The sequence below is a fragment of the Nothobranchius furzeri genome, chromosome 5 (genome assembly GCF_043380555.1).
Source record: "Nothobranchius furzeri strain GRZ-AD chromosome 5, NfurGRZ-RIMD1, whole genome shotgun sequence".
Classification (NCBI taxonomy): Eukaryota; Metazoa; Chordata; class Actinopteri; order Cyprinodontiformes; family Nothobranchiidae; genus Nothobranchius; species Nothobranchius furzeri.
Window position 1 is genome coordinate 66,549,924 of NC_091745.1, and position 144,179 is coordinate 66,694,102.

General features: G+C 40.7%; 3 protein-coding genes and 1 long non-coding RNA gene across 4 annotated transcripts in view; 3 read left to right on the forward strand and 1 right to left on the reverse strand.

Annotated features, from left to right (window-relative positions):
• The window catches only part of prdm1a (PR domain containing 1a, with ZNF domain), a 13,531-nt gene extending 4,714 nt beyond the window's left edge, over nucleotides 1-8,817 (forward strand). The window contains exons 3-7 of the mRNA XM_070551028.1: nucleotides 86-202; nucleotides 1,377-1,629; nucleotides 5,008-6,098; nucleotides 6,322-6,450; nucleotides 6,554-8,817. Of these exons, the coding sequence (XP_070407129.1) occupies nucleotides 86-202; nucleotides 1,377-1,629; nucleotides 5,008-6,098; nucleotides 6,322-6,450; nucleotides 6,554-7,159 (2,196 nt within the window). The 3' untranslated portion in view covers nucleotides 7,160-8,817. The remainder of the gene's footprint in view (nucleotides 1-85; nucleotides 203-1,376; nucleotides 1,630-5,007; nucleotides 6,099-6,321; nucleotides 6,451-6,553) is intronic.
• A 20,831-nt stretch (nucleotides 8,818-29,648) lies between these two features.
• Nucleotides 29,649-32,894, forward strand: LOC139070143 (uncharacterized). Its single transcript, XR_011520782.1, has 3 exons — nucleotides 29,649-31,832; nucleotides 31,949-32,025; nucleotides 32,111-32,894. It is a non-coding gene; the product is annotated as an uncharacterized lncRNA (long non-coding RNA).
• A 12,138-nt stretch (nucleotides 32,895-45,032) lies between these two features.
• On the reverse strand, nucleotides 45,033-95,722 carry atg5 (ATG5 autophagy related 5 homolog (S. cerevisiae)). Its single transcript, XM_015949917.3, has 8 exons — nucleotides 95,522-95,722; nucleotides 95,191-95,378; nucleotides 94,856-94,980; nucleotides 91,014-91,092; nucleotides 89,860-90,022; nucleotides 86,424-86,518; nucleotides 69,724-69,841; nucleotides 45,033-46,001 (listed from the first exon to the last, which is right to left on the reverse strand). Exons 2-8 carry the CDS (start codon nucleotides 95,296-95,298, stop codon nucleotides 45,865-45,867), a joined length of 825 nt encoding a protein of 274 aa, XP_015805403.1. The 5' UTR covers nucleotides 95,299-95,378; nucleotides 95,522-95,722; the 3' UTR covers nucleotides 45,033-45,864.
• Nucleotides 95,723-95,852: 130 nt separating this feature from the next.
• Nucleotides 95,853-98,563, forward strand: dctn3 (dynactin 3 (p22)). The gene is made up of 7 exons (XM_015949918.3): nucleotides 95,853-96,161; nucleotides 96,889-96,973; nucleotides 97,216-97,302; nucleotides 97,428-97,511; nucleotides 97,679-97,737; nucleotides 97,820-97,879; nucleotides 97,994-98,563. The coding sequence occupies exons 1-7, from the start codon at nucleotides 96,057-96,059 to the stop codon at nucleotides 98,078-98,080; spliced, it is 567 nt and encodes a 188-aa protein (XP_015805404.1). The 5' UTR covers nucleotides 95,853-96,056; the 3' UTR covers nucleotides 98,081-98,563.
• Nucleotides 98,564-144,179: the final 45,616 nt, after the last annotated feature.

A 144,179-nucleotide genomic window follows, 5' to 3' on the forward strand; every position in this document is an offset into this window, starting at 1 on the left:
AATTCTGGGCCACGCAATTTACAATTCTACTTTAGGTTGCTGAATTTCTTACACCGTGTGTGTGTGTGTGCGTGACTTCTTGCAGGCCGGCGTGTGCAGCAGGGAGTACATCCCCAAAGGAACTCGCTTTGGTCCCCTGGTGGGCGAGATCTATACAGCTGACAGCGTCCCCAAAGACGCAAACCGCAAGTACTTCTGGAGGGTGAGTAAACACTTTCAACACACACTCGCGACATTTCCTCAGAAGCCGGAGGGACCCTTTCCTGTGACGTCACACGCGTCTAAAATCAGTCAGTTGAGCAGGAAACTGGGCTTGCTGGTTTTGTTCTATGCTTGTGCGTGCGTGCGTGCGTGTGTGTGTGTGTGTGTGTGTGTGTGCGTGTGTGCGTGTGTGTGTGTGTGTGTGTGTGTGTGTGTGTGTGTGTGTGTGTGTGTGTGTGTGTGTGTGTGTGTGTGTGTGTGTGTGTGTGTGTGTGTACGAGAAAAAGAACCAGGGATGTGATGTCACCTTCACACAAATAACATGTCACACATGTTCCTGTAAGTCAGCACGCACTTACACTGGGTTTAAACACACTTCGTCACTACCGGTAACTGAGACAGCACACGTCTGTGTGTGTGTGTGTGTGTGTGTGTGTGTGTGTGTGTGTGTGTGTGTGTGTTGTAGGTTTGACTTGTACTAAAAGAAGTAACCACAGGCAGAAACTAAGTCATTAGTGTTCCATTCATGCTCATACCTGACTTTCTCACACATGAAGAGAAACGAGAGACGAACATAGAGGAAGAGTAAAAAAGACGCACACGGGAGGGTAGAAAACAAGTTGAACCTTCCTTTCCATTTTCAATATAAAAGAGGATGTCCTCTCATCTCTGTGAGACTGTGACTTCTGTGACTTGCTGAAGATGACGAGGACAAAGACAGGGATGTGGTAAGACACAGAAAAGATGAAGTGAGGCAAAATCAGATTAAAAAAACATCATATTGATGTTTATTATCTTTATTTTGATTTTGTTTTAATATTTATCACAGTGAATCAGTCAGAATTATTTATAGGAACTTTTAATCAAATAAATGTATTTTATTTTTAATTAGGATGTGTTTCATTTTAGGTAACTTTTAAAATTCTAATTTAATTTAATTTTATTTTTTTGACGAATCAACTTCAAAACTACATTTTTAAAACACTTGAAAACACTTTTCCGATCACCTGGTTAGTTGCATTGGTTCCTGATCCAATCCAATTTGTGTAATTTCAAGTTCTAATTTCCCTCACATTTATAAGAAACACTGCAAAAATGGTGTTTTCTTTCTTTTGAACGCACTAAGAGGTCAAATCTGTCATTCAGTCGTAACAAATCTCATCCTTTCATTCCAGATCTACGTGGACGGCGAGTTTCACCACTTTGTGGACGGTCTGGATGAGACCCGCTCTAACTGGATGCGGTACGTGAACCCGGCTCACTCCGCAGCAGAGCAGAACCTGGCGGCGTGTCAGAACGGCATGGAGATTTACTTCTACACTGTGAAGCCCGTCCCTGCTGGTGCCGAGCTGCTCGTCTGGTACTGCCACGACTTCGCCCGACGCCTGAGATACCCGCCGTCTGGGGAGCTGATGATGCAGAAACTAAGTGAGTTGATGAAGTTGTTATTCACTCGTTCACAACCAGTGAGGCTGAGGGGGTCATTGGAAGGTGTGGAACATGTCATTGTAGTGGAGAAAGAAGAAAAATGACAAACTTTCATGAACAGCAAACTCATCAATAGGCTGTTTGCATGCATGCATGCGTGCGTGCGTGCGTGTGTGTGTGTGTGTGTGTGTGTGTGTGTGTGTGTGTCTGTGTGTGCGTGCGTGCGTGCGTGCGTGTGTGTGTGTGTGTGTGTGTGTGTGTGTGTGTGTGTGCGCGCGTGTCCTGTCACCGCTCTTAAAGCCTAACAGTGTTTTTTAGTGTAGCTATGTCTCCTTCCGCTCAGTGTTACCCTATCATTATCTCTCTCTCTCTCTCTCTCTCTCTCTCTTACACACACAAGCACACACACACACACACACACACGCTCACAGTACACGACCAACGACCTTTCATCTCTGTCAGTGCCATCGTTGTATGTGTGTGTGTGTGTGTGTGTGTGTGTGTGTGTGTGTGTGTGTGTGTGTGTGTGTGTGTGTGTGTGTGTGTGTGTGTGTGTGTGTGTGCGTGCCAGTGACAGTGTAATTACACACAGAGGTATATGGCCCCTAATGCCACAGTCTTACATACTTAAAGACCCGCTTTTAACATAAAAGCTCACACACAACCTTACTCAACCTCAACAAAAGCAGCAGAGACGGAGTGTGTTTGCTCCACTTCGTGTCTTCATTAAGCTTTTTTTATGGGGACGACGTCTTTTCTAGATTCACTAAGAAATCTACAGTCCCCCCACCCAACTCCACACACCGGCTCACTCATGACACGGCACTTATCCACTCTGGTCGAGCAGATCAAAGAGAGAGAGAGGGAAACAAAAGGAGAACAGAGGGAGCTGAGAGCTTTCCAGGTGTGACTGCAGGCTAATAGCAGTTTTAAGGTGGCAGAGGAACTGCTACACCCAGCCAGAGTGGCTCCACTGCCCAGGGAAAAATGCGCATGACCTGGGGGAGAAAGGCACACGGGGTCCCCACCCCCGTAGCTCCCCATCTCAGCACATTGTGTACAATCTATACGAGTTGTCTTTAATTAGCCTCATCTGTCATTTGAGCCCCGCAGGCTTCTGCCGACCCGCCACGGAGTTTAAAATGGATTTGTACCTGGATTTGAGCTGCACTTTTGTCTTCAGGGCCAAGAGAGCTTTGAGTCTCGAGACCTTTTTCTTTCTCGGCTTTATGTATTCATTTTCCCTGAATGACTGTGACGACTGACTGTTGGGCTGGATCGCAGGTTAGCCCTTTTAGCAGAGTCAGAAACAATGTCATTAGCTGAGTAAAACCAAGAAAACCACAATCTTTCTAACTAAGGAACGTTAAACTGAAGCTCTGTTAAAGGGCAAAAGGTAAAAAGACCAGAAGGTTTAAACGTTTAACCATCATTTATGTTAAATGTTTCACATTCAGATTTTGGATTTTTCCTGATTAAGAACAAACACAATCCACGAATGTCACCAAAAACCAATGTTAAACAGATAAAAACACAAATATAAAAATGTGACCCGAGTCCTAAAGGGGGTGTCTGGACCAGCTGACTTCCTGTGTGGTTCCAGAGAAGGTGGGACAACAACTGTTGCCTGTGTTTGTCTTTATTCTAGAGCTCTTTCCAGTGCACTCATTGCAAAACCAGACTTGTGCGCCAACGAGCACGATGACTGAGCGTGCACCTCCCTCACTTTCTCCTCTCTCCTCCTATCTTGATCTTTTAGTTTTGGTCATTGTGCAATTTCTGTTTCAACTTTTAGCACTCGAGAGCACCTGTCATCCATCTGAGCGTTCAAAGATCCTCGGGGCGTACCGACGTAAAAAACACTCTCTAGGACCGAAAGTAGAGCAGCATACCGATGCATTAACGCCCTCCTTTTGGTCTCTAACACAAGCGCAGCGCTTGTGTGTCTTTGTGTGTCAGCGTTGGGCAATAACCCTGATGTATTTGCCACTTAAAGGAGACCAGAAAGGAGGTGCAGGGGGGCAGGCAGAGCTGCACCTCCTACCCACTACATTGACTACTTGAACTTCCTGGCAGAAGGGCCGTGTTGACAGATTGATATCTCCAAGATGTCGGTCATGTTTGTTTTCTGGAGAAGGGATGGAGGGAGGAGGAAGAAGAGGAGGAGGAAGGCTAACTGATAACCTTAGTGTTTACACACCGCCGTTATAGTACTGACGAAAGGGTCACTGGCTGTGTGTGTGTGTGTGTGTGTGTGTGTGTGTGTGTGTGTGTGTGTGTGTGAGTGAGTGAGTGAGTGAGTGAGTGTGAATGAGTGAGTGAGGGTGAAATGGAAGGGAGAGAAGCAAACATGGTGAATTCAGGATTCTCTCTCTCTCTCTCTCTCTCTCTCTCTCTCTCTCTCTCTCTCTCTCTCTCTCTCTCTCTCTCTCTCTCTCTCTCTCTCTCTCTCTCTCTCTCTCTCTCTCTCTCTCTCTCTCTCTCTCTCTCTCTCTCTCTCTCTCTCTCTCTCTCTCTCTCTCTCTCTCTCTCTCTCTCTCTCTCTCTCTCACATACACACGCACACTCCCCTCTAGGCGACCTCGTGGTAGAGTTGACTGGGCAGTAAAGGAGCTTATAGATAATAGACGGCTGCATTTTAAGGCTCGTCTGCGGCAATTAACCAGCCGAGATGTGCAGCCGACTGACATCCTGGGGCTTTAAGAATGTGTGTGAGCTCTCGCCCTAATCCACTCTTTCATCATGGAGGGAAGACAGTAGGTGTGAGTGACTAGGGAGGGAAGCTCTCTAATTTCCCCTTTGACCTGGAAACAATAGCAAAAAAAACGGCCGAGTACAAGCTTGATCAGAAGTGTGTTCGAGTTGTCCGAAAGAGGAAGAGTCAACAAATCAGACTGAAGCCTTTGTCTCCAGGCGCCTCCGTGTGTGTACCTTGTCACATGGTGTGGGTGTGTTTGTGTGTGTTTGGGGAGGGCAGGTGGAGGCCAAGCTTTTTTTTTTTTATTTTTCTCCTGAAGATATCTTCAGCAGGAAACCCTCCATCAGCCCTGTCTGTCTGCCTGCCACCATTCTGATTTTATCTGGATTTTATAGGCATCACAAGCACCACACACACAACGCCTAGAGGCAGATGTCACGCCTCACTTCCTGTCTTGTGCTTCTTTCCTTGCCCTTCACCCTCATTCATCAATGGTGTCAAACTAATTAGCCCTCTGAGTTACTTATGGTGTTCCCTAACACTGAGCCAGTCTAACTTAAACCAGAGTACCGTCGCTTTCTCTAAAGACTTCTGTGGTCAAACCTTGTATACCGTGTAGGCTTTCCCCCCTCGTATTATGAAAAGATGCTGATTTTGTATTTTTCTTGGTGTCTTTCCAGAGCAGTCCCTTTTGGAGGTTAAGCAGCAACAGGTGGACCGAGTGGACAGCTTGGTCGAAGCCTCCAGCCCGTCTCCTGTCGCAGCAACCCTCAGCCCACCCAAGAGGGAACACAGTGTCCTTTCCATCTTGCGCGGTACCAACTGCACATCGTCCACTTTGCCTAACAAAAGGGAGCCCAGCCGCCCATTTCCCACCCGGCCACGCTGTGCCGACAGCCCAGAGCGCCCCCTGTACCCCCGCGCCATCTACCCGACCATGACACCCCATATTCACTTGCCAGAAAACCTCCTCAGCCACAAACCCAGTCAGCTTGTTTACCCCATAACTCATTCCCCTTGCAAACCATCTTCAGCCACACCTAGTCCGTCTGTCAGAAGCAGTCCAGACAGCAGTCCTCACCGTAGCCCTTCTGGTCCGGCACCACCAGCTTCTTTCTACCCCACTGGGCTAGGTTCTTACCCCAGTTATTCCCCACCGTCTGCCCCGCTGTCCTCACCATTCTACGCTCCAGGGACCCCTTACTCACGTTACATCCTACCACATCCCTACCCTCTACCAGGTGGAAACGTCCCTGCTGGTGGAGGAATATTTCCTCGAATCTACCCCCTTTACAGCAGTCTCTTATCCTCGCATGTGCCCCTCCTGCCCTCTGACCCAGCAGCTAGGCGCTTCCTTGTGCCTGAACCGGTGCACCCCACTTCTATCTCTGCCCACAGAGACTTTCTCCTTCCGGGGCCCACCAGTGCCTTCTCAGCCGCCACCACTCTGAAAGACAAAGCGGGACCTCACCACCCTTATCCTGGGCACCTCCACCCACACGGACCAGCCCACGCTCCCTCCAGTGGCTCGCCAACTGCTGGCACAGCACCTCCCAGCGAACAGGTGCCAACTAAGCCTACCTCAGCCCTGCTGGGCAACTCTAATGAACATCACTCTGATGAAGAGGCTGTTAACCTGACCAAAGTAAAACGTGGAGCGGGGTCAGCGGGCTACAAGGCACTGCCGTACCCACTGAAGAAGCAGAATGGCAAAATCAAGTATGAGTGCAACGTGTGCAGCAAGACCTTTGGGCAGCTGTCAAACCTGAAGGTGAGACTTGGAAGGTGTTCCAGCATAATGTCTGCTTGTGTAATTGATGTCTTTATTGTCATCCTTGTGCTCTGTGAGGACTGCAGCGTAATCAGTAGGCAGCAGGGCGGGTCTGTGGTACCCGGAGGGGCAAGAAGTGCCTCCAGATGTTTCTACATTAAACATGAATCAAGATTATTATCTGAAAAGGATTAAAATGTTGTTTTTACTCCTTGTCATGCAGGTTCACCTTCGAGTGCATAGCGGAGAGAGGCCGTTCAAATGCCAGACCTGCAGCAAAGGTTTCACTCAGCTCGCTCATCTGCAAAAACACTACCTGGTCCACACCGGGGAGAAGCCACACGAGTGTCAGGTAGGAAATATCCATGCAGATCAGCTGATTCATTATGGGATGAGGTTTTTAGCTCACATGTCTACAAGCCGCTGATACCATTTCATTTCATCTCCTCTTCCAGGTGTGTCACAAACGCTTCAGCAGCACCAGCAACCTGAAAACCCACCTGCGCCTCCACTCAGGGGAGAAGCCTTATCACTGCAAACTCTGCCCAGCTAAGTTCACGCAGTTCGTCCACCTCAAGCTGCACAAGCGCCTCCACTCCCGTGAGCGCCCACACAAGTGTCCCCACTGCCACCATCACTACATCCACCTGTGCAGCCTCCGGCTCCACGTGAAGGGTTACTGCCTGGCGGCGAACTCTGGCTCAGGCAGCCCAAATGTTTCCAGCCAGGCTTCTTTGGAGGAGATCCACCGCGCCAACGAGGAGATTGAGCGCTTTGACATCAGCGAGCACGCCGAGCGACTGGAGCAGCTGCAGGGAGGGGTGGAGATGGACTCCATGTTGGAGAAGCAGGTGTTGGGGATGCTGTGGCAGGAAACCGACCTTAAGTCTCCCCAGTTCCATGCGTACCACAACAGCAGTGCCACAGAGCTCCTGTCGGCAGGTTTTGGCGCGTACGACTCTCCCAATGAGACATCGGTCATCAAGATGCGACACAGCAGCCCCATTCCACCACTTCCTCCCAAGATTACCGTCAAGCTGGAGTCGGAGGATCATGCCTAAACGACCTTTCATGTACCAGAGACAGATTTGAGACTGCATGGTGGACTTGTTGCCAGGAGCAACAGCTGTACATGAATAATTACTAGGTTGTCATAGTGACATCACTATGTTTTCAACCTATCAGGAACTCGCATACTCAGGGCTGCAAGAGACACTGTCCCATGACTACTCAGTGATTCTTATACTTAGACAATCACCTAACGAGGTTTTACCTGTAATTAATATAATTCTGTCGTCTTTAATATTCTTGTCTGATGTTGAAAAGTTTTAGTTTTTGATAAATTAGCAGTTTGTATAATCTAATTTATTCTACTTTCTATTTTGTGGTTTGAAAAGCAATAAGTGGAGTGGATGTATGTTGGATGGGGTGAAGACGTGAGAAAATATTCTGTTGATGTGCTTTTTTTGTTGTTGTTGACTCTGTAAATAATTCCCTTTGCCCATATTTATCTTGGCACCTCTGTTTGGTAGAAGTGGGGGTGTCCATTCATCAGGGTTTTGCCTTTTTCAACATTTTGAAAAAAATTAACAAAGTCGCAGGTTGAAATACTAGAAAAATTTCCAGATACGGCACATAAATTTGCTTCAACCTTCCTTGTTAGCTTTCCTGAAGTTTCGTGTTTTTCTGATGCTCTTTTTCTATTTAAATGAAACAAAGAGGACATTCTCTTTTTGTAGATTTTTCACAACAGTTACCTCAGTGTGTATGTGATGATGATGATGATGTGTGTGTTTAAATGAATAGCTGAAGGTGGGATTTTTCTATTTATTTTTTTCTACTTGAAGAAAAAACCAAACTGAACTGGAACGCAGCTCTTCACGTGGTCCACAGGAGCAGCGCGGCGCGGCCCGCTCCACATGTAGCACATAACGGACCCAGGAAGCTGGTTAGCCTGGTTTGTCCTCTCTTCTTCCTCCTTTTATGTTTATTTCTCTCTCTGTGTGTGTGTGTGTGTGTGTGTGTGTGTGTGTGTGTGTGTGTGTGTGTGTGTGTGTGTGTGTGTGTGTGTGTGTGTGAGTGAACTAATTTGGAGATTTACGCTAGAGGCTAGAAACCAAAGTTCACTTGGCTATAATTTTAAATCCACACAAAGACAAAACAAAACATTCAAAAGGGAAAACTTTGAAAAAGGGAATGAGAAGTAAAAGGGATTAAATGCAGAAGAAAGGAAGATTAACTTTCTGGATGTGATGAAGTGTTTGCTCTTTAGCTCTGGGATCCAGTTTTGTATATATATTTTATTTTGTCGTTGCTATTTGTAACAGCCCCATTCATCCGCTGCCTTGTTAAGAACACCTAAGCACCTCGGCCCTCTCTTATGCACTGCCTCCCACCTCTATCTTTATGTCTTTAGGGCCGAAGCTGGTATCATTTACACTGTGTCCAATATCTCTGAAACTGGTCAAAACTGCATTAAGACAACTGTGATTTTCTGTAGCAGTTGTACATCAACAACTCAGAAGTTTTCTTTCTTTTCTCTGTTTTATTATTTGTTTTAGTGTTTGACCAAAGCATCTTTTTCTCTCCCTCTGGTCGGAGCTGTTACCTCCAGAGGAGAATCCTTAGTAAAACTCTTTGTTTACATTCTGGTTTACAAAATTATTTATGTGCAACAATGTCAAAGTGTAAATTATGATATAAATGTTCACTGCTCTGATCTAAGCCCCTGTGTGCTTTTTTGTTTGACTCTTTTGAATTAGTGTTTAAAATCAGTTTGTGGAAATAGGTAGAATTTAAATGAAAATAAATAGAAGGACTGCATGGTGGTGCAGTTGTTAGCACTGTTGCCTCGCAGCACGATGGTTGCACGTTCGAAACTCGGCTACAGCCTTTCTGCGTGGAGTTGCGTGTTCTCCCCATGCATGCGTGGGTTTCCTCCAGGTACTCCGGTTTCCCCCACAGATCACAACATGCCCTGTAGGTTATAAATTGTAAGTCGCTTTGGATAAAAGCGCCTGTCAAATAAATAAACATAAACATAATAAACATAAGGGATGTCCAATATTATCGGTCTTGCGATATTGGTCGATATTGGCATAAAAATGTAATATCGGGAAATATCGGTACCCATCCAGCTTTTAGATACCATCTTTTCTCTCTCAAAATTTCTAAATATTACAGATCTGAGGTTTATTTTTTGAGTTATTTTAGTTTTATTTGGCACAACTTGTGAATAATTATGAATTATCTCTGTGTAGAGAGGATCTGCTGTCCTTAACATGTAGCGTTGGGTTGCTAGCAAACTACTAAAACTACTATACAAGAATCTTTCCCCAAAGCTTTCTTTTTATAACTGAAGATCTTTATAAATGTTTTATCTGCATAATCAGCGTAACTACAATAAACAGAAACTAATAAAATCATTACTTACTATTACACACATCTTAACGTCACACTTAGCAATTAGCTTCACCTAGCCTGTGTATGCTGCTTACATTCTATCAACTAAGTAACGTTAACACAAGCCCAAACATTCCCTATAACCCAATGATAGTTACAAAGTCAAAATTTCTCCAAGGCACAAAAGTAAAAAGCAAAATTACTGTGTTCGTGAGTTGTAAACTCCAGTAACGCAGGAAAGGGAAACTACGTATGAGAGGACTGCGTTGAGAGCGCTCACTCTGTTTTGCACAATATAACAAAGATAGTTTGTAAAAGCAATGTCTCACTTTGATCAATTTTCAAAACCTGAAACATGTTTTTAAACATGACTTTACTTGTACTATTTATTAACTTTTTTTCTATCATGAACTCAATAATGATCTTTGGCCTAAAAGCGTCACAGACCATTAGTCAGTGTTATCTCTGGGAGAATTTCATTCAGCTGCTGTTGGAGACAAATTAAACATGATGCTTTTTCATATTACTAACTTACATTGAAGTAGTTGCAATTTTGCTCAGATAATGTTTAAAGCTTACGCATGCATGATAGGGGATTTGTGATGTTGACATCCTAAATGATGTCTTTATTTATTTATTTATTCGTTAGAGGGGACCCCATATATGTCGGTATTGGTTTATACTGGTATCGGAAATTACGAGTTAGACAATATCGGATGTCAATAAAAAAGCCAATATTGAGCATCCCTAATAACAGTTTTGTTGGATTTTGTTGGTGTATCATCTACATGTTTGGAGGCACTCACTGAATTGTTGTGTAACATTTTAAAGAGGAAGTTCACTGGGAAACTTTTTTTTTTATGATTGGCCACTCCAAGTTTCACATGCAGGTTAAATTTAAAACTAGTCTTCTAGCCTGATTTCTTGCATTAGCCATTGCTGAAAACAGACAGGGAAACACTTGTATTAGAAACATCAGTCAGATCTGCATCGCACTGTAGTTTAATATTCATGGACTCACCCATCTTGACTCGCGAAAGGGAATACTGTTGTTGGTTTAGCCTCCAGGAGAGAGCAGAGCACGTCTCGAGTAGTAGAAGCTAACCGTTAGCATTAGTAACTCAACCACATGGTAGAACTCCATCAAGGTTGTGTTATTTGTGGAGCTAAAACATCAACGTTGCAGAGCAAATGGGATCAGTGGTAGTGTTGTGTTGCTGTTATCCAATCAGAGGAGATATGTCTGAATATTAAGAAGAATAAATAATACAACTTTAAATCCTGGCCCCTACTCGTCTGACTTTGACTTCCTGAAAACAGGAGCAGTAGAGCTCCCCCCCCCCCCCCCCCTTAAAATTTGTAAAATGACTCAAAGATGGTTTTCCCAATTCAATTCTAATTATTTTAGTTCCCTTAGATTCATTTATATTCAAAAATATTTCTAAAGTCGTAAAAGTGAAAAGTTCTGAGGAATCTGGCGTACCTATTTTTTTTAGATCTGATCAGGTACTCACTTTAACTACTTAAACCTCACATATCTCATTCTCAGCTCTTGGTATAGAGAAACAAGTATAAAAGCTCCCAGAGAGGACAAGAAATTTGCCCTAACCTCAACCTGACAAGCCAATTGCTTCCTAATATTAACAAAAAACACCTGTTTGGAGCTCTTCTAAAGGATTATAAAGTAATAGATTAAATTCCTCAGAAATAAGCAGAATAATAAAAAAAATAGGAGAATACAAATCTAAAACCAAAAATGTAAGAGTTTTTCAAATCATTATTTTAAGTGCATCAGCTCAGCCATTTGAATTTTTATCACTGAGTCTGCAGTAAAAGAGTCTCTTTGGTGAAAAGTCGTGAATCTTTATGTTTATTTCCTTGTAATTCCAGTCTTTAAGACTTTAACAGGAAATGGGAACACAGCTCCTGCTGCACTATATGTGCTGCAGTAACTGTCATCTGTCTTTTATTCTGCTAAACACGAGGCAGACAGGAAACACGGCTGACTGCAGTGCTCCAACTCTTGGAAAACGTAGACATTTATATATTGCAACAATCACACACTTCAAATTATCAATTGATAATAGCAAAAATAATATCAGAAATTCTAGCGTATGGGGTCTGAGGCGAATTTAAAGCTTCTATGACAAATCTGCAACAAGCTGAGTTTTTAACGCAAACAAGGAACACTCACCACTCCTCTCGGGGATCTTTCCCGGATCCACGTCCACCAGAATTGAAAACGAGAGAGCGCTAAATGTAAAATTGTCTCTTGTTGTCCGTCGCTTCAAATGATTTTGGGTTTGTTTATGTTTTTGGGTCTCTGGTAGTTTTTCCTAAAGTCGAAGTGGTAGCAACTGTGTTTCTACTTCTCTGATATTATTAAGTGGAGAACCTCTCACGCCAGTAGTGTTCTGTTGCTAAATACGAGCGTGCATAATGAATTGAAGACCTAGGAAAGTGCGGCAGTCCAGGCGAGACCGACAACCGGATGGTCCAATAGGTACTTTCATTTTTACACAAATGCAAAAGAAAAACTTTATTCATTTTTTAAATCTCCACAATAGCTATACTATGTTAGAACATTGTTAAGAGGCAAGAAAAATTTGCTATTGCAGCTAAGTCTTCTAACTATTTCCTGTATTTGTTGCCCTTAGAATATAGAGACGCCACACAGATCTTCGTCACACTGAACATTAGCATTCACGGAGTCACCCATCTTGGTTCACGACACGTAAGGCTGATGTTGGTTTAGCATCCAGAAAACAGCAGAGAACTTGGTTGGTAGAAGCTAAGTGTTAGCATTAGCGACTCCAGAACATGGCAGAACTCCTTCAGGCTTGTGGTATTTCTAGAGATTAAACATCAAAGTTGCAAAGTTAATGGAGTAAGTGATAGAGTTGCATAAAATAGCCAAACAGAGGTGAGATGTCCAAATATCAGGAAATAAGACTCTAAGGCCCTGTCCACACTTAGCCGGGGATCTGCCAAAACGTAGATATTTTTCTACGTTTTGGCCTGTCATCCACACGAAAACGGAGTTTTTTCACATGAAAACGGATCTTTTTAAAAACTCCGGCCAAAGTGAAGATCTGCGTTTTCTCCGTTTTGGGTGTCTGCGTGTGGACGGACAAAACCGGAGTTTTAAGGTCCGCAACGTCACTTTCCGCGACAAAAAAATGCTGACATCACGTGTGCGACCTGTGTTTACACTAGCCGGCATCATGGAAGCCCACAGAGCTGCGCTCTGTCACTACCCGATCCATCAATTGTCCAAGCGCTTTCTGCTTGTTTGTTTTTGCAAGCGGAATTACTGCTCCTTGCGGAAGACCACAGACGAAGGACGAGGTTAAGAACGGGGGAAGTACTGCCACCTACAGGTCTGGCATGTCCTTAACAACGTATTTATCCGGGTACGTGTGGACAGAGTTTTTTTTTAAAACGCGGTGGTGTGGATGCAAGTTTTTGGAGGGGCGGATATTCGTTTTTAAAAAACCCCGGCTACGTGTGGACTAGGCCTAAATCAGAGCTACTCTATTCTGGTATCCAGCACGATTTTAGTTTGAACCCTAATTCAGCACACCTGAGTTTAATCAGCAGGTGATTAACAGGGTTTTGCAGAGCCTGATGAGCTGCTGCACAGGTGACTCAACCATCTAGTGTGCTGGACCAGAGAAACCACCAAAACGTGCTGGATACCAGCCCTTAACTTGAATAGCCCTGGTCTAAATCCTGTCGAGTTCAGCTCAACTGAATCTGGTAATCTGGCTCACTTGTAGTTCCTGAAACAGGCACACCCCTGGAGCTTTTTTTTTCCTCAAAGTATGACTCAAAAGGCATTCATTCCTACAAGAGACCACAGCAAATGTATAGAAAAAAATGAGTGAACTTTAAAGGAGACCAGTTTTCTGAAACACCTCTGATCCAATAATTATTTTAACTTTCTAAAATACCTTCAGCTTCCATGAAAGTTTGCTGCGAGTCTTTGTGCCACACTTACTTTAGCAGAAAATGGATAAATTATGACTTATAGGTAAATCAAACTTAAAACTTGCTTCTGTTTAATGATAAGAGACAATTTACCAAATATACAAAGTACTATTTATGGTTTGTTAGCAGTTTGTGGATCCAAAACATCACCTGGAATAAAATTTAGCTTGGAAACATTAATTGTCAAAACAGGTTGCCCTACAGACACCATTTAAAAAATGAAGTTCTTTGCAGTATGTTGACACAACACTGGCTTGTCCCCCAGGTTTAGGTGCCTTTATCGTGTCTGAATGATTCATAGGTCAGTCTACGGTGACTTGGCCAAAAAAAAAAAAACTGGAATAAAGTCAGAAACTGGATGGAAAATGGAAAAAAGAAACACATTCTTGGCAAATTTCTAAATGTTTTAAAAAGTATTCTGCAAAACTTTGCTTTTTAAAAATAGCGGTTGACTTCTGGTCAGTTGCACATAACTATCACAAAATGTAAAACAGAGTGAAAAAATTATTTAATATTGAATAATGATTTTAATAAGCAAGACTTGTTTTGATCCTTCAGGTTGAATTTCCAAGCAGAACACTTAAAGACCAAGTATACTCATTTCTGTAAGACATGTGCTGTGGTCTCTAGGAGGAATGAATGCCTTGTTAATTGTGGGGAAGCTCAGACATTCTTGTTTAAGGGCATAGAAGTCAGCCAGAGGAGATTTGGAGTCTTATTTCCTGATGTTTGGACCTCTGGTGAGGACAGCAATAGCGCAGGAGGTAGAGTTTGTCCAGTAATCGGAAGGTTGCAGGTTCAATCTCGGCTCCAGTCAGAGAAATACTGCTGTTGAGTCCTTGGGAAAGATACTTAACCTGCCTTGCATGCTGGTGGTGGCCGGAGGGATCGGTGGCGCCAGTGCTTGGCAGGCCTTGCCTCTGTCAGAGCGCCCCAGGACAACTGTGGCTACAATGTAGCTCATCCCCACCAGCATATGAATGGGTTAATGACTGATTGTGTTGTGAAGCGCCTTGGGGGGGGTTGTAAGAAGGCACTATACAAATACAGGCCATTTACCATCTTCCTTCTGATTAGCTAACATTAATGCAACACTACCACTGACTACGCAAATAACACAAACCTGAAGACGTTCTGCCATGTTTTAAAGTTACTAATGCTAACGGTTAGCTTCCTTTAGTTGAGCTGTGCTCTGCTCTCTCCTAGACGCTAAACCAACAACAGTCTTCCTCATCGCAAGTCAAGCTCAAGTTGGGTGATTCCATGAATGTTAAGTGCCAGATCCGTCGTAGAGTAGTTAGGCTTTTCTGAATAGAGCGTTTTTCTGTCTATTTTGTATCTGAAGCTAATGCAGGAAATAGGGGTAGAAAACAAATTTCACGTTCAGGCTGCGAGTTAAACTCAGAGTGACTGATCTCTTTCAAAAATACAAGTAAAAAATGGTTTATCAGAGAAATTGCTCTTTGTACACACATTGGAGGCAAATCAAATTTTCCTCTTCCATGTCAGAGCAGCATAACGATGTTTTTGAAAGTCTAACTGATTTCCTCTCCTCTGAACTGCTGACAGCTGTTTCTCAGATCAGAGGTGATAAAACAAATTCCACCTTCATATTGTTAAGGAGAGTGAAACAGGAGTCCCTGTATGACAAAGCAGTTTCAATCCATTACCTCATCACCCAACTAAAAACACCCAGCGCGCCCCCACCCTTTGACTAAGCATCTTTCACTTTTGCACACTGCGCTGCTCTTTCCAGTTTGTTCAATCTTATTATTACTATCAGGGAAACTTCTGTAGTCACTGGTCGACAGAGCCGGTTCCACTACCTCATCAACACAATGGCGCCAAGGTTTCACAACACTTTTCTGATCGGGGGAGGACATGGCCCACCCACCAGCCCTGGAGGGGGAGGGGGGGGGGGGGGGGGTATCCCATGGATGGAGATGCTTGTACCGAAACGACAGGGCTGCTTTCCACTGGGCTTTACGCTGTCCCCCACCTTTCACACAAACACGCCTCACTCCTGAGTAAGAAGAAATGGAGAAAAAAAAATGCCCACGGTTTAAAGTTAAAGACCATTTAGGCCGCAAGAGTAGAAAACTGGTGACTTTTGGGCCTGATGTCCTTGCTGGGGGTTTCAAATGGTAATTTGAATTCAATTATTAGTGAGACGCTGACCAATACGAAAATATTACACTGGGGTTGTTGCTCAACATGAAGAACGATTATACAGTAGATGTTTGAAGTGTTCATCCAGCATGAGAAAACTTTGGTTCTTATCCTTTTGGGGAGCTGCAGGAAACAGATGGATTTCCAACCATTTTGTTTCCCTGAAGCTAAAACCTCCCTTCACCAAACGGTGTGGTTATTTCTTAGCCAGCGCCTGCAGAGTACAGGTGGGAGGAGAGGTGTAAATGAGTGGGAGGTTCACTGAAATGAAACAGCGCAAAGATAGCTATTGGTATTTGTTGGAAAATGGATGGTATTTCTTGAAGTAGACATGAAAAAAAGATGTTCTGGGTGCAAAGTTCCTAAGAACATGGTTTTGTCAATAAGTGAAAAATCATTGTGTTCTGAAATTAGTTTATAAAATCACTTTAAAGGAGTCATGCTGGCATTTCCAGAACTAAATTAATTTTTATATGATTTATTTAAACTGGTGATTGCTTCAGCTTTATCTTGGAGTGTTGGAGCAGAGAAACAACAAAAACATGATGCATAATGGCCCTTCGGAACCAGGGTTGGGCACCTCTGCTCTAAATGGTCTATCGATGTGGGTCGACAGATTACAAAATCCTGGAGAAGGCGGCACCCCTGACTTGACAGTTGTCCAGAAGGCAGTTCATAGAAAAATTAGTAAGGGCAATAATTTTGTACGAAAGGATGCACCAGCAAATGGAAGTACCGCAGCCTTTAGAGGATTGTCAAGATAGCATTTTAAGGAGCTTCTCCAGGAATATCAAGAGCACTACACACTAGGGCCCGACCAATATATCGACCGGCCGATATTATCGGCCGATATTGGGGTCATTAACAGTATCGGCTATCGGCCGATATGTTCGATATCGCGCTACCTATCCAGCAGATGGTGCCAGCTTTATGAACTCATGTTGTGTGGCTCCACTCCTTTGAACTTTGAACACAAATTATTGTTTTGTAACTTTTTTTATTTATTTATTCTTATTTATGTTTCTTATGTGCAAGTATTTCCTGTCCAGGGTGAATAAGTTCACCAAGATAACTTCCACGGAGTGTTACTTTGTTACAAAGCACAAGTATTACGTTTTATTTATTGCTGCATTCTTATTATTTTACTATCCTTATAGGGATCTTCTGTCCCTAAACTTGTGTGTGTTGTTAGATTCCCCAGAGTTAGCTAAGTCAGAAAAAACATTTTGTAACCAGTTGTTTTAGCATAAAGCAATGGAAGGGAAGGCTTGCATTCACCTACATAAAAAAACACTGTATGTGAATTCACTTACATTGTTTTATGCTAAACTTAGGCCCTGTCCACACGTAGCCGGGGATCTGCCAAAACCTATATATTTTTCTACGTTTTGGCCTGTCATCCACACGAAAACTGAGTTTTTTCACATGAAAACAGATCTTTTTAAAAACTCCGGCCAAAGTGAAGATCTGCGTTTTCTCCGTTTTGGGTGTCTGCGTGTGGACAGACAAAACCGGAGTTTTAAGGTCCACAACGTCACTTTCCGCGACAAAAAAATGCTGACATCACGTGTGCGACCTGTGTTTACACTAGCCGACAGCATGGATGCCCTCAGAGCTGCGCTCGCTTTATCAATTGTCCAAGCGCTTTTTGCTTGTTTGTTTTTGCAAGTGGAATTACTGCTCCTTGCGGAAGACCACAGACGAAGGACGAGGTTAAGAACGGGGGAACTACTGCCGCCTACAGGTCTGGCATGTCCTTAACAACGTATTTATCCGGGTACGTGCGGACAGAGTTTTTTTTTAAACGAGGTGGTGTGGATGCAAGTTTTTGGAGGGGCGGATATTCGTTTAAAAAAAACGGCTACGTGTGGACTAGGCCTAAGAAAACCAACTGCTGCCAGATCATATTGGGCTGGTTATAAAATGCTTTTTCTGACTTGTCTAACTCTGGGGAATCTTAACAAGACACAATTTTACTGAGCGGAGGAATATTCCTTTAAGTTAAAATGTATTTGTGGAAACCACAGTTTACAAGAAAAAACTTGAACGTTAGATTTATGCTGTGACTGAGTTTGTGTGTTCTGTTGTTTGAGATCTGCTAAATAAATCTTACTTGCATTACTTGGAAACCCCAGTGAGTTATTGAGACAGTTCTTTGGTGTGTAATAGATAAATAAGTTTGCATCAAAAAGGCAGAGAATGAAGGGTTTAAGCTTAAGAAAATTTTTATTTCTTTTTTATGTGAGGGAGATTTATTGGCCATTATATCGGCTATCGGCCTTTGTTAAAAGTTTTATATCGGTATCGGTCCCAAAAAAAGCATATCGGTCGGGCCCTGTTACACAATTACCAATCCAACACGTGGGCTACAAATGCCACAATCCTCATGTCAAGGTAGTCCAGAAACGTCTGAAGCATCTTGGGCTAAGGAGAAAAAGAACAGTTCTGTTGCTAAGTGTTCCAAAATCCTCTTTTCAGATGAAAGTAAAGTACGTAGGTCCTCTGGAATCTAAGGTCCGAGAGTCTGGAGGAAGAGCAGAGAGGATCTGAACCCACACTGCTTGAAGTCCAGAGAGAAGTTTCCACAGTCAGTGAAGGTTTGGGTCCGTGTCACCTGCTGGTGATTTTCCCCTAGGTTTTCTACCAGGACGTCTAATGGGGCTTACACATTAGCGTCGGCACGGTCTGGGTTTGGTCGGGCTGGATGGCGTGAGTTCGGTCTCGAACGGGAGGTGTAGTGTAAATCCGAGGGTCTTCTCAGGAATGCGAAAATCCCCGAGCCTGTGGGTGACGTCCGTGTGGGAAAGTCTGCAGTGTCCACCATTATAAGGTAAACAAAGGCGGGCATGAGCTGTGTTGCTTTTGAAGACTCTGAACCACATAATTTTATTAATTTGCTGTGTGTGTCCTCATAATATTGTGCCACACACACACACTGATTTCTCCCCTGAGCAACTGTCTGCTCGCCAGGACAAGAGCTCCGATGCGGAGAACAGGCGCATGCACACACACACACACACGCACACGCGCACGCGCACGCACACGCACACGCGCACACACACACACACACACACACACACACACACACACACACACACACACAGCTCTTCTCACGTTCCCATCAGCAGCTCCGACACGGCAGCTCCGTGCTACAGACAGAAGTTTACTCAACAGCATCCAGCATGAAAATGAATCGCACATGCGGGAAACCCCCCTGCTGGCTCATTCTTCAGATCGGAGGTGGTAGGCATCAGGGACGGCGTTAGGGCCGGCTACTTGGGCTCAAGCCCCGAATCTTTAATGAAAAGCCCCGGATCTCAAACGTGAAAGTAACATGCAGTACCAAAGTCCAACAGAGAGGGAGCAGCTAGCAGTAGTTTGTATACAGCCTGCCTGAGCCTCCACCACTGAAGAAGAAGCCCTTCAGCAGCCGGCTTCTTCTGCAGCCTCTGCCTGAAACGCATGAGTGAAGGTGGACATAAGGACGTTTTTTAGACAAAAAGCACAACGACAGATCCCCAGCTTTGATGAGACTGGTGCTGACTCAGGTTTGTGAGTCTTATTTGAAAATATTTGTTGTGCTGCTGGTTTGCCTAAAGTTAGCTTACTATCAGGTAAAGTGGTTGGAGAAAGAAAGGGAATATTTACTATCATCTCACACTAAACACTAACAGGAACAATACTCTGCCCAAAATATGCTTAATATGTAGCTTCAGATTAAAAATTATGTGGTACAAGACAAATATATATGATGTTGACTAGTGCGTGTCACGTGTGTGTGTGTGTGCTCGCATGCGCGTGTGTGTGTTAAGCCCCGGATCTACTTCAGTCCTTAATCCGCCCCTGGTAGGCGTAATTTCAGCCATCCAATCAGTCCATAGTGTCGCCTCAGCCCCAGTCTGACCGCTGAGGAGGAGGTCTGAGAAAAAGAGTCGCCTCAGCACCGAAAACGCAAATCTGACCGGTGTGTGAAACTAAATTTGGTAACTTTTGGGGTTGTGACCACGCTAATGTGTAAGCACCTTTTGAGACCTTCCTGGTTCCAGTTACTGTCAAACTTTACAACATGGCACCTGCCCACAACGGTACCAAAAGCATGTTCAATGATCCTGGTGTTACTGGGCTCTATTGGCCAGCAAACTGGTCTGACCTGAGTTCCCTCATAGAGAATCTGTGGAGTATAATCAAGAAGGAAGATGAGAAACACCAGACCCAACAATGCAGATGACCTAAAGGCTGCCATTAAAAAACCTGGGCTTCCATTACTCTTCAGCAGTACCACAGGCTGATGGCTCCATGCCACACCACGTCTATTTAAAATATCAATTTTTTAATAAGTAATGGTGGCCCATACTGCTTCGTGAAATAGAAAAGCCACATCACAACAACTTTACTTAAAACATAAATCCAGAGAAAACTGAAGCTGTGCTCGACAGTCATGCCAAGATAGGTTTCCCTCCGTGACAGAATTTATTTCTGTGAGCTTTTCACTGCAAATCTGCATTTTTACCGAAGCACAAAGTCTGACCTACCAATGTGGCTCATTGAGCACAAGGTAATAAGGATGGGCGTCTTGTGATCTTTTGACGTTTTTGTTCTGGTGGTGGGACTACCGCCAATGTAATGTGTTTTGTGTTGGATCAGTGCATATTGTGTGCCACTAAATGAACTCTTACGCTCCAAACATCCTATAAAGATATTTACTCTGATTGATGCACATTACCAAAAGTTATGACAACTCCAAAAATATACTTCTCCTGACATAATAAAACATTATAACTATTTAACTACATTAACAGGACATCCGTCAGGTAAAACATAAATTTTCTTGGTATTTCCATAAAGTTATTACTTACGTTGTAGATTAAGTTGTTTTGTGGCTCTTGTTTTTGCGGAGATAACAAATAAATATTGCTGTCATGTTGCGGGTGGAGTGGAGATGATGGACCATGTGTGGTGGAGAGTTCAGGAGGCAGGAGAGCAGGCACGGATGAAAATTAAAAATGGTTTTAATGGTGGAATGGGAACGACAGGAACAAAACAACGATGACTAACAACAACAATGATCTGACAAAGACTGGCACAAGGAGGGAGGTATAAATCAGGAACACATGGGCAGGTTAACGAGGGGCAGATGAGAACAATAAGGGCTAATCAGGGCAGGAGAGAGACACAGTCAGGAAGGCAGTGGCAGAACGTGACAATTGCATTTTTCACTCAAGAAAGAAGATTGAACAATGGCAGCGGAAGAGTCGTGTTGCTGTCATCCAATCAGAGGTGAGCTGTTTGCATATCATGAATACTAATGAGTAATGAGTGTATGCCCTTTAAACCATAATGGTCACTTGATTTTTGCCATTTTAATGTTTTATTTCATTTTTGTTGTTGAGTAGGGTTAGGGTTTTAGATCAGGCATCATGTTTTACCAAAACATCTATAGTGAGTCATTCTCCTTCTTGTATTTTGAGCTTCTTCGAGACTATCCAAAGATATTTGTTGTCAGATTCTAGCTGGAGCTAATAAGGATAAGTGGGTTATTTAACATTTTCGTTTGCACTAGTAGAACAGGACTCCACTGAAGATTCTGTGTTTACTGAAAATCTGATCATTCTGCTGAATTTTCCAAACCCTTTGGTACCCAGATCTCCATTTGAGGCTGCAGCAGAAGCTAAAGAAAAGCAAGTAACTGCTCCGATGGCCCTGTTCCAGAGAAAATAATCATGATTTAGTCACACATTTATGTACAGAATCTCACTCTTGCAGACAAACACCCATACATTTACAAAAAGCACGCATACTGAAACTTGGAAAAACACTAGAACATGTTTGTGGAAACAGAAACACCAGAACCTTTACACACACACACACACACACACACACACACACACACACACACACACACACACACACACACACACACACACACACACATTTTAACAGCATTTTTCTTCTTTCGTATCTTTGTTTACTGATTAATCATTTGTCTCTCGGGAGATCTGTCAGTTTCCTCTGACGTATTGTGATAAGTTTCTATCATAACTAAACCACAAACCAAACAAACTCTGCAACACACAAACACACACACACTTCGTCTCCCCCAAAGTACGTTCCTGGGTGACGCCACTGAAGACGTTTTAGGAAACTGAGCAGCATCCCCAGCGGCTGTTTTCTGGTAAATGTTCAGCAGGATCATGTGATCATGTCTCCGAGATGCACCAGTGGAGGGCCTCTGGTCAGAATGGGGTACTGAGACCAGTCACCTCCACATGTCTCAATCTGACTTCCCAGAATTCTACTTTTATGTTCTAAAATGTTCTGACAGGAAGTCAAACCCTTACATTGTTGGTGAGAGAGATCACCCAGAAAGAGTCAATGAAAATCCTCAGCAGCAGTTCATGTTAAGTCTGTAAGGAGGTGTTTTTCGTTCAAACATCAAAACCGTCTGTACTTCATTTTGTGAGCCGAATGACTCAAACCATATTTTCTATAAATCCTGTTGCTGTTTGTCACTTCTTCAACATTTTTTTTCTTTTATCTTTATATAAAACAAAAAAAATCTTGAACAAGACATGACACGATTGATTGTTTCATCACATTAGTGGTTTCAGGTAAAACATGTCACCTATATCTTCTCATCATTTTAGGGTTGGATGACATTTTTCTCCTATCCTGAATTTGAGATTGAACTTTGACCCCCTGTTGAGCCCACTGTGACCATGGTGTTTTGGTTCTCATTCAGTTTTATCTTTAATTTTTACCAATGAAGTATGAAAATGTATTTATTGCAAGCAGAGACAAGGGCATCACTAATTACTGTTGGGTTTATAATGTTAATAATAATAATTATTATTATTGAGTTGACTGTTCAAAGCGCTATACAAGGTTGTGTCCTTGGGCAAGGCACTTCACCCTCCTTGCCTGGTGGTGATCGGAGGGACCGGTAGCGTCTGTGTACGGCTGCCTTGCCTCTACCAGTGTTCCCGGGACAGCTGTGGCTACCCTGAGAGTCTGCTGGTCTAGAAGCCGATTCTTGCACATCCTTTATTCTTTATTTCTGTGAACTTTTTTTTCCTCCCACCCCTTGCTTTCCTCGCCCCCCTTTCTCTCTCTTTCCTGTCTCCGTGTCCGTTGGGACATAAAACAAAACTGAAAGCATTTCTAATTAAGTGTTGATATCAGGTGGGGCATTACAGCCGAATCTATGCTGCTCCATGTGAGAGTTAAACTTTAAGGCTTGTCTTTGGCACTCAGACATCAATTCTGACAGGGGAAAAATAAATAAATAAATAAATAAATAAATAAAAACTTGTTTATTTGACTAAATCTGTCAAAATGACTGAAGATCACACACTGACAGCTGACTTTAGCAACAATGAGATGATGTCATTTTCTTCTATTTTCCTACTGTAGTTAAAACCTTGTGGTCAATGCAGTCATTTCTTAATCTGAAAGCAAAACACAGCAGAAACGTGACTTCTGTTTTGGATTACCAGCAGCACAGTTTCTTCGGTCAGTGTGGTTTCATAACAGCGTCCAGGCCTTCGTCGTTTTGCATTTTGTGGTGCTTTTGGTCATTGAGGATATTATTTAATTAAATCTTGAGGCTTTTTGAAGGTTTTGACGTGGGCTAATTACATCCCGTGACTAACGCTTAGCTCCCATTAGCTCACTAGCTCTATGGCTGCTGCAGCCTCTGCTCAAAAAAACGTTTTGACTTTCTCCAGACACAAGTGGTTAAAAAGTGTCACGTGTAAGATACTCTCACGATGGCGTAATGCAGGACTTTGGTGGGTTCCGTTTTACTGCTGTGTTGTTGCTGCAACAAAGCATAAACCAAGCTTTAGGCCAGGGGTGTCAAACTCAAACTCACACAGGGCCAAAATGAAACTCTGGGACGGAGTCGAGGGCCAAACTTAATATTGTTTGAAAAAGTGACGGCAAATTTGCACATTTTCTTTATCAACATATATGCAATTTAGAACCTTTTAATTTGGAAACAAACATATTTCTGCATTAACACTGAATGTGGAATAACCAAATTACACACGAGCAATAATATTTTAAATAAAACGCATCAGTGGTATTCATTACTTGTGGTATAATCAGCATTTTTTAAATCTATTCAGGATTTATGTTTTCTTGTTGTTTATTCGTTTTCTTATTTTTGATTCTCCTTTTTTTTCTCCTGTAATAAGTGTCATCGCTGCTGTGATGTCTAGCTTTCCCCACTGAGGAACAATAAAGGGATTTTCTATTCTATTCATCTATCTGCAGCCTTTCCACTTCCTGTTTACTGTGGGTTAAATCTTTTCTCACGGGCCAACAACAAAATAAAAATATAATTTTATCTTAAATGAAAATGCAACATCTCACCTGTTAACTTTCATGTTTTGGAGCAGAAAAAGAGCATAAAACCAAAATGTTTAAAGCTCAGTTTGCTCCACTGATTTACCGTGATGCTCACCTGTTCCAGCCAGATACCTGCATCATGGGGTTGAGCTCTGAGCTGAGGAGGAGACTCTTGTTGTTTTGTTCATCTTCATCATAATAATAATGACAACATTAGATGACAACAGGTGCTCCCATAGGTTTGTGCTGCTGAACATATATGAGCAGCTTGACCACGTTGTTGTGTGTCGGGGAGGAAAAATAAAAACTACAGCAGCCACAGAGTCATGCTGATTCGAGCGTGTTGCTGTCCGCTGGAGTTATATCAGCTCTGTCTGGAAGTTAGTTGGGAAACTTTCTCTTTCAGTCGTGAACACATTGCTGAGCGGTGAAAATCAGCGTTTCTGGGCTTCAAAGTTGGAAAATAGCTGAGTGAACTCGTCACTGAGTGAGAGGAGTGTTTAGTTTGTCCGAGACAGCGGAGCTGCAGACACCGGCAGCAGATGCTGGAAAAAACACAAAGGAGGGGGTGCTTCGGCTCCGTGCTAATGCTTCAAAGCATCATGGGAGTTGTAGTCTTCGCGGTAAAATCGGCTAGCGGGTCAGTTTTAATATATTTTTGATATTTATCTCGCGGGCCACGTAAAAATGGCCTCGTGTCTGACACATGTGCTTTAGGCTACTGCCCCCGCAACTAATAAGGGGCCAAAAATGGATAGATGAATATATTTGCATAAATGTCACTTTATGTGCTTTAGATGAGCTTGTTTTACTTTAGTCCAGTCCAAGCAGGAGACTGTTGTGATCAGATAAGTCTCCAGGATCTTTTTGCTCTCAGACATTCATTTAATCACTTCCTTCCTTCTCCTAAATGCACTATGAAAAAACTGTTGTTTGGTGTAATTGTAAAAAATTTAGATGTCTGAGTAATAACAATAAAATAAAACATAGAGTTTTGCAGCTTGACTCTGCGTTTCTTCAGTCATGTCTGTACCCTAAACACCACCAGACCTCGTATTAACGACCAGGTTGTATCAGTCACAGACAGTTGAACATGTGTGGAGGACGACGGGGTGACTCAGCAGAAAGACGCCGGCCGACTCTTCCTGGATCCCACACATGTGGAGCCTCAGTCATCTTTTTTTCTCTTTTTGAAACCACAACAGCCAGAATCTCTTCCTGCAGACAGTTTACATCTACAATGGTTGTGTCACACGTTTGACGGTCCCCAATGTGTTTTATACTGTTACAGGAACACGGAGGGAAAGATGTGTGTTAGATGCGTTTCAGGATGATCATTTTACTGCAAATCCTGCCCAATTTGATGAAAACTGTTTGTCTCTGGAGTCTGACCATCATCGCTCAGTGTCACCACCAGAGATGAAACGTCCAGGTGTCTACAGCAGAAATAAGGGTTTGACTTCAGACAGGTGAGCGGGGTGGAGTCAGATCGTCATGGAGATTAAACTCACCTGATCGGAAACCAGTTATTTACCCCATCATAAAACTGTCGCTTAAAATATTGTTTTACGACATCAAATCCTGGTAGCAGTAGCTCAGGAGATAGCGTGGGTAGTCCAGTAATCGGAAGGTTGCAGGTTCGATTCCAGCTCCAACCAGAGATTGCTGTTGTCTTTGGGGAAAACACTTAACCTGTCTTGCCTGCTGGTGGTGGTCAGAAGGACTGGTGGAGCCAGAGTTCAGCAGGCCTCGCCTCTGTCAGTGCACCCCGGGGCAGCTGTGGCCACATTTTAGCTCACGCCAACCACTGTGTGAATGTGTGTGTAAATGACTGATTGTGTTGTGAAGTGCCTTGGGGGGTTGTAGAACACTATACAAATACAGGCCATTTACCCATAATGCTTGCCTTTTAGGTCAGAATATGATGTGAAAATTAAAGGTGCAATATCACTTCAACTAAAAGTAAATTTGGATTTTTTTTAAAGTGCAAATAGACAGGAAAAGGTTGAAATTTTTATTACTGAAATAAGAAAATATTTATCGTCCAGGACCAGTTTACTTACTGAAAATGCAACAAACATCAATTATAATCCCAAAAATCATCACAAAATTATTGATATGTTTCATTATCATAAAAGTTTTAACTGTACAGAACATTTTCCATGTAGATAACAACAAAATTCATAAAAGTCCTAAATTAAGTTAACGTGTCTTGAATTCATCAAAATCAATTGTATTTTTAAAATTTGTCATTCAAATGAAGGTTTTTTTAAAATCTGAAGAAAAAATTTCAGGTTCATAATTTGAGTCTTTTTTTTATCACTGTCAACGTGTCTTTTACAGGTGTAAAGAGAAACATTTGGGAAATGATTAGAAAAATTTAATAAATGGACTTGAAAGTGTGTGAAGAATACTAAAAACATTGTTTTTAGCACAAAACTTAGTTTTGGAATATTTGGTCTTCGTGTATAAAACACATCAGATTTGTGTTTATGGTCATGAACCATCAGTTATAAATCAGATACAACAGCATCTGAAAACACAAGTTCATTACTTGCATTTTCTTATTTACCTTTTGTATTCTCTTAGTAAACCAACTGTAGTTATTTTTACACGAATGACTTCATCTTTGTACATCTAACGCAACTGGAAAAAGAAAACTGGTTCCAATGTCAGTTTTACTCGTCCAGTTTGTTACAAACAATACCAGACAGACAGGAGCCACACACACACACACACACACACACACACACACACACACACACACAGGTAAAAAACTTGATGTCCTGACCCCAAGGCTATGAGCGGAAAGCAACACACTGCTTATTAATGGTGTGTGTGTGTGCGTGTGTGTGTGTGTGTGTGTGTGTGTGTGTGTGTGTGTGTGTGTGTGTGTGTGTGTGTGTTGGAGAGGCAGAGATCAAAGTGTAAAAGCTCTCCTGCCCCCATCAGCCACCTCCTCCCGTCGCACTCTCTGCTTCTCCGTCCGTCTCGGTCTCTTCACCACCTGCCTATTAGAGGGTGGCAGGGTTAATAACAGGTTCATGTGTGTGTGCGTGCATGTGTGTGTGTGTTTGTGTGTGTGTGTAAACAGATGATAGCATTTCCAGGGAAAAGTGTGTCTTTTGTTTTCTCAGACCGCTCTGACCCGACACCCTTATATGAGTGTGTGTTTTGTCTTTTTAGATTTCTATGAACATGCTTTGCAATCATTCACATTTGAACGGCTGCATGTCAGTTTCCAGCCTTTGGATACCCTCATATCCTTTATTTAGTGTCCTTTTGGTGTGTGGCTGCTGTTTAGTCTGGCACCACATGACAAAGATGTAAATATTAGAAAAAACCTTTTAAGAGTTCATCCTAACGGTGAACCAAAGGTGCACACCAAAGGAACTGAGCTAAGTGATTGGTTCTTTTACAAGGAGATGTTCGGTAAAAGTCACAACATGCTGGGAAAACAGCTGTAACTGACCGGTGAAGCCAGGTGGAAGCAAACAAAGAAGAGGACACGAATTCTGAGTCCTTTGGAAGTTTTATTTATGAAAATGTCCTAAATATTTGGATGAAAAATCCAACAATATTCATCACATTGGAATTATATTCTAACTCGAAACACTTGCAGAACGTGTTCATGTTAATTATCATTAAAGGTGTTGAACACTCATTCAGTGAATACATTTGCAGTGGTCTCTAGTAGAAATGAATGCCTTGTAAGTCGTACTCTGGGGGAGAAAGCCCAGAAGCACTCGTTTCAGCCTTTCAGCATGGAGAATTCAGCTGGAGGAGAAAGTAGCTTCAGATGACAGGATTTGCAGTCTTCTTTCCTGATATTTTGACATCTGTCCTCTGATTGGCTAACAGCAACATGATACAACACTGGCGTTCTTTGCTATGCAACATTGGTGTTTTATCTCCACAAATAACTCAAGTCTGAAGAAGTTCTGCAATGTGGTGGAGCTGCTAATGCTAATGGTTAGCTTCTACTAGCCGAGATGTTCTCTGCCGTTTCCTGGACTCTAAAACCAACAGCAGCCTTCCCTTGAATGCCAAGTGACAGTGTGACGTAGATCTGTCGGGATTTTCTAAGTGACCGATATGTGTAGGACACTTTTTTCATGTTCAGCCTGCATGAAAAACACAGAGTGATCAATTATAATGAGAAAAAATATTTAAAAATGGGTTTTCAGTGTTTTACATCTTTATTTTAAACAAGGACAGAAAGGGAAACATCCCGTGAAATAATCAGATGAGGAGGATGAAGTGAAAATGATAGTGGGAGACGTTTCATCTGTTTTTATGCCCGGATGTTGCAACAGACCTGAAGATAAAAGGGCATCACAATAGACAGCAGACTTTCAGTCTGCCATTCGAGTGAGTGTGTGTGTGTGTGTGTGTGTGTGTGTGTGGGGGGGGGGGGGGGGGGGGGGGGGGGGCTGTGTCCTTTGAATCATTACAAACTTCAAAGGCTATTGCTCTCATTAAAAAGAAAAAAATGGACATGCAGCCCTCCAACTTCTGAAACACAAGTGACAGAGGGAACCGCAGAGAGAGAGAGAGAGAGAGAGAGAGAGAGTGAGAGAGAGTGTGTGTGTGTGTGTGTGTGTGTGTGTGTGTGTGTGTGTGTCACACTGCCAGGAAAAGAGAAACATGGAGGAACTCGTGTGGTTCATGGGATGTTCATTGGGTAAATCCAAGGAAACTTGACTCTTTTCTCATAGAACCGTCGTTGATCAGCTGTTACAGGGTCTTCTTAAAATACCTTCTCAGCAAAAGTTTTATTTTTATCTGTTAAAAAATTCACCTGAGCAGTGAAAGTGGATTTTTTTTATTCAAAGCCAAAGAATATTTATTAGAAATACATTTTATTAAAGCTAAAAAATGCAAATTCTTTTGTCGTCTGAAGGTCCCATAAAAGGGTTTTTCAACAGCCATCAAAAAAAAGGTCAACCAACGTTTTCTAGTTTCCTAGAACAAGATCTGGGTCTCCTGTCATTTTTGCTGGAGAAAGTTTTATTACTTTACTACGTACATAATCATAAAACATGTCTTTTTTAACGGTGTTCACATATCTGCTTTTTAGCTACATTTAGTGGAGGCTTGTGTTGGATTTGGGGGCAAATTTAACATTTGACTCGATACGGTACAAATTGCCAGTACCTTGATACTGGTATTTAACTGTACCATTTTTGATACTTTTGAGTGTTTAAAGATTAACTAAATTTCTTTTTTAATTAATATTTTTTCTCAATTTACAACCAAATTTGATAAATATAACAAAAAATAGCATACAACTGTTTGTATTTTATCATCACAGTGTTACAAAACTCTTCAATATAAAAACCTTTAACCACAACGGTTTCTAAATGATGCAAAAACAAACCCAGCTCCATGTACTCCTATTCCTCTTCTACGCCCTCTGAAATAACAATGAGAAGACCATGTGTTATAAACTACAAATGAGGCTTAAATAAACTTTGATACCATACAACTGTTTGTATTTTAATATTATGGAGTTTCAAACTAAACCCAGGTCCATATACTCCTATTCCTCTCCTCCCCCCTGTGGACAAACTGTGTGATGAGTGAGTCCTTGTATTATTATGAACTGTAAATTAAATGGAAGCAAACATTTTTGCTGTGAACTACATTTTCTGTGTGTCTTCATTTCTTTTGCTGCTTTTTTCAAGCAGTTGATTTTTCCTATTCAGAAGTCGGAATTTCCAACTTCTGAGGAGAAAGCAAACGTACCGTTAGTTAATGTTAATGGAAGCAAAAATATCGAGCTAACGTTATTTACCAGCTGGAGCAGATTAAGACGATGATGGCTCACTTAGATCGTTGTTGATGTTGTCATCATCCAGGAACCAATGGCGTTTAGGGAAGTGGACCCAAACTCTAAAGGCTTACGCTCTACCATGCAGCTTGCTTGTTTACAAGCAGCGACTGACAACATTGCGCTCTTGCACATGCGCTGCTGTCTATTTTGGAAAATCGCTGTTTCGCAAATTCTCGCTAATGTAGGACAAGTACCGAAACAAGCCATTGTTATATGTCATGTTAATTGGTAGATACCACAGAATTTGGTCGGTGCCTTAAGTACAGAATTCGGTACCCATCCCTAGCGACAATGGAAAAGAAGTTAAGTGCCCTGTCAGGGACTTGCACAAACCAGCCAGAGAAGCACTGCTCATGAGGCTCAAAACTCCATTTTAGTTTGGAGCTGCTTCAAAGTTGAAGGAACTTTAACCTAATCACAGCACAAGACACTCTATCCAGAAAAACAAAAGATATTTCAGACACACCAGGTTCAACTTAAATAGTGGCTGATCAGACCACTCCACATACAAGAGGGGAACAATTAACATGCAATCAACACACACATCCTCACACACACACTAACCACTCTAATCAATTCAGGTAACTCAAATAACTAAATCATAATTACAAACTTTCTATCCATAACAGAAAACATCTACATTAAATTAAACACAAGCATAAACACAAATCTCCCCTCCCTTGGGAGTTGGTAGATCCCAGGAGTGCCGATTAGGCTTCCTGAGGAGATGAGCTGCAGGTGTGAGACTCCATGGGAAACTCCAAGTCACTGGTAACTCAAATAGAAGTACAAAATTAACACATGCATTCATAAACAGAAGACTGATTGTGTGCACATCACCCAGTCATCCTGGACAGAACACAGAAAACACTACCAGCAGACCATGTCCATGAGGTGACAGACACTGCTGTCACATGCCCGCTGGCAACCTCCCCTCTGTCAGTGCACCGCCAGGCTGCTGTGGCAACAATGTCGCTCACTACCGCCAGCGTGTAAATGTTGCTGCTGTTTTGAAAAGCATCTTGGGGGTTCTAAGACTCTAGAAGATGCTGAAGAAATACAGACCATTTACCAGGAAATCTAATTAAAGGCAACAACAAAATCAATAAAGACAAATAAGTTGATGAAATGTCATCATTTTTTTTGCTTTGTGAAGCGTTAGCTAACCGCTTCGTACCAAATAAGCCAACGATGATATTTTATGTTGCCTGTTTTGGCTAGATAACCTTTAATGAGCTAATTGTGTGCAGCTTGTTGATTGTGAGCAGGAGGGTTTAGACAAGCTTGACGAGCTGTAGACGGGTTTATTTCAGTTTGTTTGATTCTACGTTTTAAAAATATCCCCCACAGTTTGAAATAGGTTATAAACTTTTTACATTATTAGTTTTATTTGGGATTTTTTTTGTACAATACGTTGCTGGTTGCTGTATCAACATGAACATGCATCAGAAATGGAAGCACACATGGAGAGACCAATAATAAAGAAAATGTGATTTTGAAGACAAGTAATTATTTAATATTTTTCAGTTAATAACGCTGACTGCAACAAACTGCTGAAGCATGAGACAAACAGGATTACGAACGTAAGAAGATATGTTGTTCTATTTTGTGGACTCAAGTAATAAGAATATAATTAATATATTTCAAGAACAGTAGTCGAACACAATAACTTTTAAAAATTAGATGTTTTCCATAAAACTGCTCATTTCCACTTGCTTTATAATATTAGCATTTGCAATTTTGTTATTAAGTAAGGAATGACAAGAAATAAGAATTAACAATAACATAACTATCAATAAATAAATGACAAAGAGTAACTAAAACAAAAATCTTATGTAACCATTAAAGGTTAAACTGTGTTGTGTGTCCATCTTCATGTTTTCATAGTGGCTGAGCTGAGAGCTGACCAGGAACAACGGTGGTGGCAAAACCCAGTTGGGTCTGTGATGGAGTGATGCACGCCTGGAGTGATTGCCATCTCATCCACAGTAAGCACACACTCTCTTTCCATCTCTGTCAGATTTTTAACCTTCAAACTGAGCATGTCAGAAACCTCTCCTAACACACCTGGTTCCAGCTTAATGGGCTGCATTTGTCTGTGCAGGGTTCTAACATCAGGCAGAGGGATACTCGTGTCCTGAAGAAACCTGCAGCCTGTTGAACCCACTGAAAAACAGAGCTGTACGGCCATTTTGATTGTCTGTTTACTCCATTTAATGCCTCTTGTGTTTTTCATGCCTTTTTGACTTTCTGTTTCCTCCCTTAGGTTTTCCAGCTGGGTTCCCTGGTTGCATAGCCTGTTCCTTTCTCCTCCTGGCCCTGACGCTGGCTCCTCATGGCTTCCTGGGATGTCCCTCTCTCCTGATACCATCTCATGTCCCCTCTCACTTTCCCTCTTCTCATTTGCCTCACTGCTGCTGCTGCTTTCCTCATTCTCTGAAATTATAATGGCACTCTTAGAATAAAGAATCATTTTTAAATGAAATACATGCAAATGTCTAATATTTCTAAAGATTCATACCACAGTTTACTCGAGTACAATATATGTGGTCACTGGCCAGTAGATCAACATGCAGTGGTGCTGCTGTACTTCTCACTGTGGGATCCTTCCTCCTCCTTGGTTCAGGGGGATGAACAAACTGGGTTGGAACAGCATCACCTTGCTTAGTCTTAGTAAACTGTCCCTCCTCAAAATGTGCCTGTAGAGTGGTGTATTAGTTTATTTCCTGCCACATTTAACAGTTTAATTGCAGCCTTGTGCAGTTGAGAGCAGAACATGTAGAGCCTTGATAGAAAACGTTTGAGAGTGCACATTAAACTCACTGCACACAACTTTTTGTTATTGTGATCTCTGGTCATGGTGAGGTTGCTCCTGCGCCAACCATTTTCTTCTCTCTGCATCTTTGGGGAAGCCATAATTCTGATTCCTCTCTCAGACCGATTGCTGCATCCATATGCAGCGCAGCCAACCATGGTAAGATGATCAACCTAAAAATGTATTATTAAAATACTATTTTGTACATATAGAAATATTGAACTAAACCAAAAATATAGAGATGTATAATTACATTTTAAATTTTTATCCAACCCTAAAATTTGCCATTGCAAATTTTAACCCACTGACAAATTTGATTTTAATAATAATCAAAATAAAGTTATTCAAAAGAGTTTCATTAGGTCTTGAGTACATTGCCCATAATTAATGATTCAGCTTATTTACACATATGTAATGACTAAACATAATGTTGGTAAAAATTTGATATTCATTTTTTCACAATTAGCACACTTTTTTATCCACTGTGTTTGACCATACAGTTTTATTGAATTTTCTTTTTAATTAGTTGCTATTAGTCAGGCTATAGCAGCCAGATAAACTGGGTTATAGATTCATGCACTGTCTTCACATAAAAATATAAAATACTGATTTTAAAATGTATTCTACTGAACATAATAGATCATCATTCAAAGCATAAACAGCTACATATTTTCTTCAAGCTAAGCTGGAGCAGAATTCTAGCTTTCAATAAACCACTTTAAAATGGATTTTACAACTCCAGTTTCGGGCTTCTTGTAGGACTTACAGTTACTAAATATACTGATAATAGAGCAGTGTGTTGCATTACTACATCAAATTTATTTCTATAATATATTATAGTAATGTATGTGGTCTAAATGTAACAGTTACTGGTGTGTGTCTTCCTACAAATTCTCGGAAATACATACGGTAAATAGGCTACTTTGGGAAGGAATTAGGACATAATTTAGAATATAATATATAATATTATTCAATAATTACCAAAAATCGCCAGGGGAAATGTGACAATATTCAATTTTTGTGATTTGTCCCACCTACGCCGTTCAAACTCACTTACAGCACTGGGATGTTAGGAACTATTGAGAACTCCATGAACCACGTGGCCGTGAGTCTGCAAGTTCAAAGCGTGTCGCAACTCTCTCTTTCTATTGCTCTGGCGCTAGCGGGCAGTACATACATACACTTCACTGTAGTTTCACACCATGTCGCCATGACTGTCGCTAGTTTAAAAAAATAAAACATTACGGTAAATGTTACCTGTGGAGCTAAAAGTATGCAACCTCGGTGTGACTCTTCAGGCTTTGAAGAAGAAGAAGAAGAAGAAGAAGAAGAAGAAGAAAATATCATTTCTATGGCGCCTCTCAAGATAAAAATCATGAGGTGCTTCACAAAACCAAAAAATATAAAAAATAATAAAGGTGGAATAGGTGGGGAGAGCAGAATAAAGAGAAAGCGGTGAAGAAGGTCATACAAAAGCCACTTTGAACAAGTGAGTTTTCAGCTGCTTTTTAAAGGAGACCACTGAGTCCACTGATCTCAGACTCAGGGGGAGAGAGTTCCAGAGTCTGGGGGCCACAGCAGCAAATGATCTGTCACCTTTGGTCTTTAGCCTGGTGCGCTGCACAACCAGTAGGCTTTGATCATTGGACCTCAGGGACCTGCTGGGGGTGCAGGGACTAAGAAGATCACCAATGTAAGATGGTGCTTGTCCATGTAAGGCCCTATAGACCAGAACCAGGATCTTGAAATGAACCCTGAAGTTGACTGGCAGCCAATGAAGCTGGAGGAGAAGCGGGGTGATGTGGATGTGTTTGGAGGACTTGGTCAGAAGCTGAGCACAGGCATTCTGAACCACCTGTAGACGGTTCAGGGAGGTTCTGCTCAGACACGTGAAAAGAGAGTTGCAGCAGTCTAAGCGTGAGGAGATGAAGGTGTGGAGAACAGTCTCGAGTTCAGAGCGGGACAGAACGGGGCTCAGCTTTGCAATGTTCCTGAGATGGAAGAAGGAAGAGCGGACAAGAGAACTGACATGAGAATCCAGGGTGAGAGCTGGGTCAAAGGTCACACCAAGATTCCTGGAAAGTTCTCACAGTCTACGAAAACCTGATTGGAAGCTATCATAGATGTTATGTTCATCAAGAGCAGCTGTAAGCTGTTTCGCCACAACCTTTTTCAAGATCTTGGAGATGAACGGAAGTTTAGAGATGGGTCTGAAGCTGCTATGGAGAGCGGCGTCGAGACTCGGTTTTTTAAGAAGCAGGTGGATTACAGCGTTCTTAAAGTAAGCAGGAGCCTGACCAGAGACCAGAGAAGCATTAATTATAGAGAGCACACTGGGACAGATGGACTGAAAAGCACTTTTAAACAAAGATGAGGGTAAGATGTCGAGGGGGCATGCAGAGGTCTTCATAGAGTTACCGTAATTTCCGGACTATAGAGCGCACCTCATTATAAGCCACAACAACAACAACAAAAAAAAGGTTTTCTACACACACACGCCGCAGTCAAATACAAGCCGCGGCACAGCAGCCACATGCAGGTCTCCAGCGCACAGCGCATGTATGGCCATAACATAACATAATTAGGCAGAAAGACGCTACACGGACGTTTTTCTTTGTTGTTTTAATTCAACAAAACGAATTTTAAACACGGGTGAACGTGCCTGCATGTTTAGAAAAGAAAACAGCACTGATAGCATTCATATTTCTGGATAGTTATAAAATAAAAACAGGACTGACACATTATTACCGGTAATTTGCGTGCATGTTTAGAAGAAAAGAACAGCGCTGACACAGCATTAATAAGCCCCGGATGATTAGAAAATGAAAACTGCACACAAAACATGCCTGGTTAGTAAATAAAACACACTTACCAGCCTACCAGAAAAAAGTAATTCGCTCTCATCTTCCTCTAGCGCACTAAAGCAATTAAAGTCCTCTTCTTCAGTGTCAGAGTCGAACAGCCTCAGAAGAGCTTCGTCACATACCTTTTCTGTGGCGATGTCAGTGTCACTGTCTGTGTTGCTGTCATCATACCGGGTGAAGCTGGCTTGAATGAGTTCTTCCTGCTGCCGTCTCCAGCGCCGAACCATGGATTCATTCATGCCAAGCTTACGTGCGGCAGCACTGTTTCCCTCCTTTACTGCCAGATCGATGGCCTTCAACTTAAATGTGGCAACATATGAACTCATGCATGTAGTTACCATAATGAGAGGGTATGGATTTGAAACAAAGTCTTCGTCGTGCCGGCTGCTTGCATGTGCTAAATTAAAATGAGCACTTTCTTCGATTTCCACTTTTGACTTCCACCTGTTTCACTTTCTGCTAAAGCGCCCCCTGGCAGTTGAAGGAAAATCTTCAGTAAAGCCACACCTCATTATAAGCCACATGGTTCAAAGCATGGGGAAAAAAGTAGCAGCTTATAGTCCAGAAAATACGGTAACTAGTTTGGTTAACTCAGGCAAAGAAACAGGAGCAAAGCAATCCAGGATGACGGGCCTGGTTGGAGTCGAGAGAGGCAGCGATAAGGCTGAAGGAGAGATGCTAGATCTAACCTTATTGACTTTGTCCACAAAGAAAGACAGAAAGTTCTCACAGTCTGCAACAGAGTGGATGGAGGCTGTAGGAGAGGCAGGAGAGACGATGTCCCTGATGGTGTTAAACGGCACCTTGGGGTTCCCTTTGCTCTGGGACACCAGGTTGGAAAAATAGGCACCCCTATCGTCTGACTGCAGAGTTAAAGGATGTCAGAAGATCCTTTAGGTGCAGCAGATGGACGTGGAGATGGGTTTTCTTCCACAAGCGCTCAATTTTTCTGCATTGGCGCTTTAGGCTGCGAAGGCTGTCATTAAACCAGGGAGTAGGGTTCACTGCAGGAACTGATCTGGTTCTGACAGGACAGATGTTGTCCTGAATGGAGAGGCAGTGCTCATTAAACTGAGAAGTTAAGGAATCTGGGTCGTTATCAGAAGAACAGGGTGGATCAAAAGCAGCAGAAAAACTGCTATCTGTGCTCTCATTAAGAAAACGAGAACTAACCATACGGCGACCAGGAGGTGGGGACGCAGAAACTGGCAAGTTAAAGAAAATGCAATGGTGATCAGAAATATAAACATCCTCAGGACAAACACTGTCAGCATTTAGACTCAGGATAAAAACAAGGTCCAGAGTGTGCCCCCTGGTGTGTGTGTGGGGCCAGAAACATGCTGGGTAACGCTGAAGGAGTCCATAAGGCTGGAGAAATTCATGGCAAAGTGATCAGAGGGATCATCAACGTGGATGTTAAAGTCACCAACAATCACCAGTCTGGACAGCTTCACAGTGGAGGATAGAAAGTCACTAAACTCCTGAAGGAAAGAACTGTTTGGACCAGGTGGACGATAAACCACAGCACAGTAGAACGGGTCCTTACGCCCGACTTTAATCAGCTGCAGTTCAAAGGAAGCAAAGTGACCAGAGGTTGTAGAGCTACATGGAAGATGGTCTCTGAAAACAACAGCTAAGCCTCCCCCACGACCAGAACCCCGGGGCTGGCTAAGAAAAGAATAACCACTCAGACAGAGTTCAGTCAGACCAGAATAATCAGATGTTTGCTGCCAAACTTCAGTCAGAAACAGAAAATCCAGGTTTTTAGAGAGAGTTAGATTGTGAAGCAGGAAGGTCTTATTGTTAACAGAGCGGGTGTTTAATAGAGCCATGCTGAGTGAGGTGGAGGAATCAGAAACTACAGAAACAGCTGGAGTTAGTGGATGTAAATTAGCAGGGTTAGATCCACGGTGTTTATAAAAACCACTTATGGAGGGAACAGGAGGAGAAGCCACTGAAGAATGAGGATAAACCCACCTTAAAAAACTTGGACGGAGAAACCGCGCTGCAACGCGGCCTGGCGGGAATGCGGAACTGGCACTCAAGTCGCCAAACAAAGGACAAGAAGCTAGAAGATCATGCCGATGTTTACCAGATAAACCACGCTTTAAGAAAAGTCTTATTCTCACCTGGATTCCTGCTCGTTTACCTCTTTTCCTCCAACGTTTTCCTGGGACCGGATAAACATCACTGGAGGCGTCTTGGTAGGAATCATTTGGCTCCGGGCCAGCACGCCACTCGGGTAAACAAACGAGGAGGTACGTCCTCAGTGCATCTTGGGCGATTGTGAATGAATGAAACGATAAAAGAGTCTGGCGATCATAGGAGATGGTAGCAGGGGCACTACTGAGGAGGATCGCAAACAGGAGCAAGGTGGAAACGAGGAGGTTAGTGGAGAAAAGTTTGAAAAAGTGGCCGGTGACCGCGGCTAAGCCAAGCACAGGCGCCATCTTGCTACCGACAGGTCTGTCACACCTGCTTTGATGGTCCTTCAGTTAATTCCATTGAGAGAATGCAATGCTGATTGTAGTTTTCTGGCGCTGTAGTTTCTGGATCTGCTCGGGGTCCTGCGCCTTTCCATGACATAACACTACGGCAACACCACTTGGACAAAATACATTGTGTCTCTTTTTTGACTCTGTTCTTAGTGTTTCTTACTGCTTAAATGCTTTTAAAAGTGGCTACCTGATCTCCGTAAGTTGTACAATCAGCCAATCACCTAGTGTGACGTCATCGACAGGCACAGGACCGTGAGCCGGCCAGAAGGAAATATATGGAACTAGGATTGGGAAAATATTACATGTAACTTTTACCAAGTTTTGTAACTTGTAACATGTTTTATAACACAACTTTTATTTTGTAACATGAAACATGAAAAGCCAATCATGAGTCTTGAACTTTTGTCAAATCATGGCAAGAGGGCAGAGGTCTGCTTTACTGTTCGCAACCAAATGTGCTAACATTCTCACTCTTTATCAGAAGGTGGCAGTAATTTTTAGAAAATATAAACTGATATAAATAAAGAACTTACATTTGGATTTTGAGCAGGATTTCAAATCTGTGACACATGATTGGCTGATGAGACAAAGCCTGTCATTGGTTCTTTGGGAAGAAAGCTAGAATTGGGACAAAATGTTTTGTGCACGTAGATTCAAGTTTTGTAACAGTAGACTGAGATGTGTGTTTTGAGAGTTGGGATTTGAAACCTTTACATGGATTTTTTTCTGTAAGTTACAAAATTAAAGTTTGATGTTTCGTACTGAAAGTTACATGTTACAAAATGAAAGATACAGTTACAAAACTTGGTACAAGTTACATGTAACATTGTCCCAATCCTAGCTCCATAGAAACGTGTCATCCAATTTGGTGTCCCCCAAAGATGCTAGACCTGCTTCCTTTGTACTTTAGACCTGATTTTTATGGTTAGTTGGTACAAAGCTGCCAATATTTTTATCGACTGGACATAATTCATTTTCAACATTTTAATAGATAATTCCAGAGATTACGGGTAAATATACACTCTCTTTAAAAACATCACATTAATGACAATCTTGAAATAAAAAAAGGGTGTCTCTGTATCACCAGCCTCGAGTGGAGGGACACAATTCTTTCCAATAATGAATGGTTCACGGCCCACAGTTTGGGCACCAATGGGCTAAAGAATTTTTGTCCTGACATAAAAAGAGAGAAGTCCAAATTGACACCATTAGTTGAGGAATTTTAAAAAGCCACAAACCCAATTTGTCTAGAAGTTATCCTGTTGGTCATTTAACTGAACATTTCTCTGACTATCACCACCCCACAGTGTGTTCGATCATTACTTCTGAGTGCGTCGGGACAATTTTCTGTCACGTCCCAGTCTGTGCTGTAATGTGTTTCTGTGGTTCAAGATGACAGAAACAGTCATGACTTCCTCTTCATCACTAATTGCTCTCATCTGTTGATCTTCTTGATCTTCTGCATGACTGTCTCATATATAGCAGACCTCGGCAGCCCCCTGGGATGCTTACAATGCACAACTGGGCGTGCATGTGTGTTTGTTTGAGCCTGTTTGTAAAGGCCTGATATTTTTGGGGGGGTGGAGGGGTACTTAGTGGTTTTAGTTTGTTAGGTTCTAGAAAAACAACTTTTCTCTGTGACATTCTGTGGAGTACAGGAGCTGATAAGACTTCTAAATAACTTTCATTGTTTAGGACACCAGTGGACTTGGAGGGCGTTGTTTGCAGTCTGAGCTGATGGTAAAACTGTATGAGTGAGTAAGAGACAAGCTGGTTCCAGGGAATATGGTGGAAATCAGATCAGTCATCTGTTTAAGTCATTTCAGATTTTACTGGAAATTTATGGGAAGTAACAGGGAAAAATCTGTGATAGCAGCTACATTTGAACTGGACATCTGCATTGAGCATGATTACACCACACATATTTTGTGCACAAGTGTTGTCTGATGAAACAAACAAGATTTAGCTGATTTCCAGGCAGCCCTACCTCCATGTTCACACCAGGGGGAAGGCTGGTCCTAATTCGTTTGCGTATGATGAAGGCAAAGTGGAGCCAACGAAACGAGTCAGGTGAAAAAAGTGTTAAAAGCACCAGCAACACGAGTCATTTAGTGAGTTTTATGGATAACTGCAACTGCACAGTTGTTATTAGCAGCTTTACAAGATTATAAGGAGAATTTCATGCAAAATAAACATTTTTATTGTTTAAAATTTCACCGTCACAAGATCGGGCGGGTTTCACGGACGAACAACTGAGCCTGGATCAGAAGAAAAAAAGGGAATGTCTGAAAAAAACTCAATCACATGCCACAAACTAGGACTGCTATTAATCACAATGATTAAAATCTGCTTTTTGATCAAACAATTTCCTTATGAAAAAAACTTTAAAAAATTATTTCATTAGTCAAATATGTGATTATTTACCACAAAGCAGAATCTTGCATTTTGACGTATACGTCAGCAACAGCATCACAAAAATGTAATAGACTTTTTAATGTATTTTAAAAAATTAAATACATATTCTGCATGCATATCATGTTTATCATGTTCAGGCTTTTTGTCAGATATTCCAATTCCAATTCCAATTTTATTTATAAAGGGCATTCAACAAGGCATTACAACCAAACAAGGCGCTGTATACTAAAATGTTAGTTAATTAAACCGGCGTTATACAGTCATGTAGAACAGAGATAAAAGATAAAAAGGAAAAACAGCAAAAGTCCTAAAACTAACAGTTAAAAATCAATAAAACACAGGGTGAATAGAAAAACATTTTAAAAAGAACCTGAATAATACGGAAGTTGATATTGTGAGTTCCATTTTTAAACAATGTAGTTGTAAGTGAGGTTCATATTTATGTGGTATACGCTAGGTTGAAGTAGTGAGTTTTCATGCGTGATTTAAAAATGCTAGCTGTTGGTGCTTGCCTCACTAGTAGTGGTAATGTGTTCCACAGCTTGGGTGCACAGACAGAGAAAGCCCTTTCTCCACGGCTTTTTAAACGTGCATTCGGAACAGCTAGGAGGAGCTTATCTTCAGACCTGAGAGCACGCGGCGGGTTGTAGTAATGGACAAGATATGAGACTGAACTAGAACTACTGTTAACAAGTGTCATTTTAGACACGAATGTTTTACACATATGTCTGATTTAAATGCTTTTAATTCAACTTTTGATATTATCAGCTTAAATAAATGTGCTTAAACAGGAAATAGAATCAGTTTGGTATAAAGTCTGTACAATAACACACAGGCCTGGTGTTAATCGCACGTAGACCCAGACTCATTTCTAAAAGTTTCCAAAAACATTAAAAGCATAAAAAGTAGCAAACAGACAAGCTGTCTGACATCGCTCAGCTGATTTAGCAGCTTGTGTTTCTCCTCCTCAGATACTCACTGAGTCGGTGCTGCTGTGGTAAACCAAAGAAACCCTGCAGAGCGAAAAACTAACCACCCTTTTTTACTCTTCGCCAGCTTGAGCTTCTCTCATACTTTGGACTATTTTAATCGTTAAAAACTTTAATAAAATGGTCTATTTGAGACTGAATGACACAAAGACTTAATTTATCCACAGACATCAGATACATAGATGCCCCGAGGATTGGTGATGCCTATGGGAGCTGCTGTAGTAGCCAGCCGCCATCTTGGATGAGTCTCCATTCACCCCCAGTGCATTTATTTCTACTGAGGAAGATGTTTACCCAACAAAAAATACATTTTATTATGCTCTTTCACAAAATCAGAGTGAGGAACCCATCCAACCTGGCGACGACGCTATTACGCTCTCCAGCGCCCAGTGGGATGTCTACATATTTACTTTTATCCAACGTGATCAACTCAAATCAGTAACTCTACAAACATATGCAATGCATAGCAGGGTGGAGGAGAATAGCTGTTATTTTAGTTAAATAACGACATGTGATGTCATCATGGATGGCTTTCCTACATTTCTGCTAAAGGAAGTAAGTCTTTAGACATCAGAGACCTCAGTGGGCGATGATGGGGAGATGCTGGTTTGTCGTATTTGAGAAACCAAAACTGAACGGATCAAATGAAGACAACTCAACCAAAACATGAGCCTTAGTTAAGGCTTTCAGGTGCGCAGCGGCTCTTAGACACCTGAAACTCCCCCATGGGGGATCCTACCCAGGTGTTGATTTACATGGACTCTGAAATTGTGTGTTTTGACTATTTGAAACTTTTGATTGCTCGACTCTTTTTTTTTTTGTAGGCGTTATCTTGGACAAACCGAACCTGAAAAAATTAAGCCTAACATGAATGTCGTTAATTCTGATCCAAGATGAAACATCCCAAACTACAGAAATGGATCCCTGCTAACAACTTAACTCATTCCATTCCCAAACCTCACCAAGAGCTTTAAATCAGCCTCGCCTCAGTGTGTCGTACAGTTTAGGGGGTGGATGACGGCTCAGGAAATCCCATAAAAGTGTGTGTCAGACTCTTCATCACTGTGTCTCGAGCAGCAGATCCTATGGTATACACATTTCCATACACACAAATGAACACATCCACCCCACGCTGTGTGGCAGCTCTTACTCAACTCCATAAATCCGCCGTCCATTCATTCTTGGCGGCAGAAGCAGCATTGAGGAAGCCTGATGTGATGACATGATGTGTGACATCACACACACAACATACACTTTAAATTAGTAGTCTGGCAATGTGACAACCGACCAGGGTCTGTGTGGGCGTGAAAGCATATGGATGTCTACACACCTGCAGGGGGTTATAAATGATGTCTGTAATTAAGTACACACACATTCACACACTCTCGCGCTGTACGGTTTAACTCCCTGACAACAAGGTGAGCGTACGTGGGCACACAGTGACAGAGCAGCCCGAGGCCTGTCTGGACAGCTTAGCGGTCTCATTAGCAGCGAGTGAATGCCAACAGATAATTAACCAGGAGAGATGAAGAGTGAGAGGGAGGGTGAGTGTCAGCCATAAAACACAGGAGAAAGAGAGAGAGAGAGAGAGAGAGAGAGAGAGAGAGAGAGAGAGAGAGAGAGAGAGAGAGAGAGAGAGAGAGAGAGAGAGAAAGAGAAAAGGGTACGCTTCTTGTAAAAGGAATAAGAAGTGACTCATTCTGGTTCTAAAATATGGCGACTATTAAAATATGATGTATTTTAACAAGTTAAATAATATAAATAAATGAGGCACCAAACGGTTTCAAAACATCTCTAAGTGGTTTGGTTATAACCTTTGAAGAAATATTACAATGTTTTCCTATATATTATAAAACTAAGAGTCCTTTGAATTGAGGTAATGAAAATTCTAAATGTTTAGTTATATTTTCTAATAGACTAATTGAAAATGTTGAGGATTAGGTGGCAGCACACTGGAAAGTTAGAATGTTCTAACCCTAACCCAACCCTCACCTATGGTCACAAGCTTTGGGTAGTCATTAAAAGAATGAGATCCAGATACAAGCAGCCAAAATGTTTTCTCTGCAGGGTTTCTGGGCTCAGCCTTAGAGAAAGGGTGAGAAGCTTAATCATCCGGGAGGAACTCAGAGTAGACCCGCTGCTCCTCCACATCAAGAGGATCCAGTTGAGGTGGTTATCCTGTTAGACTAACCTGGATACCTTCCTGGTGAGGTTTTCCAGGCACATCCAGTTAGGAGGAGACCTAAAGGAAGACCCATGACACGCTGGAGGACTTATGTCTCTTGGCTGGCCAGGGCCTTCCCCCAGAAGACCTGGCCCAAGTAGCTGGGGAGAGGGAAGTCTGGGTCTCCTGCTTAGGCTACTGTCCCAGCGACTCGACCCCGGATAAGTGGCCAAAAATGGATGGATGGACGATTTGATTGGAAATGATGAATATTTTCAAATGTTTCTTTCGCTGAAAAATAAAAACCTTTTTTGCAGCAATTTCAGTTTGGCATGTTTTTAGTGATTCTAGATGTGAATTTTCTAATATACGGTAAGATAATATGATGGAGAATCTCCAACATTATGAATTGGCTCCTGTCTCTCTGAACCAGGAAGTACGAGAGACCGCATCAGCCGGGCCGTTACAGTCAGGATTATGTCTGACAACTTATTCTATTCTAAATGACTCTGACACAGGTAGGAGGTGTTCCACAGGGTTCAGCATGGCATTGTAAACTCTTTAAGTTCCTTCCCCTCTGTCCCAACCCCAAATCCCTCTGAGCTTCATGCTGTGTGACACGATTGTGAAAGATTATCCCAGTAATGATTTAGCCTTAAAACATGATCAATGTGAACAAGCAGCCAAACCAGGAGATCGATGCAGATGTCTAACAGCTGCATCATCTTTCTTTTAATTGTTTGTGAAATGGTGAAAACTGTTTGTCTGATTTCATTTGGGAAACAAATAGATTTACAGGTGTTTGCAAACCTCTGAACAGGTGTCTGATGAGCTCCACGACACCGTGGATCAACGCTGTACAAAGTGATCATAGGACATGAGGCTTCTTTATGATAAACAGTCTTTGTTGTATGATTTGTCATTTTATTTCAGTGTAAAAAGATGTTAATAAAAAAGAAAAGCTGCAAATAGGAGACATTTAACATGCCAAGAATGATTCTAGGTAAAAGCTTGCTAATCCAATAACGTACTCCCTTAACTCCTCCTTTGATGCTGTCAGATAGCTTGTCTGCTAAAGCCAGTTTCAGTGATCGTGTCATGTGAAGCCTATGCAAAGAATGGCCCAGAAAGCCTTATAACTAATAGTCTCATCATCCAGGCTCGGCTCTTTAGGAAAACAAAACCAGATGCACATTTAAGTTTTGGCAGTGAACAAAGACTTTTGAGCCAAATTTCACAAAACAGACAGTAAAACCACCTAAAGTGTATTGATGCAGAGAAATCAACACCTGCTATTTAAGAAGTGTTTTTTTTTTTGTTTTTACCTCCCCTGACTCAGTCAAATTATGCTTTAGCCACATAAACGGTTAAAGACTATCAGATGATGGCCTGTGAACGTTCTAGATCTATGTAGAAAACGTAAAAACAAAGAAAAACAATCTCCCTTTTAGCTGATTTTTCAGATTATCCGTTTGGGTTTGATCATCACAAATAACCTCTGAGGAGCATTTAAGATGTAATCCCAGAGAATAAACAAAAATAAAAATACAGAGTTTATATGTAAAATAACAATAACCCTACTGAAATACTCCGTTTTCATTAGACAGATTTTACGTTAACTAAATATGAGATTCTAAACTCAACAGTAATGACAAACATCTGTATACAACAAATAGGAACTAGATCTGCTTATATTTGCTACTGGGGTGATATCTCATTGGTGGGACAGTTTATAGACGTGTATAATCCATATTAGGATGCCAACTCCGACATCACAGAAGCATGACTAGTAACCAAGGCAACTTCAGTAGAAAGTGACACACCACTTCCAAAGATAAGCATGTCTTCGTGTCTCCAGGTCAGTCTGATTACACGAGGAGGAGAACGCAGAAAGGCCAGATGGAAAAACATAAAATCATTCACATCCTTTGCTCCATTGGTGATGTCTGGTTATTCAGGAGTAGAGCAGGCAACAGAGATGATGTGAACATGAGATGACTCTTCATCTCTTACTTGTCAAAGAAAGAAAGTTCTTCTCATCCTTGAATCTTTAGACGTTCCAGAGGAGAAAAGCAGAGTAGCAGTGGTGTGAAAAAAGAAGACGAACAAAACAAATAAAAGGTAAAAGGTGTGTTTGAGACCTCCGTGATAATCTTTGTTCACCTCATTTAAGCTTCTTCCTCCCGTTAGTCTGTTAATTCAAAACCTCTATCACGATGCACCCTAACGTCCACAAAATGTTGTCATGGTGATGGCGAGGTGAGAGGGCGTGGTTTCAATCCGTGGGTGCAGGAACGACACAGATGTGCAGGAAGTTGTCGGGATGGCTGAGGTGCTCGCTGAGCCACTGCAGGGGAGTCTCCAGCAGAGGTTCAATACCGTGGATCAACACCTGGTAACGCTTTTTCTCACCTGTACAGAGACATGAGAGCGGATCAAAGCCCTGGAGAGTAACTCCAGATTCTTATAATATCGACTTATTTTAAAACAAGACACGACCCAGTTACGTCAACCAATACAGTCGATACAGAAATACAACCAGTGAATTTCCAGAGTTAGCAGGTTTTGCTCTCGTATTCTTAGGAATCCAATCGATTAGGAAAGTTGACTCATAAATAACTCTGGTATATAAACCAACCCAAACATTTGCATTTAGTTTTGTGGGTTTTAATGTTGGTGTTTTAGCGAGCCTTTTTACCATGACTGACGGGTTTGGTAATATTGTGACTGATGTGGATTGGACCACCCCTAGATGGTATACAAATTATTTTACATAGATCATACATTTATTATAAATAATGGTGTCCGTGTGACATTTGAGACATGAAGCTTTGAGTCTTTACTGGCCTCCCTGCACTGGCTTCCGGTCTGTTATCGTTCTCACTTAAAACTCCTGGTTTTTGTTTCAATCTCTTCCAAGGGTGGTGAAATGCTTTGATTGATTGATTGATTGATTGATTGATTGATTGATTGATTGATTGGAGGAAGAAATATATTGAGATATGTATCAAATATCGAAAATTGGCTAAAAATAACGAAATACAAGTTTTGGTCAATATCGCCCTAGTTGGTTACAACATCTTAGAGGGGAACTACAGTAATCCCTCGTTTATCGCGGTAGATGCGTTCCAGACCTGGCCGCGATAGGTGAAAATCCACGAAGTAGGGACTCCCAGCATGCCCCTCGCGGGGATTCCCTCCACGTCGCACCTACGTCACAAACCGCGGCTATAAACCGAAGTCGCCTTTCCAGCTCACCACTCAGTCATCGTTTCTTCAGATTCATGATCAGAGTTTCCAACCTACCTATCCATCCAACGAACTATCAGCTCATAGTAAGTTATCTTACTTACTTCTGGAAAGCCCGGCATTTCCGTGTCACTTCGTTGACGCTCGAACGCTCGGGGGTTTCCTAGATCAGCCGGCGTTTCACCGACGCTCTCACTTCCGCGTCTGTGAAACCAAGCTCCCTATTGAATTATCGTATGATCACATTCTCTTTTTGTGGGTAAAACTCAAGAAAAATTTTTTTTTTACTTGTTTTTTTTTTTAGTTTTATTACAAAAAGTGCATTTTATGATGAAATTGATGAAAAAAACAAGAATTTCTTGATATTTCGCATAGAAAAATACTGCGAATCAGTGAAAAATACCGCAAATCTGCGAATTCCCCCTGAAAAATGCTCCAAAGAAAAAATCCGCGAAGCAGCGAATCCGCGATGAACGAACCGCGAAGTAGCGAGGGATTACTGTAGGCAGTTTTGGCTCGCTTTTAGCACCCTTTGGTGTCTGCAGAACCAAAACATATCTCCTTGCTGTGCGTTCGTCTTTTTAACACCTTAATCAAACAGCTGAAATGTCTCCACAGCCTTCCTTAGTGTCAACAGGAGCGATTCATCACTGAATTAAAAAAATCAGCTGTGTTCATGATCTAAAACATTTAGGGAACGTGCCGGAACCAGACCGCAGCTCCAGGTATGTCAGCTCAATTATTCCAAGTGCCAACAGAGCAGCCCATCAGTGTGAAGTTGCAACTGTAATATTCTGGCCACAGGGGGCAATAGGGGCTGGGAGGCCTTACTTAATTTTAGCACATACTGGCTCAAGAAAACAATTTTATGGAAAAAGTTGCAAAGTATTCCTTTAAGATTCATACTCAAGCTCATCTACGCTGAAAAGTCTGATCTTGTCCTTTCATGTTTTAAACGTCTTCATATTATATATTAGTTGTATTGTATATATTAGTCATTGTACATACAGTATATTCATTGTATACAATAGAGGTTTTTCTAATTATTGCTCCTCTATATTATTTTATATGCACCAAGTACCACAGCAATAAACCCTTTTGATTATGATATCTGATTTTTTTGTCTTGTTTGAGGGGGTAGAGAGGGTAGAGAAAAAAAGAAAGTAGAGAAAGTGAACTTAAGTTTTTAAAAAAGTGGGGTTGAGAGTTATTAGAGCTGATAAATGAAAGTAGGTCTAAGAATGAATGTTCAGGAGGAGATACGAGAAGTTCAAAAGCAGAAGAGTTAATGAATAAAAGAGAGCAGGTGAAGACAAAATATAAAAAGACTAAGGAAAAGATACAAAGACAAAGTGTGAGAGAACAACGATGGAGGAAACAAAAAAAGTTAATGTTTAAGTTTATGTATTTAGCAGACACTTTTGTCCAAAGCGTCTTACAAGTTATAATCGGCATGTTGCCCTTGAGGCTAACAACAACAACAACAAACAATTTCCAGTCAGTCGTAGGTGGCAGTGAGGCAGCATGATGAATCATGGAGAGGAGGGCACAAGGAGTGGACAGTAGAGAGGGGGGACGGGTGCAGGGAGAGTGCTAGTTTAGAAGATGCTCTGAAGAGCAGGGTCTTCAGGAGCTTCTTGAAAGTCGAAAAGGAAGCCCCTGTTCTGGTAGTGCTTGGTAGGTCATTCCACATTTGTGGAACGATGCATGAGAAGAGTCTGGATTGTCCTGAGCATGGTGTAGGCACTGCTAGCCAACAATCCTGTGATGGCCAGAGCAGCCGGGCCGAGATGTAAGCCTTTGCAAGAGGATTCAGGTAGATGGGAGCCGTACCATCTCGGACTTTGTATGCTAGTGTTAGCAATTTGAATTTGATGTGTGCAGCTAGCAGTAACCAGTGGAGCTCAATGAACAGAGGGGTGACGTGTGCTCATTTTGGCTGATTGAAGACCAGACGCGCCGCTGCGTTCTGGACCATTTGAAGAGGTCTCACAGTACAGGCTGGAAGACCAGTTAGAAGGGCATTGCAGTAATCGAGGCGGGAGATGACAGTAGAGTGCACCAGGAGCCGGGAGGCATGTTGTGTTAGGTATGGTCTGATCTTTCATATGTTATACAGCGTAAAGCGGCATGAACAAGCAACAGAGGCAACATGATCTTTAAAGGTCAGGTGCTCATCAATCACAACACCCAGATTTCAAGCTGTCTTTGAAGGAGCCAGAGATAGGAAGTCATTTTGGATTGAGATATTGTGCTGTATGGATGGTTTTGCTGGGATGACAAGTAGTTCAGTTTTAGAGAGGTTGAGTTGGAGATGGTGGGATTTCATCCATTTTGATATGTCAGAGAGACAGTTTGATATTTGTGCAGAGACAGTGTGGTCGTCCGGTGGAAATGACAGATAGAGCTGGGTGTCGTCTGCATAGCAGTGGTAGGAGAAGCCATGTGATCAAATGATCTCACCCAGTGAGGTGGTGTATATGGCAAAGAGAAGAGGTCCTAGTACAGAGCCCTGGGGGACTCCTGTGGCAAGATGGTGCACGGCAGAGGATTGTCCAAGCCAAGATACACTGAATGATCGTCCTGTGAGGTACAATTCAAACCAGGCGTGTGCTTTCTCTGTGATGCCCATGCTAGAGAGTGTGGACAAAAGGAAGCCATGGTTGACGGTGTCAACTGCAGCCGATAAGTCGAGCAGGATAAGCACTGAGGATTTGGCAGTCGCTCTAGCTTCTTTTAAGGATTCCATCACTGTTAACAGAGCAGTTTCAGTGGAGTGGTCCTTTTTGAACCCAGATTGGTAAGGGTCAAGCAGACAGTTTTGTGAGAGGTATTCTGTGATCTGCTTGAAAGCCACCCTTTCAATTATTTTGGACAGAAAAGGGAGGAGAGAGACAGGTCAGTAGTTCTCCACATGATTTGGAGGAAGAGATTGGTTTTTTAGCAGCGGTTTAACCTGAGCGTGCTTGAGAGAGGTGGGAAATGTACCGGATGTCAGTGAAGCGTTGATCATGTGTGACTGCTGCGGCTACCGTAGGAGCAATAGCTTGGAGCAGCTTAGTCGGAATGGGGTCGAGTGGGCATGTAGTAGGGCGGCTGCACGTGAGAAGTTTGGACACACAGTTCTCAGTGAGAGGGGAAAAAGAGGAAAATGAAGCAGTAGGGCTTGAGATGGTTGGGCTAGAAGGAGTTTGTGGTAGCAAATGTTCAGGAGTGGCCAGTTGAGTAAACTGTTTGCTTATAGCTGCCACTTTGTCAGTGAAGAATGAGGCAAAGGTGTCAGCTGATAGATTGTTGGTAGGAGGTGGAGACGGAGGGTTGAGCAGAGTTTTGAATGTCGAAAATAGTTTCTGAGAGTCAGTAGAGCTGAGAATTTTGTCAGCGTAGAAAGCTTTCTAGATCAGGTGAGACACACCACATCAGACACAAAGGTAACATCACTGCTGTGGTGGATGAGAGAGAGGAGAGAAAGTGTGAATATGAGTGTGTGCTTTCAGTTATGAATGACAGTTGATTGTGTTTGAATGTTCTGGTGGCTGGATTAGAATTTTTACCTTTCATTCTGACTGTATGTGTGTGTGTGTGTGTGTGTGTGTGTGTGTGTGTGTGTGTGTGTGTGTGTGTGTGTGTGTGTCCGGATGTACTGGCTGTGGCTGATGCCGCCCATTGCTGAAAAGCCATGCCAAGAAGAAAAAATAAGCGCTGGTTAAGAGAAAAGGTTTTGTTAAAACCTCTGAAGATGTGCAATTTCCAGAAAAGATGTTTGACCATTCAGTGATATTGTTATAGTTTACAACTTTTCTTTTTGTCAAATTCTCTTCAGCAGTTTTAGCTGAGATTTCATTTAGAGAAAATGATTCTAATGTTGAACATTTACATGTTTTACACTTTGCTTTTGGTGTCAGAAACTTTCACATTTTCAGCAAGGGAGAGAAAATATAGACTTGTGAGAAACGTAGAAGGCATGAAGTTACACTCATTCAGCCCAATGCTTTTTCTCACAATTAGAATGAATTTAATTGATAAAATAATAAATGAAAACTACACTGATTTGGCATTAGAATTCATTTTAAAATAATTAGCAGGAAAACCTAATTAGTGCCATAATTAAAAAAGAAAATAATACCAATTTCAATTATTTAAATCTACTTCCAGATACTAAGCACCTTAGTGGGACACCAATTCTAAAACAAAATTTAAAAGCACCTTTCAAAAAGCTGAGAAATTAAATGAATGGAAGTCCATGGAGGGTCCTCACTATGATAGAAAGACAGACGTGTGTGTGTGTGTGTGTGTGTGTGTGTGTGTGTGTGTGTGTGTGTGTGTGTGTGTGTGTGTGTGTGTGTGTGTGTGTGTGTGTGTGTGTGTGTGTGTGCACACACACATACATACACAGGCACACATTTAAAGTGATCATCTTTTTTTATTTTAGAGTAATGATTTAATTTCTATATTTTATGAAAATGAGCACAAATTACGGTTGTTTGTTAATTGCAAGTGGCTCACTTAAAATCTTCATTGGTTTTAACAGAAATTCTAAATGTTTTACTGGTAAATACAATTTTTGTTCCAGTTAATCTCAGTTTAGGTGTCAGTTCTTTTGGATTTGCAGCAAATTCTCTAACAAAAACACATTTTCTTGATTATGTTAAAGCTTGAAATAAAATTTTTAATTTTAAATGACTGTGTACTCGTCTCTGCGTGAGAAGGGCACGCAGAACAATTAGAATTATGTTTACTGATAAAATGATAAATGAAAACATTGAATTGGCATTAGAACTTATTTAAAAATAATTAGAAGGAAAAACTAATTTGTGCCATAATTGAAAAAAAGAAAAGAAAATAATGCCAATTTTAATTCTTTAAATCTACTTCCAGACAGACACCTTAGTGAGACACCAATTCTAAAAAAAATTTAAAAGCACCTTTCAAAAATGAGAAATCAAATATTCATATGGAGAAAATGTAAAGATAAATATATATATATATATATATATATATATATATATATATACACACACACACACACACACACATTTAAAGTGATTGTCTTAAATTAGGTTGTTTTTGTTTTAGAGTAATTATTTTATTTCTATATTTTATGAAAATGAGCACAAATTACGGTTGTTTGTTAATTGCAAGTGGCTCACTTAAAATCTTCATTGGTTTTAACAGAAAGTCTAAATGTTTTACTGGTGAATACAATGTTTTTGTTCCAGTTAATCTCAGTTTATGTTTCAGTTCCTTTAGATTTGCAGAAAATTCTCAAACAAAAACACATTTTCTTGATTATGTTAAAGCTTGAAATAAAATGTTTTTATCTTAAATGATTGTAAGCTTGTCTTTGCGTGAGAAGGGCAAACCTGATTAAGCCTTCTGTCACTACCGAACTCAGACATAGACATTCACACACTCACACACACACACACGCACGCACGCACGCACGCACGCACACACACACACACAGCCACTGGGTCGATGACATTTTAGCTCCACGTAATATCAGGAGAGCAGTTGAGGGAGAGCGTTAACTGACGGTCTGAGAAGCTACTCCACCCTACACCTGCTAGCAGGCAGGCAGGCGTGCAGCAATTTACGTCAAACCATCACTACACATTTTCAGCACAAGTTTCAATCTAAAACTTACATTTTCCCATGTTTTAAAACAGTGGCAAATAAATTCAGTTTCCTGTAGTTAACTTACCACATAAAATTGTAGTTTATACAACAAAAATGGTTTTCTTTCAACAAGTATGTTAGATTTCTGCAGAAGACCTGGTGAATGCATGAGGCTGAGATTGAAACAAAGAGCTAATAGACATGTTTACTTGATTTGAAGATTAGCTTTAACTGAATGCTCATAGCAGTTCTGCAGGAGGAAACAATTACCTACTTAGAAAAAAATAAATAAATAAAAACGAAGTTTACTGCACAGCAAAAAGGTTATTGCAAACACGTAATGCAAAGTTATGCTTGAAAGTAAAACCACTTGTTAAAAGAGCCAGGAGAATCACACTGAAAAGTATTTGTATTTGTCCAAATATTGAAATTGAAGAATTAATGAGTTGTGCACATCCTATTGACACATAGACAGGGAGCTGAAGGAAAAATAACAGATTATTAAACATCAGTTTTCACAATTAATTCCGTCCTTTTGAATGTACATTACACACAACAATATAAGTTTGCTCGTATCTAATAAACATTTATTGTTAAGGATAAACAAAATTTTATTTTAAATATTCTAATGAAAATATTTTCTGAACAATATAATATTGTTATGTTTATGTTAAGAAACACAGCAAAATAATATGTTGTGAATATTAGTCAACGAATAATTTGTAAGCTTTTACTTACTTTTTGGATTCGTCAATAAAATTCGTAAATATGGAAATATTTACCGATTTTATTACGTAATTAGGATATCCGGAGATACCCTCGGGGCACCACCCCTTTAACAGGGGAACGATGAATCCACACCTCTTATCAATCCTGTCTAAACGTTCCGTGAATCTTTAACGAGCTGCAGTTAATTTATATCAACACAAACAAATCACCTGAGACAAAATATTAATTGGCAATGACCTTTATTAACTAATATATTCACTTCAGCTCCTTCTAAAGTGTTTAGCCAATCAACATCAACCAACTTATTTTATCAAACAAATAACAAGTAATTATGAAATAATAATGATAATGTGAAATAATGATCTGATAGGTGTTCATTTCAAGATCCTGGTTCTGGTCTATAGGGCCTTACATGGACAAGCACCATCTTACATTGGTGATCTTCTTAGTCCCTACACCCCCAGCAGGTCCCTGAGGTCCAGTGATCAAAGCCTACTGGTTGTGCAGCGCACCAGGCTTAAGACCAAAGGTGACAGATCATTTGCTGCTGTAGCCCCCAGACTCTGGAACTCTCTCCCCCTGAGCCTGAGATCAGTGGACTCCTTTAAAAAGCAGCTGAAGACTCACCTGTTCAAGCTGGCTTTTGTGTGACCTTCATCACCCTGTACTTGTTCTGCTCTCCCTACCTATTCTACCTTCCTCAGGATCCACTGATTTCCCTATTTCCTGTTCACTCTCTCTCTTTCTTTACATTTTTAATCACAAATGTCTGTTTTTTGCTCATTTTAAATATATTTTTAAACATTTTCTAAATTCTTTTTTAGATTTTTTACATTTTTTGTCCTCGTGATTTTTATCTTGAGAGGCACTATAGAAAAGATCTTTTCTTCTTCTTCTTTTACATACTACATACTGAGGACCATTTTGACCATTTTCCCAACAATGTGAGGACATTTTTCAAAGTGAGGACATTTTTTTTGGTCCTCACTTTTTTTAGAAGGTTACCAGAAGCTTACTATACCAGTTAGAGGTATAGTGTGAATTAAGTTTTAGTTAAGGTTAGGGTTAAGAATAGATCTGCATTGGTTATGATAAGGGTTAGGCATAGTGGAATCACAAAAATGAATGGAAGTCCATGGAGGGTCCTCACCATGATAGAAAGACAGATGTGTGTGTGTGTGTGTGTGTGTGTGTGTGTGTGTGTGCGCGTGCGTGCGTGCGTGCGTGCATGCGAGCATGTGTGTGTGTGTTTTTACACAGACATTAGGAAGCCTATGTCACACCCGTCTACTGCTGGACCACGGGTCTCTGGAAGAACGAATAAATGAATGCAAGTCAATGGAGCCAAAAACGCTAATTTCTAATTCCGTTGTTATGTATCATGGATTTCACATATGATGTATGTGAATTTTAAAGATGCATTTTGATGCCAAGAAGGCACTTATTTTCGAACGGGGGAAAACGCTATTTAGTGTGAAAATAAGTCCAGGACTGCAAATGCGCTTCACCACAGTGAACCACAGTGAACCACACACAGAGAAAAACAAAGGGAAGATGGCTGTAAGTTCAGCAAACTTCAAAGCCTTCCTTCAGAAGGAAAGAGTCACCATATATCTGGCCATGTGGTAAGTAGCAGCTATGCTAGAGAAAAGGAGTTTATGTGGTGACGTCATATATGCAGCGTACCAACATCTGATTTGTAGTCATGCTAATTACGAACTTTTACAAGCCGATAAATCTCAAAGTACTTGACTGACGTGGTTGAAACACACATCATTACTTCTCATTTAAATTAAAGTACAGTATATTTGCGATCCAGGGCGAGAGGCAAAGCGGATTATAAAATAGCTCTTTTAGCCCTGTTGACTTGCATCCTTTTCTTTTGTTCTGTCGGGGACCCATGAGCCGACCGTAAAGGGAGGAGACTTGGCTCCCTGTCGCTTCATAATATTAGAATAAAGGTACTTTTTTTAAATTAAATTTTATTGTAATTTATGCATGTTTTTGGTCTGTGGGAGTAAACTGGAGTATCTGGACAAAAAAAGACACATACACGCAGAGAACATGCTGACTTTTTACAGAAAGGCCATGCAGGTGAGATTCAATCCGACAACTTACTCACTGTGGCCTGAAATTATTAATATCCAAATACTAATATACATTAAAACCAACTTTCCTGACCTCACAATTACCATTTACATGTATTGGCATTTTATTTTTTAACCAATATCTGATATGCCCAAATATCTGACTCTTCATTTCCAATACAGTTAAATGCCGTGTGCCCCTCTCATAAAAAGAAAAACTAAAACATTTTAGGTTACTAAGATCACATTTTCTTTGCAAAATGACAAGTACTTTAATTTAAAGGCCCCGTGTGTGAAATTCACAGAAATCATAGTAAAAAGATCCGACTCTTTAGCACCACGCAGTTTAGAGTCGGTATTGCAGCTATTGGAGCCCCCGAGGATCAAAAAGGTTTTTTTTATCATTATTTAAAACTTTATTAACAAATATAACAAATACAATACAAAATCGTGTTGCTGTAAACGGCAGCATGTCATCATCTAATTCCAGCTTTCAAGTCAGCGAACAGGTTAGTTGTTTTCATCTAACTTATTTTATTAATTTAATCTAAATAGGTTTTGAATAAGAAAAACTTTTTTATGTCAGTTATGTTTGCTAATAGCAAACGGCAGCTAGTTAGTGATGACTTCTGACTACAAAAAATGACAATATTTTGTTCATTTTATTTGAGAAATGTTATATTTCTATTTGCCATTTTGGAAATATACAAGGTAGTGTAGTCTGTAATTGTTTTCTCTCCGTAAACAGAGTCAGATATCATCCGATGGTTCATCAGTGGAGACAGACAGAGGACGAGGGAGAGGAAGAGGGAGAGGAAGAGGGAGAGGACAGACGTGTGCCAGCGCACAGAGAGGCAGAGGTGTTAGACATGCGACAGAAGCAGGGCAAGCATCCCAAGATGAAGGAGCCGAATTTGCTCAAACCAGCCGCAACGTAAAATATGTGTGATCCTCCATCGCTAGAAGTACGGTGTGGCTAGTTTCTTCTTCTTCTTAGTTAAGCCGGGCGTACACTGTGCGACTTTTTCACTTTTTTGAGCCGATTTTCCAGTCGTGCGAGAAGCCACGACATCGGGGCGAGTTTTGCGCCGAGCGGTCGTGTAGTGTACAGGGGGTTACGAGAGGCGATTAACACCACGTGACCAGCCGCCGATCAGCAGTCGTGAGGTCGCAGGGACTTCTGGTGTGTTTAATATTTCGCTCGTCCCTCGTGAGGGTATCGCACTGTTGAAGCGGCGCTGCGAGCAGCTACGATCCAAAAAGTATCAGAACCGCTCACGGCGCATGCGCGCGCAATCCTGCATCAACGCCGGCCGGTCGCTCGCTATTTCCCTAATAACACACGCTGTTCGTTTTTGTTTCTACACGTTTTTTTTTTTACTCACAAAGATTGTCAAGAAAGCGTGTTTGTCGTGTTTGTCGTGTTCGTGTCAAATTAAACCGATCACAAAACACAGATTTACTTTATTTCGTTTTCCTCATCCAACCCCCATAAATCCCCGTGTGTCCTCCTGCAGCACTCCCGAAGGACAACAGGCAAGACAAAAAAAGTCTGACGTGTTGAGTAAAAACTGCTATTTTTAGCACATTTATAGGGCCGACGTGTTGCTACCAGACGTACAGTGTGAGCAGTCAGGTCGCATGCGAGAAATGGGTCGTGCAGTGTGAGCACACGACTCGTAAGATCTGCTCTGCGAGGAAGTCGTACAGTTTGAGCTGAAGCTGAACGCTGCGAGTGAAAAAGTCGCACAGTGTACGCCCGGCTTTACTTTGTCAGACTGCATGCTTACAAGGCGCACTTCTGCCCCCTGCTGATTCTTTGAGGTTACATCATTTAAAAACGCAAACATCAAATGCAAAGCTTAATATGTTGTATGTCCCTAAAAGGTCACTGTATTTTAAGATGGCGCATGCCATATGGAGCACCGGTCTGCTTCTTTTGTCTAAAATATTAAAATATAAAGCTAATAATAATGCTTAGAATAAATGCTTGTTTGAATTATCATTAAAAAAAAACAAATTTGAGAATGTGATACAAGAAATTTGATAACTTATAAGATGAAATATCACACATTGGGCCTTTAAGTCAGTACTAGGAAATGTGCCATTTATATTTTGTCTCCAACAGTAGCTGAAGAGTTTGATGTATAATATGTGTATGGTAAGTACAATTTAAAAGATTGAAAAACGGACACAGACATTTTCCGTAATGAAAGTATAATGTCAATATTGAGTGCCAATAAGTGTGCTGTACTATTTACCTTTGGAGTGTTTTATTTATATATTAGAAATAATTAATTGGCTTAAAATACAATGATTAAATAAAACTAGGGACATTTACCAAGATGAGGAAAGTCCTGACACTTTTGGAAGTTATGCTCAAAAGCACTGAAAGTAAAAGGTGTGATTTTGCTTCTAAGTACTGAGAACACACTTTCCCTGACACACACGCACACACACACACACACACACACACACACACACACACACACACACACACACACACACACACACACACACACACACACACACACACACACACACACACACACACACACACACACACACACACACACACACACACACCATTTCTCGTTGGTGTTCCTTGACTGGCAATAGGTAGGCAGGTGTGGGTGGAATAGGTGTATTACCGTCTCTATGAGAATTAGGGGAAATTCACAATAAGCCACGCCCCCTCAACACTCACATAAACCGCTTACAGAAATAATTGTTAGGGTTGGTCATGATATTACCCCCCTGCACATAAATCACTCAGACATGCTTACAGTAATAAACCGCACAAGTTCATACGGTAACCAGATGCATGAGAGAAATTCTCAATAATGAAAAAACCTGATTGATAGGATTACTCGTACACAACTGGCACTATTTTAATGATTGCAACATCCGAGCAGCTGAGACTTGCTAACATATTTCATATTCCAGACAAATTCCAGACTTTCTTGCCTCCTAAAAACAACAATCCAGTTTGAAATGTCCTCTCCTCATTTCCACAAATGCTGAAGACTGAACTATTGAACCTTACAGTCTTTTTCATTTTAGGTTCCATTGAAAAATTCTGATCCAGTGGTATCTGCTCAATTCCTGTACTTCTGGTAGGAATTGGGAGCCAAGAAAGGCATAAGAGGACTGTCATGAGACTAGTAACCAAGAACGTTTTCAATAAATAACTCAAGATGTACCAAGTGTTTACAGCCTGGTTCAAAAAACATTTGAGGTTTAATAGATATAGTTTACAGTCATGACAACTCTGAGGAGAGTGAGTTTTTTCTATAATTTTTCCATTTAGGTGTAATTAAATGCTTGAAATTATGAATAATTAGATTTGATTGACAGGTAGCATGAGCTGTCAGAGCTAGCGCTAGCGGCTAGCTCTGGTGGAAGGCCTCAGCCTCACGTTAATAGCTGTTCGGCGCTTTTGACTCTGAACTTTAGGTGTGTCCAGATCTTAATCACAGAATTACTTGGACAAAGATGGCAAGATCTGGTATTGATTGCACCAAAAGACCATCCAAGAAGTCTCAGCTTCATGTTATTGGTAAGTAAAATTATATTTCTGTACTTTATTTCATTGGTTGAATGGCATAAAATGTTGTGTATTTAACACAACACTAATTGGTCAAAATGGGGTGAAATCTAAAGTGTTGGTAGTGCTGGAAGACTGGTGGCCACAGCGATGGCAGCCATGCTGATCTCTGAATGCTGGGGAGGAGAGAAGCCCAGATGGCTGGCTCTGCACAGTCAAAGCCAGAGCCCCACTGATTTCTGACCCCAGCAGAGGAGTGGAGCGTGGGCTCCTGCAGCCCAGATCTGATTGCTGCAGTCTGAGGCTGTGGAGTTCTCTGAGGGAGACCATAGAAACTCTGCAACTCAGTGGGTTGATGGGTGCTTCAAGTGATGTCGCTCAACAGCGTTTTTCCACAAACCTTTGTTAGCTTCAGTTAGCTTGTAGCTGGGAACAATGGTGGAGTCAGAACCTCATAGTTCTGCTCTCTGCTCCACCTCTTGTCCCATTTTTGGATTGCCTGGGTGTGATGAGAAGTGTAACACAGCCAAGATGGCAGGGATTGAAATCGCCCATTTGGCCATTTAAGCCCATTGTCATTGAGAAGAACATATGTTAAAAAAAGAACTTCAAAGTATCCAAAATAATAATTAATTAATTCAAAACACCCTCATTAGTCAACAAGTCTGAGTAAAACCATTGGTTAACATGTTTGAGCCATGAAGCATTGACATATTTCAGCCACTATATGAAATTAGTATTTTACACTCTCAGTACACCTATTGTGTTTTGATTGTCCTGAGAAGTGCAACTAAAATATTAGCCTGACTAAATATATCTTTAAATAAAATGAATTGTCCTTTTATGAAGTGTCCCATATAAAGAGAGTCTGCATATCAAGCTTATTTAGTTGTTTTCATTTGCTTTCCATTTAGATTTGTTCGTTTTGTTTCATTTTATGTTTGAGAGTTAAGTAAAAATATGTTTGTCGTGTTCTGAATGCTTACAATGTCCAAGTGTCAAACGTTTTAATGGAAATGTCAACATATTAATTATTTGAGAAATCCTGGTAGGTTCAAATGAAAACAACTAAACAAAAAACAAACAAAAAAACTAACAGGAAAACAAATCTTGCTCTTTGTTACCTAAATGGGGTAGAAAAAATAAACTATGATTACAGTAAACATTGGAGCTTTCATTCCCCTGTAAAGGTACGGCGCTCAGAGGATCCACTCTGTGAGAAGAGACGATACGAGGAATGTCATAAATGAGGTGTTTTCCCAGTTTGATCAACATCACGTTCTGTTTCTATGAAGTGACCGTTAGCAGAAAGAAAAGAAAAATCCAAGATGAACCCAGCAAACACGCATTTACACGCAGCACATCGAGGCTAAAAGGATCAAATAACTTCTTTATGCCAAATCCATTGTTTGAAGCCATAAGTCGTCTGATCTTTGCTCTAATCCAGATCAGCCTCAAAATACAGCTCGTTATTAAATTATCTTTTATCACAATCCAAAATTTAATACACTCCTCAGTAGAGTTAGTGCCTGCTTTTCCTACATTTTATCTTTATTCCTACATTTTATCTTTAACAGAACAGGAATTTATTTTAAAGAGCCTTTGGAAAATAACAGTATACCAGTGTTATATCCATGCAACTGAAAGAGGAACCAACGATACCCCGGGTATTTTTTTAATAAGTTGTAGCAAACACTTTCTTTTTTTTTTTTTATTATTATATGATGCAACCTGCCAGAAAAGAAAAAAAATCCAACCAAACACATACGCTCACATTTAAAATCTTAAAAAAGAAAATGTCATTTAGAACTTTTAAAATTTTGTACGTGAAAGTTACTTTCTGGAACAGAAACAAAAATCTAAAACCATGAAGCGCAGATTAAGCTAAATAGTTAGGCAGATGTTAACAAAAATGACATGATTTAATGAACTTCCTCCAAACCACAATTAAATGAATAATTTTTGTTCCAATGGAAATTGCTACTGCATAAAAACGACACCGTTTACTGACACGTACACACACAGATTGACTGACTCTACTGCAGGCCAACATGACATGTTTTTTTCTTTTAGTGGTGTGCCGCCAAAAGTATTAAGAAAGACCGCAAGTATTCACATACAGAGAGCCAAACGGTTTCTAATGACATACGTGGAATTTAATCAGACCGGCTGATAGAATTACCTAATGAAAAACTGTAAATAAAAACAAACAACGAAAAATAAAAATAAAAGTATCTTACCCAAACAACTATCAAAAAATGTCTATGTACATCGCATTTTTGAACAAATGGGAGAATGAATGACCAAATCTACACACATTTATTACCAATCATCTTAGAAATAAACGTATCATAATGGGATTTGGTTCTTTGGCAGTGATGGTCATGAAACATTTTCACACTTTGCTGACACATTTGGAGTTCGGAGTTCGCTATGCACTCTGTGGGGTGATGGTTCAAACCAAGGGGGGAACTCTGTCCGCCAAAAGTGAAGCGATGCAGGAGTGACACAAATTGCAGTTCCCTTCTCATCCACTTGGGGCAGACTCCCATGTTAAAACATTATATGTTTAATATGGCAAGATCTGGGGAGGGGCTTTTTTTTGTAACTCATCCGTTTAGATCAATGGTAAAAGCTTGGAATTATGATTTAATAGGGGGTGTGTCATTTGAGTAACAGGTGATAGTGAGCCTCCCAGAGCAGCTTTGGCAGTGTCCAATTCTTACCCGAAACTAGCCCAACTTACGGCTGGCAATGCAGACCAAACTCTGGCATCAGTCACACAGGGACAATCCTATCAGAGGGCCACATTGCTTTTCCTGAATCTGAGGTCTGACAATCCGCCAGACCCTCCTCTCCAGAACACCTGAAGTCTTTATTAGGGAGGCTCAGGAGGAGTGTGATCCCCCTGTAGCTGGAACACACCCTGTGGTCCCCCAATTTAGACCAGCTCTTTATTATAATGAAATATAGTAACTATTAGTGATGTAAGAAAATATTGATGACAATATATGGTGATTTTTTTCCTGCGATATTATATTGGTTTTCAAAAGCCGTGTATCAATTTTTTGGGAAGAATTTACATGCAAACATTTATGTATTTTCTTGTCTTTTAGTGCAATTCAAATGCTGACCGCTAGTTGGCAGCAGAGTACAATGGGTTTTGTTTCCACCATTTAAATGTAAACCCATCTATTATGGTTCAGATACCTCATGTTAAACATGTTACGTATCACTTTGGACTGTTTATTGAATTTTCCTACAGTAAATTCAGTCTAAAAAAATTGCTAATATCATCTAACTGAATGTATCACAATATATCGTGATGTATCGTATCGTCTCCCCTGTATCGTGATACATATCACATCGCCAGAATTTCAGAAATACACTCACTATATTCAACCATAACCATTTAAATCAAACTATTTATTATGAAAAGAGAGTGAAAGTATTGAACACATTAACGTCTAGCTAAATTTATTAAAACTTATGAAATATGTCTGAGCAGGTCTGTTCCTATTCTGCGACTTTTTCCGCTTGGCTCCGAGTCCTGTTTTACAGTTTTGTGGGTAAAATTAGAAAGCAGATTTGAGCTGAGCACATGTCAGTCAACAATAGGCTGTTATCAGAGGCTTTCCAGCTATTCTGAATTCCCCTGTCTGGTGCACATCTCACACGCCTCCACACGAGCCATAACCCACTGTCTTCTGTATCAAAACAGCCACTGAAACCTGCCCTTCCCCCTCCTGCCTCTGAAGTCAGCCATACTGCTTGATAAGCACAAGGCTCCTGAAGCAGCCTATGTGGAAGCATGCAAACTGTGAGTGGCGAGTGGGCTGTTTCACAGATGGGGCTGAGAGTAAGAAACGTGGGAGGAAAACTGTGGATTTGTCACTCAGCTGGGAAGGAGGCGTTAGGGTGGGGTTGTGTGTGTGTGTGTGTGTGTGTGGGGGGGGGGGGGGGGGGATTACAGTGATGTAGGGGGTTTCCTCTGACTGTTCAGTTATCGATATGGCTCTTTTTCTTCTTAAACACGACTGGGCTCACCTCCATGATAAAAGAAAAGCACCGTGACAAGATTGCAAAGAAAACACTTTGCTTACGAGAACTATCCGTCAATAGGCCTGTGACGCGTGGGTGTGTGTGGGCAGCGCCGCACGTTTGGTTTAGATTTACTGAAGGAAAAAAAATCACAACCTAAAATTTGCCGATTCTTGTTGAATAAACACACCTGGTTGAAAAAGCAAAACACATGAGACAGCTAGAACACACGTCAGTGCTGACCGCTGCTTACAGGAACACAATGTTTTGGGTTTGTTTCACACAGCGTGGGGCAGCCTCGAAGCAATGCAGACTTTCGTCCATCGCTTTCAAAGCCATTCGGGATTCCCCATGGCTTTTTTTGCCCTTAATGGAAGCCAACCCCATTTGTTTGCTGTAACTGGTCTCTAGATCCCAGAGGGGTCAACAAAAATCCTCTCTCAGACATAACACAGAGGAAGTTCGTTTGAAAAAAATACATTTGTTATTTGATGTCTGAAAGATCACAGAGAAGTAGAGCACCCCAGATTTTCTTTTTGTTATATGCTAGGGTCCTAAGAAAGAAAAAAAAATTCTCTGAACTTATGAACAATGAGATACCACCACCCTACACAGCCCCTGAACACACTTCCTGGGCTCTCTAATCCAAACACGCCACCATAATCCATGGTTATCAGCCAACTCATCTAGGAGCCGAGGAAGAAGTGGAAACTAAACAAACGACCGGAGACAAAAGGGCCACTTTCACCTTGATCAACCAGGCAGGCTGGCAGACTCGTCTGGGGGAGGGAGGAGAGAAAAGAAAAGCCGAGATTTAACGTCAAAGACATAAAAGACATCCACAGCAGACAGAAGATGTTGGAGACTACACCTGAGACAGAGATATAGGATCAAAGAGGGAAAACGAGTCTCAGATCAGGGAAACTACAGAGAAAAAGGAAACAAGAAAAGAGGAAAGGGGAGTAAGAGGATAGTACTCCTGCTAAATAGTCACACAAGCATTAAGAAAATATATACGGGAAATTCAGTGATGGTTAATTAAATTTATGGCAAGAGGACTGAAAATGGTTTACAGACTGTAAAAGCCATTTATTGTAAACAAGTCGTCAATAAGATCTGAGTGTTTAGCAGCTGTGATTGTTTAGAATTGAGTGTTGGATGAATTTCACACTGCCTGCAGCTTGAATCAAACCACTTACTAAAGACCCAGAGAAAAAAGAACATTCCTTTGTAAGAAGACTGATCACTGTTAATTTACATGGAAAAGGAATTTCTGATTTAGCAGCATTATTTTTACATGCAAAGACAGTAACTCTAGCTTTAATAATCAGATTCCACAAATGACAGGCATATTACATTTCAAAGCAACACATTTTTCATCACAGACCTATGATGCAGTTTCACTGGAACCAGCTGTTTTAGCATATCGGTTGTCTGTCACTTGGACTTGCGTCTAGTGCTTTTGAAGAGCACATTAAAGAAACGGTGTTTGTCCAACTTTCCCTGCAGCTCAGTGTTTGATATCAGCAGTTAGAGTTTATACAGAGTTCACACACAGTTGCAGGCAGCAGTAAATGCTCTGAGGAGTGAAGTCTAGGCTTATAAATGCTACCCTACATTTATAAAAATCAGTCCATGCAGGGTTTAAAATTAGGATATTGAGTAGTTTCTACGAGTCAGCTGGTTACATTAAAGGCTTAACCATGGTGCTGCAGAACTACTACTTTGACTATAGAAACCAGAATCTGAAGGGTTTTATTGCATGTGCGAGAAAACACAACATTAGGAAATTGCTGCAGTACAAACCAGAGTTGAGCGATAGAACAATGGTAATACATATTTCAAAACTACTTTTCCTCAGTAGACATGTGAGAGCAGGTTGATGTAAACCTTTGATTTACAGAACAGGGCTCTCATTTACGTATGGAAGTGAAAGTGTGCCACATAATCATAAAAAAAGTAAAATATAAAATTTTAAAAGAGATTTATATATTTATATATAAATAAAAACTTTCCAAATATAATGAAAATTTCTAAATAACGTAAACATACGAAGGAACATCTGTTGGTCAGGCTGAAAAGTTTGGGAACCACTGCTCTAAGTGATAAGTGAATGTTGTTTTTTAAATATATTTTAAGAGCTGTTTTTTAGGGCTTTTATGTTTTCTGTAAAGATCGGTATGCTGAAAATCATTTAATGGTTTGCATAAAGCATGAGGCTTTGGTTAGTAATTGATTGGGAGAATAACAAATGACTGAATTAAATAGTGGGGTGCGTCTGTCAGTGCGCCCCAGGGCAGCTGTGGCTACATCGTAGCTCATCACCATCAGTGTGTGAATGTGTGTGTGAATGGATGAATGATACACTGTAGTGTAAAGCACTTTGGAGTCCTTACTCTGAGAGGTGCTATACAAGTGCAGATCATTTATCAATTATAGTGTTGATCAGGCAGAGCTTTGTTGCCAGCGTTCCACTGCATAATGGCTTCAAACACGTATATAAAAGTGTTTGTTTTTACGTAAACCGTTGGATGAAATTATACAAACTGAATGAGCTCTAGTTAAGGCGCTTGCAATAGTTTGTGTATGTGTATGTGTACGTGGGTGCGTGTGCGCGCGTGTGTGTGTGTGTGTGTGTGTGTGTGTGTGTGTGTGTGTACATTGGAACTTAGTCCCCCCAGTTTGAAAATCCTATCTGCGCCCCTGCGTGAACAGACAGGAGCACCTGGATACGCAGAGATTGGATTTATTATCAGGCGATTGCGGGGAAACATGCGTACGAGAGGAATATAGGACAGTTTCTACAAACATTTAATAAATGAGGGCCCAGGTGAACAGCCAATCTTGTTAAGTGTTTGTCCACGCTGGACCAACCATGTGACCGGAACAGAGTCATGCTAATGGCACAGCAGCAGCCGGATGTGCTAACAGCTAAAGCCGTGTCCACACTGGGGACAGCGGAAGGTCACTGCTTCAAACAGAATCCATTGTACTATATGGGTTGATTCAAACTGGCCGCAGCACAGAACATTTCAAGTGCGCCCCAGAAGCAGCTTGCCGCACCGCTAAAGAAAGGATTGGGTTCTATACCTGGTAATTTTTAGGAAGCGGGAGCACATCACTTCAGTTTTAGAATCACTGCACTGGCTCCCCGTACATTACAGGATCGATTTTAAGGTTCTCTTAATGGTTTTTAAGTGTCTTAATTGTCTTGGGTCTTTTTATCTTTCTGAATTGCTTTTATCAAACGAACCCTCACGGTATCTGCGCTCCTCCGGCAGCCATCTTCTCGTGATTCTAAAAGTCAGGACACATACACTTTTCACTATCATGGCCCTCGCCTATGGAACGGGCTGCCGGAGGACCTCACGGCCGTAAAGAATGTTCACGTTTTTAAGAACAGGCTCAAGACCCACCTTTTTAGTTTAGCTTTTAACTGATCACTATTTATTTAGTCTGTTTGACTGCATAGCTTGTTTTTATTTATTAGATTATTTTTTACAATTTAGTTTTATTACACATTTCTATTTGATTGTTTTATTATCTCCATAATCAACTTTTATGAGTTATTTTACTATCCATATTAGCTCTTGTTATTTTACATTTTACTTATTTTATTTGTTCCAGTGTTTCTTCTGTGCAGCCCTCTGCCTCGGGGCCGGTGGTGGGCGGCGGCTGCCTGGGCGCTCCTCGCGAGTGCTTGAGGATGGTGGGGGTTTCTGCCCTCCATCCCTGGGCGCCTGGGATCAGTGCTTCGGCTACTGCCATGGAACTGCTGCTGTAGAGGCAGACGGCTCCCCTGATGGGGTGTCGTTCATTACCTGATCCATCTGAACTCGGCCAAGTGTTTACGCTTGTCGATCTATATGCTATGCATACGAGTGTGTGTGTGTCTGTGTGTGTGTGTGTATGCATGTGTGTGTGTGTACCTAGGAAATGGGCGGCTTTTTTAATCGCTATGGAATATAGGTTTTATGGAGTCATTTTTATCTTAAAGCACTTTGAGTTGCTTCATTTGTTTGAAAAGTGCTATATAAAAAATGTTTTCATTGTTTGTCTTATTTATTTTGATATTTTTGGTGCAAGCTGCTTCTAGGACAGATCATTTTTTATACTTAACATATGGCTAAACAGGAAATCAGTTTCAGTGTAAAACACCTGGTAATTTAAATAAAAAAAATAAAAACTGGTGCAGAGGTACATTTTTTATCTGTGCAGATTATGTTAAAGCATGTGACCATGTGGTTAATTTATTCCCATCACCTTTTGAATGTACACCGGTGTGTTTTTCATGTCATTAATCCTGGCAGTGCAGAAGCACAACATTATATATGACATCAAACAGTGATATCAAACATGATCACCTTCTTCTTTTTGGTTTAAAAGCGGATGGCATAAGCAAACCCTTGAAGTCTTGAGGGATTTTGTGGTTTCACGAGTTCAGTGAGATGGAGGGTAGATATGCTGCTCTGTGGTGGAGACTCCACTCACTGTGGGTTGAAGCACTGAACCATGCAAGTAAACCGTCCCGCTGAATGTGCCATTGGTGCCCCCAGTGAGGACCCATCACAATGTTTGTGTAGCTGCAACCTCTTACTTTGTTGGATAAAATAGAGAAAATGAGCGCCCCGAAAAAGATGGAGAACACAGCGAATGACATCTTTGACAAAAAGAGGCCGAACAGTTCAGTTGTGTGGACGTATTTGAGCAAAAAACAAAGTAGCTGCTCCACAAATGATTACGAGTGCAGGTTCTGACCATAGACTGTATGGACAAACCATCCGTTGGTTTCTGAAGAGCTAAATTTATGCCCGATTCCCACCACAACCATCTTGACTTTTTCACTCTAAGAAAAAAAAATGGAGCTGAGAGCGGGGGCTGTGATGGTGGGGGCAGACGATTGACACCCATCAAACTGAGCAGATGTGGCCACAAGCTACCAACGAAGGTTGGTTGGTGCCTTTAGCCGGAAAACATGACTTTCCTCTGCCTTCAAGGCCGTAACACTTTTAACACTAGGTCAAGGCTGAAGCCTTCTCTGGAACAAGCAGGAGTGCAAGCTGCTAGCACTGATGGGTCATCTGCTACCTGTTACCCCTCCACAGCAATTATTTTTCACTTTGGTTAGATTCACTTTTGGTAGGCGGAGTTTCCCCCTTAGTTCTGACAAAGTTGGGGAAAACCATCCATCTGCTTTACCTCATGAACCAGTTCCACTCACTGGGGCAGCAGGATGTAAAGCTTTAAAATCCCAGACAAGAGTGAGAGCTGAGTGACCCCCTCAGGGAGATTAAACGCTGGCTTTGTAAATGTTTTTAAGAAAAAATGTCCTTATATTTTTGTTTATTAGACAAGTCACTATAGTCTCAAACTGTGCCTCAAAGAAAAACAAGAAAAGACTCTAAATGCACGTTAAGTGGTTTACAAGGACACACTGGTTCTAAACCAACGCTTTAACCACCTCGCTTATAAATGACAAAGAAAATCTCAAAAACGTGCGAGTGTCTGACTTCTTCGTCTGTCTTGGATAACATTTGAAATAAAATCTGAATTTTTGCTTTTCCAAAACAAATGCTCTGACAGTGGAAGTAACGCATCACCACTGGTACAAAAATACACATTAACTAAATATAAATCAGCTATTTTTATGCAGAGCATTGGGAAAGTGTTTGATTCTTTAAATGAAAGTGAATCTGATAAAGAAGTTTGAGGATGGATGCAGGCCCAAATAGGCAGACAGAGAAGCGTGGTGTTAATGGCTGTTGCATCTGCGCAGGTGAGACTCCTGCGGGTCTGCTGTCCCAAACACACTGTTGTCTCTTTATCTACTTCCTCTCTTCTCCTTTGCAGACACTGTCTGTTTAGGCTTCTGCTTGCCCTCCCCTCTCATCTCTTCTTTCACAATCAGCCCCCTTCACCACAGCTGCAACTGGATTTAAGGCCTTACTTTTAGTAAGTGAGTGACTTTTAGGAGGTGAACAGTCGGCTTTTTGCATTGGGGGCAGGCAGAGCTGCAAATCAACCTGTTAGTAATCTTAAAAAGGAACATAGTTCTGCAGAACTACAGCTTATGTCTAGATGCAAAGTGTGATTTTATTTTAAGGATTTACAAATGAAAACAGTCATAAATCAGTCAGTTAAATATTTTTTGGTACTGATGTTGAAGAAAAAAAAATAGCTTCTACAAAATTATGAGTTCAATTTAATTTTTTAACGAATTAGTGTTTCTTTGTTTTAGCATTTTTAGTGAGCAGTTCACTCTTCCTGTTGAGGAGCTACGACGTCAATAGATGCAAAATAATAATAATAATAATGCATTGAACTTATATAGCGCTTTTCTAGACACCCAAAGACGCTTTCACACACTCTCACATTCACACACTGCTAGTGATGGTAAGCTACTTGTAGCCACAGCCGCCCTGGGGAGGTCTGACAGAGGCGAGGCTGCCATTTGGCGCCGTCGGCCCCTCTGACCACCACCAACACAGGCAAGTTGGGTGAAGTGTCTTGCCCAAGGACACAACAGCAGGATACCCCTGGCGGGAGCTGGAATCAAACCCATGACCCTCCGATCATGAGGCAACCCGCTCTACCATCTGAGCTACTGCTGCCCCTGCATAATCAAACGGATTGATTCTCAGAAACGCCACAAATGAGGAAATGAAGTTTCTTTGACATTTATTTTCAGATGACAATATATTTAATTTGATAAGTAATTATTTCATGCAGCTATTTAGCTCTAAGCTGATTGTAAACAATATTTCCTGGAATGACTGATCAGAGAAGACCAAATACTGAAGAATCTTATTTAATTATCATAAAAACACAAATATTTTACCCACTTTGTGGCCTGTTAGCTTACCATCTCTTGTTAGAGCATCAGGGTACATCTCATTCAGCAGATCGCCCAGCGTGTGTGCGCTGCCTTCAGGTGAAACGGGGCGAAACAGTTTCTGGATGAACGGCCTGTCACTCGATGTCTACAAATGGAGCACAGCAAATGAATAAGAAATGTAGAACAAATATGTGACAAAACGAATGCTTACAGGTGCAGAAAGTTTCTTCTGAACACAATTATTGACTCTTTAGACACTTTTCTACAGAAATAAATCCTCTTCTAAATAAACAGCGATGGGCTATCTCATCAGGAGATTTATGGCTACGATGACCCTTTTTATCGTTGAGTTACAAAATTAAGCAATAAAAATCATTCATGCGAAGGGATTTATTTGGTCTGGCCAACATGTGAAAGAAATTCAAGGAACTGTGATGACAAAAACAACTTCAATTCAGTGAAACAGCTGTTTTACTGTAAAAACGATGGGAAATTTTGATTCTGAGGAATAGAACAAATCCATTAACAGAATGCACGCAAATCTGGTGAATGAGGAACTGGTAATGTGGTTTGATGAGCCCGACTGCTAAGAATGTGATATTTAACAATCTGCAACAATTCGGCACATGTTACGAACACAGCAGGCATGTTTTACCGTTCAGATCCAGTCTGGAACTCATTAATCGATGCTTTAGTTTGGACTTGGATGCAAAAGCAGCTTCTAGGTTAAAAGCTCATCTGGGACTCCTTAAGACTCAGAGTGAAATATTAGGTTTTGAATAGAACGTTCTCGTCCAGTAAATGGACAAATCTTTGATGTTTTACAGAAAGGTTGGATGCAAAGGAAATGGTAAATCTCTAACCAGGATTAGTTCTAATCTGCTGTATTATTTATACTGCTCTTAACTGGATGAAACATGTTTTAAAGTTTTTTTTCTACCAATAAAGAGTTTGCTGATGTGTTAAAAGTTTCTGGGAAACTAAATACTTGATCATATGCAATCTTTCCATTTCCCACATTGCGCGATTGCATGTTTGATTTCATTATCACAGGCATACTTTCACTATGACGTGGTTTGGAAATATGACCTGCTCCATCAAAGGAGATATCTAGAATTTGAGGCTGACTACAATGCAAAACTCTCTGGGAAGGACCAACCACCACATGGAAACAAAGTCAGTAAATCAAGATAAAGCAGTCTAGCTAAAATATCGTAAGCACCAAATATCTTTAGGAAAAACGTAATTCACTGGCTTCCAATCTACTATAAGATTAGTTTGATCTACAGCTTGCTTGTAAGGTCTTGAACAACATGACTCTCATATACTGGAAGGAGACGCAAAGTTAAATACGTTCACTTGGGTCAGCTGACCAAGATCTATTAATTGTCCCTTTTGGTTAAACTGACAACTCGAAGACTTCGAGCGCTTTCTGTAATTACTTGAATGTTTTGGAAATTTTATTTATTTATTCTTTATTTAAACAGGAAGGTCACACTTGAGAATACAATTCACAATGATGGGTCAGTGGTCTACAGTTAGTAATAAACCTCAGCGAGGCACGATAAACGACATCAATCTTACCAAGGCACTGTGCTGAGGCATTCATATACAAAAGGTCTCCATAATCCAGAATAGACAGAAATGTTGCAGTAAGGAGTTGTTTTTTTCCTCAAAAAATAAAAAAAATAAAAATAAAACATGGTTTATTTCGAAAAAAGAAACCCAGTTTGAGTTTCTACCATCCACAGGAGGCTTGAAGGAGAGGGAGTCAACGAGCCAGACACCAAGGTATTTGTATGTGTGGACCACTTCTATGATATTTCCCTCAAGAGTGGTCACTAAGAGCACACTTAAAAGGTCTTTTAGTAAAATTTTGAAAACAACATTTGTTTAGTCTTGCCAGCATTGAGGACCAAATTTAATTAAACGCTTTCTGTAAGAATTCAACAGCTTTAGTGGGGGATGCTCCAAAACAGTAAATGATTGTCATCAGCTTAAAAGTGATTATAAGCATCCGAGACATTTTGTCCTATGTCATCAATATACATAAACAAGTGGGGTCCCAAAACTGTGGTACTCCCTTGTCGACAGTTAAAACTTTAGAGGACAACCCATCACATTTAACGCATCGATTTCTGTCCTTCAAGCAGTCTGTGAACCATGAGATCACATGTTCAGACAATCTCAAACAAAGAAGCTTATGTTTTAAAAAAGCATGGTCTACAGTGTCAAAGGCTTTTGGCAGATCAATAAAACGTGAAGCACAGTGCTGCTGAAATACGTTGCCTTTGAGCATTAGACAGGAGCCTTAGTCAACATTTAAAACCTTATTATTATTCTTTAGCTTTTGAAGCAGACATGATCTAAACATACCATCTTTTATTGTACTACATTTTCACTGTTTTTAGTATTACTGTCTCTTGTGTTGATTTAACTATGGCTTGTGTTTCCAGCACTTTGGTCTCCCATTCGGGCGTAGGAAAGTGCTTCATAAATAATATTAAATTCATTTTTCTTCATTTACAATCTGCAAACGTGTCTCCAAAGCTAAAACATGTAATGACACAGATATAGAACACACCTACAGGGATAAAGTCATTATTCTCAAGATCAAATAAAACTTAAACAAAATAAATGTTTCTTCAATCAATCAATCAATCAATCAATCAATCAATCAATCAGATTAGATTTATAAAGCGCTTTCCAAACAAAGTGCTACTCAAAGTGCTTTACAAAATGACCCCAAATTCCCATAACAGTTTAAAAACATTAACAGGCATATGCAAACACACACACACACACACACACACACACACACACACATCAGTAAAAATGTATATTCTCTAGAAGCCTTGTTGTTGAGTCTAATTCTGGGATGTCAGGGTGATGCGCTTTGTAAATGTCAGTCTCACCGTCACTTCAGGGTCAAGTTAAAAATTTAATGGTTGTCACCAAGTGACCCGTGTCCCCGTGACATCAAAAGAGCTCTGGGAACTGGACACGATCCAATAGTCACCAACAGGTGGTAACGGCAAGTATAACATTTGGTTTATAAACTTTTCAACCTGCTAATTTAACAAATGAGCAGCATGTTTTAAATTAAAATGTCCACGTTTTTAAATAAAACAACAGCACCAGAATTAAGTCAATTTAATTGAATCAGAATTAGGAGAGTACCACAATATTGCAATATCAGATCATTCAAAAGCCGAGAACTAAACAAATGTAATGTTTTAAGTAGGACAAACATTTATAGAGATAGATGTTGAGTACTTTGATTCCTAATTCTTTTAAGTCTTCTTAATTGTATTTTATTTAAAAGAATTAATGCTCCAAAATCAGTACAGAAAATATTAAAATGATGAGTTTACAAATGTATTTATTAGCATAACAAATACAAATTAGCTATAAATGGGTGAATATTAATATTATTTGTATTTCTACGAGTATCTGCTGCTTAACCTTTACAGTGCGTGAGCACATGGAAAATATCTGAGGGTTTTAACCCTTACCCAACGTTTAAATTTTCTAACGTTAATGTCATTAGAGCACAAAAAAATGCACTTAGAAAGCTTCCTTTAGAAATATTATATAATATTTCATAAGTCCCAATTTTTTTACATGAATTTCATCCTTGGCTTCAGCCCTAACAAAATATAATAAAATATGTGTGTGTTTCTCAGATTTAACCCCTTTATTGCCAGGTTTATTAGCAAAACCTGAAGTTTGAAAACTGTACAAAAAATGAAAAAATCAAATCATTTTTTGTGTGTTATGTCCAGATGACCTTTTTTGTGGGTAAGTTGTCACAGCCTTGGAGTGTCACAAATAGGCATAAAAATATTTTTTGCTCACTTTGTAGTTTTTGTGTAATGTCATATTTTCTAAAATACTCACATTAAAGTCATTAGAGCACAAAAAAATGCACTTAGAAAGCTTCCTTTAGAAATATTATATAATATTTCATAAGTCCCAATTTTTTTACATGAATTTCATCCTTGGCTTCAGCCCTAACAAAATATAATAAAATATGTGTGTGTTTCTCAGATTTAACCCCTTTATTGCCAGGTTTATTAGCAAAACCTGAAGTTTGAAAACTGTACAAAAAATGAAAAAATCAAATCATTTTTTGTGTGTTATGTCCAGATGACCTTTTTTGTGGGTAAGTTGTCACAGCCTTGGAGTGTCACAAATAGGCATAAAAATATTTTTTGCTCACTTTGTAGTTTTTGTGTAATGTCATATTTTCTAAAATACTCACGTTAAAGTCATTCGAGCACAAAAAAATGCACTTACAAAGATAACCAGTTGAACACTTTATTAAAGCACACGAACAAAGAAAAAGTGTGTGTGTGTGTGTGTGTGTGTGTGTGTGTGTGTGTGTGTGTGTGTGTGTGTGTGTGTGTGAGAGAGAGAGAGAGAGAGAGAGAGAGAGAGAGAGAGAGAGAGAGAGAGAGAGAAAGAGAGAGAAACACAGAGGGGAGTGAGCTAACAGCCTGTCCACATGCTTGGCAAAAGCGTGCATGCACGCTCCTCTTCCCTCTGCAAAGGTGGCATTTTTCTTTGTCTGCTCCTGGGCTGGTGCTGCACCTGCAACAAAGCTGCAGCGCTGCTGAACCGCGGCAAGCGAGTGCATCTCGCCTGGGCTGGTCTCACCATGGAGCTCCAGATGCTCCTCTTCTGCTGGTTCCAGGCCAGTTCCAGACAGCCACAGGACCAGGGCATTGTAGGCGCTCACATCTAACATGTTGCAGAAGAGCGACATGGTCCAACGTCTGGTCTTGCGGCGGCAGCTGAGCTGGAATAAAAATAAATGAATAAATAAACTACATATGCAATTAGGTTGGTGAATTATAATAAAACAAAATAAAATAAATAGATTACCTTGTCCAAGTTGTCAACTGCCCCTTTGCAGCGGTTGTAATCAATGATTACGGTCGGCTTCTGCTGCGGTCCCTCCTGGATCTGAACCTGATGGTGTTTGGTGCCGAGGAGCAGAACGTTCCGCCGGCGCTTTGGAGTAGCTCACCGCGGTGGCGGTGGAGGTGAAGCCGAACAGGGAGGACAGACCCGCTCTGCTTTTCATCTGGAGCAGCTGTGGGGGCAACTCTGGCTTGTTGCGCCTAACTGTTCCCACAAGACAGATTTTTTTTTAGCAGCTCCTCTCCAAGAACCAGCGAGGTGAAAAAATTGTCCGTGGTGACAGTGCGGCCGCTCAGACCCTCCGTGAGTTCCAGCACCACCCGCTTCCCTTGCCCCCTTTCTGCCGGGGCGTCTCGAGTCGTCTTGCCCAGATAGGGAATAATCCCCCAGGCATAAGAAGTGGCCACATCGCACACCACCCACAGCTTGATGCCATATTTTGCCGGTTTTGAGGGCATGTACTGCTTGAAGTTGCAGCGACCTCTGAATCCGACGAGCTGTTCATCAACGCAGACATCTTCACCGGGGTTGTAGGCGAGAGGGAGCCGGGCCGCCCAGAGGTCCCACACTTCCCGCAGGGGAGCGAGCTTGTCCTGCTGCACCAACCGGCGCGCTGCCCTGGTCAAGCGGTCATCAGAGGCTGGCAGATGATTCCCCACGGGAACGGTGCACACCAGCGAGGATGAGCAACCCAAACAATGCCCGGAGTTCCACGCGGTGTCCAATCGTCATATTTTCTTCTTCCCTCTATATTGGTGTATTTTATTATTATATCTAGGATTGTTGTAGTTAAAAAAAATCGAAGCTGTCCTCAATAGTTTGGATGTAGCTGACAGCGAGGCGGGTGATCCCACAATGGCGGACGTCTGGAGCCCGAAAGGGGATCCTGGTGTCGGGTGTCGGGGACCAGGCGATCCCGCTCTTTGATTGCCACAAAGGATGGTCCCATCTCTCCTCTGCGGCAACCACCTCCTCATCTGAACCTTCTTCCATTTCTTCCCCTGAATCAGGCCCTGGGGTAAAGGCCTGATCTTCAGCCTCTTCATCCGAAGAACAGCTGTCATCCGTGGATGAGGATGAGGCTGACTCTCCCTCTTCCTCAAGCTGCTGAAACACCTCCAGGGCTTCATTCACGTTGAATCTTCTTCTCATGGTTGCGGTTCAAAGAAATGAATCCTGATCTGAGTCTCATATATGTACTTTTGATCAATTGGTGCACCTGTGTAAGCTGCCCCTACTGAATGTAAACAAAATTCGATTCTGCAGGAATTTGTTTTGAAAAACAAATGTATGCCTTTGAAGTTTTTCAGCCTTCATCTTAGCTTTCATCCATGCAAATGCTTTGTACTTATTGAAATAACATTTTGCAAAAGTAAAATTGTGAATGAGTATCTGAAATTTAGCAGAAAATCCTTTGATTTTTGATATATAGCATGCCTTTGATGAATATTCATGAAGTCAACAGAGTGTGAGAACCTGTGCCCCCCCCCTACACTCCCATTACCCACACCTGCTCAACCACTCCAGATAATGATCACAGATCTGTCTTTTGAAGATCTGTAAAGTGCTTTGATACCTACATACACGCATGCCTGCACAATCACACACAAAGGAACACATGTCAAAATGCTATTTTGCAGAATAAGCTAATTTTGTACATTCAGTCAGGCTTATTTTTTGAAAGAACACTGAAAAAGCACAATTACCAAAAATTCAGAACACACACATTCAAACTATTGTATGGCATCTCTAAATAACACACAAACCATTTTTTTGCAAAATATGTAATATAATGGGCAGTCAGAGGTAAAGAAATACAGCTAAATCATTCAGTTTAAATGCTGGGTCAGCCATTGCCCTGCTATATATGGAGAAAGTATGCCATGTAGTGAAAAACGGTAAAAACTGCTTCTTACATTTGTGATGAGACTGTAAACACGGGCACAATCATAATTTTTTAAAATTATGCCAATATTTATGCTAATTCAAAATATATGATTTACATGAAAGTCAATGGCACAAAAAAATGCTTCAATGTGCTTAACTGTACAAAATGATTTCCACGTTTTAATAAAGTAGGTTGAATATTTTTTCAAACTTTTTTTTGTAATTCCTTCCAAAATACACATCCTCCATAAAAATTAGATAAATTGCATTAACACAGCCAAAGTTATTCACAAAAATACACGTGTCAGCACAAAAAAATGCTCTAATGTGAGGTAAGGGTTAAACTTTGACTTCACTCTTATCTCCAGAAAATCAATGGACAATAAAAGAATGGCTTTCTCAGAAACAGAGGCACTGAAGCCCAATATCCAACCTGAGGTGTCAAACAGAGAGTTTGACACACTATAGGGTCTAATCATGGAGCTGTGAAAAGGAAACCGGCAATGACCAGGGTCAGATGACCGAGTGGTAACAACACACCACACGGTCAGGCGCAAACCAGCAAGAGGAAGGTGGAAAAGGAGGCGCGAAGTCTTTGCTTAGGTTACACAGAAAGATTGAGTCACTGACAGGAAGCATGGCCCTTCGTGCCGGATCATCACTGAGAGCCAGAGCAGGGAGAGTGTGCTAAGTGACAGCTACTTCATTACATTTTTAAAGAGGTGATCTTAAATTATTGAGCCAGTCAGCATACAAAGAAGAAGCCATTGATCCCTAAGGAGAGAAGCATGATACTGTTTGGATGAAGACACTTTCTTTTCAGGTGGTGTGACACCTTAGCTGGCACTGCAGCACATGGCAACACAAAGAGAGTGAGGTGTCATTAGGATTCAGGTGAAAAGATACGGCCTGCTCTCGCTGATGGAAAAGCTCAGCGGAACTCAAGATGGCCCCTAATTGATGGACGGGAATCAATCCACCTAATTGAAGATTTAAAAAAATGGTCAAAGATAAAGCACTGTCCTCCCATATGCCTTTCCAGAAACTGAGAGGGGTTGGAGAAAGCCCTTCCACTGAACTTGGAGACCATCCATTGATAAATTAAAATTCTGACCCTGTTTGAGCAAAATGTTTTGGAAAACATCCGAGTGAGAAAAAGACAAACATCTGGGGCCATGTGAAAAGGAAACAGGAATATCATGCATCTTGGCACTAAAGTCCAAAGAAGCCCAAACAAATTACAACTTTGTTTACATTTGTTAGTAAGCCAATTAATGACAACCGGGAAACTTCAAGTATAAGTCAAGAAAAATAATCTGAAACATTCTTTTTCTTTAAAATGCCTTTTCCACTTTCATGATTGGATAGACAATAAATGCACATCCATGCATACATATGCATGTATACCTGCATCTAAACATAAATGATTATGTAGCCATACATACAAGCATATATATGTGTAGATACAAATATACATACATATATTTATACATAAGCATATATACACTAACACACATATCTATCTAAATGTGTGCTTAAAGGTTTAGTGCTGTTTGGAAGCAGAAACATATTACAACAATCATGTTTAAGCTAAATCCATCACAGTTAACAACAACAAGGCACTTTTCCCTGACACATCAATTAAATCACCTGTTGCCTCGGGCAAAAAATGACTTACAACTGTTTCCAGCATTCCCATATTTTGTAATGGTCTATCTAGTCACTGAATCCCCCTCATTTCGTTAGTCATTACAAGATATCTCAGAGGTAATAAACATGCGTGGTTTGAGGTAGACACCTTCCAAAGCACCACAAACGCTGGAGGAGGAATGCCAGCTCTCGCATTAGCCGGTTTGTGAGTAAGAGTTGAGTCACAGAGCGGGAACAGAGAGGAGTACCTGTACAGAAACAATGCAAGCAGACTTCGAGAGAAGGATGGTAATTTTCACTTTCCGTGCAGCAAGACAGTTGGCCCTTCTAGCTCTTTAAATCACAGTTTGACATCACAAATGGAATGAGGAAAACACTGGAATACACACAAGTAAGTGCATGCACACATATGCACAAGCACATACACACACACACACACACACACACACACGCACATACACACACACGCACATACAAATGCTCAAGTAAAAACAAGTTAATTGATGACTAAGGAATAAATGGAAATGGGAACAAAAACACGACCTGCAGTGTGTGTGTGTGTGTGTGTGTGTGTGTGTGTGTGTGTGTGTGTGTGCGCGCGCGCGCCCCAAATAAAAGCTTAATGACCAGGAAACCCAAATGTAACTTTTCAAATGTCTACAAAAAAAAAAGAAAATACAAAAAAAAAAGACATTTTCTTTTAAAGTTATTTAAAGTGACGATGTGTATTTTTCCTTGTGATAGGAGGCAATACATACCTAAATCATTGCAAGCAAGTGTTATTTTTGTGTTTGAGTAAGACCTTACCAACGGATGGCCATTAGGGTCAAAAATCCCTGGGAGCCCAATTTTAAAATGCACCCAAACCTTACACCCGGGCTACATGTACTTCATCAGATCGTTCAACCTCCAGCAAAACGGCAAACACATCAGAATCCTTTCATCACTGGCAACGAGCAACAAAGTAAAACAACAATTTTAAAGAATGTCGAATGCTTTGTAACCGCTTGTTAGAAATCGATAAATGCATTTTGTCCTCAGACTCACGCGGAAGGAAACACTGCGTCTAAAATGGCGTCAGCCAGAGAATTAGACCTACTTCCATGTATTTGATCCAGACTTTAATATTCATATGTCTCAATCCACCAATATTTTTCAACAACTGGGAATCATTTAATTCATTTTCAACAACATTTTGAAAGGTATTTCCAGAGACTAACAGTACAAACTACACATTGTCACTTTAAGACACTATTGGTAATAATACATATTTATGATGAAATAAATAACATCAAAGAGCGATATCAAATGTGATTTCTATCTTTTTAGTTTAATGGCAGATTGCACAAACAACCCGTGAAGTCTCGAGGGATCGTGTGATCTCGTGAGTCCAGCGAAGAGCACAGCGAGGACGCCGTGCTGCTGCCAAGACTCTCCCGTTGTGAAAAGGACCGCTTTGAAGTTTGCACGTAAACCGTCCCGCTGCCGTTTTGCGCTGCTGATGCCTCCAGTGTGAAGCCGACGTTAAGACTATGCATCCCAGAATGTTTCATTTTATATTTTTCACACTGATCTATGAGTCATTTTATAAGGTCGTTACAAAAGTTTTTGAACTGACTGCAACAGAAGGAAATGACATATGTTTGCACGTTTTGTTCGTGCCTTGTAAGGTCTGACCGTAGAGGGGGGTGCAGACGGAAATGAGCCCTCTGTTATTTGGGCCGAATGTTCTAGTTAACAGTGTCTGCATCAAATACATCATGTTATTTACACTAAATACCACAGTTGGTCTTTAAAGGACTCAGGACGTGTTTGTGTCTGTGTTTTGGAAGGAGGCGGGGGGGGGGGGGGGGGGGGGTTATCCTTCTTTAATGGCAGGCACCCTGCTAATAAGTCAGACTTGTTTTGTTTCAACTCATTATGATCTGTGTGTAAAATCAGAAAGATGCAACTGTTATTAATAAAAACAACAGTGTGAAGATATTTGAACAATTGTAATAACATTTCCTCCATCCCGTTTCCCTTACCGCTGCAGCCACAGACGCAGAACTGTTTAATCAGAGAAAAACATATTTATGATATTTGATGTTTAAAGCCCAAGGAAAGAACATGGTGTCACCCATCCACACCGTGTTTAAAGGAAGAATGTGTTCTTTTTTTCCAGCCAGGTGTATAAAACAAGTCATTATGGGATTCCAAGCATAGTGGAAATTCCTGGAAAAAAGCAGATATCAAAACATTGATCTGAAATGCCCAAAAGTTTTATTCTGGTTTTTGTTTGAAACAGCAGTGTTGTACATTTTTGGCCCAGAGGAAGTGCTAAATTGCCAGTCTTGCTTTGCAACGTTGACCAGAAGCGCAGCAGAGTCGTCCCAATTTTACAACATTCCACATCAATGCCGTTTTCACATAATGGCTAAAGCTAAATTAGCAGAAGTCAACTACAAACAACTGAAGTCAACACCATTCCTTTTTGCTTGTTCATTCAGACTAAACAGAGGAAGATCAGCCTCAGTGTGAGCTTTCAAATTACAATAATCTGGGACTGATGAATCATCTGAGACAACAGCGCTGTAGGAATAAATAACAGGCTTGTCCCTGTTTGACATAATCACTACCTTCGTAAACGACTCAGACACAGGTGGACGATTGGTCAACTTTATTTCATTTCAGAAACTGAAAACTCAACCCGAGTGAGAAGGAGGTCTAAAAGAGAGGAATGTGCTCCATCAGACATGCCAACACATTTTAGACTGGGATGATTTTATACCAAAAACGTTATCATAACAATAAGAAAGACTTCTTAAATTATCATTTCTATGTTTAAAGGACAAATGTACTTCTTTCTGTCTGTTTAGCCTACTTCACCTCTCTGGTTTGAACTTAAAGAAATAATATCAAATGATTTCTAGCAACAACATTAATTCTGGTGTTCAAACTAGGGCTGGGTGATATGGTATGAAATCAACACTGTGATACATCAGCAGTTCACTTTGATAATAAGAGGATATTCATTACCCATACGACAGTGGTGCTGGTGTCAGATTTGGTCGAGGAAAATCCTGTTCCTACAAAAATCCTCCAACAACCGTTTGGTAACATTTTGGATTTGGTCGCTGTCCCTGTCTTCCACGAGCCGCTGCCCGCTGCACCCACTGCTTCAACATTTGAATCTTTCCGTTTCCTCACCGCCTTTCTCCTCTTGTTACAGAACACATCCAGTTTACAGCACAGCATCTTAAATACCAAGTGCACTTGTTGTGTCAACACAATTGCTGTGGTCTCTACCGTAAATGAATGCCTCGTGAGTCGATCTCTGTGGGAAAAAAAAGCTCTGGCACTACTGTTTAAGAAGTTGCTAATGCTAACAGTTAGCTTCTCCTAGCCGAGACGGGCTCTGCTTTTCCTGGCTGCTAAATCAACAACAACCTTCCACGTCGTGAGCCAAAATGGGTCAGTCTATGAATGCAAACTTGACACTACGATGTGCTTTTCTAATCCGAACGTTTCCCCGTTTATTTTCTATCAGAAGCTAATGCAGGAACTAGAGGTAGGGAGATTATTTTCATGTTTAGCCTGCATGTGAAGCTCAGAGTTAACAATCAAATTACAAAAAATGTAAAAAGCGGTTTCTCAGTGGACTTGGCCTTTAAAGGAACGTTAACATCGGCACCCTACACTTACAAAAACAAAATACTGAATATGTCAACATGGGCAAAATGACATAGGACAGAAATGTTGGTATTGATGATTTTTTTGGTATCCCACCCACCTTTAATTCCAATAATACATTATTTTTATAAATACTTACAATTTTTATGTTTTCATAAATTTTCCTTATAAATTTCCTTAATAAGACGTTTTATTTCAATTCTTAACCTCACCTAAGGTCACAAGCTTTGGGTAGTGACTGAAAGGATGAGATTGCGGATACAAATGGCCAAAACGAGTTTTCTCTGCAGGGTGTCTAGGCTCTCCCTTAGAGATAGGGTGAGAAGCTCGGTCATCCAGGAGGGGCTCAGAGTAGATGAGCTGCTCCTCAACATCGAGAGGAGCCAGTTGAGGTAGCTTGGGCATCTAGTTAGGATGCCTCCTTGACTCCTCCCTGGTGAGGTTTTCCAGTCACGCTGGAGGGACTTTCTCTCTTTGTTGGCCAGGGAACATCTTATGATTCCCTCGGAAGTGCTGGCCTAGCGGCTGAGGAGGGAAGTCTGGGCCTCTCTGCTTAAGCAGCTGCCTCTGCGACCCGATGAAAAAGGATGGATGGAAGTTCAATTTCCAAAATGTGCAAACTTCCATTCGTCATAGTCAATATATTTCATATTAGCTACGCTAAATTGAGATTGACAGTAAACAATCGGATTTAAAAACACAAATGTTTAGACTATTTGACTGGTGATAAACAGAACCTCAAATTAGCTGTACCAAAGTCATTCTGAACGGTAAATATTTCCATCATCAGGATGGTTGTGGACATGTTTGTGTAGGGTTTTCTGGCCATGAAGGGAATAACTTCAACTTTTGTGCTCATATCCACAAAAACAAAATACAACACTCAAATTCACATCACAATGAAGTTCAAAATATAAACTAATATTGCATCAAGCTTGTGCAAATCCTACAACTCTGCAGAGGTAAATACTCTAATCAGTATTTGCTAAAGACCGAAGTCTAATCTAGTCTAGGTTTACACTCCAGACTTTTAGGGCCTTTTGAAGTTGCAAATATTTAGCAGTTTGTCAGATTAAACCACAGCAATCCATACTTTTTCACTTTCTTCAGTCTGTTTGGAACTAACACAGTTGGGCTACAACAAGCTTTGATGGTGCAATTGTCATGAAACCAACATGGCCCATAAATGACCACAGAAACTTCAATTAAGCCACGAATGCTGCCTAAAACTGGAAAGGCCTCCGATTTTTTCTGCTCGCTGGCAGGGGGCTTCACAGCTACAACAAGTGCATGCCTGGGAGGGCGGGTTGTCTTGGTCTGACTGCGGGTTGTCAGCCACTTAAGAGTTCAGCTTTATAACTAAAAACAAGAATTATTTTGCCAAAGTGTAAAATGGTTTATGTGTGTGTGCCAAAGATCTGAAACTACAAAAAAAAAATAATAATTACAAGCAGATCAAGTTTTTCTGCTAAAAAAGTGAGTGTTGACAATGACAGATAGTCGTTCATCCTCCTTTTGTTGAGAAGAGTCTAAATGCAGCCATATGTGGAGCTCAGAAGGGCTTATTAAAACTTAAAGATTTTAAATCATCACTCTGGGAAATTACCAGCAGTCAAAGCACATAGAGCGATGGAAAAACACAGGAAAGTTAGCTCTAGCATCTTCTTGCAAAGAAATACAGTTGTTTAGGCTAGATTTAGGCTACATCTGTCATCTGATTGGTTTATTTTTCTATTTTACTATTTAATTTATCATGTCTTCACAAGGCACATCCTTTGTAACTCCCTTCTCTGAGTCATTGGCAGTGATTTATTTTTCTGTTTGCTCTGTGTCTATGTGCTCAAGTACACATAGCCAGGTTTTTGTAAAGCCATATATCCTCCCCTGCCCATCTAGGGAAAAAACGTGGGTCCATGCTACCTTGTTTTTAGCAAAAATAATACTAATGATTCCATTATGAAGCATATTGATAGGCATGCCAAGCCTATAGGTGGCAGCAGTTCCCCAAATTGTTGGCATCTTTACCAAAAACCATTTCTTGGATGTGGAATAACTCAGTGGCGGGATATGATCGTCCTAAACTTTGAGTGAGCGTAAACGCAGGTCACACATGTGAAATCAAAGCATTTTTGTCACAGGCAGTGACGTCGTGAAACCTGACCCCTTCTTTCCACTGGATGCGAAAGAGGTGTGGGATGACAAAGCTCTGTTTCATCCGCAAGCTCCCTTCCAACTGGGAGCGACTCTGACGCAAAACGGGAGCGAAAGCTTTCCAAGCTGCTGGTACCGCAAAGTCACAAAATCATGGGAGAATTGCCACAACATGTGTGATTTCAGAAGTCTTCACAATAATAAGCAAGAAGAAAGATGGCTTCATATATCCAAAAAGGTCTGTGATGTATTTTCTGTTCTGTTTACATCGGCTATTAAGGTTTCACAGGAAATGACGTACATTTATCTGCACGTGACTTTTATTTTGAAAGTTTAGGGATGTTTTATACTGCTTTCGTGTTTGACTTCCTGTCTGGCCAAATTTAAAATGTGGAGTTTGACGTGTCTTGGAAGCGTGGCGCATAAGAAACTGACTTGAAACGTAATGATTGTGCCCCTTTGCTTCTGGGACGTGTCAAAAATGTTACACTTTGCTGCCGGTGGAATGGACCCTTCCAATATAAAGGTGGCTAATTGCCGGACAGTACGTTTCATGTCCGTTTCATGTCCGGTGGAAAGGAGGGGTAAAACCCTGGTTAGTTACGTCCATAAGCTAACATTAACAATGGAGATTTCTAAAATCACCACTTTGGTCGGAGTTTTAGAAGAATTGTTTTTTATCTTGATTTCTGTGAGAATGACAGGCCAAACCGTGGGAAATCTATTTATTTTGTGGAATACTGGAGTATGTGTGAGCAGGATCTTCCATTAAGTAATGGATCAAAATGGAGTTTGTAGATAGGAAACTATGGATGGACAATATATTGGCATCAATATCGGTATCGGCCGATGTTAGTCATCTTTTAACATATCGGTATGATAAACTAAACCAGGCCAATATTAACAACCAATATTTTTTCTATCTCGTCCCCATTTGTTTGCCTGTTGCAGAGGGTGAGCGTGGTGATGTGAAATTGTTTAGTCATGCAAACAGTGAACAAAATCATCTCAGAGCCGTAAATGTGTGTGTTGTGTGTACATAATAATGTAAATTCAGCTTGAATAGTTTGCATTCTATCCAAAATCTGCTGATTTTGGAAGCATTAATGTCAGTATATCGGTATCGGCAAATATCGGTTATCGGCCATAACAGTGAGATTAATATCGGATATTGGTTTCGGCTCAAAAATTTCATATCGGTGCATCACTATAGGAAACCAAAAATCTATATTCTTTTAGACATTTGTTTCTTCCAGTGGACTGCAGTTTTCTGTAATTTCGATCATTAAAAAAAAAGAAGTCTAAATGAGCTTCAGCACATATTAAAATAATTCCTTCACAAAACAGTTTAGAAATAGTTACATGAAATGTTAGATGCCTCTAAGATGTCAGGGTTTTTTTTCCACGCTTTCCAAGCCATTCCTGATTGGCTCAAGGGTTGACTCAAGGAGCCTGTCCTGCCGTCTGGCTTGTGGCAGGCTAATGTTTTCCATCCAAGAATCAGACTCTTATTCATCCCACCGTCTTTATTTTCTTCCAAGGGAACTTTTTACCTGAGTCAGGATAAATCTACAGGGGCTTGATGGAAACACCCGGCCTTTAGCTGCCCGTCTGCCTGCGCCTCCTTATCCTCGACTCAACCCTGAGGCTTGCCCACTGGTTCAAACAGGAGAGATGGATTTGCACACCACCGTGGCTGTCGTAGGTATCGAATGAACACGAACAAACGCATTCCTTCCCAAAACACCCAGGGAAACGGGAATCCCACGCCAACGTGACGAGAGAAGATTTAGGTATTTCAATAGTGATTAAATATCAAAGGTCACAAGGACAAGTGAGTGCATGTTAAAGCACAATAAAAGTGGTTATTAAGCTAGAATGGTAAATGTCATCCCAAGCATGAAAAAAACTATGAATAGCCATGAATGACGGGAAAGAAAACACCTACATACACTCAGGAGTTGTTTACTCATGTAGTTTAAAAGACGGTAAGATGACGCCTTAAAACACTGCAGGTTGTTTTTTTGGGAGAATAGAACGAAGACAGAACAGGACTGTACTTGTCTACTAGACGGATTTGTGGAGCGAAGGTAGAAGTTCCTTAAGTAGACGGAGTAAATGCTGATGCAGCGTGGGGCATAAAAGAAGCCAAATACATTCTAAAGCATCTTAAAATATAAATAACTGTTTATTTTTTGTTTTTCTTAATAAACAGATTAGAAATAGGTTGTATTTTACTTATCAAATTCATCTCTTGTGCTAAAACAGCTGTTATGTCACAAAATGTTTGAACTTTGTGATGAAAAACAGTCAGTGAAAGGTTGGAGGTGTTTCCTTGGAGAGGTTAAAGAGTCTTTTACAGCGTTTTGACTCCATCTACAGGTGGGAGTTTAGTTAAGTTGAGTTTCTGTGGACGGTGTCAACAGCTCTGCTTGTGTCACCTGGTATATCCTGAAGGGGATGTATCTGAAGCCTCCCTCCTCTGTGGAATATTCCATCAGCTTCCTGTTCATCGCCCAGAACTGGTCAAACTTATCTAGGAAAGCACAAACACACAGATCAGCAACTAAAACTACCCCGATGACGAAACATGTATAAGTTTCAGAATCATGTTCCAGGACACTCAGGAAAACCTTTGTGATTCTGAGACAATAATCTGTCTTCTGCTGGATTTGAATTAGCCTCGCTCTAAATCGAGGAAGGTTAAAGCAATAAAGGCTCATTTATTCTTCCGCGTAACCATCATCATCCTTTTATTTTCACTTCAAAATCACAAAAATCATCACGATGTTTATTGTGTGAATATAAACTAAAACATTTTTAAATGTTATAACAATTTTCATTTTATTTGCTTAGTTTTTAATCCCAACCTGAAACTAAAAGGCATGTCTGCTTAATGGTTAGGCAGTTAATACTTTATTTAATAGTTTATTAATGCTTAATAATGCACTAAGTAACATTATTAAAGGGACCCTACTTGTAAAATGTTACCCTTATTTAATTTGAGAAACACATCATTTTTATTCTTGTCTATCAATTTTAGTAAATTTTAATCATATTATTTTAGTTGTTTATTTTTAATTTTGTATCTATTTTACTGTCTTAACATATGAATCACTTTTGGCAGCATTTTCTGTTGTAAATGTTTTTAGAAATAAATTTGATCTTGACCTTTTAACATTGAACTGCTAAATATTCGAAGTCAATGTTTGTTCCTTTACTTCCATACCTCCTACAAATACAAGAAAACTAGGGAAAATAAAAGAACTATACCCCTAATAATAATAATAACAATAATAATAATAATAATAACAATAACAATAATAATAATAAGCAATGAAATAGGTAGATTGATTAATTAGTTAATTAGTCAACCAATGGTTTGATGAATTATTTACTTAGTTATTTAATAAATAAATACAATTTTGGTTTCTGGGGGATATATAATAAATGGTAAATGGCCTGTATTTGTATAGCACCTTTCTAGGGTTCTTCACCCATTCACACACTGGTGGGGATGTGCTACGATGTACAGTAGCCACAGCCCTGGGGCGCACAGACAGAGGCAAGGCCTCTAAACACTAGCATCCCTCCGACCACCACCAGCAGGCAAATAGGACAAAGGCAAAGAGGACACAACAGCATTCTCTGGTCAGAGACGGCATTGAACCTGCAACCTTCCGATTCCTGGACAACCTCCTGAGCTACTGCTGTCCCAGTACAATACAGTAATACAGGTCCGGTCATCCTGCTAGGTGTTGGTAGTGAGGTGAATAATCCAGCAGTGTAATGTTTCATGAATAATCGTGGCAGAGAACACAAAAGTGGAGTAAATAGTCTCGTAAAATTTTAGAAATTTTGGATTTAGATCAATCTGAGAAAGGAAAGTGAATCCAAATATTTAATGATAAAAATGGAGGAGTTGCAGGATTTTAAACCGTTAAATAAAAAAACCTGCTGGTTTCAGACCATCCACATAAAACTTCTCTCTTCTAGATGATGAAAGTTAAACCTTTTCTGTTTCTATTCTCTTTTGGAAATGAAAGTTTGAGCAAAGGTAAAGTTTCATCTCTCACTTTCATGTGCGACTCTTCCTTTAGGGATTTTTTTCTTCACTTTTTATCACTTTTCTAATAAGTTTAGCAACAGAACTGTAAATAAGACACCTTCAACTTTTCAAAGCAATAAAGAAAACTAGATTCATTATTCCTTTCCTTTGTGTTTGATCTTTTAGTAACGAGATGTGTCCGATGATCTCTTTACCACTTTTATTTTCAGGGGGGAAATGAAAGAGATGAAGTTCTACCAGTGAGAGGGCCTTCGGGTTTTTAAACTGGCTCATCTGAAACGTTCTCACCCTCACACATGAAGCAGCTTTCAGTTAAGCACCAGGAACGTTAATCATTTCTGCTACTTAATTACATAACAAGTTACACCAGTTTATAGGTAAATCTGACTTCAATGAAGTTTGTTGAGGAATAGATTAAGAACAGGGGCAGCTCTACAAAGAGACAAATGGGGGCAACCCCACCCCAACCTTGAATATGGAATCCTTTAATAAAAAGCTATAATAAAAAAAGAATACCTCTACATGGAATAATGAATTGGGACAACGCACGAATCATAAATAAAGAACAACAAAAATACAGAAGACGGATTAAGGAAGAGATGGAGATAAGGAGACGCAGACACAACACCATGAACAGAGACAACAGTGTTTACACGTTGGATCACATGGGACTGCGTCATCAGCGTGAAGGATGCGGGCAGCAGAGGGCGACATCGTACTTTGCTGCCCGCACGTAAACGGAAGTGACGTCATGAACAGCTGGTGGCTCTGATGAAGGCGGAAGTTGGACCCAAATAACCTGACATCCCGACGGCTGGAAACATTGGTCTATAGTTGCAGCTACAACCTCCACACACTAGATGTCACTTTGGTGCTCTGTGTTCCATATTCCACCTTTAAAAGCCTAAGAAATAAAATTGGTCTTCAAAGAGATTTAAAAACAAAGAGGGTGGAGGCCTGTTTGATCTGAAGGGGCAATGCATGCTAAAGTCTGTCTCCTGCCACTTTACAAGCTCTCCCTCTCCTGGATTTGCAGCGCAATATTGGTACCTCCAGCAACGTCTGACCAGCTGACCTAAGTGAATGGGACTGTATGTAGGGTTTTAAGAGGTCTGATAGATTAGGAGTTGCAGAGCCAATGAGCGATTTTAAACCATTAAGAAAAATTTAAAATGAAACATAAAATGCAAGTAGTGGAGGGGCGCCGAGATTGATGCGATGTGCTCAGACCTCCCCATCAGAAACTACGCAGCAGCGTTCTGCACCAGCTAGAGGCAACAAACCGTGGCCCGGACGACCCCAAACATTAAGCCATTACGTATGAAAGGGCTCAAGGGCAAATCGCTCTTGGATATCTCATCAGGAACATAACACCTAAACAACATCTTATCACCAATAACCCCTAGGAAACTGAGCACCATCCAGCTCCTACATGCATGTAGTGAACTATCCGACTACCCCCACCATCAACCACACATACACCACAGTTAACATCCGATTAGAAACTGACCTGTCAGCACAGATGTGGTGGAAGGTGTGGGAGATGAGGACTGATCGATGTTTTCTTAAAGGATGCCAAACAGGTTTGAACGTATGCATGTCTGAACATAATTAAATGATTGTTTGTAAAAACGCCACACAAGACAAAAAAAGTGTTCCAGGAGCTAAATCTGCACAATACACGTATGTGTAGGTGGATGAGTCGCTGGAATACAGCACATGTGGATGTTTGTGTTAATCTGTGGGTGTGTAACAGCTGTCTGTGGTCTGTTTTCATTAAAATGTGAGTGTCTGCACGTGCATCTCACCGTTCTGCAGGCCCATCCACAGCTGTTTGTGGTCTTTCTTCTGCATGTCGTTAATGACTTGGCTCTTGTGCTTCAGGGCGTCGGCCTCCTTGATGCTGGACATGAAGTGAGCTTCTACTACGGAGTTCGACGGACAGTGAAGGAGGTCCTGGTCTGGAAAACTCTGCCACATAGATGACAAAGCTACTATTGGAAGTGTTGGAATTCTAGATGGTCAGAATGTTATAAGCCATATAAACTGCGAGGGGATCTGGTGGGGTTCTGGAAGTTTTCACCTGTTGTTTATGGGCTTTTTCCAGATTGTCAATGGAACTGAGCTGATAGGATTTAGAAGTTGAGAATAAACAAAAAAGCTAAAAACTGCCTTGTTTTTCACCATGAAAACACCACGCTACATTAGCTAGTCTAGCATGCTAAAGTTTTACGGTTACGTCGGTGCGTTAGGTTAAGAACTATGGCACAAATTAAGTGCCAACAACAGGTCCAGAAGGTAAAATGAAACCCTGGGGAACAAGAGATGGGCGTTCCTGTACTCTGGAGAAAGGGAGTTGGACCTTTGAAGTGAGCATTTTCAACAAGTAATGGTGCGTTCGATTTATCCTTGGAACTCGGGAATCCTGACTTTCGAGTAGGAAAAATTTAACAAAACGCCACAAAAAGTCAGACCTAGTCGGAAACTCGGAAGAATTTCAGAACTCCGACCTTGACATCCAAAATGGCAGCTCTCGGTATCAACAACAGTAACTTTTGGGTGAAACATGTTTATTTTACTAAACAAACTTATAAGTGTGTTTAAAACCAATGTTGCATGTAGTGCAACTGTAAGTTGAACGTACTAAAAGTTTTATGTGCATGTTGAACATACAGCTTAAAACTATGTTATTAAGAGCAATCAACAAACAATGGCTACTTGGGGAGTGGGCGTCGCCATATTGGAATCCTGACTTCCCCGACTACTGAAACCAGAACTCAGGTAACTTGGGTGTGACACGATTCCCAGTTCCAAGTTCCAACATCCAAGGTAAATCGAACATACCATAACTTGCTTTAATGGCAAGAAAACCATCTCCTACTACATCTTTAACAAAGCATTTTCCTCCACTCATGGGCTTAATGACTTAATAATTTGTGAACAGATTCTGATTGGTTCTCACCTTAAAGTGCACAGTGATGCTCCAGGGTAAAACAGTGTTGGAGGCATGGAGATCAAACAGGACTCCAACTGGATAATGCCTTAAAGAAAAAAAAAGAATAAGAAAAAAGAAATTAAAAATTTAAGGAAGACATTTTTTTTTACTCTTGATCAGTTTTTGCGTGACCTTCATCATCGCCCTCTCCTTATTCAGGTCTTTCTCCAAATTCAGCCTTTCCTGGGATCCACTGATTACCTCTTTCTTATTCATTTTCTCTTTGCTGTTCCTTAAATTTTTTATCACAATTTTTTACTTTTCTCATTTTTATGATGTTTTAAATCATTTTTATTTGTTATTTATTTTTGCATTTTTGTTCTTGTGAAGGGCCTTGTGGTTTTAATCTTGTATTATAGAAGATTGTTTCTTCTTCTTCTTAGTCTGAGAAAATAATTACAAGAGTTCATCATATTGCTTGTTTTATCATTATCAAGAAGATAAACAAAAAGCACATTTAAAAAGGACATGGCAGCCGACTGAAGTGCTGTACAGATAAAAAGTAAAACACAACATAAAAACAAAAACACAATAATAAAAGTACACCACAAAACAGTAAAATCACAGTCAATAAAAGAATACAATTAATAAAAGTCAAGAGTTTAAAAATGCCTGGTCATAAAAGTGGTCCTTAATTATTATTATTAATAATAATAATGCAGAGTGGTGGGCTGCGCAGTGGTGCAGTGGTTAGAGCTGTTGCATTGCAGCGAGAAGGTTCTGGGTTCGCTTCCCGGCCTGGGATCTGTCTACATGGAGTTTGCATGTTCTCCCTGTGCATGCATGGGTTCTCTCCAGGTACTCCGGCTTCCTCCCACAGTCCAAAAACATGACTGTGAGGTTAATTGGTCTGTCTAAATTGTGCTTAGGTGTGAGTGTGTGTGTGTATGATTGTTTGTCCTGTGTGTCTCTGTGTTGCCCTGCGATGGGCTAGCTCTCTGTCCAGGGTGTACCCCGCCTGATTGCCCATTGACCGCTGGAGATAGGCACCAGTCCCCCCGCGACCCTACATGGATAAGCGGATTCAGACGATGGATGGATGGATGGATGGATGGATGGATGGATGGATGGATAATGTAGAGTGGTAAAAGTTGTTCTTTTAAGCTTAATATATTACCTTTACTTACGACCAATAAGCTGTGATACTCTATATAAATATAGAATATCAACCTGCTTGGTCTTTGGATGTTTAATCAGAAGATTCTAAGACTCTTTGCTTTTTCAGGGATCAACACACACTTTGTCTCAATTCAGAGTCAGGTTTATAAAAGATAAGAAATTTATTTTCTAAACAAATTAAAAACAAGACAAGTTAACCAAGGCTACTGTGATGGATGAATTTAAGAGGCTGGGATGTGATGTATGGTGACTATGTGTGAATGTGAGGTTATCAGAACCTTGTATCTAGAAGAACTGAGTTCTGGGTGTAAAGAATTTGGTTTGCATTAAACTATGAAGTTGGTTCTTATCAAAACGGCATCAGACGCAATCTGGCTGTGTTCTACGTACCCCTGAGGAGACACCCTTTCGGATCCGAGATGTCGGGGGTGTCGGGTGACCCCAAGGTACCGAAGTTGTAGAAAAGACCGCAGTACGACCAGTTCGGTCCACAGTCATCTCCCGGATCACAACAGATAGATGACATCGTTTGTGTCTAGAACCGCTGTTTCTGAATGGCTGAAGGAACCGTTTTGCCGTGTCAGCTGTAGGCAGCTTTTAGCTTGTCGAAAGCTTTGGGTTAAAGAGGGTTCGCTACGGATGGCCTGTCCGTAGCTTTCTCTAGAACTGACTCACCGTCTAGTGAGCTCTGTTTTAACATTCTCATATTATGAATTCTTGGCCAACTGTGACGTGCCATGTTAAGGGGTGTTCACAAGCGAACCTCAGAACGTCACGCCTCTTTCAGATACAGGATGTTCTGATTTGTGGCTAAGAACATATCTATGTGTCAGGATATTAGCTTAACCTTGTCATCGTCACGTGTCTGAGTGTGTGAGCTGTCAGAAAATAGTGATTCACTAGTTAAACCAACATTACTGATCATAATATCAAAATGTTTTATTTCAAACTTCAGTAGTTCAAGCACAGATTAATCAACCCTATTAATTTAAGCACAGATTAATCAAAACATTATTGATCATTTCATAAAACATTTGTTCATTCCATTTCACGATTGATTAACTCATGTGAGCTGAAAATAGTAACTTTATTCAGAGGCATGAGGAATCCTGCGGTGTTATCAGAAGAAGGCTTTGTTTGGGAACACAGGCTGACATCGTGTCCCTCCTGAAATGTCGACAAGGTTTGCAGAACCTTCACTACGTTTACATGCAGCCAATATCCGGGTTATGATCGGGTTAAGGTCGGTATTCGGGTTTCTGAGTTGATCAGAATAACCCGTTTACAAGCATAAATAGAAAGAGTTACCCCTAACTTGCATAACCCAATTTAAATGCGGACGTTGGGGTAGCGTCAGGACGTATGGACTACGTCCAGATGCAATATGCATCATTTCCGGTTCTACTTGTTCCGGTATCCGTGAAAACAACAACATGTTTCCCAGTTCGGAAGAGATAGTGACCGCGTTTGTTTGCGCTTTAGTTTCCTCGTCACTCCAAAAGTGTGGTGCTGTGCCGCGACTCGCCATGTTGCTCCCAACTTGTTGTTTACTTCCGGTGTTCTGGCGCATACAAGACGTCTCGCTACTCAAAAGACCAAGATTCCTTGCGAACAGAGCACGCGCAGAACACACGCTTTGATGGGGATATCCCGATATGCGTTTACACGACCAACCATTCGGGTTAGAAAAGGGTTACCCCAAGTGTAGTAACCGGGTTTTTAAAACCCCGGTTATGAGCATATCCGGGTTTTTGGCGGTGTTTACATGGACCTGCGGAACCGGGTTATTGTGAATCTGGGTTTTAAAAGGGTTACTGGCTGCATGTAAACGCACTGCTTGTTGGAATGTAGAATGTGAAATCCACCTTAAGAGAATGGAATTCATGTCTTCCGGTGACCGGTGGCATGTAGGTCAGTTTTTAGGTGAAAACTGACCATTGCTGGACGTTACAATAATAATAATAATAATGTTATTATTATTAATAATAATAGATTATAAAAATTGAAAGTCAAACTTGGAAAGTTAAAAAAAATTTGTACTTTCTAACATTACAAAAATTACTCCGTTAAAGAGCTACAGATTTTCTCAATTACTTTTAAAACAATTGATTTTTATTAAATTAATGCATCAAATGTTTTACAACAGAGACACCTTGTGGCTGAAATGTGTGTCTGCATCTCATCTAAACAAGCAAAGCTGCATTAACAGATGATAGCAGAACAGATAAGAAGCAAAGACAAAAGGTGAACACAGCTCAGACATATCTGGTATGTGCGAAGGTACGAGGCTTAAAGGGGTGACTGTGGATGTTTCTAACTAGTTCTGGAGAACATGACTCAGCAAAGCTAGTGTGAATCTGTTTTCTGCCATTACTCTGATTATTAGGCACCTTGTCGTTTAGGAGGGCTAGGCGTTTATTCTAATGCTGACACTGATGCGGTGATTTGGTTGTAAGCATGTGATGTGTGTAGTAGTATCTGTAGTCTTTTAACAACAATAAACTAATTATCTGAATATAGGTAAGAATTTTATGAGAAAGACTGGCAGGGTTGTAAAATTATTTTAGTAAAGAAACTTAATGTTTTAGCAAATGGAAATGAGAATGAATGATCACATACATAAACAAAATACATTTATAATACAAGAAGCTTCACTGTTGTTGCAGATTAGATGACTGAAGGTTTCTTACCATTTGAGTGGTGTTCCTTCGTACTCGAACCACATCTCCACGTCCTCGGCCTTCATCACTTTGAGGAAGTGTTTTTTCACCTTGTCTGTGACCAGAGGCAGGTAGCTCACCCTGGGGAGCAGCAGCTGCAAAAGTAAACCGGTTATAGAAAGAAACACTCCCAGCTCAACACACAGGCACATACAGCTTGAGTCTGCATATTTGCTGGTGGCTATTTCATGAAACCAGAAAATCTGTTGAATCATTTATTTTATAATAGATGACAATACTGATGTTTTAGCTTTGCTTTAGTTCGTTGGTCTGTTTCTCCACCAGAGAGCAGCTGATCCACTTACATAGTAAGGTTCTGCCTCTCTCTCAGTAGCCTCATCCGGGTTCAGGGTGAAGCAAGTGGGTATCCGACCAAACCAAACGTCTCTCAGTACATCCTTGTCATCTGCCATGCTGCAGCTGCTGTTTCCAATGGGACATAAAGAAGAAAATCTCCAAACGCCGAAGCCTGACTCCCACAGCAAGTTACTTCCTGCTCAAAAACAGAGCAGACAAAAGTAATAAAACGTTTAGTAGCATATGTGAGAGTTGCTACAAAAGTATCCCCACCCCGAGTTACCAGATAATACATAACTTTAGTACAGTTATTATCAAGTAATATAGGCAACAACTTACCTGCTGGGCTTCCAAACTAGCTCCACGCTACACAATCGTCACCCAAGATTGACGTTAGCTTGAGAGCTAGCTGGGCTAACTTAGCAACTGGAGGTTTAAGGAAGACCGGGTAGGATGAACCGATGCGTGCTTGTTTCCTATATATTGCTTCATATGAGTGGATATTTTTTGAGAAAGACAGACTTTACTGTCAAGTAGGTTATCTCACTTTTTTAAATGTTTTCTAGCCAGCCTGAATAGCTGTAGGGCCACATTTGCTGGTGTGTTGTGAAGATGTCTCAGCTGTCACCGGAAAACGGCTACAATTACCCGCAAAACAGCGACCCCTGCTGACAACTTACTTTACACCAAGTATAGCAAAAAACTCTCTTTATCTTTAATATACATATCACAGGAAGTTGGCAATTACGGTGGAAAAATAATTTAAAACATCAAAATTGATCGTTACTTGTAAAATGGGAAGAAAAATTTGGAATAAGCAGTGATGCGTCATCATTTTGCGACGGGACGTGTAAGCTGCTAGGTAGCTACAGAAATGATGGACCAAAAATTGAACATGGAGGGCCTTGAAATGCGTCTTCAGGCACTGGAGAACCGAATGTACGGCGACAGGAAAAATAAAAGCGGAAAACCTATCAAGGTCTGTCATTAATACTCATTTCCTAACATAAAAGGAATATTTAAATGGAAAAGTTAGCTAGGTGTTATCTTAGCATAACAAACGTCGGTTGTTACCAGCTGCTAGTGAACGCCCTTTCTGTTTAATTGAATTTTGTGTGACTTTTATGAAACATTAGGAAGTAACTAGTTTTCTAATGTGTAAAGGAATAAATTAATTATGTCTCTGTAGTAAACATAATATGGCGACATAATTTTTGCCAGAAGGGTGTCACGTTAGAGCATCATATGATGTCTAACAAATACACCTTTTTTATTATTATACATTCAGGCCAAAATAAAAGCCACAAAATCCCAATCTCTGTGTTTTGTAATGATTAGATTTACTGATAGGTGTGGTGCTAAATTAGGAAAAATTTTCATGCAGCTATGAGATTTTCCCATGACAGCTATGGCTGCAATCTAGTTTAATACAGCTGGTATTTAAGTCTAATCCATGATTAATCCATAACTCAATACTCGCTGACATGTTATGTATTTAAACCTAATCTCATTATTAGATTTTACAAGGACAATCAAGAATCTATCTATCAATGTAACGTGTCATTCCACAGTAGATGAATTTAAGTGTTTTCATCCGTTGTTAAGTCAGTAAACTGGACACAGCACAATAAGGCTTCACATGCTAAAACACTCATATTTAATTTGTCTGTTTTAATCTAAGCTAATCGATATGTTTTGCCTTCTAGTGTGCAGAATCTTTGGCTAGGATTCAAGCAGGTCTGACCAACACAGCCAACAAGCGAGAACGAGTCAAGATCCTGCACAAGAAAAGTGAGGCACACTTTATTACCCATCTCTAGTGTGAATCAGGCTTATTGACGCTTACTATACTGTTCAGGCTACTTCTCAATTACAATATTACTCATTTATCTCAGTGTTGATTGCCTTTAGTCGTTCAATTTTATCTTTAAAGTAATAAGCTATTACTTACTATAAAACAACACTAATTCATGGATAAGGAGCAAGTGGTGACAAGATACCAGTGCTTACAGAAATTTTACTGATGTGCTCAGTTGAGGACCTGATGAAGTATCTGGACCCGCAGTTTACCGACCACATGACTTTACCTGATGCCATGAAGCTGGAGTTCATTCTTGCTGGTATGAACCAGAGGGAAAGCCTTGTTTTTATGTAAAACCACTTGTGCAGCAGTATTATATTTGCCATAAATAATTTCTGCTATATATTCTGTAAAGTTTATGGTGTTAATTCTGTGTGATTGCAGAGGAAGAGTTCTTGCTTTCTCAAGCTGCTCTGTTGGAGCAGGTCAACACGCTGCAGCCACTGTTGGACAGCACCTATATCAGAGGTTTGATACTTCTTTTAAATTAGATACAGCTTTTACCTGACCTGTTTGAAAATCTGTATTTTATCGGGATTAATTCTATTAACCTAAATCTGTTGTCTTAAACCGGTAATGAAATGTTCTTAGCTGCTGTATTATTTCTTTCATTTGTCCGTTTTTAATGTGCACAGATGTACCTGAACATGCAACAAAGCTGCAGCGACTGTCTCAGATTCACGTAAAACAACAGGTAGCCGTTTTTCTTCATCTGCTTTTCTTCTGCACCAAATCTTTCTGTTGTTATTGGTTTTATTCGTGAGATTGTCTTGCAGGACCAAACTGAGACTCAGTCGCTGGAGGTGAAGAAGCTGTTTGAGGAGTACAACAAAACGGTACCGTGTACAAGATTAATTTTTTACATTTTAGTAAAATACAGCAGGCATTATTAGCTTTGTGTAAATCATACGGGGATGAAAACACACTGATTTGTGGCGTCTGATTGGCAGATGTTCCTGCTGTCCAAGCAGTTCACCCAGTGGGATGAGACCTTGAGGAAAATGGAGGAGGCCAAGGGAATCCGACCTGTGGAGTAGTTCCTCAGAACTGTCACTTACAGTCGGGGTGATGATAAAGAAACCTGCACTATGATGGAAGCCCTTGATCCCACGTGTTACATTATGTAGCTTATTTTACCACAGTAAGTCAGAAAAAAGACATAAAGCATCAACTGCATTTGAAATATTCAATTTTTGAATTATTTTGTAAAAGTTTAAATAGATAAAAAGTTGCATTTTCCCGTTTACTAAGAATTATAACAGATGAACATAAAAATCAACTTTCTTCTGTTGTTGTTAAATATTTATGGCTGTGGTGTTGCCCTATCATTAACTCCTGTGAACCTTGTATTGCAGAAGTTTTTGAAAAAATACAATAACTTAGAATAAATGAATCCTTGTTAATTGTTTTTTTTCTCCATATGATTTGCCTCTTAATTTTGAGAAACTGTTCGTAACTATTGCCAGGCAATGAAGTATTTTAAGCCTCTGTATCAACATTAAATGTAATTGTAAATCGGAGAGCTTTTGTCTCCTTTTATTGTCCATGGATGGGACAGGTATTTAATGCTCTGTATTTTCCTTGAGGTGTCTCCTGACATGCTAGAGCTCAAAACGTTTATTTAACCAGGCAAGTCGATTGAGAAGCAGCAGCAAGAGCAGAAAATGTAAAAACAAACTTGTCACAACAGGATAAAAACATTCAAAAACAAAACATGCATTATAAAGCATTTAGTGTTCATAATTCGGTATACAGCATGAAAGCAGTTAATAAAACAGCTTAAATGTTTACATATATATAAAATGTTCACAAACTGCCTGCTGAACCAGGACTATGTTCTTCAGTGCAGATTGTTTCCAGGTGGTTCCTCCACAGGTGTGAATTCTCCATGTAAAACACCTGATGTTCCTTCAGCAGGATGTGATCAGAAATATGCTTAGTCCCTGTGATGGTGAGGATGGTGGCATTTTTATTTGTTCCTCTGGTGTTCCAGTTAATGCTTTTTGTCTATTTTATCATTTCCAAATATGAGATCCTCACCAGTCAGGTTGAGCTGTAAACAAATCAAGGGGATTAACTGTACAAAATCTAGTTAGTTGGAAGTTGGGGCAGCAGTAGCTCAGGAGGTATAGCGAGTTGTCCAGTAGTCGAAAGGTTGCAGGCTTGGTCCCGGCAGAGAATTCTGCTGTTGTGTCCTTGGGCAAGACACTTTACCTGCCTTGCCTGCTGGTGGTGGTCTGAGGGACCAGTGGCCTCGTCTCCATCAGTGCGACCCAGGGCAGCTGTGGCTAATGTAGCTCGTCCCCATCAGAGTGTGAATATGTGCGAATGGATGAATAGTGTAATGCGCTTTGGAGTCCTCTGACTCTGAAAGGTGCTATACAAGTTCGTGTCATTTCTCATTAATGTGAGACCGAGGCTGACGCCTTCCCTTGAGCAAGCAGAGCACTGGCAGCTCATCTGCTACCTGTCAATCACAGGGACACGCCCCAGATTATTCATCAATTTAAACTTTAAATGTTTCTGATTATAACCATGTCACCCTGAGTTTTTCATGCAGGCTGACCATGAAACTAGTCTGCTGTACCTATCTCCTGAATCAGCTTCTGATAGAAACTCTAAAATTTGAAAATCCTCACAGATCTACTGTCACGATCTGCTCCTACCTCCCTCTGACTCCTACTCTCTCCTGCCCCTGATTAGTTATTGGTCTCACCTGCCCCTTGTTAATCTGCCCATGTGTTCCTGATTGTTCCCCATGTATTTATACCTCCCGTCTTTATGTGTCCCTCGTCGGATCATTGTTGTGTCTTGTTGTTTCCTTCTGTATCATCTGCCATTAAATCCATTTTTGCGTTATCTGAGCCTGCATTTCTGCCTCCTGGTCCGCCGCCACCCACACCTCAATGTGACATCTACATCCTACTGAATTAGCATTTATGCACTGCCGATCTTGACGATCTTGACTCATGACTGAGAAGGATGTCGTCGTTTTAACGTTCGAGAATCAGCAGAGGACGTCTCTGCTAGTTTAAGCTAACCGCTAGCATTAGCAACTCCACCACACAACAGAACACCTCCAGGCTTGTGTTCATTGTGGAGATAAAATATCCACGTTGCAAGTCAATGGTAATCACATTGCTGTTATCCAATAAGGGGCAAAATGTTTAGATATTAGGAAATAAGATGCGAAAGCCTGTCGTCTAAAGCTCTGTTGTGATGGGGACAAATTTTTGGTCAGAGGAATGGTGCACCGATATATTTTTCACCCCTGGGAAGGATTGAAACAAGTGATCTACTCCTTTAATTACATCTAAATGGATGAGTTAGACAAATTACACCTCCTTCAGAGTTGCCATGATGGTAACTTTAGCATATTAAACTAAAATGTTTTTTTGAACCAGGCTGCACACATGTTTATTTCTGCTGTGAAGTTGGCATTTTAAACATAGGAGTCAATGGTAACTTGCTCCTTTCTGGAGCCAGCCCCATGTGGGCTGCAATTTTCGTCACTTCCTCGTTGGTTTCACTTTTGGCAGATGGAGTTTGCCCCTTGGGTTAAACGCATGGACAGTATTCAGCAAAGTCCAGGTTTAAGGTTGCAGAAATATGTCAGTGTTAAAGAACAAAATGAAAAAAAAAATTTAAATGGCAAATGTTGACTTAAAGCACATGAGTAGGCCACATGCCTGCAGTGCTACCCTTACGCCGTAGCGCACAAAGGTAGCCAAGTGTTCACAGTTGTTGTGAAGAATTCCATAGACCCTGCAGTTCTGATATGTGTCCATAATGTGGTTTATTATATCATTGTCTTTTCCCTTACAGTAAGTTTCTCCTGTTAAAGGATTCGTATAGTCATCAAGGTAGTTGTTCACCTCGGGCTCTTCATTCAGCACCAGTTTAGAAAACTTACAGCCAAAATAATTCTCTGTCATAACGAATGAAAAGAAAAAATAATGTTTCTTTCAGCAAGTTGTCAAATTTTCATTGATTATTATTTCTTAAGGTGTAAATTCACTCGCTTGATAGTTCATAAATGTTCTCTACCTTTTTGTCACAAATCTCTGCTTCTCCCACAGACTGCAGTGTTTGAAGCAGTGGCGGCTCCTGAGAAAAATCTCGGAGGGGGTGATACATGACCACAAAGTCTACCTTTTATTGCCCCAAAATCTACCTGTTTAACAAAATTTTAATTTCCTCATATGGCTCTACAACCCTATTATCTAAGTCAGCCTATAGTTTTCTAAGCAATGTGATTATTTAGGCCCTTCAGCAAGTGAATACCGTAATTTCCAGACTATAGAGCGCACCTCAATATAAGCCGCACTGGGCTAAAAGCCGCAGATATCTACTGAATTGAAAACGTAGTTTAACTGAACGTAACTGAACTGATCAGTATCAAACAAAACAGAAAAGTTATTGATTAGTTTATTCATCGTCCTCCTGCGCACTGAAACTACTGAAGTCATCATCTTCTTCAGTGTCGGAGCTGAACAGCCTCAGAAGAGCTTCGTCACATACCTTTTCTGTGGCGATGTCAGTGTCGCTGTCTGTGTTGCTGTCGTCATCCCGGGGTGAAGCTGGGAAAACAAGCAGCGCCGTTTTACTGTGAAAAAAATCCTCCTGGGCGCTTTCTGTAGCACTCCTTTAACCATTCCTTCATTAGACTTTCCGGCATCCATCCTTTCTGGTTGACTAAAGCCGCACCTCATTATAAACCGCGTGGTTCAAAGCGTGGGAAAAAGTGTTGGCTTATAGTCCGGAAAATACGGTACTCAAATATTACAGTAAAGTAAGTAAATCAAAGTATTACAGCAAACAAATTCAAGGTAAAAAAAAATGTTTAATGATGTGATGCAATAGTGATATTTAGATCAAATGTGAAAACTAATATACAATTGATCATGAATACAGGCCTGTAAGTATAAAATGTATGATCATTGAACAAGTTGAACACAGCAAACAGAATAGAGAAAGTATATTTAAAAAACAATCAGCAATAAATCAGCTATCTGTAACTTTTTTTTAAAGAAAATAGGGTTATGTGAATAGTTTCATCAATCTATTACGTTTTTACTATCTGGTTTGTTGCATTTTGAGTAAAAGAAATAAAGGTTTCACAGCAAGTAGTTTATGCCACAAGCAAAGATATGGAACCTGTTCATTTGTAATGAAACTTTGCGCGTCTGTCTTTCAAAATAGCAAAGTGATCGATGACCTTCTCATTGAAGTCAGGCATGGACCAGACTAGCTCCCTCTCTATGGACAGCATGGACAGCGCATTAAGGTATTCCTGGCCCATTGAATTTCTCAGAAATTTTTTAATTCTTTTGAGTTGAGAAGCACCTCTCAGCCTCAGCTGTCGTCTTTGGGGTTTTGATGAGGATGTTCATCAAAGCGACAGTCTCAGAAAACAGGTCCTGGAGGTTGTATCTCATGAGAAGCTGATACGCCAGCGCACCGCAGCAGCTCCTGAACTCAGGGTTCTCACAGACCTTTCCGGTCGGCTCATGGGTTCTCGGAAGAACGAAATAATCAATGCAAGTCAACGGGGGCTAAAAACGCTATTTTCTAATCCTTACGCCTTGGATCGCACATATGTTGTACTTATATTTAAATGAAAAGTAATGATGGGTGTTTCGATCACGCCAGCCATGTACTTTGAGATTAATCAGTTTGTAAAAGTTCGTAATAATCTCCTCTCCCCTAGCGTAGCTGCTACTTACCACATGGCCAGATTTATGGTGGTTCTTTCCTCCTGTGGGAAGGATTTGAAGTTAGCTGAACTTACAGCCATTTTCCCTCTGTTTTCTCCGTGTCTGGTTCGATGACGTCACTTTCGTGTAGCGCATTTGTAGTCCTGGACTTATTTTCACACAAAACCTAAAATAGCGTTTCTCCCTGTAACGGCATGAAGGTTCTCTGATCTGTGCCAAAGGTCACCTTTGCCCAGCTGGGTCAAGCTGGGTCAAACAGTACTTTGAATCCACAGATTAAACCCAAGGAGCCACGATGTCTGCTCAAGACCATAACATCATCCGTCCCAGAAGAAGGACACTTCAAGCCACGATGATAATAATTAGATACTAGGGCTGCAACAAACGATTATTTGGATAATCGATTAATCGGATGGGGTCTCGACACGATTAATCGGATTACATGGGGAAATTTTTTAAAACTGCTAGGGAAACGTTATTTCTCTCCTTCCTTCACTTTATTTAACACAACATTATTAGAAAACAGTTCAATAGCAGAAAAACAACATGCCATCACCTAAATTGTCTTATAAGGTGTATAGACAGAGACCCTAAGCTACATCTATCTAAACAGCTTAAGGGCAGTTCTCATCTGTTTTGTTTGATCTCATCTGTTGACATTTATTATAACTGGGGATGTCAAACAACTAATTTTTAAATGTAATTAAACATAGGCTGTGAATTAATCAAAATTGATCACTATTTCCAAAAATGACTGAAAAAATACCAAATAAAACAAAAGTAAATGAATGCCATCCTCCTTGTGATGATGCCCTGGGCAACTGCTATAAAGTCACATCAAGAAATGCTGCTGATCATTCCAATGATCCCAAACAGACTCACATTAGGCCACATGAAAGCAACTGAACCAAAAAATATATTAACCAGTATATAACTGCACGCACACAACATGCCTGCAGCAACAGTTAGGACTCCTCCCTCCCTTTTTTTTTTTTTTTTTTTTTACCGTGTCCTGTCTGGCTGTGAAGCAAGCAGAATTGATGTCTGAATGCTGGTGACAAGCCTTACAGATTTATTCTCAGGTGGAGCATCAAAGCGTTTGCTTTTAATGTCACGCCTGATACTTAAAACTTTATTGTTATTGTTGTTGAATGCTTTGTAATTCCGACCAGACACGGAGACAGAGGTGAAAGAGAAAGGAAAAGAAAAGGTGGGGAGAGAGAGGGGGGGGGGGGGGGGGGGGTTTCCACAAAAATAAACAAGAGTCTGCTTCTAGACCTGCAGAAAAAAAGACAAAAAAAAAACAAAGGGACACAAAAAAGGGACACAACAACAATACAACAAGATCTACCCATCACTGCGTCAACTTGATGAAAAGAAAAAATATATATATATATATAATCAACATTGCTTAACTGAAGAATCACGATAATAAATCACAACGCATTAAGTGCCCACCATAGTCTTAAGACCTGTGTTTAACGTGCCCAAGCCCATACTTTTGAGAGCACCATGTGAGCACCTGTGTGTGTACACGCGCTTGTTTATTTAAGGTTTTTCTATAGGAGCGCCCAGCAGAGAGTGTGAGGGACCACAGATCTGCCCCCCAAAGATGCGCAGGAGACGGAGGGAGCTCCAAGTCCCAGAGATCCAGGCGCTGCCCCAGAACGCAGGAACCCCAAGGAGACTGCAACCAGGAAGGCCCCCGCCCCCCTCGAGAGGCACAGAGGATCGCCCCGGGGGGGCCACAACCAGCAGCCGGCAGAGTCCCCGGAGATATCAGCGACAAGCCCACAGGCCCGCCCGCAGCCTCCCACCCCCTAGCCGGCCGAGCCCGGGACCCAGCGACCCGGGACCCAGGGGCGACCACCCCCGCCGGGGACCCAGCAGAGCCCAGGGACCCAGACCCCACCAGGCAGCCACCGGGATCTAACAGGCAGATGCCAAAATCTTTAAACCCCCAGACCTGGTTGCCACGAACACTCAGGCAGACCAAGGCACAAGCCCCCACACCAGGTGTGGCAGGGGGAGGGGGGACAGAGATCTATATCATCAAGAGAAGTTTCAGGAGAGGGGAGGACCCAAAGGCCCCACCTGACATATACAGTCATACACAAACACAGTCACACGCTCCCTCCCTCATGCTCACACATGCACATACAACCCAAGACTTACAAATATGCACGCCGGACACCCACTCATGCTCCCCATACACACCCTATTCACTCTGGTCCCGGTACTGCTGCACATTGGGTACAACCATCACCGGTAACCAGAGTTTGACCCTTTCTGCTGGGGTGCTGATGAGCAGGCTCCCCCGCCCAACGCTGAGCACAGCAACCCACCACCCCAGACCCCAACCAGACGGCCAGATCTCCCTCCTAGCCTCCAGCCCCAGGAAGCCTAGCAACAACAGAGGTGGCTAAGACCCCTAGTCTCCCTCCGCCTGCTCCAATATAGTGTTGTGTGATCATGAGGTGTATTCCATGGCTGTGGTGAGTGGGCAGTGCGGGCATCATCCAGCATATGCCAGCTGATGCCACCGCACCACCCCACTTACACCCTCAGCCATCAGTGTCTAAGTGCGGTTTAAAATTGGAAGTGGGCACCGGCACTCGGGAGGAGGCTGAAATATCCCCCTGCCAAATGCCGTTGAATGTGCTCACTCCCAAGGCCCTAAGTGTGTGTTTGTGTGGAATGTCGTCAGTGGAAGTGTATAAGGTGCAAATAAAATTGGGGGGCAGGTTTCCACAGGAATGCGGAAATGGGGTCCATACCCGCACTCCCTGACTTGCCCACCCCCCAAGGTCCTATGTGTATGTTTGCGTGATGATGTGAGGGAGCAGGAGGAGAGAAATATGCGGGGATGGGGAGGAATGGCTGGTTGGGCTTAGCCCTCCAGGGAGCCAGCTCCCCTACTGGCCCCAATAGGCACCTCTGTTGTCAAACTGCCACCCAGGGCATGGAGACCCCAGCCCATCCTGCCAGGGCCCAAAGCAGCAGCATTACAGAGCCTCACGGAGTCCGAGGGCACCAACCCAGCCCCACCCCAGCAGAATATCTATGCCCACCCCTGCATTTGCACAACTTCCAGAATATATAAGACATGGGACATCCAGGTAAGGTTGGGTCCTCCCCCTCCTGGACCTCCCCCTCCCCTGTGATGGAACGGCAGAGGAGCCAAGGTCTACCTGAGGCCCCCGAACCCGGGCCAGGCACTGCTGGGTGTCCCTGCCTTCTTCCCGGCAGCATACATGTCAGGACCCGACCCCCAAGGCCCCGCCCAGATCCCCACACGGGGCCGGCCACCCCCAAACCCCGAGCCCCCTGGCCCCCACCCAGACCCGCCCAGGGGCATTGCAGCCGCCAGGCAGTGACCCATGGCCGCCGCCAAGATCCCCAAGAGGCCCCACTCACAACCGCCAGCAGTCCACCCCCCGAGGCAACCCAAGCACCTCCAGAGGGGGGCAACGGCCCCCCAGTCCCAGACACCCCCCAGTGAACCCACCTCCAGGGAACATCCGGATACTCCAAACTCAGACCCCACACCCCCCCACCCACACCATCCCGCAGGACAACATCAACGGCCCCCCACCCTCGCTATGTGATGGAACCGATCAAAGGAGCCCAGAGAGATTCATCTGAAGTGGAAGCAGAGGCTATATCAAGTGCAATAAGATCTAACAAAAGATTTTTATACTGGTTAATGCAGAGACTTTCTCTATTTTTCCAATTCAAGAGGATAGTTTTCTTAGCGATGCATATGGCAGTCAGAACCACGTGAACCAAAGATGTTGCAATCGGGACATCGTCCAGCTTCCCCAGTAAACAAAGAGAGGGGGATGTTGGGATATGACATTTCAGACATTTTGACAGATCCTCACATACTCTACCCCAAAATTCCTGGACAGGTGGGCAGGACCACAGTGCATGAATGTAATTGTCAGGAATGTTGTTTGTGCAGTGTGTACAGGTGTCAGACGACAAAAACCCCATCTTGAACATCCGATGACCTGTATAGTGTACTCTGTGTAGAATTTTGTACTGAATTAATTGTAAATTGGGGTTTCTGATCATTTTAAAAGTTTTTAAACAAGTTTGGGACCAGAAGTCCTGGTCAAAGCTAACTGATAGATCCACCTCCCATTTTTCAATAGGGATTGCAATTTTATCGTCTATTTTGGACAGTGTCTTATATACTTTAGACAGTAGTTTGGGGGGGTTTGAGATTATAAAAGTCTAATACACTTGGTGGTGTTTGTAATTCTATTTTATTGAGCTTAAATTTTTGTTTGACTACAGATTTAATTTGGTGATATTCTAAAAAGCTATTCTTATCCATTCCAAATTGGGAGACTATTTGATTAAATGGGATGAAGTCCAATCCTTCATATATGTGTTCCAGGTATAGGATTCCTTTATTTTTCCAGTCCGGAAGGTTCATCATTTTGTTGTTTTGCAAAATGTCAGGATTGTTCCAGATAGGTGTGCGTCTGCATGGTGCTAGTGAAGACTCTGTCATTTTAAGATACTCCCACCATGCTGTCAGAGAGGTGCTGATACTAATACTTTTGAAGCTTTCATGTTTTCTTATGCTTGAGCTAATAAATGGTAAGTCTGAAAGCTCTATCGTATTGCAAAGTGTCTGTTCTATATCTAACCAGTACTCGTCTAATGGGTTATCTTGCAACCATCTTGGTATATATTGCAGCCTGTTGGCTAAGAAATAATAATAAAAGTTGGGTAAATCCAGTCCTCCTCTGTCTTTGGTCTTCTGAAGCGTTTTTAAGCTAATTCGTGGAGGTTTATCCTGCCAAAGGAATTTAGTAATTGAGGAGTCCAGAGATTTAAACCAGTCAGCAGGTGGTTTGTTTGGGATCATCGAGAATAAGTAATTTATTCTGGGTAAGACCATCATTTTAATTGTAGCCACTCTCCCCATGAGTGATATTGGTAAGGATTTCCATCTTGCAAGATCATCTTCCACTTTCCTTAAAAGTGGGACGTAGTTTAGTTTGGTTAGATCTGCTAACTTGGGAGAGATATTAATTCCCAGGTATGTGATATTCCCTGACTCCAATTGTGTATTAAGTAAATTGACAAATGAGAAATTAATTGGTAGAACTGTGGATTTTAACCAGTTTATAGAGTAATCTGAAACTCTTGAAAAAGAGTTTATCAGTTCTATTGCTTGGGAGAGAGAGGATTGAGAATTCTGGAGAAAGAGTAAAACATCATCTGCATAAAGACTGATCTTATGTTCTATTTTCTTACACTTTATCCCTTTAATATCTGTTGCTTGCCTAATTGCTGCTGCTAGTGGTTCGATAAAGATAGCAAAAAGTGAGGGGGAGAGTGGGCATCCCTGCCTGGTCCCCCTCTGAAGACAGAAGCTAGCTGATATTTGGTCGTTCGTCCTGACACGTGCTGTTGGTGAACTGTATAATGTTTCTAGCCAGTTTATGAAGAAGTTCCCAAAGCCAAATTTATGTAAAGTTGCAAATAAGAACTTCCAGTTAACTCTATCAAAAGCTTTTTCTGCATCTAGAGATAATATACTAGTTTCTATGTTTCTACTGTAAGAGAAATCTATCAAATTAAGTAATCTACGTGAGTTTGTGGATGACTGTCTACCTTTAATGAAACCAGTTTGGTCAGGGTGTATTATGAAGGGGGTTACCTTCTATAATCTTTTGGCCAGGGCTTTACAAATTATTTTGAGATCAACATTAATAAGAGAAATTGGGCGATAGCTGGTTGGAAATGCTGGGTCTTTGCCTGGTTTTAACAAGAGACTAATATTGGCTGAATTCATGTTTGGCTGTAATCTGCCACTCTCTTCGATTTCCCTCATCATTCTGAAAAATGTTGGAGCCAGAATGATCCAGAATTCTTTGTAGAATTCTACTGGGAACCCGTCTGGACCTGGAGCTTTCCTATTAGTCATGGATTTAAGGGCTTCCTGGAGCTCCGCTGATGTTAGTGGCGAGTCCAGGATTGTAACTTGGCTGTCTGATAATTTAGGAAGTGTTATCTTGTCAAGGAACTCATTGATCTCATTATCTGATGGGTTTATCTGTGGTGAGTACAAAGTTTGGTAAAAGTCTCTGAAGGTGTTGTTTATTCTTTCAGGATCATATACTATATTCCCGGTTGAGTCTTTAACAGCAGATATGGTAGTTTTCTCTTTATTTATTTTTAATTGGCTAGCTAAGAATTTACCTGATTTATTACTATGTTCGAAGTTTTCTATTCGTAGTCTTTGTGCTAAAAATTGTGTCTTTTTATCAATAATTCCATGAAGTTCTAATTTAGCTTTACGTAATTTGCTCATTGACTCTTCTTCTGTGGATGCCTCTAAAGACTTGATGATTTCCTCTAACTCCTGAATACGTTTGTATTCTGTTTTTTTCCTATGTGATGAGAAAGAGATTATTTTACCTCTCATCACTGCCTTTCCTGCCTCCCAAAGAATAGATGCTGATGTTCCAGGCAGGTCATTATGTTCTAAATATAAAGCCCACTCCTTTTTAAAAAAATCTATAAAACCTTCGTCTTTAAGCAGTGATGTATTAAACCTCCAGTTTTTGCTTGGTGGGATTGTCTTCTTATTTACCAGAGTTAAAGAAACCGGAGCATGGTCGCTGACAACTATGGGGTGTATCTCAGTGTCTGAAATGTCAGCCAACAATGAGCTGCTGACTAGAAAATAATCCAAACGTGAGTGAGAGTGATGGACGTGCGAAAAAAATGTATACTCTCTACGGTTAGGATGAAGAGATCGCCATGCATCACAAAGCCCATAATCACTCATGTACTGTTTAACTATGTTAGTGGATTGCCAATTGCGCTGAGTCCCAGCTGTACTGAGCCAGTCTGTTAAGGAATTCATCCAAAAATTAAAATCACCTCCAAGTATAAGTGGACAGTCCAAGTGTTCGGAGAGTACAGAGAAAAATTATGAAAGAATGGAGGGTCATCAATATTTGGACAGTATATGCTGATGATACATAAGCGTTGGTTCTGTACAGATAATTTTAACATTATAAATCTACCCTCTGGATCAGAAACTGTGTCCAATACTGTGAAATTGATGTTTTTGTGTATTAAAATAGCTACACCTCTTTGCCTAGAGTTATAGCAGGCAGAGAACATGCTGGGAAACTCAGGTGTCTTAAGTTCATCTGCGGATGTGGCAGATCTATGAGTCTCTTGTAACAATATTACGTCTGCTTGCACTCTCTTTAACTGATCAAAAATTTTTAATCTCTTCTCTCTAGAGCCAGTCCCATGTACGTTCCATGAGACAAATCTTAGTGCACCCATAGATGTGTGTGTGAGTAGCTATAATATGACGCCTTCATGTGTATGAGATAAGATAAGTAATTAAACACATATATTAATCTTATAGTAAATAATAATAATAAGGGCATTGTTATAATCATTATTATCACTTGCAACATTAAATATAATAATAATAGTAGTAAAAAAACAATAATTAAAAAAACAACTTTAATTTAAAAATATTAATGCTGATGATGATAACGTAAAATATATAATAAAAAACAATAGTAGTAATAATAATAATAATAATAACAACAAGGCAAGCCCAACAGTGTTTTGATTGTGCAATGAAACGCCTTAGGCTACTTATCTGTGTGACTGCGTATGGAATCTATGTGTGTGTGTCTGCGTATGGTGTGTGTGTGTGCGTGACTGCGTATGGAGTCTGTGTGTGTGTGTGTGTGTGTGTGTGCGTGACTGCGTATGGAGTCTGTGTGTGTGTGTGTGTGTGTGTGTGTGCGCGTGACTGCGTATGGAGTCTGTGTGTGTGTGTGTGTGTGTGTGTGTGTGTGCGTGACTGCGTATGGAGTCTGAGTGTGTGTGTATGTGTGTGTGCGTGAGTGCGTATGGAGTCAGTGTGTGTGTGTGTGTGTGTGTGCGCGTGACTGCGTATGGTGTGTGTGTGTGTGTGTGTGTGTGTGTGTGTGTGTGTGTGTGTGTGTGTGTGTGTGCGTGACTGCGTATGGAGTCAGTGTGTGTGTGTGCGTGACTGCGTATGGAGTCAGTGTGTGTGTGTGTGTGTGTGTGTGTGTGTGTGCACGCGCGCAAGTTGTGTGCTGCAGTGTGGAAAGAGAAGGAAAAAAAAATTGTGCCATGCAGATGTAAAAATCCAGAAGCAGATTAAAAAAAAGGGAAAGAAAGGAATGATAAAGGTTTAAAAGAGAAAAAAAGAAGAAAGAAAAGAAAAAGTGTTGTGGTTGTGAGGTGGTGAGGGAATAGGTGAACATTTCTAAACGGATCTAGCAGCTATAAATCCTGACATGTTCAAGTGAGTGCTTTTAATAACAATGAAGTTGTACCTGGAGTTTGTCTAATAAAGCCAGTCTGTTACTCCTCGTTCTTTGTAGATCTTACCGTCAACAAACAGTTTATCCACGGAGATCACAGCCCGCTTCCCATCTTGGATAAACTTCTTGCGCATCGGGAAGAGAACTCGGCGGCGATCCAGAATTTCCCTGGGAAACTGATCATTCACGCTGTAATCTTTACCTTTAAGCTCTCTCCCGCGGCTTTTAACAAGATCTTTCTGCTTAAAGTGCTCAAATTTAGCCACGATGGGACGAGGTCTTCTGCTATCTGTTCTCCTGGCTCCAAGGCGATGTACCTGATGAAAGATGATGTTCCTCACCTTTTCCTCCGGTATCTTCATGTGAGTGTGGAGAAAGTTCTTGATGGTTTGTTCACAATCCTCCGCTTCTCCTCCGGTCTGCTCTGGGAGGCCTGCGAACACCAGGTTATCTCTCATGCTGCGTGATTGGAGATCCAGAACCGTCTCCTTTAGAGCTTTATTGTCCTGGGAGATCCGATCTAATCCTGCAGTTAAGGAGGAAACCGATTCCCGCAGAGATGTGTTCTCAGCCGCGAGCCGCTCCACCTGCTCCTGGCTAAACTCCAGAGATGTTCGGAGGTCCTGGAACTCCTTGTGAAGCACCTCAAGCAGGTGGAGTCGTCCCTCAAATCCCAGAAGCCGTTTATCTATGGACTGTAGTAAATCTAAGACATCCTTATGGGGAGATGAGGCCTCGGGCGAGTCCTGGGGACGGCTCCTCTTGGTCAACGGCGTTTCCGCCTCAGCTGCTGCTGCTTTCTTCGGTCCCATGACAAAAAACTCAAAAACCTCGTCAATATATGTTTGTAAATTTTCCAGATTTTCTCCACTTACCTCCAGATTGGGTGTGTTATATTTACCAGATTTATTAATTTTTTTGCGTTGTCAGTGAGTAAATTAGGCGAAAATCTGTCTTAATTGTTTGTGGAAGTTGATTAACAAGCTGCCATCTGCTTCAAGACGCCGCCGTGTGTCCGGTGATCTCCTCCCTCCCTTTTAAAAGCGTTTTTGCTTCCGAGGACATTGTGGTTGTAAAACCACATGCTAGTAGTCTGGCCCCGGTGTGATCAACCAGTTTCTGCGGGAATGTGACGGCGGAACCAGGGCCAGATTAACACTTTGTTGTACCCTGGGCAACAATATTCAAGGGCTCCATCATCACGATCCGAGGATCACCATAATATGGTAACATACAGAATATTTTACTGTAATATGCAGTAAATGTACTCAATACTTGAATGCCTGACAACACGTAACCCGCCCAGAGTAACCTTTGACCCACCTCGTGTGGACTGACCAATGAGGAGAGGGTCTTAACTTGCGGCCCTCTCTTCATTGGTCAGTCTGCATGAGACTGACTCTCAACTGCTCTCAACTGACATTCAAAGTCATAGGCAGCGAAGCGTCTCTGTGCTGCGCAAAAGCCCGGGTGGACAGTTTGTTTAATATAGGGTGACCATATTTCCATTTCCAAACAAGAGGACAGGGGATCTGTGCCTATGACGTCACACTATGCCAACGCCACACAAACCATGTTGGGACCCATTTTTTGTAAGAACTAAATTAATATCAGATTCTGCCAATAAAAGGGCTCTAAAACAATTCATATGTAAATATTTTGCATATTTAATGCAAAATCTCATTTTTCTGCTTTAGTGCTGCAACAAGGTTGTATTAATAATAAATTATTATACCTTTTGTTTTACTACAGCATTGGTAAGCTTCCTGTGCACAGATCATTAAAGGAGACATAACATGCTTTTAAGTTATTCCTTTTTACATCTAAATCATTCAGTTGGGGGTCTAAATACAGTGGAACTGCAGTTCTTTGGTCTGATTTCCTCATTATTGTTGCTCTACAGACCCTCATCTACCCCTGTTCTGAGGAGAGTCTTGAGAACGAGCCGTTTTTGGGTACTGTCTCTTTAAACTGGAGGAGGAGCTGTAAACTCCGCCCCCCTCCATAGTGCAGACCTGTACTCTCCTCCCCCAGTCGGACTTTGTAGTTCTATAGAGAAATCATTATTTAGCATAGCAGATTTAGCATAGCATATTAGCATTTTTAAAACATGTGGGGAGGGTAGTTCATCAAGCTGTTTCAAGGCTGCTAACTCTCTCATGCATTTGTCTGTAGTCACACACACACACCCGTCACTGCCGACGGAGGGACCAGCTAGCAGGCACGTGCGCGCGCGCGCGCGCACACACACACACAAGGAATGCTGCTTGCTTATTTATTTCTATAAAAAATGTTTTAAAAAATGATACAGCTCATTAAAACACCATTAAAAGAATACATTTTATTAAGATCTCTATCTATATATATACATACATATAATTATAAATAATTTTATAAGTAGTCTTATTTTATATTGGGTGTCTTAATGGCTGAAAATGGATAAAAAGCAGTTACATTTTAATTTAAAGATTTGAGATTCGAGTCAAAAATAAAGAACATTCCTCCAAATGTTCTTTAATGTGATCATTATAATTCTAATGCTTACAACTTTGTTTTTATTGTCTGCAATGCGTAGCCTATATCTTTATTAAATGTGTTTAGCTGTAAAGTGGTAATTCTCTCTAATGTGTACAGAGAGGTGGACATCAGTGCTGCAGTGAAATTCCCAGGATCAGTCTGCTTTGCTAACAAATATAGTTAAATCTTACCTGCATTCTAAATAAATACCGTTAGGTGAAAACATCAGTAGGCATTGAGTTATTGATACAATCCCTAACAGCCAGAATGGAAGAAGAGCATGCTGGGTCATCCTGGATCTGAGCCTGTTCTGTGTATTTACCTACAGGATGCAATAAATGTCTACAAGGCTGAGTTTGGACCATTACATCTAAAAGAAAACATACAATCAGTGATTTTTTTAAATTGTTTACATTAATATACAAATTTTCTAAGTATTAACCTCACAGCAAATAAGTAGAACAATATAATAAACAGGCTTTAGTAGTTAAACAGGCGTTGTGCACACAGGTGCTTTGTGTCTCGGTGCTGGTGTCTAGGTCTCAGAGTTCCTGTCCTCCTGCCGTCTTCTGTTGTCCTCAGGATACGGATTGATGTTTCCTGATGATGAGGGAGGGGCAGTATGTGGGCTTCAAACTGGTCCTGGATAACAGTGGGAGACCTCCGTTGTCTGAATACTGAGACCAGAGGGTTGGTGAGATGCAGATCTTCTCTACCTCATCTAGAAACGGAGTTGGTTCAGGGAAAACTTTTCCAAAGACCAGTTCCATGATGTCATCGCCATATTCTGCAATGATAGACGATAACTTTAATGACATATTTTGTTTACAAGCAGCTTTAGGACAGTTGTTTCTTTAGCTTCATGTTTATAGTCACGTTTGTGTTTGTTCACAAGTTCACTTTGCTGCAGTGACTTCATATTCTTACAAATGTAATAAAATATTGACACTAAAATTATACAAATGATTCCTTATGAAAGGAAGCTCATTAGAGAGCAGTGCAGACAGACTTACTACATGCTGCAGCTGTTTTTACAGGCCAGCTGCTGCTGAATTTGGGGAAAGTTATTCTGCACACATCCAGATCAGATGGTCGATTACAGAAAATAATGTAATTCAATAATTTCTAAACAGATTAAACAAGTAAAACATCAAATAAATCACTCTGCTGTCATCAGACGGAGTGATTCAGGGGGTGAGGTGTTCTTAATGATGAGGGTGGCTGAGGTGTGTCATCACTCACTTTGGTCTGGTCCAGACCGTCTCTTTACTGGTGGGTCTCCTTCCTCAGTAGGTGACGTGAAATGCCAACATCTGAACGTTCTGTGTTCCTTAGAGGAGAAGAAAAGTAACATTAGCAAGCTGGCTAAATTATTTTTTACTAGCATCTCGGAGAAGCAGATCTTCACTTACCTAAACATCAGACCAGTTTGTCCCAGCTGAGCTCATCAGGGCTTTAGTCTGACAGCCTGTCAGTGAAACACGGCTCCAGTCTTCTGGATGTTGACTCTAAAAAGCAAAGTAGCATTTTTACTTTTGTTTTACAGCCGATTTTATCAGCTTTCCGACGCTCACGCTCATACAGACGGTGAGCTTTGCTGCGTCTGACTGATAAAGTTTTTATATATGCAGTGAGACAAAAAACTAACCTCACTCCACTCAGAGATTGTTCTTTAAAACTATTAAATCCACTGTGTTGACGCACTTTAATGACTTTGTCACGCTGCATTTTAGCTGATATGGGACTTTATTTACTGGATGCTAAGATTACATCACACTCACGTAGAATAACACACAGGCTCTCTGCTGCTACAATCAGTGGGAGGTTATCATCTGGTGTAAAAGAAGGCGTTGATCAGAAATCACGTTTTATTCCACGAAAATCAGCCAAATCCACATTGATCTGGGTGCTAACTTTACTAGCATACTGTGCTAGCGATAGCAAGCCGGATGCTAACGCTTTTGTGCTGCTAATGCGCGTAAATCTAAAGTAAAGTTTGTCGACATTTTAGAGTGATATGAAGCTTACCGCTCTGCTGCTGTGTCCCGGTGCTGCCACATTCAGATGCAAATGACTCCTTTTAGATAGATGAAGCCCTCAGTACTTACTAGCCTGGAGACAGGAACGAACGAACCACGCGCGCGCGCGCGCGCGCGCACACACACACACACACAAACACAAACACAAACACACTACTTTTTCTTCTGTGTTTTTTTAGCAGTAGTGTCATCAGCTCCTGGGTTTAAATACTGCCACACCACCCTTCCTTAAAACGAGGAACAGTTTTGAGCTGTGTGTGGCTAAAATAACCAGACATTCTGCATTTTTCCAATAGGACTACAAAAAATCTTAGCGAGAAGAAAAAATGGCGGATTGGCTCTGTGTTTAGCCGAGGGCCATTACCATATTTGGTAGTTATCCTGACTAAATTAATTACTGACGTAATGGATAATGTAAAAACTGAACGGGTGGACAAACATGCCCAAAACTTAATTATTAAATATCTAAATAGCAACTCCAGTGAATAATATAAGCCTTTTTGCTCACTTAGACACTTAAAATGTGAAACACACTGTGTTAATGGATAAAAAAGTGGGTTTTTCATGTTATGTCTCCTTTAAGGATGCTTGTTTCAGCTGTGAGATTAGATGATAGGATCAAAGAAAAAATAAGTTGTCACACACTCCATGGAAACTTTCAGAGAATCCACAAATAGTGGCTTTCACATGGTTTTGTTACTTTTAGCAGGTTTAGAAAAGCAGCAGATGAGACAGCATGTCTGATAATTTAGTTTTTCATCTGATAATATTAGAACATGTCAGTAATGTCTGAGGGGCTTTTATAAACACTGTATAACTAACACTCCTGGAGAGGGTAACAATTACACAGAGGCTTCTGGGGAGCCCAGTTAGGGGGGGGGGCATTTTGCATTGGCCCCCAAAATGTCTTGAAACGGCCCTGGCTGTGTGACTGAGTTTTGAAGGTGATCTGAAATGTATCAGATGTATAAATATGACATGTGTATAACTTATTGTTTTGCAGGTAAAAACGTGTAGTGGAGATAAATCTACCTACATTTTACTTTTCAACACTTTGTTTTGTTTTCTTGTTTTTATTTAACTATTTTCCTGTCCTGTCTGTCTCTCATCTTCCTGCATCTCCTCTAAACTCTCCAGAAAATCTGTTGCCTGGATTCTTACCTTTTCACCTCATCAGTTACTTTTGAGCAGATCAAAGGGATCTCCTGACAGCAAAGCACAGAGCGCGTTTTCGATGCTGAGTGAGGTGAAATCACCGCAGCACAGGTGATGAGCTCCGCAGCGGCAGAGCACTTCAGGCACAAATAAGACAGAAAGTAGAGAACATGTGCAGACATGAACGATCGTGTGCTAATTAGTTTTTTTGGTTGCGCCATTTTGAGAATGGACCGTGCGCTGGACGCAGCTGCCTGGATCGCTGCGCAACAACACGCTGTGCCGCCCTCTGCTCAAAAGAGTCCAAAAATGATATAATATAGAAAACTTTTTTCCGGCTTCCCTGGATGTGTAGGATATACAGCTCCCCCATAATTCGATCCCTGCTCCTGGATGAAAAGCCGGACATTTTCATCAATACAAGAACCCGCAGTCCGGACGCCCGGACAGAGAGTGAAAAGTGGACAAGTCCGGGGAAAACGGAACGTACGGTCACCATAGTCCTCATAAAGCGGGAAATTATAGATACAGTATTGTGCTCGTGCCCTGGGCCCTTTAGAGTTCGTGGGCCCTGGGCAATTGCCCAGTTAATCCGGCCTTGGGCGGAACCGGTTCGCAGCAGCGCGAACCTTGCGCTGATCTGCCGGCTCTCCCTCGCGCTTATCTGCCGGCTCTCCCTCGTGCTGATCTGCCGGCTCTCCCTCACGCTGATCTGACTTGCTCTGCGCGCAACGGCGGGCGGGAAGGGGGGGCGCTTTTGGGAGAGTTGTGCGACACAACGAATCGATGACGCAATTCGTTGCCAACGCTTTTAGTAATCGATTTTCATCGAATTTATCGATTCGTTGTTGCAGCCCTATTAGATACTAATTAATAAACTCATTGTTTTTTTCACTGTTTAATATAATCATTACAACATGATCACTTGGTTCAATGTAAAGGTATCTTAATTACATGAAATGGATTATTATGCTTTGGTTATAATAATAATTATTATAATGATTAAAGATGTGTTAAACTGAAGGTCAAGTCACCTTATCCAGCTAACACAGAGTTCAGATAAACAATAACTGCATCACATGTTTTTGACGCATGAGCAAGCTTTCTTCCGGAGAGGGGGGGGGGGGGGGGGGTTCTGAGAGCTTTTGGTAAAAACTAACCATCACAGATTTCACATCCAGTTCTGAACAAGACATCATCCTGAGGAGTCAGGGACGGCCGCCCTGAACCTCTGCCAAGGCGTTCTGTCACACCGACAAGAATGGCTAAAGAACAAACAAAACAAACCAACTAACGAAGACTCTCCCAGAGTCATGGATTTCTGAAGTTAAGTTAAATACGAGAAAGTTCATCTGCCAAACGCTTCATACAGCCGTGTACCCAGGACATCTCTGGACCGGACCATCGGACACTTGCGTCTCCTCTACCAGCCGAAGTGTCATCTTGGATGAAACCCATCCTCCTGATGTCCGGATCCACAAAGGGGGCCCTGTTTGGGTGAGATAGAACACGACAGATGACGTTTGATGCTGTTTCTCTCAAAATAACTCAGTTATCAGCAAAACATCATTTTCACCCAGAACCTTTCATTCCCTCTGAAAGAAACCTTTTGAGAACTTCATTCATGCATCCAAAACTCATCATTCTCAAATTAGTTTTCCATCCAACACAGGTTTGTTTTTAAACAAGTTTAATATCAAAGCTGTTGAGAATTGTCATTAAAATTGCCATCCATGAATTGTCATTTTATAATTGTTTCAAATCCTTAGTTTAAATTTGTGAGTAATAAAATTTCTTCATTTTTAAACTTGCCTCATTATTGAAACGAAACACAAAAAAGGGTTGCATTTCCATTTATCGAATGAAAAGAATCTTACTGAATCTTCTGTTTAATAAATAAACTTTAGCTATTAATTTAAGTATCTTAAATTAAGTATTAATCCGTAGATTAACCATAGGCCAAGCTCGTTGGTGTATGATCTTCCATCGCTTATATTAATATTTTATATTTATATATGATAGAAGCTTCATATATTAACTAGTTTGCGTCATTCTAGGTCTAACATTGAATAGCACAGTTAGAGCTGTGTGTGCGAGGTTTTTACCCAATTACGTCCCCGTTCAAAAATAAGCACTTTCTTGGTATCAAGAAGCTTCTTTTAAATTCATGGACATCACATCACATCATATGTGAAATCCATAGAACATAAGCGGAATAGGACTTGTGATCACACGTGATTACGCATAGCATTCTGGGATGTGCGCGGCCATGTTGGAAGGTTGACGAGTGTAAACCGTGAAACAAACGGTATTGTTGCAGAGAAGAAGCGGATTTGGGTGAAAGAAAGTGTTAAACAACATCATAAAATCCCAAAAAGGATATGGAATATACATGGATATGTTACATAAAGACGTCGGGGACCAGTATGTGCATTATAAATGTTTTTTATTCACATGATTGACTCAAGACCGGAACACTGCCCTTACCAAAAAGAAGTACACTGAAGTATACTAAAAATGAATACAGTATACTTCCAAGTTTACTTTCAATGTACTTATTAGAAGTATAGTTATCCGAGTACATTTTTTAAATACTACTAAGTATACTTTAATACATACTTACATTAAAGTTTACTTACATTTAGACTATACTTGTACTTTACTCTATCAGAAGTATATTTCACCAAGTAATGTATAAGTATACTTAATATATATATATATATATATATATATATATATATATATATATATATATATATATATATATATATATATATATACTTATATATGTATATATAAGTATATATGTATGTATATATATATATATATATATATATATATATATATATATATATATATATATATATATATGTATATATAAGTATATATGTATGTATATATATAAGTATATATGTATATATAAGTATATGTATGTATATATATATATAAGTATATATATATATATATACATACAGTTGTGGTCAGAAGTTTACATACACTTGTAAAAAATATAATATAATGGCTCTACTGAGTGTCCCGTTATTTCTAAAACTCTGATTTTTCTCTGATAGAGTGATTGGAACAGATACTTCTTTGTCACAAAAAACATTCATGAAGTTCGGTTCTTTAATGTCTTTATTATATATATATATATATATATATATATATATATATATATATATATATATATATCGATAGATAGATAGATAGATAGATAGATAGATAGATAGATAGATAGATAGATAGATAGATAGATAGATAGATAGATATAGATATATATATATATTTGGAACTTTTTATTTTTGAATTAGAACAACAACATTTACATGGAGATGCATTTGAGTTTCTTCTTCCCTTCTCCAGGGCAGTGTTTCCCTGAACAAAGTTCGAATTTCCTTGTGGCCATAAGATCTATCCAACTTAACCAAGTCACCAATCAGTACATATAGTTCTGACAAGCTTTCTCTGTATTCATCGTATCTGCTCTCTTCTACATTCTACATTTTACTTTGATCTAGCTAAATAACTCACCCAAAAGACAAAAAAACATAAATAAAAAAAATAAAAATTAATAATAATAATTTTCACACGAGAGTACTATCTTTCTAACATTTGTTTTATTGGTTCCCAAATTTTTTCTAATTTCCCTAGTCCCAGTCATAGTCTTGCATTAATTTGTTCCATTTTGTAGACCTGTCTAACTGTCTCTCCACTGTGCCACCCTTGGTGGTTCTGTGTCCAGCCATAAAACTGTAATACACTTCTTGGCAGTCATAAGCAGAATTCTGATTACGTATGTCTCCATTATGTGTGTATGATTTTTGGTACAGCATTCCCAGTACAAACCATTTTAACTTAAATTGTAATTTCACCTTCCAGGTTCTTTCAATTTCTCCCTAACACCTTCCCAGAATGGTATGAATTTAGGGCAGTCCAAAAATATATGTGAAAAGTCTCCCACTAGCCCGCATTTTCTCCAACATAAATTTGAAACATTACTATTTAGACATGATAAGTGGAGTTTTAAAGCATGCATCTTCACCTTCCATTCAAATTCCCTCCAAGACGGACTATTAGTAGTTTATGGCCTGCTTCAAGTGTTTCCTCCCATTCCTCATCTGTTATCATTATGTTCACTTCCAGTTCCCATTTTTCTTTAATATCTGTATTCTTAACAGTCAAATCCTGTTGTAAAGCTTTATATATTTTGAAATCAGTCCTTTTTGACATGTCCTTTCTGTTTAACATAATCACTTCCTCCATATTAAGTTTATCCTTGCTTGAAACTTTGCCTTATTTTGAAATAACTACTCTGTCTGTCTGTCCTAAATAACATATTAAGCATGAAATTACGAATTATTGTGAAATTACACGCACAGGAAGTGCTTTTATTTTGTAGCATTTGCTCAGTCAGCTCTCGAAGCTTCTCAGCAGACCGAGAAGAAGAGCAAGGGTTGGAGGAGCATTAACCATCGGTGGTTGCGCTTTTGTTCTGCATCTGCACTTGACAGTCACTGGTTCTGCACCACTGAGTTAAATGTAAGTAGCCGCCGTAAAAGTTGCTTAAATGTTTTAAATGTTTTTAAGACGGACATGGTAAGTAATGTTGGCCACGTAGCAAGCTAATATGCTAAGTCATTGCATGAGTTAGCTGTGTTATTAACTTTGTGTGCGACTAAAGTCCGTTTATTTAATGAAATGAGCAGCGCTATCTCATTATTAAAGGTTAGCATTACTTTAGATACTTTTTTATTAGACTTCTAGAGACTTATTCCCTCCATTTTTGTCCCCTCCATCATAATTTTTTAAATGTGACGTTCTGAGAAAAAAATGAAAGCGGGAGTTCAGCGCCACCAAGTCAAACTTAAATGTCCACTTATTAAAAGTAAATGAGCAGTGGTCTCTTGTACAGCGATGACAAAATCAGTCTGTGTTATAAACTATTTCCCCGTAGCACCCGTGCGATAGCTTTGCAAGCAGCCTGCTTTTTTTTAACCGTATAAGAGGATTGTGACCGCAAAAGATGAAGCGGTGCTGTATCTCGATGCTATGTTCCCTCCTTCCCTCCATTTTTGTCCCCTCCATAGTTTTTTTAAATAGTGCTCAGTTGCACATATCTTGAACCGCAGAACGCTGTTTCTATTAATTTCACAGTATTTTAGTGTTGTAATTTTGTCCTTACTGTACACTGTTACTCCAGATTCTTAAATGTTATGTTTTTAGCTTTGTGTGGATAAGTCAAATTACACTTGAATCTCCTCACACACACACACACACACACACACACACACACACACACACACACACACACACACACACACACACACACACACACACACAATTTAGATGATTAATGACTTAGCTTCATATATATAGTGGAGGACTGCCTAAATTTTTCAGACTAACACAGATCTACCTTGTGATTCACAATGTTTTCTGTACTGATTATGCTTCCTGGTGTAGATGTGTAAATGTAGAGCATCTGCATTCCTATGAGCTGTCAGCCACACCGGGAAGCCTATCTATGAATCTGCAGTCAGACTTCAATGATCCAACCCCACTCTCTGCACACAAGATTGATGGCATGCTGCTGTTGACCCCCAAGAGGTTCATACAAGTGAGACCACTGGTGAGTAATTCTCACAATCTGCATTTTTGATGACACATCCTAAATAACATGACTATATATGTATGTATGTATATATGTATACAGATTTGTCTTTTAAAACTGGTGAATATACAATTTACAGGTAATGCCTTTATGCTATGAGTATTAGAGCCACTGATGGAAAAAAATATAGAATTCTGAGAAAATAAGTCATAAATCTGAGTTTAATCTCAGAGTTCTGACTGGTACCTAAAACAAAAAAAGGGGGAAATTGGGGAAGATTATGAGGGGGGATCAGAATTCTGACTTAAATCTTAAAATTCAGGCTTTTTTTTTGTTTTGATTTTTTTTAACAAAAACAATTCCTAAATAGTTTTTTGTTTGTTTGGTTTTAGGTTTATGAAAAAAGTCAGAATTCTGACTTTAATCCCAGAATTTTGAAATTATCTGACTTTTTTTTCTCAATTCTTTTCTTTTTCTTCAGTGACTCTAATACTCTTAGGCAATAAGGCAGTATTAGGGCCACTGAAGGAAACAATTGAATACTGAGATAAATGTCAGAATTCTGACTTTATTAATTTTATTTATTTTCAGAATTTTTTCTTCAGTGGCCCTAATACCCCTCCGTATTATGTAATGTTAAACACTTCAAATTAACTTTTGAATTCAGCAGTTTATCATTGGATTTAGATGCAGATATCACTGTCTTGGAAAATTGGTCAGAGCAATTTGGCATTAAGTTTGATTAGTAAACTTTACAGTATTTACACTCTTAATCTTCTTAGGAATTACATGATGTCCACACAAGGCGTACCACTGTTCTCCATGCCCTTCCTGTCTATCTACGTGAGGAAACCTCTGGATTTTTGAGGACATGTGTGGTAAGTCCCAGTATTGTAAATTTGAACAAATCATTCTATTTATTTATGCATAAAGACAACGCACATGAACATTTTGGAAAAAGTGCCATTGTTTCAACTACAAACCTTTGGCAAGATGTTTAAGCCTGCCACACACGAGAGCAATCAGCTGAGCAAACGGCCTCGAAGGACTGTTTGCTCAGCAGATTGCTCGCTGTGTGCGCCTGATTTTCACCGAGTTTTCCGCCTCACGAGACGCTGAGGTGAATATCTGACCAGTTAGATATTTTCTGCCTCACAGGGGTAAAAACTCGCTGTGTGTGCACTACTGAGCTGCTGGCTGAGCTGAAATATTCTAGTGGCCAATCAAAGCACTTTCTCCGCTCACATGACCCCAAGATGTATTCAGATACAGCCCCTTACCCTGTCTGCGTGTCTGAAAAATAAACAAAATGGTACCTTGTGGATCAATGGGCCCACTGTTTCCATTACCCTTTCGGAAGGATTCTGGGTCTTCCAGGTGCATCTCTTGGAGTAAATTGGCATAAACTCCTTGCCTGGTCCATCTTTCCAGCTACTGTACCCATATTTTCCTAACCTTCAAATGCCGTGGCGGCGACGTTTCAACAAAAAAGGATAGGCATTTCCTCCGTTTCCAGCTCTGTCTCTGTGTTGTTTCTTTTCTGACATGCAGACGGGGCTGCCATCTTGGGGTCATGTGAGCGGAGAACGTGCTTTGGTTGGCCACTAGAATATTTCAGCTCAACCAGCAGCTCGGTAATGCGCACACGGCGAGTTTTTACCCCTGTGAGGCGGAAAATATCTTAACTGGTCAGATATTCACCTCAGCGTCTCGTGAGGCGGAAAACTGTGAAAATCAGGCGCACATGGCGAGGTATCTGCTGACCAAGCGGTCATTCGAGACCGTTTGCTCAGCAGATGGCCCTCATGTGTGGCAGGCTTTAAGGCACTGAGAAAAATCAACAATCACTGCAAAGAATTCAAGCAGCTTTCATTAGCATAACACTGGCACACACTGAAGCCATCTCACTTTATTCGTAAATGAGAGCACAAAGCAACAGAATGAACAGGGGTAGGGCTGGGCGATATGGCCTAAAATCAATATTACCATATGTTGAAGATCTCACCTCGATAACGATAAGTAGACGATAACTACAGGAATGCGCAGCAACAATATTTGTCCACTAGATGGGGCTGTCTCGTGTATTACAATGACTAAAATTTTACATGACTCAAGGTGCTACAGCTTCTTAAAGGGACATAAATGTGGCCAACTTACACATCTTTTCATTTTTTTATTATCAAATTTATTGACATGGGAAAAATTATCTGGATGAGAGACAAGAACTTGGATAGCGATAAATCTTTGATATGTTGCCCAGCCCTAAACAGGAGTCTATCAGACTGCATTTATTGTTATTTACATGACAATCTACTGAAATAAAAATGTCCACAGTCAGAGTTTCAGTTCAGATGTGATTAGTGTATGATCTCCCTTTCATTTTTGTAAGGATGATACCAATGAGCTGGACCTCCGGGATGCAGCAGTTGTCCTCCTGACAACCATCACAGATGATGCCGAGAGTCCAGTTACGTACGACCCAGTGAGAATCTGTTATCCTAGAGGGTGATGTGATTGTCAACCTCTCCAGGCTTCCTGATGCCTTCCTGGTAATGTTCGGCCTCATCTATGCCTTACATCTAGATTATCCGAAGGGACTGACCAACACATTTGAGTTCACGCAGAAAATCTTACTTGGTCTTGATGAGTCTAAACTGTCACCCACGCTGCAGAGTCAAAAATGACCTGATGTTACATGTGTAACTCAAAATCTGAAAGAGTGGTGGATTCAGATGGCTCACTCTGTTAGAGCATTGTCCACATCCACAATGTAATTTACTATTTGTCTGCTCTTTAATTGTTGATGTTAAAGTAACACACCACCATTTGGGCAAATATGTTCATTTTCCACTTCTCCTTGAGTTAACCCTCCCTCTGTCCTAATGGGTAGGACCCCCGCGAGGAAAGTTGACCATTGAGCAGGGTTGATGGTTTATCCCTTGAGGTCCACGTGACAGGGGTGAGGTGGTGCTCACTCCTCACCCCTGTCACGTGGACCTCAAGGGATAAACCATCAACCCTGCTCAATGGTCAACTTTCCTCTCGGGGTCACCCATAAAGACAGTGGGAGGAACAGTTGAGTTTTACATTTTCTCTGTTCGTCCAGCTGTTCTGAGTCTGGCAACTCCATTTGTGGCTTTAGTTTAGTGTGAATAATTGAATCGGATTAGCCCATTCAACTAGTTTTATGCCAAATGACATAAAGTACTCACTGACTTACTTGATAGTGGTTAGTGTAATTCATATTTTGTTAATGTTGAATTGATGTGCATCCTGATGTTGCTTTAAACCACCTACTCAAAGAAAGACTACACACTGCTGTTGTCCAGTTTTCAAAAGTGTGCGTTTGTAATTGTTTCTTTCAAATTTTGTTTTATTTTCTGTTTGAGTTGGCTTAATCGGTAACTTTAATTTGATCATAATTTGAAAATATATTTAATATAAACTCCAAATATTTAAGTTTATTTATGGTCTGATATACTCAAATATCTGAGTTTATAAACTCAGAAAATATGAGGCAACTGATTGCCTTACATTTTTTGAGTTCTGCCTACTTATTCGGGTTTACAGTGTACGAACTGTAAAGATTTTGTGGTGTCAGAGTTCACCTAACAGTTCAAGTGTTCATTTTTTTGCTTTGTGTGTTCACAGGGCATGCTCAGTTGAAGTTTCCATCTCTGCGCGTTCAAGATGTAAGAAAAATAACACGAAAGAAATGCAACAACGAAAACTTCAAAAAGGCATCAACAACCAAGCAAGTGGATCCATAAAATGGACTGATTTTTTTAAAGGCATTTTTAAAAAGTCTTTCAAAATGGACAGAATTAACGCGTCATGTTCAGAACAGTTTGTGTTCTCATCTTTGATTAATCCTGGTAAACAGGTCTGTTTTTGTTCTGTTCTAATTCTCTCTGTTTAATAAATTTAAACAAAATGACTTAGCTATTTTATTTACTTTTTTTTCTCTGCATAAAGACGAAGTATCAGTAAATAGTGGAAAGTAAATGTACTGGTAGTAAGCAAATAGCAGATGTTAAATGTTACTTGCAGTATGTGTTTATAGAAAAAATAGAGATACTTAAATGTACTAAAAGAATATTACGTCAAGTTTACTGTAAAGTGTACTTTCAAAACTGTAAGTATACTCAATTATATAAGAAGTACACTACAAGTAAACATACATTATTACTTTAAGTATAATTTTAAGTATACATTCAAAGAGAAAAGTATACTCAATTATTTCAGAAGTACACTACAAGTAAACTTATAATGTTACTTAAAGTTTATTTTTAAGTATACTTTCAAGGGCAAAAGTTTACTCAATTTTATTAGAAGTAAACTTATACTGTTACTTTTAAGTATACTTTCAATGAGAAAAGTATACTCAACTATATCAGGAGTACACTACAAGTAAACTTATATTGTTACTTTTAAGTATACTTCCAAGGAGAAAAGTATACTCAATTATTTCAGAAGTACACTACAAGTAAACTTATAAGTATACTTTCAAGGAGAAAAGTATACTCAACTATATCAGGAGTACACTACAAGTAAACTTATATTGTTACTTTTAAGTATACTTCCAAGGAGAAAAGTATACTCAATTATATCAGAAGTACACTACAAGTAAACTTATAAGTATACTTTCAAGGAGAAAAGTATACTCAACTATATCAGGAGTACACTACAAGTAAACTTATATTGTTACTTTTAAGTATACTTCCAAGGAGAAAAGTATACTCATTTATATCAGAAGTACACTACAAGTAAACTTATAAGTATACTTTCAAGGAGAAAAGTATACTCAATTATATCTGAAGTACACTCCAAGTACACTTGTGAGGTTACTTTAAGTATACTTTCAAAGAGAAAAGTATACTCAATTATATCAGAAGTACACTACAAATAAACTTAAATTATTACTTTGAAGTATACTTGTAGTATACTTCAAGTATACTTTTAGCGGCCCAATTTAGTCCCAAGGAGTATACTTCTAAGTAAACTTTAAGAACAAGTATGCAAATAAACTTCTGTACACTTAAGTATACTTGAAATTAAATACTTAAAGTATACTTCTTTTTCGTAAGGGTGGTGGCACATTGTTGCCACTGCAGTTCTGAATAACGGACATTTTCGGCTATCTTGTTTGTGGTGTGAGCGGATGTAAACATCTGGATGAGAGATAAACATTTAATTTGTTGGTTTTTCTAGTAAAAAAAAAAATCTAAATTGTCATCCTACAGAAGAAGTGTAGCAAGAGAAGTTGTGTTGTGTGTGCATTAGCTCACTGGTATGGTCCGGAAGTAGATGGGCGTGACTTAGGCTCCCTATGTTGTGAGCTGGGAGGTGAGCACTCGCCACACACCATTATCTCACCTGTGTTTTGAGCTTGTCTGGTTTCAGGAGAGAGAGCAGCAGCTGCGACCCATCAGTTGATTAGCGGGCCGCCTTCAAAAGGAGGACGGAGGACACTTCTGGTTGCCGGATGATTACGCCTCACTGGTAGAGTCCCAGCCCTCGTGAAAACTTGAAACTTTGTCTTTGAACCTATTTTGCATCGTGTTTTTTGCCCTGACCCAATTCCAGTTTTTTCTTACGCTCCAGGCTCAGTCATCCCTCCCCATAACCTGCATTCTCGTTTTTGGATTCCTACTGCGTTACCATACTGCTCACGGTCTTCCTCCTCAGTCCTCGTCCTCTCAACTGGTTCAACCCGCTCACTGCACATCTGGCCCTCTCTCTCCTACCTGCTGGAAACCCATCACTCTGCGCTCTTGGACGCTCTCCTGCTCTCCCCTCCTCGAACATACTACTTCTCTCTCCCATCCGGAATTCCCTCCGTCAACGCATCCCCTGTCATACTGCAAATTCCCAAACTCAGGTCTGCTCCTCTCCCCTCTAGACGCTGCTTTCCGTTCTCTCACCCGCTGGATTTCCAGTGCGCCTTTAGTTGTTGTTCTAATAAATTAATTTTTTTTCTCACATCCTGCCTCCGAGTTTGATTCTGCATGTCCTGGGTTAAACACTTGCCTCAGATCATGACACCCTATTGTCTAATAACTCTCTCCACTCGTATCATCAGCAGAAGAATCTCATCCTAGATGGATTCCTCCTTTTTTAGGTCATTAAGATCTGGCATAAACATTTCAGTTGGTTCTCTTACTGAAGGGAAAATAAAGTTTCAACAATCCATTTTCTACTTTTAAAATTAAATTGACTTAAAAAAATCTTTTAGATATTGAAGCAATGGATGTATTGTCTTTTAAACATTTTTGACCAAAACAATATCTCTCATCAGCATCTGAACAACTTCCTGTGAGCAGCACATTCAGTCATCCAGATAGTCGTTTCTGATTGCAACCATAGTTTTCAGGTCCTGTAAGAAAAGCAGCACTCTGAGGACATCACGGTCCAACTCTGTTAAGCAAAACTCTTAAACCAAATAATGTATTATCACGTTGCTCAGTTTTATCTATAAGTTGTCAGAACTGAAGCTTGATAAAAAGTATTACTATTAATTTGACTTTAAGAGTTGTTTTGGTGGTCTTACCTTCAACAGTTGGAGCTGAAGGAATCTCATCTTAGAGCAAGGTGCCGAACTCAACCAACTGATGTGTGCAGGTATTTCCCTGACTCATTTGAATGGTTCTGCTTAAAAAGTGAGATTAGAACCTGCTGGCTTTTGTAGCAATAAAACTGCTAAACTGGAAACACCTGAGACTAACAAAACTCGTTTTAATCTCATGCATAGCAGCTTAATTGTATTTTTTAACCTTACCTCATTCAAATATGCTTTAAAGGTCTTCTAATTTATAATCAACATTTAGACATAAGCTAACATCAATTTATGTTGTAATAATCTTTCTTCATTTCTTAAGTATGTGGATGATTTGAATTTACTTCTAAGACAAATCTGTTGTAAACATGAGAAAAATCTCCTCAATCATTCTTTATAGCTGTTTAACCTTTGTTTTGAGATGGTCAACCATTTTTGGAGTTATGGGTATTACTGCGTGATATTTGCATGCATTTTTCTATCTGACTGGAAAAAACAAACGAGAACGTGATGGATAATGGCAAAGGAAATTATGTAAATGTGTACTTTATTGCAGGTTGATTTGAGTAAGAAAACGTTAGGAACATTTTTTTCTCCTAGCAAATGCGTATTTACTCATTCGTTACAACATAATGGGAAGGAACCAACCGTGTTCAAGTCTGTAGTGAAAGGAACTGCAGTTCCCCCTCTTCCACTAGGGGCAGGATCCAAAAAGAAGCACGTTAAAGAGCAGGTCAAGTGTGCCTCGGAGTCCTTCTCCACCATAGACTGTGGTTAAAACACAGACTAGGGCTGGGGGTAAACGATTATTTTTAAAACGATTATTCTGACGATTATTTTATCGAATAGTCGACTATTCTAATGACTATTTAGAAAATTAATCTAATGATTATTTTTCTATTGCACAATTAACAAAAACCAGAAAATCTCAAATAAATTCCTCAAAAAAATTGATAAATTCTTACTGTAAGAGAATAAACACTACAGGCCTTCCATTTTGTATAACACTGCTTTTATTGTGTTGGTTGGTTATGTTCTGGTGACGTGTAGAACTTGGGAGTGCAGGCTGCTGCCTGAGAGGTGGTAGAAGATGGAGTGTCTCCATGCTGCTTTGTTTTGGTCACTTATGTGCGTGAGGCGAGTGGTCTTACGGGTTAAACCAAACTCAGGTGATATTTTACACTAAACCGAAAACCCACAACACTCTAAATGTAATAAAAGGGAGATCTACACCACAAAAAAGATTAACTCTAAACCAAAACGTAACAGCTTATCCCAACGCAAGAAGCTGTTAGCGAAGATGCTAACAGTAGCTTTACCAACATTAAGTTCAAGTTACCAAGTTTAAATAAACCAAAAACACCCAGCAGCAAACAGACCAGCACGGAGGAGAGACTGCTACCACCAAAACAGCTCTCCTCATGTCTGAAAGAAGCTCCTTTATGAAGGGAGAAACGCTCCCGGTGATGTCCTACATCTGCGATAGACATGAAGCAGCGCATCTGACCCCGGAAGTTGTTGTCCGTTGCCGGGAGACGAAGGGGCAAAACAGGAAAATAATCTAGTAGTGGACGGACGTTGTTCCGGGTCTTCGGTATTTGGCGGAGATGTTAGTGAAGGCGGAGAAGAGGGCGAACTACAGGAAAAACAGGCAGATTCCTCCTCTATTTACAAACTCCTGGGGATGCAACAAGTGGGCGCGGTGCGTCGACTTCCGGATCTGACGTCGACAAATTTTTAGAATCGAGCCGTCGACTTCGTCGAGGCTTCGCTACAGCCCTAACACAGACAATTAAAAATGTAACTCCCAAAGCAAAAAATAACATCTCCAATTACACACAGACATTACCTGATGAGCTTGTGATTGGTGTCAATGTGCACCATATACTTTGGGCAAGGAACTATGTACGTCCTTCTCACTACACATCCCAGATGTGTCATTCGAGCAAGTACACCCGCACTGTCCACACGATGCATGGATGCATACAGTCGGTCCCACTATACTCTATGTCCCTGGGCAAGTAGAGCACCTCGGACTACCCTGTACCCAGCATCTGGCATGTTGCTCTTAATTACTGTGATAAAATAATCTAGTTTCTCATCACTGCATTTACTGTATGTGGCAGATACAAATATATAAATAAATATATTATTTTCAGACATCCGTCTAAATAGAGTTGCTCTGGATACACCAAGGAGTTTGGTAATGACACTTGTTGGCAGACCCATTTCCACAAGGTGTTTGAGAGCCTCTCGCGACACTGCCAATCGTTGACGGCCACGAGAACCTCTTTCAACTTGTACTGTAATTAATGTCTTTTGATTATCTCTTTCCTGCTGGATAATAGTATTCAGATCGGAAAGAGCAGAAAGTATATCCTCTCCCTCCCACATCAACAATGTCACCTAGAGCACCTAATAAAACTAAATAATGGTGACAAGCAAACTATAGCCCTTCCCCATCAACAGGTTGCCTCTCCAAAATGCTTGACAGTCGATCGTAAAACCTCTGAAGGATGTCACGCCTCAATGATTCCTAGAGAAAAAAAAAAACAAAAACAGAACAAACATGAATTGGATAACTGTTGGGTAATAGAAATAAAATAACAACTTCCAAATATCTTATGGCACTTTTATTTTTTTAACACTCCAGCTATGATAGTTTTAATAAAAAATTGTTTTTAAATAAGACCAACTGTAGATTCAAATGTACATGAAATGATGAAGCAGTATTTCTGTTTATTATGTGCCAGAGCTCATTGGCTAAAATTTAAAGATGTATTTTATTTTAAAAAAATAATATTTCTTTAACTATCGCACACCACCAGAAAATCTAACATTTATGCACCGGCTCAGCCAGTGTCTGTCTCCTTATTACTGCACGCACAGCCTAAAGCAGGGGTGTCAAACTCAAATTCACAATGGGACAAAATTAAAAACTGGGACAAAATTGCGGGCCAAACTCAATATTTGTTGAAAAGTTTATTTACAGATGTCTTGTTATTCAACTGGAAAGAAACTTATTTTTGCATCTGAACACAGAATCTGATACGACCAAATTACACACGAGCAAGTACATTTTAAATAAAACACATCACTCGTTACTTATGTCTCAATTTTTATTTACTCTTTTTACTCCTTACAATGTTACAATTCCGTATTTAGATTGTTTTACCTTTTGGATATTTTAAGTTTGTCTGTTTTATGTTTTCTTTTAGTTTACTCTTTATTATTATGTTTTACTCTCCTGTTTGGCTTCTGTAATGAACGTTATTGCTGCTGTGACATCACAGTTTCCCCACTGAGGGACAATAAAGGGATTTTCTATTCTATTCTTCAATTTGTAGTCTGTCCAGTTCCCATTTTAGAGTAAGTTGAATCTTTCTTTTACAGGCCAACAACAAAAACCAAAAATAGCAATTATCTTCTATGAAAATATCTCAGTTATTAACTTTCATGCTTTGGAGCAGAAAAAGTTCATGACAATTAAATGTTTCAAGCTCAGTTCTCTCCACTCTGATGGTCACCTGTTCCAGCCAGATACCTTCTTTCTAGGCGTTCAAAGTCGGAAACTCGTTGAGTAAACTGGGCGCTTAGAGGAGTATCTTCAGTTGTTTAAGACTGAGGGTAACGCTGCACACGCTGATTCTACTAGCATGGATGCTAATGATCGTAAACATAAGAGGGCTTGCTTCGTCTCGCGCGCTAACGCCGCAAAGCACTGTGGGATTAGTAGTCTTATCAGCAAAATCGCCCGGCGGGCCAGTTTTAATATTATATATTTGATATTTGATTTCGCGGGGCAAATAAAAATAGACCAAGGGCTTGAGTTTGACAACCGTGGCCTAAAAAAATGGTACCTAGACACGCTAACTAAACAAATGTTCGCTTGAGTTTAGCTTGATGTTAAACTAGATGAAGAATGGACCAGACTTCACGTAACGTCAGGACTGAATTGAACATAAAACATTTTACTTGACAATGAAGAACGCTTCTACTCATAATTCTTTAACATTGCATCAATTACAACGAGGGAATAAGATAAAACTGTTACTCACAGATTGTATCCGGTCCATCCCGCTCTGCCGTGTGAACTGCAATACGCATGCGCACAGCAGATCTGTTCCGTCACATAAGGAGCCATGTGATTGGCTGAAAGCGAACAGCCCTGGCAGAATCATATATTTGATTGACAGATCCATTAGCCAATGGTGACGTTTGTTGATCTGCGACGTTAGGAGTGTCTCAAAATTCAGCACACCGATTTCTCTCACGAATGCAGGTGAATGCACCACACAGATTTCACTCACAAACGCAGGAAGGTTCACAAATGAGGAGCTGTTCGTAAATGCACGTTCAGCAATTCGTATTGTAACTGACGTTGAAATGTTTGTGTTGGTTGCCATGACAACACCAGCAGCGCATCGGAGATCGATTGTTGTGAGCTAGTCGCTTCCTGTGAGTCGCGGGAGAGACGACACGGAGCGGTAACACGGCGGACTTTTGGAACATACATCTTTTCTACTGCTGGGTTTTACAAGGCGTACACGGTAAAAAACGTTATACTGTTCTTCGTTTAACACTTGTGCACTTTGCGAAAGGAAATAAGTGGCTGAGATGAATATCATATGTGCTATTGATATTATTTTACTTGTTTCTAGTTTTCACGGTGCTCCATGATTGAGAGAGAGAAATAAAAGAATTGTGGACATCAGTACGAAGCGTGGATTCTTTCGACCCGAGTAGAAACAGTGAAAACGTTGGCCCAATCCATCTGGAGGCTTCGGTGTGCAGAGCTCTAGTCATCCTGCAGCAAGCTACAGTGAGCTACAGGCTTCAGTGGACACGTTGCTTTGCATTTTGGAACAACCAATCAGGAGCTGCGTATTCAGTGGACACTTCAAGAAGCGGTTTCAAGAAGCGTGAGTCATCAGGCTATATTACGCAGTTGTTATGCCTCCTGTGTTGATGGATAGAACATGAGCTACAAATTTGCTATAATGGACAAGAAATTAATTGTGTTCAAATTTCAGACTGTGTAACAAAAAAAAGGACAATCTGTTCAAGTTCTGGAAATTATTGTTGTTTTCTTACTTATTGTTTGCAAGCTTTAAGAAGGCTGAAACTGAAGTTTATTTACTGTCATATGTAAGAAATTAAGCTAAGGTGCCTTGTGTTAATTTTAATAATTCTCCACCTATTGCATCTGTAACCGGATTACAGGATACAATAAGATAATTAAAAGAAAAAATAAACAAATGGGCCAATAATTAGGTTCGGGGAGAATTGGAGGTTGTTTAAGAATGACTGGAGTCACGGGTATAGCATGAAACGGTTTATATACTAAATTTTAATAATAATGGGAAATATAACACATAAAGATAACACACAAAAACAGATGAAAACAATCGACAATAGTAAAATGGTCGGTATGAGATTTGATCATATGAGTCACAAGTCAGCCGGCGTCAAGTCAAATCCCCACGCTTGGGGTGAAAGTCAGAGTCCGGTGGTGCGATTTTTTCCTACCGCACCGTTGAGATTGTTCACAGAAGAGAGCAGTCTGCTCTTCAGTTACTTGAGATGTCCTGGTTCGTTCAGTGGTTAAGGCTCGCCATCTCCCTCGTCAGGAAGAAATCCAGTTCTCGTTCCAAGTGAGTGATCATAGGAGTCGGGATCAAACCCAAGGAAAAAAAAAACCCAGCCTGTAAACAACAGGACTGTTAGCGAGTTGGCATCGACCCTTCTCGTCACATCACAGCATAAAGTCTTACAGACTTAAACAAATGCTTCACTCTATTGGCATAGCCAATCATGTTTGGGTTCACAGTTCAACTAACATAACATCAATTTGATTGTCTATTAAAATAATTCTCAGTAGCTCTGGAAATATAATTACATATGACAACAATTGTTCAGCTCAATAGGCTCAGTTAGATTCTATTACTCTACACTATTCAACAAGAAATACATTCATGACAACAAGGATACATTTAGTTGTGTTTCTATACAGCATTGTGACACCTTGTATATCTGTAACACAATAAATAAATAAATAAATAAATAAATAAATAAATAAATAAATAAATAAATAAATAAATAAATAAATAAATAAATAAAATGTTCTATAACAAAATTCAACAAAATATAAATTCTGGTCCTTTGGTCCACCTTTGTAAAATAATTCCTCCCTAATCAGTTAGCTTTTATTTATTTTTATTTATCTATTTTTTTATTATTAAATGTTTGGTTAAGGGACGCATTGCTAATTCTATGGCGTTAGCTATAACGCCCCTGAGGACCTTGTACATCTAGGCCGTACCACCATTAACTGGCGGTTTGAGCCGTTAACTCCTGGGAATCCCATATGCCCTACCGCCGTTAACTGGCGGTTTGAGCCGTTAACTCCTATATGCCCTACCACCGTTAACTGGTAGTTTGAGATGTTAACTCCTGGGATCTAACGTCTAGCAGCCCACTGCTGTCACCTCGGTTGCTGTAATTAGCTTTTTGAATTTAATAATTTACTGAATTTAATCTCATTCACTCACCAACGCGCTCCAACGGTTCCCTCCTACAGAGGATTGGTTCACTCTGTCGTCTCCACACAAATCTATAAGAATGGAATTAATTTGATAAGCTATTTAAGTTTCCTTTTTTTTTAAGTTGCATCGTTAGCTTTTTCTCTTCTTTTTTCTTTACTCACCGCGTTGGTTCCAAGTTCCTAGCTCTTATTAGAAGGAGTCAAGTCCGCCTCTCCCTCTATCTATGCGGCACCCAAATCAGGGTTCTTCACGGCCTCGACCGTTGTTTTTTTTTTCTCTCTCTCTCTCTCTCTAACCGCTCAGTCTTTGCTTTCTGTATCTGCGTGCTGCACAGCCGTTTGTCTCTCCTCTCGCTCAGCTGCGTCGCACGGTTTTATTTCGCGGAGGCGGGACTTATTTCTCTCAGCCAATGAAATTTCAGATTCCCACCTGGACCAATAGTATACAGCTTTCCTCTTCTGTTTCTGTTAGTGATGTTCAAGATTATTGTTTTAACCGATGTTTAATATTAAACTCGTTATTTTAGTTATTCACCCTTCCAATAATTCATTATGAAATTATCTATTAGTTAATTAGATATCTATTAATTAGTATTGTTAATTTCCTTAATTTATATTTTATATTTTATCTAAATTGAGGATGGATCATATTAGTAAGCCAATTAGTTAATACCTCATTAAGGTTCTAGCTTCTGGGTTACATCCTCCCCCATTAAATATCATGCACGTCCCTGTGCATTGTTTCTACGGGGTACACAACTTCTTGAGTAAGAGAGTCAATAAAAGCTTTATTAAGTCCTTGGAAAAGGGACCTAACTACGGTCACTAGTGGATTGCCCAATTGAGAGTAAGTTAGTCTTTGAGGAGGCTGACTACTTCGTTCAGATCTCCTGACATACATCTCTGGTTGCACAGTATCATGCTCATCCGTTTCGGTTTGATTCTCAACTGAGACAGGACGAAGTGAGCTCTCTGTTTCCGACAGAGCTGATGAGCTATTCTCTAAGACTTTGGTCTTTTCAGATGTATGTGTCTGATCGTGTATGATGGGTTCAAAACTTACATCACGTTGCTGCGACTTTAGGACACCATCCAATTGAGGTAGGTTTGTGTTAGTTTCATCCCCCGTTTCTACGTCAGGTAAGTATACTTCGTTTTTTTTCGTTTTTTCAGGTAAGTATGTTGCTGCTTCTTTCACTCTTTCAGGTAAGAATGTTTCGGTGTTGATGCCTTTGTCAAGTAAGGACAATTCAGCATTTTCATTACCAGCTAAGGTTGGTTCCTTGCGATCCCCTGTGTGTAAGGATAGTGTGTTTTGTTGTTGAATATTATTTACCGGTCCTGAATCTGCTATGAGTTCCCTATTTGGCAAGGTGACCGCTATTTGATAGGATGGTCGGTTTAGCACTTGTGGAAGATCAGAGTGATAAAACTCATCTACCTCTTCGTCAAGTGGCTCATCTGGGTCAGGTTCTAAGGCTGAACTCTGTCTTGTATGAGGTCTGCTAGGTTTCGTAACGCGTTCTGTTTCATTTTCTAATGAAGAGAGAAAACCACAAGGCAGTAAAAGATCTCTGTGGAGTGTTCTGTTGGGTCCTTCTCCGTTCTCTGGTTTTACAGTGTATACTGGCAAGTTTTCCATCTGTTTGAGAACTATATACACTGTTTGCTCCCATTTGTCTGCTAATTTATGCTTTTCTCTTAAGCGAAGATTTCGGACTAAAACACGATCTCCCACACCTAGTGTGGACTCACGAATGTTTCTGTCGAACCGTTCTTTGTTCTTCCTCGCTGTTTTTTGAGAGTTTTTTATGACAATGTCATAACTCTGTTCCAGATGACTCTTCAGTTCTTTAACATACTGAGAATGAGTTATAGAGGGCTTGTTCAAATGCGGTAACCCAAAGGCAATATCTATAGGCAACCGAGGCTGCCTACCGAACATTAGCTCGTAGGGAGAGTATCCCGTCACGTCATTTTTTGTACAATTGTACGAGTGAGTAAGTGGTTTTACAAAATCGCGCCAGTGATGTTTCTCAGTGGCTTGTAAAGTTCCCAACATGCTGAGTAATGTACGATTGTACCGTTCAACGGGGTTGCCACGAGGGTGATAAGGGCTCGTTCTGACTTTACGGATACCAAGTAAAGAACAAAGTTCCTTGATTGTACGTGATTCGAAATCCCGTCCCTGATCACTATGAAGACGCTCAGGAAACCCGTAGTGGACTAAAAAATGTTCCCACAGGTTCTTCGCGACGGTGGTGGCTTTCTGATCTTTGGTTGGGATGGACACTGCATACTTTGTAAAATGGTCTGTAATCACTAAAACATCTTTAGTGTTCTTACTGTCTGGTTCTATGGAGAGAAAATCCATGCAAACTAACTCCATAGGTCTGGTGGTGGTAATACTCACCATTGGAGCAGCTTTGTCAGGGAGGGCCTTCCGACGGATACATCTTTCGCAAGTTTTAACTTTGATTTCGATATCACTAGCCATTCTTGGCCAGTAAAAACGGGACCGAATGAGATCTGTCGTACGTTCAACCCCAAGATGCCCCATATCATCATGTAGGCTTTGCATGACTGTTGAACGTAATGAATCAGGCAAGACTAACTGCAATGATGTCTCTGGTCCTAATTGGCGTCTCCGGTACAGTAAATCATTTTGAAACTCAAACCGTTTCCACTCTCTCAAAAGGTTAAGAACCACCGGGGGTTCTGCAATAGTATCAGTTGGCGGTTTATTGTCAGTCATAAGCAGCTGAATGACTCGGCCAATGGTTGGATCTTTCCTCTGCAAGGAGACAAGGTCAGCATGGTTATACTTGGGCACAGCAAAGAAACTGTCACTATTGTCTTCCAACTGGAATAGGTCTGGAATGGCCGCTGCAGACATGGCAAGTGACTGAACTAAACCACAAGGAGAATCAGCCTCATCCAAGACCATGTGCTTTTGGCATGTTGCCTTCACTGCTTCGGCTTGAAGTTGAAGCTCGACTTCTTTGACAGAGGATAAAAGATGAGATCGGAACTCATCTAGTCGTTGGCATTCCTCAGTGAATTTTGAGTTGTCTTCAGGTTTATCATGCAGCCTCCTAGACAGGCCATCCGCGTCAACGTTCTGTGTACCTGCACGGTATCTGATGTCAAAATTATAGGTGGACAACGCAGCTAGCCAACGATAGCTCGTTGCATCGAGTTTTGCCGTTGTTAAGAGGTAAGTTAACGGATTATTATCAGTAATGACAGTGAATGTGTTCCCATACAAATAGTCATGAAACTTATCTGTTATGGCCCACTTTAAGGCTAGAAACTCCAACTTGTGCGCAGGGTACCTAGTTTCACTAGAGCTTAAACCGCGACTTGCATAAGCGATTACCTGTGTGACACCGTTTTGCACTTGGTATAGCGCTGCACCGAGTCCGGTCGTACTAGCATCTGTGTGTACTAGATATGGGAGTTTTGCGTCAGCGTAGCCAAGAACTGGCGAAGTGGTAAGTTTTTCAATAATAGTTTGAAAGGACTTCTCACAGTCTTGGCTCCAACGATTCCCAAAGGGTTCTTTGGGGTTCAAGTACTTTGATCTACATGGTGGTGTTTTAAAGTTTTTCCGTTTGGGTGGATAACCAGCCGTGAGAGATGTTAGTGGCTTGACAATATTTGAGTAATCTTTAACGAAGCGTCGGTAATAACCGGTAAATCCTAAGAAAGATTGGAGTTCCTTCAAAGTCTGAGGCTTCGGCCATGTTTTGAGTGCTTCCACCTTATCTGGATCGGTTTTTATGCCATCTCGAGATACTATATGTCCAAGATAACGCACAGATGTCTGGAAAAAACGACACTTATCTGGTGATAGCTTGAGTCCGTATTCTCTAAGCCGTTCAAGAACGTGAGAAAGTCTGGTTTCGTGTTCTTCCAAGGAGTTGGAAAAGACGATCAAGTCGTCTAGGAAAACTAACACTTCCTTCAGATTAATGTCCTTCATACACTTTTCCATAACCCGTTGGAAAGTGCTTGGAGCATTTGTTATTCCTTGTGGCATACGGTTAAATTCATAAAACCCAAACGGGCAAACAAAAGCAGTTTTAGGTTTATCCTTTTCACACATCTCTATTTGATAGTAACCTGACTTGAGGTCCATCACAGAAAACCACTGTGATCCAGCGAGAGCAGAAAAGGACTCCTCCAAGTTAGGCAGGGCATATGCGTCGCGAATGGTTTGCAGATTAAGCTTTCTATAGTCTATACATAGACGTACCTCACCATTCTTTTTCCGAACTACCACTATTGGTGAGGCAAATGGAGACTCCGACTCTCTTATTATACCGGTTTCCAAGAGGGCTTCCAAATGTTTTCTCACGGCTTCATAATCATGTGGATGGATCGGCCGAGATTTCTGTTTGAATGGGGTCTCGTCTTTTAAGTTGATGTGATGTCGTATCTGTTGTGTATGACCAAAATCAAGATCGTGGTGCGAAAACACATCGGAGTAAGTGTTAAGTTTGTTGGTGATCCTCCCTTTCCATTCTTCGGACAAGGGCGAAGTACCGAAGTCAAAACTGAGAGGAGGGTTTGAAGGTGAAGTCTGTTGCTGCGAACTACACGCCGCAAGTACTTTCTGATCACTTTTGTCAGGTTCTGGATATGGCATAACACGATCGGCTTTAACTAACTCAGCGATCACACAGTTAGTGGGTAATGTGATGTCATGGTTAGTTTCGTTTCTTAGTACAACAGGTACTTTGTATGGACCATGTGAAGGTAAGGAAATGAGGCAACAGTCTACAATTATACCCCCTGGTAGAGAACCATTGGTGGGTTGTTCAATGAGTGCATAAGGCTCATGCTTGTTTTGGCTGGGTTGCATAAACCCTTCTAGTAACAGTTTTTTATTTGCAGGGAGAACTTCTTGGGTTCTCCCTCGAAGCTTCACCACACCAACTCGTCCATCTTTGCTTTGTTTTTTTCTGACTGCTAAGGCTTTTAGCACGTGTTGGTACCCATAAGAGAGTGCCTTGGAATCAGGTAAGTTATTGGCAGACAATTGCTCATACAAAGGATCGAGTGTGTTTGTGCCAATGAGTAGTGGTGTATCAGAGTTTGAGCTTATATCCGGAACCACTAACGCAAGGGTAGGTAACTCAAGTCCAGACTGATCGAGCTCTTTTGGAAATGTGACACTTATCTCTATGTATCCTAAATAAGGAACTGCTTGACCGTTTGCGCCCTCGACTTCTAACAGATTACTGATGGGTTTAATTGAGAGGTCAGGTAAGTGTTCTTGGTAAAAAGAATTGGCAATGGTGGTTACCTGGGACCCTGAATCCAGTAAACAATTACATTCAACACTGTTAACTGAGACTGTAGCTGTGCATCGCCCACCCACTAATCTTTTGGGAAGTTTTGGCACTGAATGAGCATGAACTGGCTTGCAAAAAAGTCTCTCTGTCCTTTCCTTAGAGGGACATGGTTCTACTTTAGCACCTATCTGTCCCACGATAGGAGCTTCTACCGGTTTAAAGGAGGAGACTGAGCAATTGGCTTTGACATCTCCCACTCGCGCTGCTTCTGTCTAAGAGCAAGTCTTTTAGTTGCAACTAGTGCTGGATTTGGCTCGTTGCTACAGCTAGAAGCTATGTGCCCATCTTCTCCGCACTTAAAACAGTATCCAGGCTTTGGTCTGGGCACCACTGCTGTTATCTGCTGAATCTGTTTGGGCTCATCTGGAATTTTAGTCCCCACACGGGGTTTTGACTCTTTTTGAGTTTTCTTTGCCTTTTTATCTGTGTTGTTAACCTTAAGCTGTGCAATTTGGCTCCTGAGCTCAGCGATTTGTTTGCGTAAGTCATCACAGTTATCATCTATTTCCAGTTCACAAGTGTTTTTACTCTGAGAGCATGTTGTTTGCACATTTGAATACACTCTAGTTCGTTGTTCCCCTAAGTGTTGTTTCATGCGTGCTGCTTTAGTAGCCTGTTTGTCTTCTTCAGTGCGCAGTTTGAGGAGAAGTGCTGTAAAATGAGGCGGGTTGTCTTTCTTTTGTTCGAGTTGCAGGTTTGAAATCAGCGAGCTGTCCCAACAGCCTCTGCAAAACTGCTTGAGCAGCTGCTGGTCGGCGTCACTGGAGGAAATTCCATTCCTCTGAATAACTAGGTTTAACAAGGTGTATAACCTCTGAAAGTAATCGGAAGGTTTTTCACCACTGTCCTGGTTTGTGTTTAAGAAGCGAGCAAAGAGCTCGTCGCCGTCTTCGACAGCTGCGTAAGCTGAATCGAGATGTTCAAGGTACGTTTCCGGGTCGGATTTTGGACTAAGAGCTTTAACGATGCTCGCTGCTGGGGCTGACAGACTCTCCACGATTCTTCGTACAATTTGGGACTTGGTGAGTGAAGGATCATTTATGCATAACACTACACTACTACGCCAAGTATCATAGTCAGTTTCAAAAGAAGGGTGTGGAACTCGCCCTGAGAACGGTTTTAGTCTGTATTGTGAAGTAGGCGGAGGGATAACCTCACTGCTTTTAACAATGTGTTCCACAATAACACGCTGAACCTCAGGTGTGTTTAAAAGATTTGGTGGAATGCAAGGGTTTTGTTTTCCAGTCTCTGTAGGTGGACAATTGTCCTTTGAGTTGTTCATATAGTTAACTTCTGGTGTTAAAGGCAGGGAATATGTAACTTGGTCACTATGGAGCATTGGCTCTAGTTCAGTGACTGGTTCAGATGCATGGGTATCCCTTCCTAAAGATTCCCCAATTTTTGCCAGTTCCTCCATTAGAAGGTCTTTAAATGATTGATTGCTACGCGCAGCTATGTCCCTGAGCTCTGACAGATAGGCATCAGTGGCAGATGTGCTAGTTTCTAGACTGTACGCGCTGGCTAGGTCTTGAATATGAAAGAAAACATCTGGGTTCCTAGTACAAGGTTTGTCATAGGGTAAACATTGTTTCTTTAATTCCTTAACAGTGGCTTCATGTTGAAACTCCACAATAATCTGATCACAGTTTGGTAACTTAATGCGCCTGTTAACTGGTCCGAATCCTTCCATAAACCCAAAGACTTCGTTATCAAGGTCTGTATCAGTTCACCCACTGATTAAAACAGCATTTGAAACTTTGACCTTTTCTGTTTTCACAACTTCCATTTTAAAACACTCAAAAGTACCAATAATGCCAAAATGGCAAACCACTGTGACCTCCAGGCACTCTTATGATGTCAGTCAATGGTTAGCTAAGGTAACAACTCTACAATTCTCCTGGCTGGCTCGCCAAGTTTTATGTAACCGGATTACAGGATACAATAAGATAATTAAAAGAAAAAATAAACAAATGGGCCAATAATTAGGTTCGGGGAGAATTGGAGGTTGTTTAAGAATGACTGGAGTCACGGGTATAGCATGAAACGGTTTATATACGAAATTTTAATAATAATGGGAAATATAACACATAAAGATAACACACAAAAACAGATGAAAACAATCGACAATAGTAAAATGGTCGGTATGAGATTTGATCATATGAGTCACAAGTCAGCCGGCGTCAAGTCAAATCCCCACGCTTGGGGTGAAAGTCAGAGTCCGGTGGTGCGATTTTTTCCTACCGCACCGTTGAGATTGTTCACAGAAGAGAGCAGTCTGCTCTTCAGTTACTTGAGATGTCCTGGTTCGTTCAGTGGTTAAGGCTCGCCATCTCCCTCGTCAGGAAGAAATCCAGTTCTCGTTCCAAGTGAGTGATCATAGGAGTCGGGATCAAACCCAAGGAAAAAAAAAACCCAGCCTGTAAACAACAGGACTGTTAGCGAGTTGGCATCGACCCTTCTCGTCACATCACAGCATAAAGTCTTACAGACTTAAACAAATGCTTCACTCTATTGGCATAGCCAATCATGTTTGGGTTCACAGTTCAACTAACATAACATCAATTTGATTGTCTATTAAAATAATTCTCAGTAGCTCTGGAAATATAATTACATATGACAACAATTGTTCAGCTCAATAGGCTCAGTTAGATTCTATTACTCTACACTATTCAACAAGAAATACATTCATGACAACAAGGATACATTTAGTTGTGTTTCTATACAGCATTGTGACACCTTGTATATCTGTAACACAATAAATAAATAAATAAATAAATAAATAAATAAATAAATAAATAAATAAAATGTTCTATAACAAAATTCAACAAAATATAAATTCTGGTCCTTTGGTCCACCTTTGTAAAATAATTCCTCCCTAATCAGTTAGCTTTTATTTATTTTTATTTATCTATTTTTTTTATTATTAAATGTTTGGTTAAGGGACGCATTGCTAATTCTATGGCGTTAGCTATAACGCCCCTGAGGACCTTGTACATCTAGGCCGTACCACCATTAACTGGCGGTTTGAGCCGTTAACTCCTGGGAATCCCATATGCCCTACCGCCGTTAACTGGCGGTTTGAGCCGTTAACTCCTATATGCCCTACCACCGTTAACTGGTAGTTTGAGATGTTAACTCCTGGGATCTAACGTCTAGCAGCCCACTGCTGTCACCTCGGTTGCTGTAATTAGCTTTTTGAATTTAATAATTTACTGAATTTAATCTCATTCACTCACCAACGCGCTCCAACGGTTCCCTCCTACAGAGGATTGGTTCACTCTGTCGT

What these genes read in the sequence shown, in the direction of transcription:
- atg5 (XM_015949917.3), bottom strand. Translation starts at nt 95,298, where the DNA reads ATGGCAGATGACAAGGATGTACTGAGAGACGTTTGGTTTGGTCGGATA. An exon ending in GAAGGAACACCACTCAAATG is followed by an intron (nt 91,093 to 94,855) that starts GTAAGAAACCTT and finishes TTTTTCTTTAAG; the next exon opens with GCATTATCCAGTTGGAGTCC. An exon ending in TGATGCTCTAACAAGAGATG is followed by an intron (nt 46,002 to 69,723) that starts GTAAGCTAACAG and finishes GTCTCTGTACAG; the next exon opens with GTGAGAAAAAGCGTTACCAG.
- dctn3 (XM_015949918.3), top strand. Translation starts at nt 96,057, where the DNA reads ATGATGGACCAAAAATTGAACATGGAGGGCCTTGAAATGCGTCTTCAG. An exon ending in AAAGCGGAAAACCTATCAAG is followed by an intron (nt 96,162 to 96,888) that starts GTCTGTCATTAA and finishes TTTGCCTTCTAG; the next exon opens with TGTGCAGAATCTTTGGCTAG. An exon ending in TTGAGGAGTACAACAAAACG is followed by an intron (nt 97,880 to 97,993) that starts GTACCGTGTACA and finishes TCTGATTGGCAG; the next exon opens with ATGTTCCTGCTGTCCAAGCA.